The sequence below is a fragment of the Oryzias latipes genome, chromosome 6 (assembly GCF_002234675.1).
Source record: "Oryzias latipes chromosome 6, ASM223467v1".
In the NCBI taxonomy this organism is placed as follows: Eukaryota; Metazoa; Chordata; class Actinopteri; order Beloniformes; family Adrianichthyidae; genus Oryzias; species Oryzias latipes.
This window is the reverse complement of record NC_019864.2, coordinates 25489512-25633690: the sequence shown is the minus strand read 5'-3', so window position 1 is coordinate 25633690 and position 144179 is coordinate 25489512. Positions and strand designations below refer to the sequence as shown.

At 41.1% G+C, this 144179-nt stretch overlaps 1 protein-coding gene and 1 long non-coding RNA gene across 3 annotated transcripts; one reads left to right on the top strand and one right to left on the bottom strand.

The window, feature by feature from the left end:
* Positions 1-24023: 24023 nt before the first annotated feature.
* LOC111947545 lies at positions 24024-26679 on the bottom strand. 2 transcript variants are annotated; one of them, XR_002873421.1, is made up of 4 exons: positions 26149-26679; positions 24813-24877; positions 24553-24708; positions 24024-24446 (listed from the first exon to the last, which is right to left on the bottom strand). It is a non-coding gene; the product is annotated as an uncharacterized LOC111947545 (long non-coding RNA). The 2 variants fall into 2 exon arrangements; XR_002873420.1 differs by lacking the exon at positions 26149-26679 and having other exon boundaries at positions 24813-24973.
* Positions 26680-58094: 31415 nt separating this feature from the next.
* On the top strand, positions 58095-93401 carry cbln1 (cerebellin 1 precursor). The gene is made up of 3 exons (XM_004069759.4): positions 58095-58762; positions 59588-59707; positions 90498-93401. Exons 1-3 carry the CDS (start codon positions 58505-58507, stop codon positions 90693-90695), a joined length of 576 nt encoding a protein of 191 aa, XP_004069807.1. The 5' UTR covers positions 58095-58504; the 3' UTR covers positions 90696-93401.
* Positions 93402-144179: the final 50778 nt, after the last annotated feature.

Genomic DNA, 144179 nt, shown 5'->3' with positions numbered 1-144179 from the left:
CCCTGACTGGTCCGCTCCTCAAAAAAAACAAAGAAAATGTTTAAAAAAAAAAAAGCTTAAATCCAAATTTTATAACAGGACCCCAAATTAAAAACTAAAATCTAAGACAAGAGTCTGTCCGCTTCTTTTTGCGCAGCTCCTGGACAGATGAATGAGACGAACAATGTGATCAGGCTACATTTATGAAGCTGCAGCTCCCTCTAGTGTCAGTCTAAGTTCTTACACGTGCACAGGTTCTGTTTAATCCTTCAACATGTCTTAATCTGAAATAAAATACATGTTACATTACCTTTAGAAATTTTTGGTCAGAATATTCAACTTTATTTTAGTCTAGCCCTTTTTTGTCTTTCTCTTTTAAGGCTCAGAGATAAAATTCCTCACATTTTTACCTTCATCATATAAATTTATGATTTGTTTGTCAGCTGCTGCGGATCATGAAGCTACCACCACCAAACTGCAATGCTGGATAAAAGGACTTCAGCATTAAATTATGTTCCCCTGATGAATTCTTGGGGTGTACACTTCTCAGCGTACCTTCATACCTGACGTCAACTCATCACGGTTGCTAGCGTCCTCTGAGTTAAAGCCCGTCTCCTTGCCAGTAACCGCCGTGCAGCACGCCTCTGCTGTACCAAAGTCACAAGTCAAAAGTGTTGTTCCTGACTTTTAAAACTGGTGATCGACACATTTAGTTTTAATAAGTTAACTGTCTGGATAAGATCCATAAAGAGTCTGTTTCCAAACCTGCTATTGTGAATAAAGAAAATGCTCTTGAGACGCCTTTAAAAACCAGATTTCAGTGTTTTCTACCAAATTCAGAATCTGTTGTGTCAAGAGATCTCCTGATCAGAAGCGACTCAGAGATTTCAAAAAAGAAAAGATTAAGTAATATTTATTTGCACAGAAAATGTGCGATGAACTGCTTAGTTTATGCAGAAAAACGTGATCTTTTTTTTTAGTTATGTTTCCATCTGCTTTTAGTCATTTTAATGTAACCCATGCAAAAAGTAAAATCAAACAAATTTTTCACAGCAATGTTTGTCATAAGTTGAGTTTTAATCAGCTTTTTAATGTGGATATTAACATGGAAGTGACATAAACAAACTCTTTACCTTATTATATTTGATTTTCAGCAAAGCTTTAAATTATTTAATTTCTAATCTTTGGCAAATGTTTTTGGAAAAATATTTGCATTTAAGCAGAAGCAAGTATGTCTTAACTTAAAAATAATTAGAATTAAAGCTGGGAGCAGCACTAAATGGCCCTCGCCGTTCCCCGTCTCACGCGGCGCCCTCCCCAGCTCCATCGAACCCACCCACCCACCCACCCACCATGCCTTCCTAGTGATGCGGGCTTTGCTTGGTCACTTGGTGCCCTTTTCATGATGTCTTACTGCGGCGCCACTTTCACGAGGTCAGAGGTCAAACCAACCAATTTTGTTTTGTCACGTCTCTTCCAGAGTGAGAGTCTGCGTATAGTTTTGGCGACTCTCAGTAAACGTTAACGTTTTATTTTTGGTTGTTTTCTCATTTTACTACCAAATGGTGGCCAACCTGTGGGTCAAAGGTCAACTCAATTAGGATCTTTTTATTTTTGTTTGGATGTGCCTGACATGATTACAGATGTTTGACATGTCAAATCAAAAAAAACAAAGTTTTTGTTTTTTTTTTACATTACGAGAAGCGCTCGTTTGGCGCCGCTGTGACGTCATCACGTCTCTGGAAACTTCTGTGAGTTTTTGTTCATGATCAGATGGTCAAATCTGGGTTCAAACTCTGAGAAAGGAGAAAAGAAGAAGAATCCCCGCAAAGCTGGTGTGTGGTTTTGTGTGTGTTTTGGTCCTGAACTCAGTTTGTGTTTCTTAGATCTTTTTCCTTTGCTTCCAGGGATTTTTGTCCCTTTTTGAGTTTCTTTTTCTAATGTCATTAAGATGACAGCTTTCGATTTTGGATTTGTTTATTCTATTCTCCAGATTAAACACTAGCTTGCATGAGAAGCTTAAAGGAAAAAAATGTTTTTCTTGTACAAATAGAAAAAATAAAAATTTGTAGTTTAAGAGGTTTAATATGATAGAGACAAAAAACTAAATCTGTTTGTCTTGACTGGAGACTTTAGTTAAAAACCTCATCGTCTTTGAAGGAAGAAAAGAAAAAGTTCTGGAAAACCAAACAGCATTTTAACAAATGATGAAGAACAAATCCTTTGGTGTTAAAGGGCTGCACAAAATGTCCTCTGTTGCTGTTTGGAGACACATGTTTGCATGTAACACGCCAAAGAACTCCTCTCACATCTTCATTTGGCTCACAGTGAGAGCTCTGCTGTTGTTCCCACATTACTGCCATCACTTCCACCGTCTCAGCCTGCGCTAACAAGGCACACGTGCACCTCACGCACACTCACACACACACACACGCACGCTCTGCATGGTGGCAGCATATTGGATCTTACCATGCTGATGTGCATGGCTGATCAGTGCATCCTGCTGTTAGCTATTAACATTCCTATCAGACGCTCAGCGGCGCAGGGCTTGATGGTGAAACAGTCGGATGCAGAGGCGTGAAGGCGCAGCTTTGACACTTCATTATGCATGAATGCGGCTGTCGTCATCGCACGGCAGAGCAGCTAATTGGATGGCTGTCCGTTAAAGGTGCATCTTTCAGCACATCAGAGGTTATTGGGGGGGGGGGGTTAAAAGCAGGAAGTGCATCAAATGTAAAACTAAAGCCTTTTACTTCAAAAACATTCTGAAAATGTCTGGGTTTTTCTGCCGACAGAGGTGAAACTTTGCTCATTGAGAAGGTGTAGTTCCACCCACTCATGATAAAAGGTGACCATCACAAGTAAATGTCGCTTTAATCCTACAAAACTGTCCAATGTACCGTTACTATGAAACCCAGTCGGATGAAAATGGTGTTTTTAACATGTTTTTCTTATGACGGAGGACAAATATCAGGAACATTAAGCTAAAAATGGCATTTCTGAGTATCTCTTTATTCATGTCGTTCTGAATCAAAAGCAGTAAACAGAGAGCTCTCAGCAACAGGGGTGGGGGGTGGGGGGTTGCTCTCCACCAGTTTTTGGATTTTGGATTAAAATACCACTTTTGCAATATATTGAAAGATGATCAGAGTGAGACTTTAACATTTAGGCTTTATTAAATGATTCCCTTTTATTCATCAGCATGGGATCAAGAGGAAGATGAGCAGCAAAACAACATGAAACGTCCTTTTTTGGAGCAGCCCGGTTCTGCTGCGTTTTTCTGTGATCCGGTGTGTTTGGTCTGCCCATCCATCACCTGCAACACGCCCAACAGTTTGCTTCAACGTCAAATCGGAGATTTCCAGCTGAATTAGCTGCATGGCGTGTAGACAAGTCAAAAAGGCTGCATTAGTGAAGAAATCTAAAATTTCTGTGGTGTTGCTCAGTAAATATTTTTGAATTAACTGAAGAGAGTGAAGAAAAGAAAGACGGCATTTAAGCCCAGAGGCAAATGAAAGTTTTACTTGGATCTAGAACAATGTCACCAACCACACTAATAAGTATATTCTAAAGTAGCAGCAGCAGCAATACTTTCAACCTTCTTTTTGTTTTGTTTTTTAAACCATTTTACAAATTGCTCTAATAATTTGTCCAGTTTTTTGTGCCACAACAACTTTTTTTTTAAAACAGCTGTTTGTTCTTTATGTAACACATTAATTTCACTATAAACCCGAAACTTTATCTGAATTCCGATTTTTTTTTTTTTTTTTTTTACTGCAGAACTGACAAAGAAATTTGGATCGAACAAAGATCAAAAGCATAGAGACTAAATTTAAATGTATAAATAGCAAATCAAATCAAAGACAACATAATAATGTAAAGATCTAAAAAACAAACACAAATAAAATACTAAATACTACTTATACATACTCATAACCCACTGATATGTTTTAAAATAATAATCGTTTTCATTCCTTCACGTTCAGTTTTGAATAAAAACTAAATTAGCGGAGCCTCAGCATCAGCTTTCATCTTTGTAAACATTTGATGTGATTGGAAATTCCACCGGCAGTTCAGAAACCGAACCGCGTAAGACTTTCAGAACCAGTTCTGGTCCAAACTCTGAAGATCAAAGACTGCAAACCGGCCTGACGAAAGCACAGCTTCTAAAAGTTTTTACCAGAATAAAAGAGCCTTGCATCTCTGCGTTTGATTCCAATTCTTTGTTTCGATCAACTTGAACTTGTTTCTTAACACAATGATTTATTTTGTGTCATTTGCAGACAGTTTAGCTGATCTAAGCAGCTGCATACTGATGGAGAGCTGGTGGCACAGATGGGTCACAAAATTATTAAACATATATTTGAACAAAGGTATATATTAGCTAAGTTTAGGTGTAAAATTAAAATCTTTTATTTTGAAATCTGCCAAACTTTTAGTCAATTATGCAGATAAAGCGTGAAAGCTTTCTGCACAATGTCTATGCTTTCAAAATGCTATTAGACATCATTCAAAGAATGCTTAGTTAAAAAAACATCAAAAACAAAAGATATTCATTAAAATATTTCAAAATTTGAATGTTTTGACATTTTTTAAAATTAATAAAACAACAGTAAACCTCAAGAGTGTTCATTTATTTAACATAAGTATGAGAAATAAGTAGAATTTTATTGAAAACTTTTGTTCAAATGTTTCACTCAAGTCAGCAGGTGGAAATGAAAGTGGGGCCGGCTCTCTAATAACATCCAAGCGTCTCATCAGTGGAGGTGTGAGCTGTGTCTTATCAAACAGGGAGGCGTGCTCTCAGTCCCTGCTGTGGGGGTCCACACCTGTTCAGGTAGCTGAGTCTTTGTCTCACTTTCTTCACAAATGTGTGTTCCGTTTGTCTGCAGGTGAGAGGACTAATTATAGTCTCGACAGAACAAAGAAATACTTTCAGCAAACATCGGATTGAATCCATCGTCGTTGATGTTCTTAGAAAGCGTGCGATTTAACATCCTTGGTGTTCAAAATGATACACTTTTTACGTTTATAAATGTAAAAGGAGGCCCTTTCATGAGTCCTTCACCTGCATTCTTTCCAAATGCTTTTATTGTGAAGCTTTAAGGAATGTTTTAATTAGCCAGGAGACATGGCTAATTAGGTAGCCCACCGTCTAAAAGAAGTTGCCAGAAAAGAAGTTGCTGTATTAGGAAAAGGCAACAGTAGCTAGAGGGTTGCTGAATTGCCACATTATCTTACATGAAAAGCAACAGTTAAATAAGTTGTTCAGCTCATAAAATGTGACAGCGGCTGATGAAAGTTTCTAATTTGTTACATTAGTTGCAACAAATAATTTGCAACTAGGTAATAGAAGTTGCTAAATAGTTGTTTTAGCGCATGTAAAATGCAATAAAGACCAACATTTTGTTAGTTTCAGTGGCTAATAGTGCGCTAGCAGTTAGTGAAAGTTGGTAAAATGCTACAGCATGTCCTTTGTGTGCTTTAAAGCCCCACTCCCATCATCTTTTGTGTTCCCAGTAGTTCTTTCAATTATGACTGTCGATTTGGGGCAAAATCTTAAAGGACATGATTTCACATGTATTTTCTAGAAGATGTGCAGAACTTTTTACTTATTCTCAGTGCTGAAATTCCGAAGCTTAATAACCGCACTTAAAATATTTGCTGTGCCAGTTGGTAATTATTCCTGTTTTTAAAAATATCCCTTAAAATACCCCTTAATACTACAACAAAATCTAGCCTTACAGACACTACAAATACGTGCGAGCAATGCAATAATGTGCCGCACGTATTGTGTGGCCAACATTATTTTCCGTCAATTTTTGTGTTTGGTCGCACTTCGAATATGTGTGAAAAACATTAGCGAATCAAAAAAAAGCAACAGTTGTTTTCTGTATAGTGTCTGCAGAGCGGCGGGGGTTCATTAGACTGGTGGTTGGGACTGTTGGGGCAGAGTAAGCCCGCCCCCTTTCCCATCATGTATCTGTTTGTGCTCTCCCACTAGCTGACAGCCCCTCAAACACCCAAACCAACATTACCGGTGCAACAAAAATGGCGAGCAACATTGGCGCTGTCTAGACATCTCACTTATGGGATTTTTCCAACTGCATTTTTTTCAGTGATTCATAATCACTTCAATAGGAAAATGCGATTTAGAGCTTAATTTTCTTAATATACGTCCTCCATCATGAGAAAAATCCCACAAGAACGTGTTAAAACACGATTTTCAGTCTTTAAAAAACAAATCTAAATGTTACTAATTTTTCAAAGTTGCATTGTTGAGTTCACCTCCTTTGAAAATACTCAGTAGTGGTAGGTGTAGGTACCGGTAAGTTATAGACTTAACAAGAATTATAAAACAATGGATGAATTGCATTGAAATTCAAATCATTTGTTTTTTTAATCTCTTTAATTCTGTAATGGTTTCAATTCCTGTAGCTCACTATTTCAGAACTGTGTTGATAACATAGTGACTATAATGAAATAATCAATTTTATTCAATAAACACAAGTAAACTACAGGTAAGCCAGGGAGAGCTAATCAGAAGTTTGCTTGTTTTTCTTGCATTGTTTGCTGGAACTAAACTTTATTATTTGGATACAAACACATTGTTTTGTAAAAAGAAAAAAAAAATAGAAATCAAAATATGCCTGATTTTTGGACACAAAAATAATGACCTTAATTTTAAATCCTCTAGTTCTGCTGGTGGAAAACGCAACCGTTCCGTCAAATGACCAGCAGATGGCAGCATTGCACCAAACCCCTTCATCCAGTCGCTGCATGAAAAAAGGTGGTGAGTGTCATTTTCCTTTATTAAAATGACAAAAATATGTTTGGGTCAGAATCATCCCTCCAACTTGCATTTGTGGCCGCTGCTGTTCATCCTCCACTTTCTCCTTCATTCACCCATCTGCTCTGTCCCTACTTCATCCATCCATCATTCGTCAGACTCTCCGTCCTCCATCTGTTCCCTCAGCCCCATGCTCCTTTTTTTTTCTGGAGCACTTCGGTATAAATGATACATGAATTTCTATAGGCACTTCAAAAATTCATAAAAAAGAATACATAAAACAAATTTTAAAAATGGAGTTTGTCTCCCTAAAGATGCAGGAAGTGACACTCTGTGAATCTGTGCTGCTGTAGCAAAACGTAGTAAAGTATACAGGGCTTCTGTTATTAAAGGGAAAACGCAGAAATCTTTAACATATAACTTTTTTTTCCACTCCTGCTTTTTATCATAAATATGTGGGATTTCAGATGATGTATGTGCTTCATAAAGTGCTGAAAAGATGGACAGAATCAACGAGAAGGAGCAGAAACTGAGAAGAAAATGAAAGAAAAGAGGGAGAAAAGAAAAATGCATAAAGAGAACAAACGGAGGAGGAAGGCAGAGCCGTCTGTTGGTCGGAAAGACGTGGGCTGTTATTTTATTTCCTCTGTGGCTTCACAAACACGCCGCTGTCTGTCTTAGGTGCTGACGCGGCACAAGTGCAGAGACACACCAACCGACACATGGATCAACGCACAGCCGGCGCGTGCGCTCTGCTCAAACCTGCCTTTACGCCGACGACTTCAGACAGCAGTCTGCTCGCAGCTGCTTAACGTTCAGGTTCCTGAGAGGCAGAACTTCATACCTGAGATCCAGTTCTGATGAAGCTGCTACTGTGTGGTTAAGAATTCAACAGAGGAGACCCCAGATCTGTAATCCTTTAGATCAAATTTGCCCAAAGTTGGTGCTGAAATTTTAAAATGATTTGATTTAAAGCTCATGCTCCTTGCCGAGATGCTTCCTGCAAATGTCTTCAATCTCTTCAGCACATGAAAATAATTCTATTGAGATGACCTCTGACCTTCACTTAAAAATGACACCCTCAGGCAAACTTTCACATTAACACAAAAGCTTTTTTTTTTTGTGACCAACTGCAGATACATCCACCAATATGAGAATATTTAAGGGTTTTTAGTGTTGTTTATTTATTGTAGCTCACAATCTATCCATGTTTTAGGGACAATTCGCCAAAAACTACGATTTTTGGGGAAAATAGATTAAAATATCAAATGTTTACGATCAATAATCCTTCTAACAAAGAACATAATATGCTGATTGTAGTTCTTAGGAGCAGTAAACCAAATGGCATCATTACAAATCTGCTCCATATGAGAAATCTTTAAATGTTTACGTTTCTAATGATAATCTTTGAGAAGGACTTTCAAACATTCAGTTTGTCTGTGATGTATAACTTTAGCCACTACAGGTCGCTGTGCTTTTCAGTGTTTTCCTGTGATTAACAAAGGCGATTTTAAAGACTTTCTTTCACGAAAGACACTCATGCAGCTGTCTTTGCTGCAGCAGGTTTGTCGTCCAAAAATCTCTTGAAAGTCTCGACCTTTTTACAGAAACGTGTGTGTGTGTGTGTGTGTGTGTGTGTGGGTGTGTGTGTGTGTGTGTGCCTTTGCATCTTTGTGTGTTTGTCCCTGTAGCCTTGCAGTGATCTGGGTTTAATTTGACCAGTCAGGCAGTTGAAGCCAGGGCTTCAGCAGATGTGTGTGCGTTTGTGTGTGTGTGCCCGCCCTCAGTGTTGGGGTGAGGCAGAGATCAATGCTGAGTCAAACACAAAGGTTGAAGCATGGCTTACCATCCTCTCCTTTCTCTATATCATCCTTCTTCAGTTTTCTCCTCGTCTTCCTCTCCAAGCATTAATAAGCATTTCTTAGTTCAAAAGTGCAAAGGAGATCAGTAAAAACTGAATATTTATTGATTATTCCATGTTGAGTCCAACTGCTGGTCAGTCTCCAGAAAAAGTGTCATAAGCTGTGTTTCCACTCACTATGAAGTTGCGCAAATTGGATTTGCGATAATAAATTTCTCTAATGGTATCTCAATTTTGGGAAAAACTCGCAATACTGCAGTGAAAACACTTTTTTGGAATGAAATGAGTCATGTGACCAACAATCAGACAATGCACTTCTTGGTAGGAGCTGGCTGCCTTGGGTACCGCAGAGCGGGCGCCGTAAGAAGGGCCACAGCATCACACACCTCACCAAAGTTTAGTGTGTCATGTGGAATTGTTGGAGCCAAACCCCCTCTGTAAAAATCACCAACTACCAACCATCAACCAACCAAAGTGCAGACTGATGCCGCTAAACCTGTGTACCAGGCAGCACTTTATCTCATCATTTTAGCGTTTTTAGTGTCTCATCATCGCTACTAAATGTGATCTATGTCCTTCTCTCCCCTCGTGTTATCCGCTAATCCTGTCACTTCCTTAAACAATAGCTGTGTGTTGTCGTGAATGAAACGGCTCTTTTGGAGACTCTGTTTGGAGTGAAAGACGAGAGCCGGCTCCTTTATGGGAGCCTTGTTCAAGGATCGACGTATTGAGCATCCCTGGTGTAGAGACTGCCGCAGCTAAAAAGCTCAAGTTGGGCAAAACCTTTTAACCCTTTACAACCGGAGCTGGCGCCCGCGACATTACATAACACATGCTCTTTGAACTACCGTAACTCTTTGTTTCTATGAGCAATTAACATAAATCCCATGGATTCTGACGCGGCACAGAATCAGCTGATTCATGTGGAATGTGTAAACTCACTTCAGTAGTGTTGCTTCTCAGCACAAAGCTGCTTACCTCAGCGTCCGAATCCATTGGAATTACGTTTTATTGCGTAAACGGTTGAAGAGTTTCAGTAATTCAAAGAACTGTAAAGGGGGAAAAACAAGTGTTTTTGTTTAACGCCGGCCAACAGACATCAGTCAATGAAATCCCCTACAATAAGATACGACAAGTCTTTACATTTACATGGTTCCCGTCGTCAAGAAGTGTTGTTCCTTCTGCGGTTGTGACAATTGTGTACACATTTTTTGCTAAGAGGAATACAGTTTGAACCCAATGGAACCTTTTATCATAGTTACCATTTTCTGATGGGTGGGTCATTACTTTTTATTTTTTTTGTGTCTTCTACAGAAAGTTTAGAAACGTCTCCTAAGTAACATAGGATTATCTGTTCCTAAACTGTTTAAATTAGCATTAATGTGTGTGGTGGAGCCAAACAGACAACAGAACAGGGATTTAATTGGCTCAATGCCCATTACTAATAATATGATAATTGATCCCCCTGTTGTGTATTTGCGCAGGCGAGATTTTGCTCCCCTGCTGTGTTTGTGTTTGTACAGTTAATGTTTGTTCGCGTGCAGAGAATGTGTGTCTTACAAGGTCACGCCTCAGGCTGTCTGTGCTGACACACACACCTGTAGTTCGGTCTCTGATCATGTGACTAGCTGTCATGGTAACTGTCACTAGGCACAACGATTGATCAAAGCCTTGCATGACAGGAACAGATGAGAACAAACAGAGCCAATGTGTCAAGTACACGAGCGGGCTGACAGTGCAACACAACAAAAGCTCACAGACGTACCCGTGCCGCCTTTTTCCTCCCGGATCTGATAGGCTGTTGACTTCTCTGTTGGGGTGCCGGTGTGGGGGTCCTCTGGCTAACTGCATGTATGTGGGAATTTGAAGTGACGGCTAACTCAATAACTCACGTTGATTGGGACCACCTGCAGCTGAAAGTAGAGAAGACAAACCGTCAAAGCAGGGCGGCTTTTCTGAACGTCTCCTCTCCCAACGGTATTAAAGCCGTAGCAAATTTTAGTTTTTAGGGTTTGTAATATTTCTAAAACAGTGGAACACAAGAAGATGCTTGCGACCTGGATAAATTGTGTACTGATATTTCAACCCACCTGTACTCCCACAAATTTTAACAGTTTGACGAAAGCCTCATTTCCACTGAGTGGTACAGTACCGTCCGGTCCACTCTGGTGTTTTGAGCGTTTCCCTTATAAATGGACCTAAAGTTCACAAACTTTTAAGCTGGACCAAACCAAACCGTTGGTTGTGGTTCCATGGGAAAATGGAATGGAACCGGTTATGGCGAAGCTACTGTTGAAACTCGTTGAAGGGCTAATGGTCATTACGACAAAAGAAAGCAGCTGTATTCCTCTTCGCCGCCCGAAATTTTCACCCAAACTACATTAAATGCTTTGTTTGTACGAAGTATCAAAAGCCAAGCAGAAAAAATGACCTGCTGGAAGAGCTCCGTTGTTGTTGTTAGCTTCACCCTGCCTGCACCGTAACGGTACAACAACTTTGAGTGGATACTCACATCTGAACGGCCTGGACCATTCTAAACCAGACTGGACCGGACAGGACCACTCAGTGGAAATGAGGCTGCATTAGACCATCAATTTAAACCTTAAAACCAGAGTCAACAAATGTAAGATTCTTTTCTTTAAAAAAAAAAATCTTTAGCATCTCTGTTTGCACAGTTTTTGACGGCCTATCACACGTCGCACAAATAGTTTAGCCTTAGTCACAGTTGTTTTTATGGGTGAGTACGAGCTGCAGGCAAAAAAAAAAAAAAATGGCACGGAATATCATGGTTGTGGACCACTCAGTGAGCCCATGGAGCCAAAATGTTCATGCACATTTTTCTTTTTAAAACAAAAAGACTCATTTTCAGACAAATTGTAGCAAACACTTCAACAACACACGAGTGTAAGTAAGGGGGAAGTAGGTGAGACACAGCCATGTCACAGATTTTTCTGTTGTGCACAAGGAGCCAGACTGTTAAAAACGAGGAAATGATTCAATCAGAGCCTAGCACTTGTGTATCACCTGAACACCTCATGCTTTCTGCATTTAGAAAGGCGCTAGCACTCACACCTCACTTACAGTACGGTGTAAGGGCACCGTCTGACGGTATCACCCATAAATCATGAGAATGAGCAACTTACATTATTCTTACAAATACTTGACAGTACATTTACCACACACCCGGGAATCGTACGTTCCAGTTGCGCTCTCCTCAAGATGTGGCCACACCTGTCTATGACCCTTCCAGGACCCGGACAACCCAAAACACCAGAGCACCCATGGTGTGGAGCAGCCATGCTATAGGTTGACGCCACTGTTCGGCTATGGAGTTGCCATCAGTGTGTGAATATGTCGGTGAACAGGACTGTGACTGCGAAGCACTTCTGGCCTTCTAAGAAGGTAGTAAAACGCCACATATGCATACGCCGTTTACTATTTCACCTGGGTGTTAATGTTTATATACGCTTTTTAAATCAAGCTCCATGTGTTTGACAGCATGTTAATGAAAATTGCTGGTGATTGGTTGGTTAGTTTGACTGATTGACTAGCTATAAAAGCAGATGGATTACTTCCATTTACTTCTCTAAACTCACATCTGCTCATCCATTGCAGTTCATGTTGTTCATCAGCAGGTTTATTGTAATCCACTCTGGTTCTCGTTACAAAAACATCAACACATGTCCCTTTCAGATTAAAATTGTAATTTTTAGTAAGCCTAACGTTTTACATGAACCTTCCAAACCTGGTTAAACAAAACCTGGAGTAAAACATGTCTTTTCTGAAAATTGCTTGATATGTTGCTGCTTGTCAATCACTGAATGATAAGGAAAACTGAACCATCCAGTGACTTTTTGTCGTTTACCCTCCAAGTGTCTGATCAGCTTCTAGTTTGTTCAGAGTAAACACACCAAAATGACTTTTGCTGTTGGCATCAAATATCGCTGCATCTTGTGCTTAACTCAGACACCCCAGGGCCCTGAAAGAAATTACCGCACTCGCTTCCCTGGGAATTAGAGTGGGCTGCAAAAATAGCAACGAAACTGATGAAGAACAGTCTTGGAGATGACAAAAAAATGTACATTATGGAGGTTCATTCACCCTAAGTGGCTTTGAAGAATTCTTCATAACCTGCAGGTTTAATGTTTTGTTTTCATCAAAATTGTTCCATTCTAATCCCACTCTTCTTTTAGAAATAGAGATGTGGGGGTGTCATTTAGCACTAGTGGTGGGTAAAACCACAGATTTCAGGATTGATATGATACCAAGTTATTGCCACCCTAATGTTACAGATATAAATTTGACCTTTTATACTTTTTTAACACCGGAGAAAACAATCCTTCCCTCAGGGAACTCATCTCCCAGCAACACCTCTCCTCTAACTCATGGTCCACTTTGCTCAGTAAACCTACTGTAAGCGCCCCCCCCCCCCCCCCCCCCCCCCCCCCCCAATGTCTGTGCTTTTACTTTAGCACGATTTTCAACAGGCCTAAATGAAGTTTGTTTTCTGATTTGCTGAGTAGTTTTCCTCTCATTAGAGGATTCTCCGGTCTCACAGATCACATTGTCTCTGTCCGTCATGGAGTCCGTCAATTTTCTTACCCAACAAAACCACACATTATATCAGTATGATTGGTTATTAGCACATTTTGTTTACACGTTTTTACTATTTAATGGTACCATTTTGTTTGTTTGTACCATGTCATCGGACAGTATAAACATTTCAGGCCACCTGAAAACTTTGTACCTAAACTTTTTATAATAATAGAAATACATGTACATTGTTATGGGTGTTGTACAGAATTGTTTTAATGGGGTTAAATAAGTTTGGTGTTGCTGCTGTATTGTACAGCCTTTGTATTTAACAACTGTTGTCTCATTTTTAGTTTTTTAAGTGTTACGACATGCTACTCCGTGCCGCTATTCCTGCGTCGCGCCAGGTACAACCTCAAAACAGAAGAAATGGTTGCAGTTCATGTATGAGTAATAGTCCAACCCAAGTGTAGATATTTTTGTTTGGCCATAAATCAATAGCAATACTAGAGTTGGTAACAATATTATCAACCATTGGATTGATCCTCCAACCCTTGTTTGGTGCCTCATGGTCTTTATTGGCCTGCATCAGGTTTATTATTCCACGTCAAAAGAAAAGAGTCAATCTACCACATTTAGTACAATTAAAAGGAAATGAAGAGGAAATAAATGACTCACCAGAACCTTTCAAACATAATTTATGTTTTTCAATAAAAGACAAATTTTAGACTCCAAGTTGGATTTCACAGCAAGTCAGTACATTTTAAAGGTCAGCTTTACTTCTCAGGAAGTTTAACACTTTGTGGTTTTTAAATTGGCAGAAAACATTAAAAGGTGGTAATGATTAAACTGATATTTGTACAGTGAACAACTTTATTGTGTATCTAAGTAAAAATGTATAGTATTATCAGACAATCCGACAGACTCTAAAGGCAAATATAAAAACCGAATGTTCTGATGCTAAAAGTTTGGCTTTTTGTTTATCGGTTAGTGTTTGTCACTGAACTATTGGAGAGTTCCTTTCAAACCTCTTTTGAGATTGTGATTAAAGTTTTAGCCAAAATCATAGTTTTTGTGTCTCGTGTGGCTTTCATGAGCTGGTCCGGAAGTTATACATGCCTGAAGTTCAAGAGTACGGAGCCCGTGTCCTGACATTAAAAAACTAAAATTTATCTCATTCCCACAGATTAATATCTTGTTCACACAAATGAATATCTCAGTCCCACAAGATAACATTCTGTTCCCTCGAAATACTATTTCATTCCCTCTTAATAATTAATTTGTGCGAACGAAATAATTAAGTCGTGCGAACGAAATAATTATTCACGTCATAAGTCATTCATAAACACGAATATGCTCTCCTTTCGGCCGCAAGAGTCGCTTTCAGCGGTAACTTCTGTGTTTCTGTGACCCACATTCGTTCAAGAAAGGAAAAAGAAAAACAAGAATGATCAATTTATTATCGTCTCAATGAATATAAGAAAAATAACATGAGATTTATGATACCTAGGCTTGCTGCTTTGCCATACAATTCACTGGACGTGGCTCCTTAGCTCCGCCGTGGAGCTCTTTTGCTTGTCATGCTGGCATTCGGGCAGCTGGCTGGCGGATAGACAGACAGCCATCTGATATTGTAGTTTAGGGTCGAATATATAGGAATAATAATATTCAGGACTTGTCTTTTATTAACATACTCTTTAGCAGTCGCTTTACATTCGAAGGCTAGCAGACTACATGCTAACTAGCCGATCATTTATCCTGTTATTCACGTCATAGATTAACTGCAGATACCTTCACGTTTCTGTCTGTGTGTGTCTCACCTTGCATTGAAGACATGGAGGATGTTTAGATATCAGATTTACTTATTTTGAAAAGCACAAAGCATCGGTAATCACGTTCATGATCACGGTACACTCTCCGTCCATCTTGCTGCAAAAGCCGCTTTCTGCCGCTACTTTCATGTCGCTGGTAGCATTCAATAGGGGTAAAAATAAAAGCAAGAATGATTGATCCATTAATGTCTCGATGAAAATCAGAAAAATATCATAAGATTGGGCTGGCTGCTTCGCCTACCGGACTTAGCTCCTAGCATTACAAACATGGCTGTCAGCAATATCCCTTCATGCATCACGCATGCCCAAGATGCATTTCGACCAGCCAATCATTGGTCTTGTTGTTACACCTCAGTTACAGGGACACGGTGATTGGTCGAAATGACAAGTCCTGAATATTATTATTCCTATATATTCGACCCTAAACTACAATATCAGCTGGCTGTCTGTCTACCCGCCAGCCAGCTGCCCGAATGCCGGCATGACAAGTAAAAGAGCTCCACGGCAGAGCTATGTGATGTGCAGTGAATCGTATGGCAAAGCAGCCAGCCTAGGTATCATAAATCTTGTGATTTTTTTTCTTATATTCATTGAAACAATAATAAATTGATCATTCTTTTTTGTCTTATTCCTTTCTTGAACGAATGTGGGTCACAGAGACACGGAAGTTACCACTGACAGCGGCTTTTACGGCCGGAAGGAGAGCATATCTGCGTTTATGAATGACTTATGACGTGAATAATTATTTCGTTTGCACGAATTAATCATTTTGAGGGAACGAAATAGTATTTTGAGGGAACTGAATATTATCTTGTGGGAACGGAATAATGTGGGAACTGAATATTATTTTTTGGGAACAGAATATTATTTTGTGCGAACAAGATATTAATCTGGGCTGCACGGTGGCGCAGTGGTTAGCGCTCTTGCCTCACAGCAAGAAGGCCCCCGGTTCAAGTCCCGGCTGGGGGACATGAAAAACACAACATCAATGGGGGACCTTTCTGTGTGGAGTTTGCATGTTCTCCCCGTGCATGCATGGGTTTTCTCCGGGATCTCCGGCTTCCTCCCATCATCCAAAAACATGCTTCATAGGTTAATTGGCAACTCTAAATTGTCCATAGGTGTGAGTGTGAGAGTGAATGGATGTGTGATTGAGGATATTCCACCCTGTGACAGACTGGCGACCAGTCCAGGGCATCCCTTGCCTTCGCCCAAGTGGCCGGGATAGGCTCCGGCAACCCCGTGACCCTGAAAGGGAATAAACGGTTAAGAAGATGAATGAATGGATGAATGAATGAAGATATTAATCTGTGGGAACGAGAAATAAAAATTGTGGAAACGAGATATATTTTAATTTTTTAATGTCAGGACACGGGCTCCGTACAAGAGCTAATGTCCTTCAAACTCGGATCCCACTTTTCAGCGAGGACTTTTGGAATCACTTGATCAAAAATGATTTCCAAAATGGATTAAACCCACTAAGGAGACTGTGTGCATGCAAAGGATGCTTCTCCAATCAGTAGAATGGCCAAAAATGTTATTTTGTCTCCAAAAAGGCATCTCTTTATTCATGGTGTATAAAAGGCCTTTTAGGTTCCATTGCTAACAGAATTTCATCATCAGTTTACTTTCGTTGATTGTTGTCTTCATAGCACCAGGTTGTACCCCCAGAAGAGGTGATGGCAGTTGGTCCATTATTTTTGTAAATATATGCCATCTTTTAAAGTATAACTACAAATACTAGTGATGTTTATATCAGGGCAGCACAATGGCATAGTGTGGCCAGCACTCTTCCTCACAGCAAGAAAACCACGGTTCAAATTCCTGCTGGGACCTTTCTGTGTGGCGTTTGCTAGGTCTCCTCATGCATGCGTGGGCTTTCTCCGGGCACTCAATGCTCCTCCCACAGCCCGAAAATATGCTTCATGGGTTGATTGTTTACTCCAAGTGTCTCCAGGTGTGAGTGTGTGTGATTGTGTGCCCTGCGACAGATTGGTGACCTTTCCAGGGTGTACCTCAACTTCTCCCAAAAGTAGCAAGGACAGGCTCCAGCAACCCTGTGACCCAGACAGGGATATGTACCGGTTTAAGTAAATGGATGGAATTAGTGTCATGCTGACTTAAAAAGTGTAGTAAAGATGAATGCCGGAGAATAGTTCCTAAAAACAGTTGAACAAAGGCCAAAGGAACACTAGTTTAGAGCTACAGCTTTTCTTTATCTAATATTCATGTTCAAATAACAAACAAAAACTGAACATAGGGTTCTTATGATCAATCATTCTCATGTTTTCCTGCTCAGTCACACCTCACTTTAATGACAGTCGTTGTTGGGTCTCTGCACAGCCCGATGATGAGGTGAATCATGGATCGTGGTCTTTAGAACTGAGAGTGAGAAATTCTGGTAGAGTTTACCTGTGTCTTTGAACTAGAATCCAAAGCTCCAGATTACTGACCAGCAGCAGAGAATGAAACTTTATGAAATGCTGTATGCAAGCGGATCATCTCTTACTTTTGTAAAACATCAAGGTCTGATGAACAGTATGATTGTGTGCCTGTTGCCATGGCAATGCTTGTTATGCCTCTAAGCAAATCAGTGCGAAGAAAAAATGTTTAAACATCTGCCTCACTTGTTTCATTTTGGCCCAAGAATTATTTTTATAAGAGCCTCACGTGAAGCTTTTTCAACATTATTGCTTAGAATTGTAGTTACAACTATCAAAACACGGATCACTCTAACATCTGCTTATTACTGAGGTCCCACTGATGCTTTGTATTAAAAGATGCTTCTAATGGTTTGACCTCCCTTTTTCTTTTGTGTGTGAAAAAGAACGACCTCCACCTTTTCTCTGGTAAACCTCCAAAAAGGTTTTCATCTGCTTTGCTGAAACTTTGAACTAAACAAGAAAAATACCCAAACTAGAACAAATTATTTCAATGACTGAGGCCATTAAAAAAAGGCACATAATGGCCTTATTCAGTTAATTTCTCTCACATATTCAGTTAATTTCTTTATTGAAATATGCATCACGTCTCCTGAATCCACACGTAACCATCGAGCTGAGGACTGAAAAGCAAAAACCCACATGCCGTCAAAAAGAAACCTTTCAGAGTCTGAAAAATGGAATTGGTGATCACTAGATGACAGGTATTGATTAAATGTGGTGGGATGTGTGTTTGTCTGCAGTCGGACTCAACGGAAAGGTCAACACAAAAAAGGCCAAACATTATGAAATCCAAAACATTTTTGAGATGAGACTTTCATGAATACAGGATGTCTTCCTGCTTTTGTATTTTGGCCTCCTAATGTGAAGGTTGGCTCTCTTTCGTCCTTTAATCCGAGCACAACCAGTCCTTAAGAATCCGCCAACTCTTACTGTGATGCATAAAGTTTTGTGGTAAAGGTTTCATGTGGTAGCACCGCAGTTCCAGCTGTGTGGGTCAAGGCCGTCTCACACAGCTACTACGTATATTTTGAGCTACAAACAGGTATGAAATTTAGGTCTTTCATGTCTTGCGATCGTCATTCGTCGATGTGCGCAGATGTCTTTCGGGGGTTTCTGTAACAGGTCTTCACGTGAATCCTGTTTTGAGCTGTTCAAAAATGTTTGATCAGTTGAGAATTACACAGTTTATGCGTATTTTACGTAATTTCTATGTAATTACTTCATAGATCTTACGCTGTTGTGCGTGATTTTTGCTAGATGTGTACACAAACTTGTGGCTTTCCACGACCGTTCCACATATATCTAGCAAACTTTTTAGGCCTGTACCACAGATGTATAACTTTTATAGTCCGTCTACAGCGCACATGACGTTAAAATTACGTAATTGACGCACAAATCTTGAGCCAGATTTGGCTTTTACGTTGGTTTACATCTTGTTTGCGTGGTTTATTCTCCCTTCCTCCGTGGGTTTTAACGTGATGCATCTGAGAAAATTTCATGTGAAATAGAAAAGTATATTCACAAATGACCAATTTTCATCTGTGCAGTCTGAGCAGAATGTACGTAGTGGAAAAAGACATTTATAGGTGCAGGACAGTTTGTCTGGTCATGGGTTCACATTCAGTTTTGATCATTATGTTCTTGGCCACAACATCTACTATGACTTCCTGTTGACTTCAGTTGTGAGAAACCTGGATAAAACACAGAAGATAAGATCTATGTTTACTCTCAGTGGGATTTGGTCTCTAGGTTACAAATTCAAGTGGATATCCAATAATATTTTTTCAGACAAACTGCTGAGTAGTTTGTTCTCCTGACCTAGACCAAAGATAGATGAATAGAAAAAATAAATCAAGAAACGAATAAAAAATTCTTTGCTTCTCTGTTGCTCCCTTTAGGAATCCTTGACGTCCATCTAACCTTCTCCTCTGCATCCTCTTCATCTCCTTCACTACATCCATGAAGCTCATTTTTGATCTTCTTCTAGTCCTCTTTCCTGATGGCTCGAACCTCAGCATCCTTAAACCAACATAATCACTCTCCCTCCTCTTTATGTGTCCAAATCATCAACATCTCCATCTCCATTTATCTCCAAAATATCTAACAGGTTCTAGGCATCTTCCTGGTTCACTGATGGATTCATTCCTGATCCTATCCATCCATCCTCCTCACGCCGTGAGCGATATGAGACCCCTGTTTCCAAGAGTTCATGTATCTTTCCTGTTTATTTGAGTGGTTGCAGACTTTTCCATCAGAATTCTTAGAAGAACTCGTTTAGATCCATTCACACATTTCCCTTTTTTCATTGGGATGACTTAAAAAAAAAACAAACGTTCAGCAGAACCCTTTTCTCTGCTGCCAGACTCCAGAGAAAAACATGCAGATCTGAGAGTAAGGCTGACTGCATTTCCCCTCTGGAGCAAAGCGCTGGTTTGATGCTGTGGAACCGAGTGTCTCAGCCTGATGCTGTTCATGTCACTTGTTTCTGTCTTTATTATTCCCAGAGGTCTCCGGCGTTCCCTCTGGGTTTGTTCTTCCCATCAACCTCCTCTTGTTTTTGTTCTTCCTGCAGCAGTTGCGTGTTTGTGTGTGGTTTTTTTTTTGTATGCACCAGGTGCCTCTTGAGTCTTACAGATGACGAGAGGAAGGATACAGTGTCACTTCAGTCATGGCCTCTCATCTGTCTCCCCCCTCTCTTACTTAACCAGAGTCTACAAAGACACACAAAACGATGCCATGGCTTTCTCCTCCTCCTCTCTCTCTCTCTTTTTTTTTTATATATCTCCCAAGCTCATTGGCATTTTCTCCTGCAGTTTCACTCGCTGTCTTGTCCTCTACCTTCAACCTTTTCTTACTTTCTGCTTCACTCCTCTTCTCATCCTTCCTGCTTCTGGATTTGCCATTTCGTCCTCATTGCAATCCTCTGAGGAGCCATTTGTGGGATGAGGCTTTCGTCTCTGCTGCAGCATCAGAGATATCAAAACAAATGAAATTAAATGGAGGCAAAGGAGGAGGGGAAGGGGGGGGGTCTCCTTGCAGCAGCCTCCAAATATGCAACACTGCAGCTTTTAAGATTATGGGCCATTATTGTCTGCATTCTTAAACACAGCATCATTTTGAGGCAAATGAACAGGAAAATTCTGAGACTAGAGGCGCTGCAATCAAGTCTTCTAATAACTGGGTCCTGGAGAGAAGAGGTAGTAGAAACCCATTCTTTGTTGTCTTTGGCTATTAACTGAAAAACATTTATTCATTTAAATCTACTTTTGAAGGTTGGAAGATCAGATTATCTGCATGACTTGCTGATACTGTTGAGAAGAAGGATCAATAAGACAAGAAACTTCTTGCCACCCTGGTGTGAAAAAAGGGGAGAAAGAATGTAGAAATGCATCAGTTGTCCTCGTCTATTCTTCATGACACTTAAACAAAAATGTCTCATATAAACAACTTAAACCTCTTTATCGATCCAGAATAATGTCATCAAAAGATTACCTCAAATCTACATCTGAGAAATAAACTTAGTCCGGCACTCAGGCCGGCAGTTTTAACTATTCAGGCGAATTACTCTAAAATCCTCTTCCTGCTTCAAGAAATTGCATTCAGTTCTTTGCATTTGATCCATCCATTCATCTGTCTGCTCTTTGTCATCATCTGCCATCCATCCTGTCATTATCCATCCACTCTGCATCTCTTCCTCAACACATCAACCGTCCATCTCCATCATTACGTCTTCTCTTTGTCCTTTTTGTGATCTTCATGCGTTCTTTGTCTATGTGCTTTCCTCCGTGAGCCCTTGGCAGCATCACTAAAAGGCTGTCAGCACTAACCTTTACCTCCACCGGTCCGCTCTCACAAACCCTTCCCAACCCGGAGAACAGATCTGAGCGGAGTCACACCTCCTCTGCGACACCGTCAGGTACAGAAGGACGAGGCAGCAGACGAACGCAGACATGGAGACAACAGCAGGAGATGTGCAAGAAAAAAAAAACCCACAAGAAAGATGAGCTTTGACAAACATGTATTGATTTCTGTGACTGTTTAAGATCAGAAAACCATTTGTGACCTTTACTGTTATTTTCTAAAGAGGATGCAGCTGCACTTTTGTATTCTTCTGTGATAGTTTGATGCTGTATTAACAATGATGTCATGTAGGAAAGGTAAACAAAAAAGACCCATTAAAGATCCGGTTTAGTTGTTCTCATTATAAGCGTTATAAGCGTTCCACAGCTGCAGGTTTTTCAGCTTTGCGTTAAAAACGCTCAGAGGTCAGAAGAGAGTGACGGTGTGAGCCTCGGACGCCCGGAAGGACTGGGTTCCCAAACCCCAGTGCTTTTCCAGCGAGCGCTGCTGTTGATTCTTAGGGAATAATCTGGTTTGTAATGTGTCTGGACAGGTGTGAGCGTGTGCTGCTTCACACAACTGTCGGCCTTCCTGCCGGATCACGCCGGTGATTTTTCACAGGAAACGGCGAGGCGAGGCTGTGACCGGGACGCAGCAGTGACTCACCGCTAATGGAGTGCTACTCAACCTTTCGGTCGAACACAACAACTCTAATGGCGACGCAACGTGTCGATTCAAACCGGTCACAACACGGCGTGTGAAATTTGTTTTTACTAATTGAATGTTATTAGTCTGCAGCCGGCGACTCGCTTTACACCGAAGGACTGGTTTTCTTTGTCTTCTTTACAAAAGTAGCCTCTCCTCATTTCACACCAACGTTGTCCTTTATCGTGACTGAAAGAACCAAAACAGGCTCTGAAATCACACTAAAGTCTACATTTCATTTTCTCAAACAAAAAAGTGAGACTTTATTATCAGGAATCTGTGCAATAACTTCATGTTAACTCTTAATGAGCAGCTTTTTCTTAACTAAGGTGTGGGAATGAAATTTATAAAAATTCCAAAAAAATAACACAAGCACCACAATAAGAAGCCCTCCTGTTGGTTCTGAAAAAGGGCTTTGATTTTGAAATGAAACAGAACTAGTATTAAAACCTCTTAAAGAGTTTGAAAGTGGGAAATGAATTTAAGTTGAAAAATAAAATATGTTCATATGAAGTGTAAATAATTATTTTTGCTCAGTGTTTTTCCGTGTCATATCTTTTTTTACCCTTGGAACTTTTTAACTTCTTTTTGGCTTGTTTTTGCACAGAGGGGGCGGGTCTAACGGGGCGGGATTTTCCTGTTTCCCAGCCAGCAAAGCCAAGTGGGCCCCATATGGTTTAAAGATGGGCAGAAAATGTGGGCCCCAAATGGTTTTGCCCGCAGTTTCCATGGTGGCCCCAACTGTGTCTGCCCGCATAGGCTTGAAGTGGGTGCTGAGTGGGTGTCAGTTAGGCCCCAAGTGGGTAAATAATATTAGAACCCATGTAGGGCCCATATATTTGCCCATGTGGGCTGGAAGTGGGATAAAAACAGGGCCCATGTGGGTCCCAACTGGGTAAACTACCCAAGACCCACTTTGGCCCCACTAATGTGTCTATCAGTATCACATATGGGTTGTATGTGGGACCTAAATGGGCTTTAATGTGGGCTATAAGTGGGTTTGTCCGCAGTTTCCGTGGTGGCCCCAACTGTGTATGCCCACGTAGGCTTGAAGTGGGTGCTGAGTGGGTGTCAGATAGGCCCCAAGTTGGTAAATAATATTAGAACCCATGTAGGGCCCATATTTTTGCCCATGTGGGCTGGAAGTGGGATTAAAACAGGGCCTATATGGGTCCCAACTGGGTAAACTACCCAAGACCCACTTTGGCCCCAATAATGTGTCTATCAGTATCTTATATGGGTTTTATGTGGGACCTAAATGGGCTATAATGTGGGCTATAAGTGGGTTTGTCCGCAGTTTCCGTGGTGGCCCCAACTGTGTATGCCCACATGGGCTTGAAGTGGGTGCTGAGTGTATTTCCTGTAGGTCACAAGTGGGTAAGTAGCATTAGAACTGACATTGGGCCCATATTTTCACCCCTGTGGGTTAGAAGTGGGATTAAAACAGGACCCATATGGGTCCCAACTGGGAAAAGTACACAAGACCCACGTTGGCCCCACTAATATGTCTATCAGTATTGCATATGGGTTTTATGTGGGACCTAAATGGGCTATAATGTGGGCTATGAGTGGGTTTGTCCGCAGTTTCCATGGTGGCCCCAACTGTGTGTGCCCACATGGGCTTGAAGTGGGAGGTCAGTGGGTTTCCTGTAGGCCCCTAGTGGGTAAGTAGCATTAGAACCATACTCATAGTTAACCATAACTCGTAGTTCTTCATCTGTGGGCTGGAAGTATGATTGAAACAGGGCAAAGATGGGCCCCAATCAGGTAATCATCCATGACCCATTTTGGCCCCACTTAAGCATCAATTAGTATTGCATATTGGGTTAATGTGGGACCTAAATAAGCCACCATGTGGGCCATGAGTGGGTTTGTGCAGTGTTGCCATTGAGGTCCCACCTGTGTTTTCCTACAGTGCTATATACCAGTGAACCATTATAGGGTCTTCTTTTCCATCTAGCTTTCCTAAAACCCAAATGAGAAGATTCTGTAAAATCCCACTGTTTCACAACATAATTTTCCAAATGACGTCAACAAAATGCTTTTAAAATGTTTCAATTTAATAAAAGAAAATAAATTATCCTGATCCTGCATTGTGAAAACGAGATACAAGACCATGGCAAGGTCACCCAAAGGTTTAACAGATAACACACAGGATCTAACATACAACAGTTACTTAATAAAATAAAGAACTACTTCACTTGGTACAGTACAATATGAACAACCTTAATGTGTGCCAATTATGTGACGAAAAAATAAATAAATCCAGTAAAACAAAATACTCATAGCATCCTTGACGGTTCCTGAGAACAAGCTCCATCGGCTTGATATTCAAGCTCTCTTTGAGTCCTTATAGCTCGGTTTCCTCCCCTGTCACGAGCTCCAACAAACCATTTGGAGAGGCCCTTCTCCACTTCCTTTAGTGGGACTGGTTGGGTGATGTCATTTTTTCTTCACTGCCCCTAAAAAGAAATCACAAAAAACAAAGTATTCATTTTAGCCTGGGATTAAACTTACTAAATCATTTGTCAGTGATGAATATAAATTAATAAATTCAACTCTAATTACCATAGAAGACATCAAAAAGACGCAGTTAGCAGAATTTATTCTCTCCATGACGTCCAAACAGGTTATATTGCAGAGCCAACTCATTGGACATGAGGAAGCCCATCATTCTTCTGGTTGCATCGTCCAAGAGTCCCCAATTACTCCAACCACAGCAACCTTTTTAAATAGAGAAAATATCACAAGATAGAAAGATGCAGTTAAACGTTAACAGCTTAATTACATATATAAATAATAAAATAAAACTTTAAGTATAAACTTACAACTGCTGACATGAAATCTATATCGGCGAGTCTGTCACAACAACTTGAGTGAAGCTGCAGGTGACCTGACCAACACAAGGGACAAAACAACTAAACTCTGAAATAACCATTCCCTGAAGCAAGTGTTCAAGTAACTCTAGGATGATAAATAAAATTACGTTTACTCTATATATATATATATATATATATATATATATATATATATATATATATATATATATATATATATATATATATATTAAGCATAATTAAAACTATTAAATACTTGCAGAAACTCAATACAGGGGCCTATACCCTGTTATTTCTAAGCCCTTAATAGTAAGCAACATCCATATATATGATAATATTACCTTTGGCACACACACAAAAGGATTTTTTTGATTAAATATTGGTTATTATCCTGCGTTTTTTTCCAAACTGGAAATAACAGGACTCATCCTCTGAGTCACCGGCTTTCGCTCTGTGTGTGTGACGTCAATCTCGGCAGATGGAGTCGGCCTCGGCAGCGTGTCTGCGTTTCTCCCAGGAAAACAAAAAAACATTCAAACTTCTGCAAAGATGGATGTGCATATTGTGCATATAAAAATAAAGCGCTTTTGACAAACATTTTTGCTCTGCGGAGAAAGTGGGTGTGTGTCTGTGGGCGGTGCCGGCAGCGCAGACTCTCATGAACGGGACCGTTCTCAATAATGTGTTCTTCACGTCAGCTCATGAGAAGAAATACCGCTTAGGTGTCATTTTGTGAGGAATCAACATTATAATACACTAAAAAGCTAAAACAAAAAAGATTTTGCATTTTATGGATCTAAACTCGCCGCTGGACTGATTAGTATTCATTCATTTTTACCGAGAAATTCCGGTCATTTTTCAAAATAAGATCATTCAGACTCATAATAAAACAAACTAAAAAAAACATTTCACACAAAACCTGGCCAAATTATATATGGCCAAAACAAGTTATCCCCGCAAGATCCAAATAGAAACCACTAAATTGGACGGAAACCCGCCGAATCTGGCAACTCTGTTACTACTAGTAATACTAGGATGCGCTTCCTTGTTTGACGCCTCGGTGAAACGCCGACACACACTGGCTGGATGATCGGTGACGCGACCCTATACTTGTCATCATGTCTGGAAATAAACCTTCTGCACGTGGAAACTAGTTGTCTGCCCGTTTGTGACACCGGCTTCTTTCAAATGCAAAAGCCGCTGTAACGTGGATGGATTCAACTGCAGGACAGAACAACACTCCCGAGCTGCGCATGCTTTTATGAACCACATTAATCATTGCCAGTTAGAGCTGTAAACAAAACACAAAACCAAAAAGGTATCTTACCTTGATATCAATAAATGGCCTGGATGAATGGTGCGACAGAAGTGCAGAATCTCCTTGCGTTGACGGACCAGGACGACTGACTGAATCCGTATCAGGAAATGAGCGGGAGATTCAAAACGCAGCAACCGTCCAATCAGCAACGCCTGCTTACCACTTTGAACTCCTTAAACCACCCTGCTTGCCCTTTGAGAAAAATTAAAACTTTAATTCTATTTTTTTTTTTACTTTTCAACAGTCAAAATGGGTTTTTGTAATAAGGCAGGTTTCTACTCCAATAAAAAAGTCATTTTATTTACATATTAAAATTTTCTATAAAAACTAGACTAAACCAATCCAGCATATGAACACATTTTATTTCAGTAGTAGTGTCAGGTAAGTTTGCATGACAGATGTTAAACTATTTTTGTAAGCTAACACAAGTAAAAGAAAAAATAGCAAATTGCTCTTTATGCTCATTGTGATTAAATGGTAAATGGCGTATACTTATATAGCACTTTTTACCTTCTTTCGAAGGCCCAAAGCGCTTTACAGTCACAGGTCCATTCACCCATGCACACACACATGGCGGCTCCGCTGCCGAACACTGGCGCCAACCTCCCACCAGAGGCAAGGTGGGGTTCAGGGTCTTGCCCAAGGACACTGCGACACATGGGCATGCAAGGCGGGAATCATACCTGCAATCTTACGATCATGGGTCGACTGCCCTACCGCTGCACCACTGCCGCCCCATATTAGTGCAAAGGTGTTACTACGAAGGGGAATATTCTGCTGTGTTCCAACCAATTTCACATTTAAATACTTCCAACATAATTCCAAAAAAAATTAATTAAAATTGCATGCACTAAATTAGATGAACTAAGGGAATTATTAGATATTCACCTCACCCAGCTCACTCTGTTAAAACAGAAACACTGCAAAGCGTGAGACACAGCGCAGAGGACAGCATCACGACACATTCACCTTTCCCACAGCTAGACTGCCACAGTTAAAATAATGTCAAAAATTAATAACTGAAATGCAACCAAAGACCACCATCCAAATAAATGTCTAATAACTTGTAATCTGCAATCTAATTGCCTGCAATTCTTATTCAGCTGGCCTGAGCCCACTGATGGGTTGCAAGTGCCCTTCTGCAGGGCCCTGAGATTAAATCTGTGTTGTTTGTTGATTGCAAGTTACAGGGAATAAAAGTCTTGGTTCATTTTGTATGCACTAAAACTGGGTGGATTGAAAAAGGTTAAAAACTGCTGTGTTTCACAAAACATACTGTATATAGCATTAGTTTTCTGTGTTTTAGAATTTAAGTTAGGGTATAGTAGGTGTAGGTACCAAAACTATTCAGCCTGCAATTACCGTTGGAGGTCCTTCAGGGTCCTGGGACTAATGCTGACGTCACATTTTTTTTAATGGCTGTCCGTTGGTCCGGTGACGTGTCAGATTGTGATAGGACAAATTACAATACTGGTAAATGGTAAATGTCGTACACGGATACAGAGCTTTTCTACCTTCCTTGAAGGCCCAAAGTGCTTTACAGTCATAATTCCATTCACCCTTTCACACACACATTCACAGACTGGTGGTGGCTCCGCTGCCGAACACTTGCGTCAACCTTAAAAAACAGAGTTAAGGTGGGGTTCAGTGTCTTGCCCAAGGACACTTCGACACATGAGCGGAGCACAATGATTCCTCTTTTTCAAAACGTTACCTTGAGACCTTTGCACCCCTAAGCATTGACTGCATATGCATACATGGCCAATAAAAAAACCTTGAACCTTGAAGCCAGGCTTGTTCTGAATAGGACAGCAACACAACAAATGTGTTATGTTCAAACAAAGTTACCACTTCATCTTAAACTGTGTCGTTAAAAACTTGAATCTGTGTTGGATCCACTGAGCACCAATGAAAAAAGTAAATATTTTTAATAAATAGGAAAGCCAGACAGAAGACTAGATGGTTGTATGGTGCCAAAATTGGGACAAGTGGTCACCCTACTTGTATCTAATTGCTTACTGCTACATCCTCAAAATCTCAGCACTTCCTCTACAAACTACCAAAACTCTGGACAGGAAAAAATAAATGTCATAATTGTCCAATATTGCAAATGCAGGTTGGTCTGGGTAAAACATGGTAAAATATTAAAATGTATGTCTATTTGTGGTTCATCAATTTAGCCAGTGTTAACAGCTGGACTGATGAGAATTAGAAAAGCTGTGATTCATATTCAATTTGGAAAGAGTCTTCAGGGGTTCTGTCATTTTACTCATCTTCTTGGATTTTAAGCATATGTCTAGTAACAGAATACAAAACAACCTTTTAAAATACCTGCCTATATGGTTAACCCATTAGCACTCTTACTGTGGTACTCATTTGTAGCAAACCATGTGGGTCCTACATACAGTGGCCCACTTACAGACCAGGTCTTCTTCGCCCACCTAGATCCTTTATTCAGCCTATATGGTTAGCCCATGAGGGCTCCTCATGTGGGACCCATGTAAGTTATACCACATGGACCCTACATACAGTGGCCCAGTTACAGACCAGGTCTTCTTTGCCCACCCGGGCTCTTTATCAGGCCTATATGGTTAGCCCATGAGGGCTCCTCATGTGGGACCCATGTAAGTTATACCACATGGGCCCTACATACAGTGGCCCAGTTACAGACCAGGTTTTCTTTGCCCACCCGGGCTCTTTATCAGGCATATATGGTTAGCCCATGAGGGCTCCTCATGTGGGACCCATGTAAGTTATACCACATGGGTCCTACATACAGTGGCCCAGTTACAGACCAGGTCTTCTTTGCCCACCTAGATCCTTTAGCGGGCCTATATGGTTAGCCCATGAGGGCTCCACACCTGGGACTCATGTGGGCAAAACCATATGGGTCCCACATACAGTGTCCCAGTTACAGAGCAGGTCTTCTTTGCCCACCTAGATCCTTTAGCGGGCCTATATGGTTAGTCCATGAGGGCTCCACACGTGGGACTCATGTGGGCCAAATCATATGGGTCCCACATACTGTGTCCCAGTTACAGACCAGGTCTTCTTTGCCCACCCGGGCTCTTTATCAGGCCTATATGGTTAGCCCATGAGGGCTCCTCATGTGGGACCCATGTAAGTTATACCACATGGGCCCTACATACAGTGGCCCAGTTACAGACCAGGTTTTCTTTGCCCACCCGGGCTCTTTATCAGGCATATATGGTTAGCCCATGAGGGCTCCTCATGTGGGACCCATGTAAGTTATACCACATTGGTCCTACATACAGTGGCCCAGTTACAGACCAGGTCTTCTTTGCCCACCTAGATCCTTTAGCGGGCCTATATGGTTAGCCCATGAGGGCTCCACACCTGGGACTCATGTGGGCCAAACCATATGGGTCCCACATACAGTGTCCCAGTTACAGAGCAGGTCTTCTTTGCCCACCCGGGCTCTTTATCAGGCCTATATGGTTAGCCCATGAGGGCTCCTCATGTGGGACCAATGTAACTTATTCCACATGGGTCCTACATACAGTGGCCCAGTTACAGACCAGGTCTTCTTCCCCCACCTAGATCCTTTAGCAGGCCTATATGGTTAGCCCATGAGGGCTCCTCATGTGGGACCCATGTAAGTTATACCACATGGGCCCTACATACAGTGGCCCAGTTACAGACCAGGTCTTCTTTGCCCACCCGGGCTCTTTATCAGGCCTATATGGTTAGCACATGAGGGCTCCTCATGTAGGACCCATGTAACTTATACCACATGGGCCCTACATACAGTGGCCCAGTTACAGAGTAGGTCTTCTTCGCCCACATAGACCCTTTATTGGGCCTATTTGGTTAGCCCATGACGGCTCCTCATGTGGGACCCATGTAAGTTATACCACATGGGTCCTACATACAGTGGCCCAGTTACAGACCAGGTCTTCTTTACCACCTAGATCATTTAGCGGGCCTATATGGTTAGCCCATGAGGGCTCCACACCTGGGACTCATGTGGGCCAAACCATATGGGTCCCACATACAGTGTCCCAGTTACAGACCAGGTCTTCTTTGCCCACCCGGGTTCTTTATCAGGCATATATGGTTAGCCCATGAGGGCTCCTCATGTGGGACCCATGTAAGTTATTCCACATGGGTCTTACATGCAGTGGCCCAGTTACAGACCAGGTCTTCTTTGCCCACCTAGATCCTTTAGCGGGCCTATATGGTTAGCCCATGAGGGCTCCACACCTGGGACTCATGTGGGCCAAACCATATGGGTCCCACATACAGTGTCCCAGTTACAGAGCAGGTCTTCTTTGCCCACCCGGGCTCTTTATCAGGCCTATATGGTTAGCCCATGAGGGCTCCTCATGTGGGACCAATGTAACTTATTCCACATGGGTCCTACATACAGTGGCCCAGTTACAGACCAGGTCTTCTTCCCCCACCTAGATCCTTTAGCAGGCCTATATGGTTAGCCCATGAGGGCTCCTCATGTGGGACCCATGTAAGTTATACCACATGGGCCCTACATACAGTGGCCCAGTTACAGACCAGGTCTTCTTTGCCCACCCGGGCTCTTTATCAGGCCTATATGGTTAGCACATGAGGGCTCCTCATGTAGGACCCATGTAACTTATACCACATGGGCCCTACATACAGTGGCCCAGTTACAGAGTAGGTCTTCTTCGCCCACATAGACCCTTTATTGGGCCTATTTGGTTAGCCCATGACGGCTCCTCATGTGGGACCCATGTAAGTTATACCACATGGGTCCTACATACAGTGGCCCAGTTACAGACCAGGTCTTCTTTACCACCTAGATCATTTAGCGGGCCTATATGGTTAGCCCATGAGGGCTCCACACCTGGGACTCATGTGGGCCAAACCATATGGGTCCCACATACAGTGTCCCAGTTACAGACCAGGTCTTCTTTGCCCACCCGGGTTCTTTATCAGGCATATATGGTTAGCCCATGAGGGCTCCTCATGTGGGACCCATGTAAGTTATTCCACATGGGTCTTACATGCAGTGGCCCAGTTACAGACCAGGTTTTCTTTGCCCACCTAGATCCTTTAGCGGGCCTATATGGTTAGCCCATGAGGGCTCCACACGTTGGACTCATGTAGGCCAAACCATATGGGTCCCACATACAGTGTCCCAGTTACAGCCCAAGTCTTTATGGCCAAGATGCAACCCATATGGGCCTTACTTGGCTGACCTACATGGGTTCTAGCCCACATGGTTCCTTTGTAGGGCCCTAACAGGTAACCCATGTGGGGGGCCAATGTGGGGCCAATGTAGGCAAAACCTAATGGGGCCTTCAAAGTTTACCCAAAATAAACCCATGCCCAGTCAGTACCCACATAGCCCACCTCTTTCCCAGTTGGGGCCCACGTGACATTGCTGGCTGGGTTGCAATCAATTAGCCTGCTAGTTTGAGTATTGATGGCAAGTGAAATGTACAACAAGTACAAGTTCAACCAATCATTGTAGAAAAGTTTGCCCGGTGGGGAGAAGGGAGGATAGTATGGAGGATAGTATACAGTTCCCCCCCCCCCCCCCCGATTACATAATCACCCACTGGAACAGTGGGGTTTGGGGAAACACCCTGAGGTAGGGAGGGTCAGATTTGATCATTCTTGGCAGTCTAACCTGACTCTGACATTCTCTAAAGTAGAATTACACCAAAAATGTTCTCCCTACTTGTTAAAACAATAATAGAGCTTGGATGTTAAATTAAGCCACATTTAATGAAGTTCCTCCAAATATTTGCTAACAGCTGTTTAAAATTAATTCTTTTCATTTCAACACATTTCTAAAACTTTCTTTTGTTTTTGTTTCATTTGCAATTATATGTTATTTTCTAGATGATTCATCACATTTTCCTAAACTTTAGGGATAGTTTCTTGATTCTTCTTCTCCTGTTTTAGTCACTTCATAAAATACGTTCATTGTTTGCCATGTTTGGCTCCAGTATCATTAATTTAGACCCACAAAGCATTTTTTTCCCATCTTGATGCGTGTTCACTGAGTCACTGAAGGTATATTTTGGTTGCAGCAGATCAGATTGTTTTTGTCACCCGCGTGTTGCATGTAGGTGGAGGGAGAACACTGCTGGTTGTAACGGCAGTGTGAAAGGTGGTCCTGTGGAGGGAAAGTGAAAAGATGTACTTGGCAAAATGGAGTGCAGAGCGTGCAGAAGCATTATCATCAGATGTCTTATATCTGTAACTATCCTGACTTTACGGTTCCTGCAAAGTAGTTTGACATGTTCAATAGGATCTACCTGTTACTTCTGAGCTAGTTAGATCAACTCTAACAATATGCAATAAATCTACTATTTGACTCTAAACATGCACTTCAAATGGAAACAAACACAAGATGTAAAGTTTGAAAAATTTAATGTCCCACTCCAATCATCTTTTGATCCTTTTTGATCTTTAGATCCTCTTTTGATCTATTGTTAGAGTGTTCCCAGTGCTCTTTTAATTATGATTATGTCAAATATGATCTTTTTCAAATAGCGTTTTACTCCTGATTCATGACTTGAATAAAAAAACAAAACACAGGAATGCAATTTTAAGCTAAATCATCAGAAAAAGGCTACAAAACATGTTTTGTGTCATGCTTTGTGTAAAATAACTTGTTTTTGAATCATATATTTCTGAATTGGCTCGTCACCTTCAAACTTTCATGCACCAGTGATTTTTCACCAAAAAACTGTTGTGTTTTTCCTTCAGTATTTCAAGCCCTCACAGTTTCCAAGTTTCTAAGATGGTTTGAAGACCCTCTAACATCTGCAACGCTGATTTGGAGTCTTGAGTTTTTGAAATTTGAAATCCCATGAATGAGCTTTTTTTTCTTTTTTAAAAAAGATGTTTTTTTTGTGTCTATGTTAAGAAGTCAAAATCCCAAAAACTTAATCCCAATCATTTTGCATCTGACTGTAAAAATTGGCTATATGGTTCATTTTTCATGAACAATTTAGTGTTTGTTAATTAACAGTTAAATGATACAGCATGATGGCGACTCTTACCTGCTCGATGTTTATCTGCCTGAATTCACCCATAATTACCTCAGCTAATATAATCCAAATGGAAGATACTTCATTTTTTGAAGGATGAGTCACATTTGAGCTGCTAGTTTCATTCAGAATAATTAAAACTCTGAGTGGATGTCACCGTGCCCGTTTAGATGTTTTTTGGGTCCTCTCCATGTTGTTATCTTTGTTTCAATCTAGCCATCTCTGTATTTTTCCATTAGGGGGGTGACCTGAAGGTAAGTGCCCGTGGAATGGGTTGTCTTCTGTGTTTTAAATAGCTCTGCTTTTAACTGCCTTCAGAGCTCTTAACTCTCCACTCCGTGTTTTCTGTCTCCTCTTTTGTCCTCATTTGTTGCCTCTCTTCTTCTGTCTTTTCTGCCCATGCTGCGGTTTCAGGCTTCTCCGAATGAACCGTGCATTAGAGGGCTGCATTGGGATTGGGTCCCGCCGGGTACCGCGGGACCCAACCCAAATCTCGCGGGATTGGGCGGTTTCAATTGTGCTGCGGGCGGGAGCGGGCGGCAGAAAAAAAAACCCGCGGGATCAGTGCTGCCATGAATATCTCGTGAATATATATTAGCAGACTACGTTAGGCTGAGCGGCTGTTGGATTCTTATGTACTGAAGCTCCGTGAACGCACCAGGTAGAGACGCCCAATGGCCCCTGTCATCTAACCTGTTGTTGGGGGTGTGCAACGCCCCGCCCCGCCTCTTAGTGTGTTCTTTAAAGCCTGATACCGCGGTCCCGTGTAGGCGGAGCTACCAGCTAGAGGTTCTGGTCTGATCGCTGCATGGAGCGATGTGTGCAAAAATGCATGATAGACACCAAGAATGTGGAGAGATCAGGTTTATAATTTTGAAGAGTTCTACTTGGTAATCATGTTTCCATGTTTGGGTTTATAAAATCATCCCAGCGAAAGTCTCTGCTTCAACTCCCGCAGTGAAAGCTGCGTCTGAATCTGACGCCCGTGTTTCCATCTCTCTGACAGAGTTTGAAGCCAAAGCCCCTCCTCCGCCTCTTTACCTGCTTTTCCTCTCTACCTGTTCACCTGTTCATATACTCTGTAGCTGACAGTTGTTTTTCCCCGCGCTCCCAGTGTATTCTACAGAGAGAGCGCAAAATACGGTCATCATAGGTTAACACGATAGTCAGGGTAGATAGCGCAGCACACGGATGAAAGAGCTGTCAATCTATCCGGCAACACTGCGCGGATAAGGATGGATCAGGTTACCTGGCAGGGACATGATGTCAATGGATGAAGCAGAAAAGAACCTCAAATGAGGTTCATCGTGAGTCACGCATGGTTCTCAGATCTGCGAATCAGCAAAACTGGAAAAGGCTGAAGCTAAAAGTATTTTTCTGTCAGGAAAAATATAATTCATAGATTTTCAGATCTGTTGAACCATTAATGTTTTTTTCCTCCATAAATTCAAATGACTTTGACCTGCATCTTTACCGGCTGGTTCAGCGCGCTTCAGGCCGTCTGTCTGCGCGCGGACACACGCACACTTTTAACCGAACATAATTTGTAAAAATATATTTAATAATTAAGTTGCAAATTTCAAAAAAGAGGAATGCATGAAAATATGAGGCTGGAGGAGGGACACGAATCTCTTAATTAAACTTTAATATCATCAAAACAAAATACGTGTTTTTTTCCTGCGGGACGGGAGACGATACAAAATCAATGCATCTCTATTACTGTGCGGGACTTAATTCTATGAGTTTTGCGGGTGCGGGCGGGAGTGGACATACATATTGCGGGAGCGGGCGGGAGTGTAACGCATACGTTGCGGGAGCGGGCGGGATTGGTCAGAAATTCAGCGGGCGCGGGCGGGAGCGGGATGAAGAAAATAGTCCCGCGCAGGGCTCTACCGTGCATTTCTCCTTTCATTGTTCTGTCGTTCTGGACGGAAACTGCTCACAGATCGCGCCTTAGTTTGAGTTTATCTTGAGGCTGAGATTATTTTAGCTGTTGATGGAAATGTTCTTAGTTTGCCTGTCAAAAAAAAGTATCAACTCCTACATTTTTTCAGTATTGGTCTTCATTATTGGGTCATTTAACGCAGGAAATTTAAAAAATTTTACATTTTTTACACGATTATATTCAATAAACAATTCCAAAGGAATTTCAGTTTTTTGTGGGTAAATTGGACTTTTTTGTCTGCTTTATGTTATTTCAGTTAAATGGCCTATATGAGGTTTTTCCTGGCCTTTAAGAGTAAACTATATCCATGTATATGATAATATATTACCTTCGGCACACTAAAGAGGGACTTTTTTAAGCATTAAATATGAGTTATTTTTGCAGTTTATTTTGCTACCCGGAAGGAAGACGACTCGAGTGCCGCCCATTTCATGACATCATCCTAGAGCCGGCCTCCGCAGAGTGTCTGTGTTTTGCCCTTGGTTTTTTTCTTAGATTCTTGCTGACAGATTTGGTTTTTGGTCTTCCGTTCCATGATGTCATAAGAAAAGACAGGCGTTTGTTTCTCCTTTATTTTGCTCTTCCACAAACATCAACCCAAACAGCTGGACCTGGTTCTTGATCCTCTGGTCCATTCCAGATTCTTGTATGAAATGTTATTCAGATCAAGCTCTGGTCCTCAGTCTGAACTGGGGGGCAACTCCACGTTCTCCTCTGAGCTGCCTTGACTCAGACCCATCAGAGGCTCTCTGTCTGTTCATTAATGTCTGAATGAAGCCAATGGAGCAGTCAGACTATCCTCTGTGCATATATTTAAAATAATTGCAGGCGTGAGAGCCAAACCCTGGTTTTCATCTTCACAAACCAATCATAATGTATGGACACACACACACACACACACACACACACACACTGCTGCAGTCAGTATTAATTAATGTGCAGAGACACTCCTCAGCTGGAGGAGGAACAGCTGCACTGCAATGTTGAGAAAGTTTCACTGTTTTACCTGATTTATGCAAAACAAAAAAAGCCTTTACTTGATTTTGTTTTACTTCAAAAGAAAGAACTACATTTAATTTGGAAGTTTTTTTTAATTTATTTAATTTTTTTACATTAACAAAGTGTTTTTGAGACTTTTTCACCAAAACTGGAACCAACCTAGAGACAATGCCGCATGGTGACGTAGTGGTTAGTGCTCTCTCTCCTCACAGGCCCTGGTTCAAATCCCGGCTGGGACATTTCTGTGTCATGTTGCGTGTTCTCCTTGTGCATGTGTGGATTTTCTCCAGGCATTTCATTTTCCTCTAAATTTCCCCCATGTGTGCATGTAAATGTGAGCGTGTATTTCCTTCATCAGACTGGCGACCGGTTCAGGATGTACTCCGCCTTCGCCCAACAGTGGCTGGGCTGGCTCCAGCAGCCCTATGACCCCAGAAGGGATTCAGTGGGTTGAGAGGATGGATGGATGGATCCACGGATCTGCTTATCTTGATGTACTGCAATCGTTTTGTTTTTATTTTAAGGACCTTTATCATGCTATATGAGAACCTGCTCTTTTTTGTGGATTGGGAGGGGCTGGTGGTCAGACAGCAGGCTTTTGGAGGAATGCTCAGAAATGCATGAATTAGGGCTGTGTTAATAAAATCGATCGAATCGAATTTCTCAATCTGAATCGATCCAAGCTTAATAAAACAATAATCGGTCCATAAAAGTAGGCATCGATCATTTGTCCATTCCCATTTCTGTTCTGAAGCTTGAGCATGAATAAGTCCTGTATGGCAGAGAACACAGTACAAGTGTGGATGCTTTTTTTAACCAGCAGACCAGAGGAACTAATGGTCCTAACCCCCCACCATGATTTGATGGACGTGCTGCAGGTCATTTCCCTCTCATGCTGTGTTCCTGTCAGTTTCTGATCTTCTGTGGGAAGTTTGGCTCCTCTGACGCTTCAGCAGCAGCAGCAGCACCGTCAGCAAAATGTTGACCCGAGCGTCGCGTTTCCATCACAGCTTGAGCCGTTGAATGCTCCCCCAGATGACCATGGTAGTCTTTCTAAATTAAGAGCACATACTGGTGGGTCGTTGAGGTTTTGGTTCAGGTGGGACTGATGTGAGCCTATCTGTTAAAGCACTGGTGTACTGCATCCATGACTCTTGCTTCAGAACGAATCTGAGTCTTCAAATGTTCAGTGTGAAAGCTGCTTCTCTCTCCTCCTCACAGGAGGCCAGTCGTTTTCTTTCCTGAGATGAACCACTGATGCTCAGAGTCAACAGAACACATGAAGCATACCTGATATTGGCAAAAGACTGTAAATTAACATTAAAACGGGGCTCTGGAATAAACAAGCCAGAGGAATCTCCCGCTCACGCTGACCTCATGGCGTTTCCCGTGGATAAACAGAGACCAGAAACCATCTTGTGTTCTCCTCATCTTGTTAGAAGTGAAGACCCTGCCTGATCTCTCTGAAAAATCCAGTCCTCCCTCACCGCCATGGCAGACAGCGACACGTTTTTTTTCTTGACGCACCAAATGTTCTCCAACATGTCTGGCTTCCTCTTGAGAACAAACAGCCATTTCACTGTCTGCCCACTTCACACCTCCCATACACATCTATTTAAGTCACTCTTTTCAGAAGCTCATGGCATCGGATCAGATCTAATTCTGGCCGTCAACAGTTTGCCTTAAAAACTCACAAAACTAACTGAAAATTCTTTCTCTGCTCATAATTGACCTGAAATTGTTTATATTTTCTTAAAAGTCTTAGATATTTACAGTACACCGTTTCCCATGTTAGCTGTGGTCTTTTCCTATGACGGTAATGAGTCTGGAGTTTTGAGGCTCTGTTAGGATTCCTCACAACTGTTGAGCTGCGTTCTTTCAGGTTCTTTTCACGAACACACACGGACTACATCTTTAAGTCACCTTTGGCTCTTGCGAAGATAACATGGAAAGTTTGCTTCCTTCAGAGAACTAGTTAACCTGTTAATACTGGAGATGTCACCAATAACACAAAATAATACACACATGTACTGTAATTCTTCAAATGCTTACATAATCTTAACCCTTGTGCTATCTTGTGGGGTCCAGACGACCCCACCCTTACACTGACGTGTTCTCCCTACCATGACAAAAGTGAATAAAGGTGGAAAGATTTCATGTAATCCATGGACACCAGTGAAAAACAAGAATCATTGAAGAAAAAAGGTTCAGCGCAATGTCTAGTGGGGTACAGATGACCCCACAAGACAGCACAAGTGTTAACAGATTCAGAAGCAGAGAAAACCAAAGCTTCTCTGTTCTGTGTGAAAATCAGCTTACATTAAGTGCATGAGCACTTCTGTGTTGTAAAGTGTTGCATATCGATGCAAAACTACTTTTCTCTGCTTCAGAATCTGTTGGATTTATAAATACTTGTGTAAACAACAGAAGAGTTACAGTATAGATGAAAGAATGTCAGCTGCAAAGCTAAAGCTCTGGTGTTAAAGTGTTAAATTTTTCTTCAATTGACACTCCCAAAAACTTTTTGTGACAGATAACAGAAAAAGGACGGGAGTCTTCAGCTCCTCCTTCACCTTCAGTCATCCGTTTATGTCCCGGAAACTCCTTTCTCTCTGATTTTACACGTTGCAGCAGCTGAACTGCCCTCCTTCTGTTTTAGCTTCATTACAGCTGAGCTCTTGAGCCACGTCTCGCATCCTAATGTCACCCAGACAAAAAGCTTTTTATCTACACCTCAAAGATGAGTGAGAACAACTCGTCCTGCCGCATGAATTCAACTGATAAGTTTGGAAAAAGGAGAGTTGCTTCATTCAAGGTGCCTAAATGGAAATCGTACATGTTTAGAACATAAATTAAGATGACACTACTCCAAAAAAGTCTTTGGTGGAGCAGCTAGAGAGGAGGAACAAAGAGGATGTTCATGGAGGAGGACATGAGGATGGTCGTTAGTGAGGAGGATGCGGAGGAAAGGGTTAGATGGATTTGCAGTGACCCTCAAATTCCCACTGTTTATCTATTTTTTAAAGCGTTCCTGGTAATCTTTTTTACATGTTTTTAGCCAAAATCATTTCTAGGACAGAGTTTCTGCAGAGCAGCAGTAATTTATTAGAAATTCACCACTGAGTTGTGGGCGGACCTATTGGCGCAGAGTAAGCCTGCCCCCACTTCCCGTCATCCATCCGTTTACACTTTCCTTATTTTTTATTTCCCGTTTACACTTTCCCACTAGCTCACACTCTCAACCTCACATCATCGGTGTAACAAAAATGGAAGAGCAACATGGGATCTATCCAGCCTCACAGTTTTGAGCCAGATTCCAGCTCAGACGGGAAAAACAAAGACGTACATGGGATCTAGTCATCTACGACCGAATCTATCAGAACACAGCAGAGCAGGAAGCTTGTTGCCTGCTGGGTTTAGAATCTACACCATGAATACAATCTTTTTCCAACAGCTTTTTTTCATCTGCTTCTGATTCATGATGATTTGAATAAAGACATACTCAGAAATGCAATACTGGACTTAATGTTCTTTATATGTAAACTCTATCATGAGTGATGGTACAAGAACATGTTAAAAACGCCAAAAACTACATTTTCATTAGAGTGGGTTTTTAGAATCATCCACCATCTTCACCTTTTCTCCCTCTTCACCTATCCCGCTTATTTACAAACAGATACTCTGGCTAAATCTGAATTGCTCCCCTACTCCCACGACTTCTCCCTATCCCTACATTTATCAGTCCAAGCGGAGCGATATAAAGATACCTTCAAATTCGGATTTAACCCTGCTTGATGACGTCATCAATAGCTGCTGGTCATCTATAGCGTGCAGCTGCCAGAGCTCGGAAAATACATAACATCGATTTTATTTTTACTTTTAGCGGCTGGGTAGCTCGGTTGGTAAGGTGAGAGGCTACCATGCAGGAATTCAGGGTTCGATTCCCGGAGGGGGATAAACAATGGTACTGGGTCAATTACCGTATCAATGGCGAGCAATTAACATCACCCAGTGAGGTTCCTTAGGCAAGACCCTTAACGCTGCTGCCTCCCGAGTGCTGTTAGGCGGCAGCTCACCGCTCCCCCAGGGGATGGGTCAAATGCGGAGAAGAATTTCCCCATTATGGGATAAATAAAGTATCAATTATAACGTCAAAAGTAAGAAAAATTTAAACTTCTGAGCTTCTGAGAGATAGCCAGCCCTAAGTCACTACGGCTCCTCCTTTAAAAAAAACAAACACTTTTGGACACCACTACAGCTATAAATGCCCCTATGTTTGGAGCAATGTGAAGCAGCAGCATGTGTGAAGCAATACGTATTTAGCCTCCATCTTGTTTATGATGACCTTCTCCTTTCCAGAGAAAAACCTGTGCCTCTCCAGATGTTCCTCCACATGCTCCCTCCTCTTTAACGCACTTCTCTAAAATTCAGTCCCCACCTTTCTGGATCTTTTTCAGATCTACAAGAACGCCATGCAGGTACCTTTTGTCTCTTTCTGCTGGCTTGTAAAACCTCTGAACACACATCATTTTTATTTGTTGAGATAAATATCATTCCTAAACTGGGTGTGGCCTACTGAATGAAAGGTTAACGGCTAAGTGATCAGTGATGTCACATCTGAGTCAAATCCAGCACAAAGTTTGAAATCAGCCTGAACCAAACCAAAGAGGTTGTGTGAGGTCAGCTTCTGAAGAGACGGTCTGTAGTCGTCATTTCCTTTTCTCTGGGATTAGCAGATACATTTGGACTCCTCCCTCCTTTTGTTTCCAAATACTCATCCGTTTCCCTCACAGACATCAGGCCTCCATCATGTTCTCTCCGCTCTGATCAGAGCTGCACCTGCTGTACGGCTAAATATATCTTCTGGCTTTCTTACTTCTCCCACGTTTTTCTTCCAGGTTCCCACCTTCGTTCACCCCCCCGTCATTATAACACTCGCTCAATGTTTCCACATGAGAGCCCTCTCACCTTTAGTCATTATCTTCTCTTCCTGGTGGTGTTTCTTAAATGATTCTCCCTCCCAAAGGACCCTCCATGAGACTCAAGTTTCAGGTTTTTCATGTCAGTAAGACGATTCAAAGGGTGGGAATATAATCTGGGATTATAGATTGGTGACATAAACGGGAAAGAAAACGACAATTAAAAATGGAGGAGCTTAAATGTTAGATTTTAAAACTGCAGTTTTTTTAGAACAAACATAGATGAGAAAAGCGCCTTCTTCTTCCAGACACTTAACCCTTAAAGACCGGAGACGTCACTCGCAACACCTAAATGACTCACACTTTGACCAACTGTAACTCTTAGACCATTTATGTGATAACTGAGTTGATTCTGACATTGAGAAAAGTAACTTCTGATATCAACTTTGCACCTAAATGCAACGCAAAGCCGTTTTTCTTCCCCACAGAATCAGCATTAATGCTGTTTCTGCGTTTATTCAATTCAATTCATTTATTTATATAGCCCAATATTTACAACAATAGTCCTCTCAATGTGCTTCATTTATGCTTTTATCACACAACATTTGTGTCAAAGTAAAGCAACAAAGCCAAAGATGTGAGGAAAACCATTGAAAAACTTTGGACAAATGACAAAAGAGTAGCAAAGGTAGCAGAACGTTTTAGAGAATTTCTGCACTGTCGCTTTTTAACTCTTTAACCCTGGAGCTGTCAATCCTTCTTACTGCTGCTCGTGACCATTTCTGCAATTAAAGTAATTCCAATGGATTCTGGTGTGGAAAAATGCGGCTTTTCTGCACCTCAGATTCAGCTGATTTACGTTGGTTGTGTAATCACTTCACTTCTGTAAAGTCTTGCATGTTGGTGAAAAGCGGCTTTTTTTCGTTTTGGGTTCAGTTTTTATTTGGGTTTATCAAAAGAGACAAAGCTGCAAGAAAACACACACGTGCAAGCCTGCTTTTAGGTGAAATCAAACTGAACTAGTTTGTTGCAAAAGTTTCACATACTCCATGAGATCTTTTAGCTAAAATTTTCTTAACAAGCTGCATGAAACGATCAGATTAACATCATCTTTTTCTTCCAGTCAAAGATGAAGTGTCCTTGGGCAAGACGCTGAACTCCACACTGCTCCCACTGGTTAGTGTTCGACAGCAGAACTATCAGTGAGTAAATGTGTGTATGCATGGATAAATGGGACCGTGACTGTGCTTTGCGTTTTCTAAGAAGGTAGAAAAGCATATTTCATATACCATTTACCACACAGGTAGGTACCCGTTTGCAAAACTCCAACATTTCTCTCACCGTCTGACCTAAAACTTATAGACGCTGTTTATTTTGAAAGACACTTTGTCATCATTTTTTAATTTCCTTTTACTTACTGTTCAAACAGTTTAACATTCGGGACAGTGAATGTGTGAAACATGTAAATGAGTGATTGTAAACGGATTGAACGGCCAGCATGAAGTGAGAGGTTCAGTCAGAAGAACTAAGCTGAATGACCAACCCAACCCAAAGCCGTCTATACCGTGCAAAACTTTCTTGAGAGAACCACATTAGCATTATAACAGCGTGAAATGATCTCCCTAAAAATCCTGGAGGGAAAAAAGGCAGCGGTGATCCGGTGAGTCTGACATATTCCAGTTTGAGACAGAAAAAAAAAAAACTGCAGAGGTGAGAAGGACAGCAAGAAAGAGGAGAATGAGAAAGAGAGTAAAGTGATGACAGGTTATTTTTCACCTCCTCTCTCCTGACGCATCGTGTTATTTCCCATTCTCCTCTGACACGCGGCAGATCTAATCTAAGACTTCTTCGGACGGCCCTTCGGAAGCCCCGTAACCAAATGAAAACCTTTTTTTTTTCTGTACACCTCACACTGAGCACACACACACAGTTCATACATTTGATATGCGTACAGCCAAATGAAAGCAGAGGCAGCACAGTCACGTTTGACATGCACTCGCAGTAACTGAATAGAAGCAGACACACCGACACTCCTTATTCCGGGATCCTGCAGCGACATAACAGCCGCTCCACGCTGCAGATGTTTGCTTTTGTTCAGCTGATGTTTAACCATTCACGCTTTTAAGTTCTCCAGATAATCGTTCCACTTCTTTTTGGTCTTTTATTCTGTCCGTGATGTAATCTGCACTGAAGCTTCAGGGAGTTTCCAGAGATAAAGGGACAAAGTCTGAGAAAGTCAAAGAAAAAGAGGTAAAGATGGAGAAAGAAGAGGGCGATGACAGTTAATCAGAAACGTGTCAGACTGGGTTACATTCCTTTGAACACACCTCCCCGTTCTCAGGTTATTACCGTCCATTAGCGCAGCAGAAGAGGGGTCATACCCTCTGAACTGTGGGAAATTGAGTTCCTGCATGCACAGGGGGGTTTAAGTGTGAATGAAGATCTATTTTAGCAAATCAGGTCAAAATCTCAGGTTTCTCTGCACCTGTAGTGTGGGCTGATCTTACTTTTTTCAGTATTCAATGGAAGGAGAGCGTTTCAACCCGTTTTCTGTAACTGAATAGAAAATATAAAGTTTTATATTCAAACGTATTGTTTTTTGTGCCTTAATTTTGGAATCAGAATCACCTTTATTGACAAGGTATGAGTGGAATTTGCCTCCAAGACTCACTCGCTCATGCACAATGACAAAACCTGCAAAGACAACGCAGAGATATGTGTAAACAATAAAAATAGGAAAAAAGATAAACAACATTTAAATCTTTGTGGCGGGTGGTTTTGTTGTACAGAGCTCAGCCAGGAGGGGAGGAGTCTAAAAAGATCGTGTCCAGGGTGTGAGGGGGTCGGTTGAGATTTTACCAGCCCGCTTCCCAGCCCTGAACCAGATCCTGGATGGAGGGCAGGTGTTTGGTTGTGGATCCAAACCGGACCGTGACGGATGAGGTCAGGACAGACTGGATTATGGTAGAGTAGAAGATAGTCAGCAGGTCCTCATGCAGATTGAACTTCTCTAGTACAACCTCTGCTTCTGGATAGAGTTGATGTGGGACGTCGACTTCAGGTCCTGTCAGGTGGTGGACCCTGTGTGAGTCTTTTGGGGGGATTGTTCTGTTGAGGATTTTAAGTAGAGGGGCTGGAGGGGCATTTTTCCACTCTCATCTCCGCAGTTTTGAATGGTAAAGTCTTTGAAGGAAAATATTTTGTAGCTAACTTGACTTAAATCCATGCCGGATTTTTCCAACTATCCCTGGCATCAGGTGTCTTTTTGTTCAACCAGAGCCTTGAGGCACCTGATGGGGATAAAATCAGCATGAGCTGAGGAACTATAAAACAAAGAAGATTGGGCAGCTCTGCCAATCAAAACCACTGATTTGTTAGTGTTTTTGTCGGCAAAACTCAAGGAACCATTTAAGAAGTTTGTGGAAGAACATGTGGCAGAACGTGTTGGGAGACAAAGAACGCGTGTAATGTTTATTTGGGTTTAGAGAAATTTAGAAAAGCATCAAAGTTTGTTTTGGGCGTTTGTAAAGGATGTGCTCTATTGACTAGAAAAATGACATTTCTGAAGTTTTTTTTTTGTTTCTTTGACCTTGTAGGAAGAGGAGGAGAAATGGTTTTTTTTCTAACAAATCAGTCAAGTGTTTGTTTGCCCTTAGATAAAAAATTGAATAAGAGGGCGAATTTACATTTGAAAACTTTCACATCGATTATAGAAACATTGACTTGAGTTCTGCTGAATTTATTTTTCACTTTGAACTTGTGGGGCTCTGGTTTAAGAAGGGTTAGGGTTACACCTCAGTTACATGCACCCATATGGCGAATTGACCCGTACGGGTGCTGCAAGGATTTGGGTTGTCCAGGCCCGTGGAGGGTCGTAGAGAGGAGCGACCGCATGTTACAGGGAGCACAGGTGGGTCTTGCAGCTCCCTTTAGATTCACCTGGTGTCACACACCATCATTTTTGTCCAGCCCTATTAGTTTGATTAAAAAACAAAAACAGTCCGTTCACAAGCGACACTCACGTTGAGTACAAGACTTGAAAGACAAAAGTTAATTAGGAATATGCGGGTACCACTAAAAGAAAAATGAAAAAATAAACTTTTTTCTCCAAAATTAGTTTTTAAAAAAAAATAATTCTGTTCATCAACAACTCAAAAGTAATGGCTGATTTTGATTCTTTAGTTTTCAACATATTTTAATTTATTATTACTTTTGAACGTTTCAAGTCATTTCAGTGAGCATTGTGTACTTTCTTTCTTTAACCGAGGGGTACCGACAATTTTGTCCACCACTGTAGCCTAAAATCCAGCATCATCACGCACCAACAAAAACACTCAATGAACTGTTGGCTTCTTTTTGAGAAAATTGTTTTTATTTACCTGTACATATTTTTTAGGACCAGTTTTTAATGCAAGTTTTTTTTTAAATTTGTTTGAGCACAAATTAAAACAACACATATTTGATACGCGTTTAAAATCTGATCCATGTTCTATAAATCAACCTGATCTGCTGTGTCTTTCAGTACCAGACGCTAAACAAATCCAATTAACTACATATTTAATAGACACGGATGGGTTTGGGCCATGCGTTCGTGTAATGGACTGAGCAGACAGGGCATGAACCCCTGGCTCGTGGGTTAAGAACCACAGTTTGAGCTGCACCTCTATATCTAACACTCATTACACACTTAGCTGCCTGATTGGGATTTTTAAAGAAAATTCACAGTTTTTGCATCTCTCAGATCTGAACCGGGAGGCTGAAGAAGTTTCACAGCTAAATGCCAGACGATGGAGAAACGCCGCCAACTTTCTTCACTTGAAGCCCACCTTCTGTTTTAGGACATAAATTTAGATATGCAATAAAAAAAACTCTACCCAGACACGCACATATGTCTGTTCAACCTTATTTCTCCAGATGGTAGATTTTGGTTGTTCAAGACTGGACAGGAGCATTGAAAATAAGTTGGTTTTTTTTGTTTTTTACCATTTCCACAAATTCAATTCACAGAACTCCAAAAGTGGAAACAAAGAAATGTGGAGCCGCAGAAGTGTAGAAACCAATGTTAGCTTGTTTCTTTCAGGAATCCGTTTGAGTAAAAAAAAGAAAACAGCACCTTTAAATGTGGTATTTAATAATGCAGTTATGTTGAACATTTGAATATATATTTGCATCTATTAAATGCAAAAAAATAAGGGTGTGGAGACGTTGGCGAGAATGACAGCTGGTGGGTGCAGGTGAAAAGCTGAGCAAGAGATAGGATTACAGGTTCGAGGTCGTGGCGTGAGGATAGCCATGAAGAGGATCGTGGCCTAGCAAGGAGGACCAAACGGTTCAAGGACCGTTCCCAGGTTTCCACTCGTGGATGGTTTGTTTTCCTGGAAGCAAGGCGTAAGCAGAGATTAACTTGGAATAAAGGTTCGAGAGCAAAAACATAGATGACCAGACTAGGCACCATGGAGGAGCAACGAACTGGCGATGAATGCTGGATCTGGATCTCCTTATGAAGGCTGCAGGTAGATGAGTTGAGTGGAAACTGCTGGGAGTCCTCAGGAGCAGAGCAGAGAGGGGATGGGGAGGAGCGCTGCCAGAGGCACCATGACAGAAATGTCCCTCACTAGAAGAAACTCTGAATTCAAACACTGATTGTGTTTAAATCCAGTTTTCAAACTGTGCGATTTTTGTTGCTGAATTGTGTTCATGACTCTTTAAATTAAAACTCAATATTTCACAAAAATGAATGACTGCTTAAAAGATAAAAGACGTTTTCTTATTACAATCATGTGTTCTCTATGACACTGACTCTTGATTGCAGTTTTTATTGTGACACAAGCTGCAGACAATCCTGTTGAACATGTACGATCAAACATCAGTTGCTACAGAATAAAAAGACCATCTGCTTTTATCCCCATCAGACACTTTATATGGCAAAATCATTACGACCCAAACGAAAGTTGTTTGAAGTTGTGCTGGCTCGTGTGACACAGGTCACGGATCCTAGCAAGAGATACAAGCTATGTCTCAACATCTGTTCAGCTTTCTGCACAGCAGTAGCAAAGTCCAAAATCAATTTAGGGGAACAAATCGTCTAGGGAATTGTGAATGGGCCAGGTGCACTCCATTTCTTCTAAAGCCTCTGTCATGTAAACCTGGTTGGACCTATATGGATGAGGTCATGGAGAGCAGTGGCTGCATCTTAAGGGAAGCGCAGGTGTGTCTTGACCTGCCACCTCAAGAGACAATGTGAAAATGGATCGTACCATTGTAGTGTGTGTGGTAAGTTCATCAAGAAGTATTGGTAGGGATAATGAAAGTTGCACACACTTATGACTTACAGGGGTTACTGTCATACAGTCCCATTATGCTGCACTCTAACCCAAAGTAAGATGCACGTACTGGCGCCTTACTGACGCTGTGTGCACATGATAAGTTAGTGCCTGTTATGATTCCCACACAAACTGTTCCCTCCAGCTTCCTCCCACAGTCCAAAAACATGCTTCACAGGTTAATTTTGGGAGTGATTGTGTTCCCTGTGACAGACTGGTTAACCTGTCCAGGGTGTACCCCGCCTTTGCCCAACAGTAGCTGTCTCCAGCATCCCAGTGACCCTGATAGGAATATAACGGGTTAAGAAGATGGATGGACGTATAGATGGATGTGAACCTTTTTTTAAATTGAATATCAGGCAGGTTTTTCTACCCATAATGCTGGTGTTTATTTTATTACTCTATTCCCCGTCATGATGCATCTGAATTCACACTGCAGTGAACCACACCAGAGTTCACCTGCAAGTGAACCCATTATTAGGGGTCACATCCACATTGGCAGGACTGCTTTGCCTCAGTGTTTGTTAGTTTGGAGTGTCCTCTGTTTTTGGCGAGTGTGAAAGTTCACCTGAACCCTGAGCTGCTGGAGAACGAGGTTCTTGGTTCTCTTGAGGGTGAACCAAAGTGCAGAAGAGAAGCAAAGGTAATAAATGATGTAAGACCTGTCTATTAGGAGCAAGACAAATACAAAAATAAAAAAACAAGACTCAAGAAAAAGTTTTAAAAATAGCTGAACAGGGAGGAGGTACAGGCACGTTGTACTACATGACAACAAATGATTAGCATTAGTAGCTGTTTTTTTATTTGAGCTTTGTTTCCTGCTTTGTCCGGCAATTCAGCACCCTAGTGAGCAGCATTTGGTACTGACTAATGTTTCCTAAGCAGTTTGAACTGTATTAGCCTTCTCTACCCACAGGAACGAGTCCCCAAGAGAATCCTAAGAGAACCCGAAAACTTCCTTGATTGGTGAACCTTTACACCTGTGAAGCAAAGCAGGCTGTCCCAGGACACATGGTGGTCTCAGTGTTCACACTGGACAAGCAAGGAGGTGCCTCTTCTTCTTTTTCTTTTTGTAGTTTACTAGCGCCACCTACAGTTGGAAAGACGCTTGGTGCTAAACGTTGAAGCAGTGTAAATCTCATGAATCTTGCTCCAGGCTTTTTCCTTCACAGCTCTATTACATAAATTAAAGACTTGGTGTCATAGAATTCCGTCCAAACACAAATCAGAATTATAAATTTCCCCTCCAGTTGGCTCTTCTGGGAATTATCACTATAACAATTTGTCACTACCAAATCCGAGTCCCTGATTGGTCAGAGTTGGACAAGGTTTAAATTTCAACGTGCGTTTAATGGCCGCACATTTTGTATGTAGAGTCCAAAAACGCTCACAGAAACTCACGTGGCGACATGTAAACACAAGAATTTTATTTGTGGAAGCCCAAAATGCGCATTTAAATAGACTTTTCATCGGAAGTGGTTGCTTGAACACATGTTGCTGAGGGTGGTGCAAATGTAGCTTCAGGTGCTTTTTCTTTACCTCTCAATAGAATCAACACATTTGTGAATGAACTGGAAAAATGTTGAAGAGGATTTTTAGAAGTCTTTGTTTTGTTCCTGAAACACTGTATTGCCTGACTTCTTAATGTGTCCTGTGTGTAGAATCTCAGCTTGTTTCTGTATAAATGAGGTACTAGGAATAGTGATAAACATATAACTCTCAAATACAGCCTGAAAGATGTTCTATTTGCAATCCATCTATCTGCCAATTAATCTCATTACCTGGGAAAATCTCAAAAAACACTTTACATCATTTACAAATCAGTTTAATTTAAAGTTTCTAAAAGCGTTGTGCACGTTTTTCTCTGCACACCTCCCCATCAAACTCCATGTATAAAAGAGTGAGACTGGCGTGTTTGTGGAAGATAGTGAGACTGATTCATTGCAGTGACGAGGTCTGCCTCTTCTTTTCTGTGCGTGTCACTGATGTAATAAACAGCGTGTTCTGCGCTGTGTTTTATTGCACAGAGGAGCACCTGAAGCTGATGTCCTGAGCAGAGAAACACAAATCCTCTCAGCTAATAACAGCAACACAAAAGAAGGGGACGACAGAACTTCAAACGCGTCAGAAAGGGGCCATTTTGATTCCCAGAATCAAACAGAAACGTCTGCTGATTTCTCAATAAGGACACACAGTAAAGCTTTGTCGACTCTTCTATTCATGGCAACAACAACAAAAAACAAACATGTCAGTATATTTCCCAGAAATGGAAACAATGTGGGTCAGATGTTGCGTTTAAATCAAAGCTGAAAACATAGGTATGCACTCAAGGTGCAGTTTCAGACATTACATATTCCTGTTCGTGAGTGGGTTTACTTTGTCTCTGATAGTGGATGGATTTCATGCAATATTCATGACAAACTTCCCTGAGTTTTTTGCTTGTTGTTTTTTTTCTGAGTGCTTTCAGTAAAGCGGGAGCATCCCTATATCAGGCCAAGAGTATTTTCTAACGTCATTTGCAGCAACTGTCCTCCCTGTTGGTCTAACCATGTGCGGAAGAAGCCCCGGCTGCAGTTTCTCACATCAGAGGCTGAAAAAGACGACCAATAAGGGTCTTATTCAGTGGCCTAGAAGTGCAAATCACTCAATGCAAAAACACAAAGATTACAATGACTAAAAAAGCAAAACAAATACATTTCCTTTTAAAAATCAAAATAAAATTCCAGAAACAAAAAGACAATTCCAAAAAAAAGTCAGGAACAGAAGAACATTTCACAAATACAAAAGTAAGTTCCAGAAATCAAAATGAAATATTAAAAAATGAAACAAAATAAGGAAGGTATTATAAGAGTTTGATGATTGGGTGATGATGTTTATTCATTATTTTAACTAAAAGTTATTAGGCACGAGGTGATAATAGACATGCTTCGTACTAATTATATGCAGACATTAAAAATGCCTTTAAGAACTCAAACGTCATCATTCAGTCATCAATATAGTACCTACTTTTTCTAGTTTCATTTGTTAACATTTCATTTTGATCACTTTGGTGTTTGTGAAATGTATAGTTATTTTTTTGTTCCATTTTTTTTGGTTTCTGGGATTTTTTTGATTTCTACAATGTCACGTTTCTTATTGTTTTATTTTATGGATTGGATTTATCTGAGCTTTTCCAGATGCTAAAATCGCTTACAGTGTGTCCATCATTCATTCACAGTTGGTGATAGTAAGCTACTGTTGTAGCCACAGCTGCGCTGGGCCAGACGGCGTGGCTGCCAGTTTGCGCCTACGGCCCCTCTGGCCATCACCGGGATCGTTCATGCAGATTCACACACCAGTGGAGCTGCCTGGGAGGCAGGGAGGGTGAAGTGTCTTACCCAAGGACACAACGACAGTTGGCTGGAACCGCCGACCCCTGTCCCATGTCCCCCCTGCCTTCGCCCTCAATAGATAGGGATAGGCTCCGGCAGGCCTGTGACCCTGAAAGGGACAAAACTGGTTTAGAAGAGGGATGAATGAATCCAGTTGAAGATCCAACAGAACATTTTAACGACATCCTGTCAAAATGTACACATATTGCAAGAGTGAAAGATCCCTTCGTCACTTCAGGCACACGTTCACACGCTCATCCTGGTGTTCTTGCTGATTCTGTGCGCACTCAGCCCAAAGACGGAGCGTCAACCTTGGCCGTCCCATGCCAGCGATCCATCACGCCCACCAATATGTTGTCAACATGATCTAATCTGATTTGGAGAATTGGATTACAGACTGTGCTTTACATATCTAATCTGATTAGTTTATAAGAGTTCTGGATCCGATGACAGGCAATAACTAAATTAATGGCAGCCCCCCCCCCCCCCCCCCCCCCCCCCTAACGAAAATATGCCTATGATAGCAGAGCGTATGCTAATTCATCCCATGCCAGGAAAATGTGTTTTATGTGGCCTATTAGATTTGTGTTTGACAGCACCAGGATGCATCAGTTTAAGGAATCAGGTTGACAAATAAGAAACAGAAAGGTCAGGAGCAGGCGATCCACAACGGTTTGATTCTGTGAGAGACGGAACCCCTTTAAAGACCAAACAGAAGCCGCTCAAACTCCCAGAAGCTGGGCAAAAGGCCACTCTGTAATTGCTCTGCTTATTATTAAATTTCTCCCCACCATTCGGACACCTTTCTGATGCTTCTCATGCATTAAAACTCAAAACAAAGAACCACACACCTGGCTGCCAGGTTTATGTTGCCATGGCAACTGTGGGAATACAAGGCCAACAGAACTGAGTAAGTGTTCGCCTTAATTTATACAGCTATCAAATGTGGTACAAGTGTCTGTCACATCAGGAAATAACTTTTTTGTGGCCATGACCTCCGACCCTCACTAAGAGTACCATCTTGAGTCTGGAATTATGGAGGGAATTCATTTTCATTGCTCACACTGAGACAATTGATCTGATAAACACAAACCTGGACATAGTTTCAGCCAGTGTTTTTCAGCCAGTGTTCCTCTGTGCACTGCTGTTAGTGATGGTCAGGTGTGCTGTGGGAAACTGCTCGATTACGCCCAGTTGATCTAAACACTTTTACCATTGCAAGGATATCAGTTGTGTGTTCATTCAAACAGGCCCAGGTTTAATAATTGTGGGTAGAAATAGGAAAGATCATGAAATACTTTTTTCTATTGTTTATTTGATTCATATTCAGACACAATGATAAGATTGACTAAATTTTGTTATTACAGAGTACAGAATTTCATTTTGTTCCTTACACTTTCTCTTCCTTTGAAAACAAACTAACTGGAGCCAGATCACTTCACCAAGTGACCTCTTGGTGGCTCGATCCTCATTAACGCCAGTGTTATGACCACTTACACTGTCTCTAAAACACCTTTTTTTGTACATTGCTAATTTGCTTATTGCAGGAGTTCTATTTTATGTTTTAAAAATAACCCACATTAGGTACAATTTGAAAAGTAGTCCTCTTTAGTTTTTTACTGGTATAATAGATGTCTTAAGAGTGATGGGAAATGGGGTGGGCTTACTCAGCACCAAACGTTCCACCCACAGTTTAGATGTGAACTTCTATTGAACTCTTGCTGCTCTGCACAAACTATGTCCCAGAAAACGACACAGGTTCTTTACATTTTGGCCAAAAATGACGCGATCATAATTAAAAGACTACTGGGAAAATGGATCAAAAGACTTTTGATTGAAAGGTGGTTGTCAAATCCTTAGCTTTAGAACAGTCATAGGATTGTGTTCAATCATAAATCAATCAACTAACCAATATTTATGGAGCACTTTTTATACAGAATGTAATGCACAGTGCTGTCCACAAAAAATAAACATCACAAAAGAAGTACAATATTTGCAATTTTCTTTTTGTGAAAGGTAGTGGCTTGTTGATGTCATAGGTAGCTCATATGGCAAGCCCCTATGGACCATAGTTCAAGTGGCACTAATACAAAACCTGCTCATCCCACGCTGAGCCCATACACATGACATTTAAAGTGATTATGCAACGTGGCAAGAAAGAATATTGGTTCATAAGAAAATTTAAGAAAAATTGCACTTTTAGGTATCGACATGACAAACAAGGACAGGCATGGTTGCCATGGTTTTATCCTCTTCATGGAGGTCAACAGTTTAAATTGAAGCGTGCCTTCACTGTACAGTCTGCATAACTTTTCCTTCTCTGTTTTGCTTCTGACAAAGCTGTCTTTTGTGTTAAAACCATCTGCTAGATGAAACTCACTCCGTTTTTTATTTTAACCTGAGTTGATCCATACTGGAGTTAAGGCATGAATAATCAAGCTGCTTCATGCAACATTAAAAATTAAAAAATGCAGTGTGTTTGGGCTTCCATCTGCATTCATTCCCTCGGATTAGGCAGTGTGCGGGCTGACAGAGTGGTGTCTGCAAACAGGAAAGCTGGAATCATCGTGTGGAATAGTTGAAATCACACACATTTAGCTTCGGATGAGTTTGATGCCCTTTCAGGGTCACTCCGTGGTGAAATACTGTCCAGCTTATTAGTCAAGTAGAAAGTAGGGATGAGCCCACTGGAAGTTTTCTTCCTGTCCTCATTCGTCAGAAACAGGAGGTTCTGTACGTTTGGTGTGGTGCATGCATGCTGGCAGGAGCACACCCACACAAACCCACACACACATGCAGGTCTCAGGAGGGAAGACACCGATCATCAGACGGCACAACCCACTGATGCCTGGGTGAACCTGCTCCCTCGATGTCTACTTGGTTGGGTTCCTGTGTGTGTTTTTCATTCTGGAAGACTGGCTCTGTCTTAGAGCACCCTTCGTGTGTGCTTGTGTGTAGGTGTGTTGTTTTGTAAGAAACTGTAGGACCTGAGATTTCTACTTTTCTCTAAATCAGAAGATGTTTGTGTGTGTGGGCTGGTAAATGTAGCTCATTTTTAGGTTAATGAACCAGAACTGAAAGACCAATTTGTTGTGAACCAGGGTTTTTTAAATCGTAATTCTAAATCAAGCAAAATCTCTCTTTAGTATTAGGTGAATCCTTTGCTTCATCGGGGGTCAGTGGAAATCAAATATTAGTTTTGACCAACTTCATTAATTACTGAATTTGAACAGGTGTGTAACAGAGAGGGAGACCAAATGGATGGTGCTTGTCTTCTGCGTCTGCATCAGGGACGAGTCTTCTCAGTCACCATCAGCTTCTGTCGGGCGCCAAGGGAAACCCCTGAGAGAGTGAAAAAGTATAAATAAAAAAAAAAAAAAAACACCTCAGGAATTACGGGGGTAAAGGCAGAAAGCAGAGATGGGGAGAGGAAAAACGTGGGAGCCGGTAGAGACGGAACAAACAGACATCAAGAGATGCAGAAGGAATTTTGTGTCAGGAATACTGATTTAATATAGAATTTGTGTATCACTGCCAATGTGATGAAACATTTTGTTTTTCACCACTTTGAGTCGCAGGTTTGAATGTCAGAGTTACGTCATGTTTAGTGGAGTGACTGTGAGGAGTTGTTAGCTGTTGAACTGAAGCTGTTTAATGTTTTGTTCCTGATAGAAAATGTCAAGCGACTAAAAAAAGATTTCTTTTTCCTTCACCAACTTTTTTCCTTTAGGTTAATTGCTGATAAAGCTTTAAAGCTCAATTGGTTTTGGGCTGAAGGAGCTCAAAAAGCTTTGAATCTGTAGAAACTTAAAGGGGGATTTCAAGTCCAGATGGCTGGCTAAGTCTGGACGACATCATGAGTTAACTAGGATCACTTATGTTTGATGGAGATGAAAGCAAGGTGTTTGAACATTTACCATCCTTCTTCCTCTGCTTATCTGGGGACCACATAAGCCGGACCGGGTCGCGGGGGCAGCAGTCTAAGCAATGATGCCCAGACTTCCCTCGCCCCAGCAACTTCCTCCAGCTCCTCTGGAGGGCCCCGAGGCGTTCCCAGGCCAGCCAACAGACATAGTCTCTCCACCGTGTCCTGGGTCTTCCCCGGAGCCTCCGCCCAGTGGGACATGCCCGGAACACCTCTCCAGGGAGGCATCCAGGAGGCATCCCGACTAGATGCCCGAGCCACCTCAACTGGCTCCTTTCGATGTGGAAGAGAAGTGGTTCTACTCCGAGCTCTCCGCGGGTGACCGAGCTTCTCACCCTATCTCTAAGGGAGCGCCCAGCTCCCCTACGGAGGAAGCTCATTTCAGCCGCTTGTATTTTCGGTCATGACCCATAGCTCATGACCATAGGTGAGTGTTGGTACGAAGCCCGAAGCCCCAGGTTGAGGTGTTTGGACATTTACATTTATTAGAAATAAAGGAAACCATTCTCGGAGAGCCCAGATGTGACTTCAGAAGAACAATGAAGCAGTTACAGAGCTTATCAGGATGAAGACGGCGCTATGGAGTAAGGGGTTAAATGTTGGACAATGGTCTCCCTGTTTCTCTGGTTTTAACAGGTCTTCCTGAATGTCTTAAGCCTCCAGTCCGGGGCTTGACCTGCACGAGAGCTGCAGCATTTTGGGCTGTCAAGGCCCATGGAGGGTTGTAGACAGGAGCAGCCGCATCTAAAACAGAGGTGTATTTTGTTTCCTTGACACTGCAAAAGAAAATCCTTCTTTAGTGTGCCAAAGGTAATATTTCATCATATATGCGGATATACATCTAGTTTACTCTAAAAGGCTTAAGAAAAGCGTGATAGTAGGCCCTTTAACTGCTCGCTATGACCTGTCCCCTAAAAAACAAACGGTCCTTATCAAGGGCAGTTGTGACGACAGCCACAGCTACCCTTTGCCAAACACAAAACACACACTATTCCCAACATTACGTTCCTGGAGTTCCAAACATTTTCAGATATGAAAAAATTCTCCAGTGACAACATAATGAAGACAGTGGTGAGAACCGCGCTAAAGGAACACTGACGAACACAGAGCAAAGGCAATAACGAGGCCCGAAAATTTTGTTTTAAGGGGAAGGCAGCTTCACCACCAAGAGTAAGGCCCACAATTACACCACCTATAGATTCAGGAAGGATGGATGGAGCAAAGAAAATCCCAGACAAATGCAGTAAAGTGGCTAGAGGCGCGATTACACATCTACGACTAAGGATTAAAGACATCAAAATTCACATTTTATAGTTCATTCATTCATTCATCATCTTCTAAACCAGTTTTGTCCCTTTCGGGGTCACGGGGCTGCACGGGCTGCTTTCCCAGTCACTCGTGGGCGAAGGCAGGACATCCTGGACACGTCACCAGTCCAGTTTTATTGTATTCTGTAAAACAAAGGCATGAAAGAAATAAGGAATTACACAGAGCAAAGTCGTCAAGTTGCTGGAAAATTTAAAAGTCAGTAACTTGGAGTTGTCATTGCTGTATGTTGTCCAGTGGCTTGCTGACGTTTTGGCTGAAAAGAAGTTGCTTCTGCGCGGATGTCTTGTACAAGGCAGTTTGAAGGGCTAATTTTCAGCATGTCAGCTTTTGGATTGCTGCGCTCGTGTGCTCAGGCAACACAGATGGGAAGCTGTGAGGGGCGCTGATGTGGCAGAATCTGGTTTTACATGTGATGGATCCATATTTTTCTGACATTGATGCTAATATGTTGAGCTGGAAGTGTCACGCTTGCGAGATGAAACACTTTGTGATGAAAGTTCAAATGTTATTTCATAGTAAAAATAAAAAAGCTGCTTGATAAAACAAAGGCATCTGACACATTTGAGTCCCAGCTGCTTTGCTTCCCGGTGGGCCTCATTTGACACGGTGGGAGGGAGGAGCGTCGGTGCTCCTCCCTCATCCTGTCACGGTCCTCAACCCAGAAACCTTTTAAAACTGAAGTTAAAGAGAGATCATTGACTTAAAGAGGGCTGGATCTGCCAGCGTCATCCTATCTCTATCAATTACATTCAGGTGTTGCTATGGCAACTCCTCAAAGTGAAGTTAACAGAAGCAGAATGTGATTTTGGTGTTTTCTTTTGGGACCATTTTTTTCTGTTCTATTGTTAGAAATTTACAATTAAGATGATCTGATATTCCAAATCCAAGTTTTGCTTGTTATCACTTTGCAGCAGTTGCTGGCTCTTCATTATGGAGAGAAATTAGTCCCACTGGATTCGTGTGAATGAAAAAATGGATTTGTTACTTGTACAATACGTTTTTGTAAGTAACTGACTGTACTTGCAATTGTGTATTTCACGTGTACAATTGAATATTAAAAATGTAAAAAACACAAAAAAACACAATTTATGCATGCATAACTTGAAATTACACCAGCTTAAAACTAACTATAGATTCAAAACGGCTCCTACGCAGTGGTGAGATCTGGAAAGCTTTAAAAAAATAAGTGATGAGTGTTTTAAAGATGCCTATTTACTAACTTTTTATACACCATAATTAACAGGGAATACCTGTTTTAGAAACTGGAAAAAATGTCTAGTTTTTATTAGAAAATATTCACAATCTAAGTTCAAAGCAATTGTTCAGAAAACGCATCATTTACATACCAATCTAAAGTTGTGAAAGGAATCCTACAACCCTCGTGCATTTGTAACTTATCTGTGCGTAAATGTGGTTATGTCTGTGTGTATCAGGCGACTGGTCCGTACTACTTATAAATTTGTGTGGGGCCACTTTTGAATTTGTAATCTCCAAAATAATTGTCTAATAATCTTTATCTAGATTTAGATCTGAATTGCGCTAAAATTGTTCTGACCAAAGTCTCTGTCAGATCCAAAGATGCTTCACTAAATGTCTTCCAACAACTGGCAATATTTTCTGAACTTGCTCATACATTTTCATGACTAAGTCATACCCATTGACTGTACCTGAGGACTGGAGTGAGTGATCCCTCCCCTCATGTTCCAAACAGGAAGTATGTGGGACGTCACCCTCGCTAGTTCCAGTTCTCATTGATAGCCAATGATCATAACTGGTTGAGGTAGCCACACCCACTGAGCAAAAAAATTGGCTTTAAAGCAACTCATTGGAAAACATTCACACACTTGCTGGAATTTGGTTTGGTGTCAAAAACTGGTTTGAAATCAGCCCAGTTGGGTCATGTGACCCCTCGCTGTATATTTACAAATAGAGTTCTTGTTTTAACCTCGTTCAGCTCAGACAAAAGAGAAGGAAGGCCCCGTTTTGACTAAAATAAAGAAAGAGATTGGTTAAAGAAAGGCAGTGAATTGGAGGGGCGGGGCGGGGCCGCGGTCAGCATGCGGTGATTGGAAACTCATGATGATGAGGCTCGGTTACCAGGAGAGGGAGGGGTCCGATGAGGAGAAGAGTGCGCGTGGAGGGGGCATCTTTGTCCTCCCCCGCCCGACGAGTCTTTTGTGTTTGAAACTCTCATATCTCGCATATCAATAATTTAGGTGCGCGCGGGAGAGCAGACGAAGCTGCCGCTCGCGCGCTATGAATTCTGCTGCCTCGTCACTCGTGCAGGGGGCCGCGCGGCGCGATATTCTCTGAGTGGGACCAGAGGAGAACAGGTGAAAACTGGAACACACGGGTGTTTTTTTTTTTTTTTTTTTTTTTAAAGGACTTCACCAAAGGCTGTTTTAACCCAGAAGAGGACGGGTCCCGACTGCCAGCGGGCTCACCGGGACAGCGGGAAACTTCCCACTTGTTTCTTTCTGAAGAGGAGTTCAGACCCGCGGCGGAGCTGCGCGCAGGAGGAGGAGAAGAAGTTCGCCTCTCCGCTCCGGCATGTTGGCGTTTTGCCTGCTGAGTGCCGTTTGGCTTACGGCGAGCCCGGTTCGGGCCCAGAACGAGACCGAACCCATCGTCCTGGAGGGGAAGTGTCTGGTCGTGTGCGACTCCAACCCGACCTCGGACCCCACGGGCACGGCGCTCGGGATCTCGGTGCGCTCCGGGAGCGCGAAGGTTGCGTTCTCCGCAGTCCGGAACACCAACCATGAACCGTCCGAGATGAGCAACCGGACCATGGTCATCTACTTCGACCGGGTATGAAGCAAAACCGGAACAAAGATGTTTGAACGCAAAGTTGGCGCGTGCGGGGAAGATAAAAGAAACAGAAGAGGCTCAGCTTTGATGTCGGTCTTTTAGATGTCCCGAGTACGCGCGAAAGTGGCACGTGCGTGAACTTTTACGGGATTACTGACAAAACATCGGCGAACACGTTTTATACTCCTTAAAAATTTTAAACCAAACAAACCCTTTTTATTTTGTATGAAATACGATTTTATTCTTTGTTTTTAAACCATTCTAAAAGAAAAATGTGAAATTAATTCATTACAGTTTAAATGGAATATGATTTAAATAAGATCAACTTTTCCAGCTGGAATAGACATAAATAAAATGTTATCGGCAGCTGGATAAACTTAAGGAGAAGCATCAGCAGTTATACTTTTAATGTTTAATTCTGCTTTAATCCAGAGACGTTCTTCCATTTCCCCCAATAAATCTAGAAAAATAAAAGCACTAATTTACATAAAACCTTTACTTTTTATAATTCCATGAATTCTTTTTTTAGGAACTGACAGAAAAACACAAGAAGTTAATTATTGAGGCCGTCTACTGCAAAACTACAACTCCAAAATGTAAATGTCTTATACTAGTAACTTAGTGTTTCCAAAATCTTTGAAATGCTAAAATTGTCTGCAGAAAAATGACTTTTATCACCTTTTTTCCCATGTTAAGTTGCAGTTTAAGGGATAGTTCTGTTTGAAAGATTTTTTTATTAAATAATACTGAATTTTGACCAATTTAAAAAAAAAATGTTTTAATAAAGTAAAATGTTTTTTTTCCCCCTCTGGTCTGTATTTCCAGGTTCTAGTAAACATTGGAAAGAACTTCGACGAGGAGAGAAGCAACTTCATTGCGCCGCGCAAAGGGATTTACAGTTTTAACTTCCATGTAGTCAAAGTCTACAACCGCCAGACCATACAGGTAGCTGTTCTGTTCATTTGTGCGTGTCTGTTTTCTCCCTCAGCAGAAAAGTTGAGCATCAGCTTCTTCTGCATTGGTTTTGTTGGAACTGGAATGGGACAGAAGCAGGTTTTTCCTAACTCTTTTGCATAGAAAATGAGCGCAGAGAGCTGCTGGTGAAGGGTTGTTGCAGAAAGCACTTGGTACCGTTTATTAATTTGTCACGGGCTTGTGCACAGCCCGCAGAATGCCCCCGCAGAATCTCTGGGATGCACATTTGTGCGTACAACATGATGATGCAGAATGAGCCACCCACCCTTTAATGAATGCATCTCTTGCAAATTAAACGGTTGTACAATTATGCTGCGGCTCCCCCGGGGGTTCTGCCATCATGTTTTGCTACTTATATGTTATTATTAGAGGCTTGTATTAATGAACAACAACCAGACTGAGGGATTGGAGAAGGGGGAAAGAGGGTTAAGTTGGCTGTTTGGCATCAATGATGGCCAACACTTGACTCATGGCACCGAGTTAATTAGGTCTGCCTCATCGTGAAGTTGCAGGTTGGATTGCATCATTTTATCATAAAAAAAGTTCACGGCTTAAGCACTCGTTTGCACACCGTCTCGCCGAATCAATCCTCATTGTGGGAAAAACTCATGCTGCTTGATCGCCTTTGAGGCGCGGCAAAAAAATGGAGAGCAGATGTGAGGATAGTTAGAGGGTCTGGGGGTGAAGAGGAAAACCAGAATGTCGGAGGAATTACAGAGAACAAAGAGTTAGCATCATTTTTAATCATCTGTCCGAGTACGGTAGCTAACGCAGCAATATTCTCCACATTTTGTTGTTATAAAAACGCTATGCCATCATTCAGCGTCGCCTTATTTTCAGTAGGAACTGAAACACAGAAACCTCTGAGTTAAAAGAAAAACACATTTTATTTATTTATTTTTTATGAGTGTGTTTTATTGCTTAAGAAAAAGCCACACTCAGTTCGTCACAAGGGGGAGCCACACCCACAATTTCCCCACATTTCAGGGATAAAAACCGATGAGCTCCCAGAGTCCCGAGCGGCAGTTGCGTTGTTTCATGCCTGAGGTTATTGCTGCACAAAACCATTGCTTAGATTAACAAAATCAAAGGCTACCTTGAAATATCTGAACATCAGAACAATTAAAATATCGAAATAATACTCCATTTAAATGAGAATGAGAAAACAAATGGGCGTGGCTTTTCTCAAATGGGCGTGGTTTATTAAAGAAGCTGGAATGGGTGGTGCTTTTTCTCTTTACCTTCAAGTCGAATATTTTTATTCTAAAAGACGTCCTCAGCATTTCTATGGGTTCTTTCCCTTTTGCTTTTCATTCTAAAGCATGTCATATCTATATTTATGACACTAGTAAGCATTTATGGGATGTCTCAAAGCTCAAGCAGCAACTCTGGTTGGTGGGTGGAAAACATCGACCTAGAAGGCTTTTTTAGACTATAAAAACTGTAGTTTCTCTTTTTAATGTTGTTTTGGTTTAAAAAGACATAAAAAGTCAAGTGTAATTGGTATGACGAAACATAAAAGCTATGAATTTATTCATGTATCACTTTCCAAAAATGTACATGATTTCATTTATGCTGGATCTGTTATCAACACATATGCTGCTTTACCACGTATTAGATGTCTGTTAAAAATGTATTGGTCTTTTTGTTTGAGATTAAAGTGTCTTTTTAGAATTAATAAGGAAAACATGGCACAGTAAAATCTAAAAAGCTCCAGCTTTGCTTTGTAAGTGATATTTTACGGAGCGCTTGATCATTCATGAAGGCCTCAGGTCATCTACAATGATGGATTCACAGATAAAGTCCAGCCTATCTGAGGTCTTCCCATCCACTCTTTTACCTTTCAGACATAGAGGCGTATCTTTGAGATGCTCTACCTTTCCCCCTTTTAAAGGTTTTACCCATATATTTATTTATTAATTAAATTGTAATTACTTTCATCTGTCTTATTTACATCCCTCTTTTGCCGTGTAGTTTTTCAGTAAACCTACATTTCTTTTTGTCCTCATTTGAATTTTTTTGTGTTTATACAAAAATGAAAAAAGTTATCTCTGACTCACAAGATCATCTTGATTTCTAAATTGTTTGATATATTTGTATTATATAAAAACTGCTGCATGAAAACTGGTGAACCTAACACCAATAGGATGTGTTCTCTGGAGCGCTGGTTGAAGGACCTCTGAGTTTTGTTATTCTCCCTCAGGGCTCTTAGAAATAGTCTCTGCTGGGCCTTTTTCAGCTGCTCAGAGGTCAGATCCTCTTCTATCTGGACTCCCACCAGAACAGAACCAGAACAGAACCGTTTCTCTACACAGTCCCCTCTGATGGAAGGTGGAGTCTGTTTCTTCCTTCTGCTATCAATGATCAGCTCATCGGTCTTTACGTGGGGGAGCAGGTTATTCTCCTCTCACCACCATGAGAGCTGCTCCACCTCATCCCCAGAAGCTGACCAATCACCTCCTGATGAGTACCACCACGGTCGACTTCACAGCACTGATGCTTTGGTGAGCACGAGCAGGGCCTCAGAACACGGCGCTGAGGGGAGCTGGTGAGCTGTGACCTTCTGACTATGATCAGGTGGAGTATGGAGCCCCTAGTTCTTCAGCTTGTCTGCTAAATTGATCAAAGAATAGCGTTAAACCCCATATTACAATCCGCAAAGAGCATGAAGCTCCTCTGCCTCTCCAGGAAGTCCAGGATGAAGGGCTGTGATTCAGCATCCTCTGTGATTCAGGCCCCCCTCCCATAAACAAACTGGGTAGTGTTTAAGCTTCATTGATGTTTTCCTATTAAGGACAGTTTTTTGAAGCACTTCATAACTGATGTGGGGGCTGTCGGCCAGTAGTTTTTCAGGCTGGAGATGCGAGAGCCCTTTGGTAATGGGACTATGATGGACACAGTGGGACAGGGCCAGCACCTGGTTGAAGACATTGGCCAAGAGTCTAGCCAGCTAGTCAGCACAGTCTGTAAATATCCGGCCATCTTAGAGCATGACTATCCTCCTTTGGTTGTGGATCCCTTTACCTTCTGTGTGGTTGTACTTGAACCTTACACTCAAAAAAAGGAAATTACCAGCCAATTAAGTTAACGAAAAAGTAACTTGTCATTTCAACCAGAAAATTTTATGTTTGTAAATCTTACGTGAATGAATCATGTCGATTGTACATAAAAATAATCCATTTAAAAGTTACTAATTTCAATCACGTTGATCCAACATGATACCATTAAATTGGATGCATTAGTAATCGCAAGGAATTGTGGGATACCATTTTCTTTGTCTATCTGGGCAGATTGGGGTATAAGTGTGAGTTTTTGTCCATGGGTTTTATTGTCTAGCTGTTTTACTCTGTTTTAACTAGTGATTTAAACTGTTATGTTTATTTTTTTTTTTGCACCATGAGTTAAAGTTTGGTAGAGGATGATGACCAACCCCCTTGTTTGGCAAACTGTTAATGTTCTAATACTTAACACAGAGTTCGCGGTAATTGAGCTCCTGTCTTGTGATGTGGGACTTTGCTGGGTAATTCATGCCTTTGATGTGAAAATTAAAAGACCCATTGGTTGTAACTTTGGAACAACATATCAATTACAGATGAATAAATAAAATTAAAGAAATAAATAGAAATTCAAGTTAAATAAACTTAATTTACTTAGGTGACCAATTGAAGTGATTCAATTAAATTGGATCAACTTTTTAGAGTGAGCAACAATATCAATTTAAAGTTGGGTGCAACTGCTCTATTTAAATTGAATCAACTTAAATTTATTAGTTTGAACCTAAATACATTAAGTTGAGCCAACCTAAATAAATTAAGTAGGACCAACATGATTCATTTTTGTTCAAGTAACGCAATCTAATCATGTGGAAATCCTTTCCATAATTTTTTTATGTTCATTCAAAGTGAACGTTTTTTGAGTGTAGTTACCCTTTATGCTCCAGCAGTTGAACAACATGTTGTATGTTGCTGAGTTAAATGAGCTTTGACGATGTTGAATTCCTGTTCTGGCAAATGCAGAGACTTCACCGAATCATGTGACCAGAGTTAACTCTGTTTGGATCCTGTGAGATCCTGCATCCGGTGATGCCAACAACTTTATGGACAGACACCTACAGTTCATGTCAGAAGCAAATGTGCGTACTTTGCTGTTGGTTTTAGGTGTTTTCTATACAGGCATAATCCAGTTTAATGGTATCATGTTGGATCAAAATGGAATTAGTAACTAATAAATTGATTATTCTTACGTACAAACGACATGATTCATTCACGTACAATTTACAAACATAAAATGTTCTAGTTGAAATGACAAGTTACATTTTCGTAAAGCTTATTGGCTGGTGTGGGTACCGGATCGACTCGGGCTGCCACATCTTCTCGGGGTTCTTCGACCAATGCTGACGTCACCCTACGGCAACACCAGTTGGACAAACTACTCAGCGATTTTACGTTTCCTTTTGTAAAGGAACAGACCAAATATGTTCTGTTTATATTTTAAAGAAGAAACAACGGCAATATAAACTTATTTTTCCAATTTGACCAAAATGTATGACTATAAAAACAATATTTCTTTATGCTGTGCAGTCTGGTTTAATTCTCCCAAATGTCAGTTTTCCTTTTTTTATCTCAGAAAAAACATTGTCATATTGATAACTATAATCAAAAGGAGCAGCCTACAGTCCTAAGCATTAATCGATTTCCACATTATGGAATACAGAACTTCATTGGATTTAACAGTTATGATTGCAAAGTTTATATTTCCCGTTTAAAACTTGTTGACAGCATTAAAAAACTACTTACGAAAAACAGCACTTTTTTTGCTCAATTTTTATTTATTCTTCATGCTTTATCTAAACAACCAAACAACCAAACATTTTTTTTCGGTGTAATAGTCATCCAGGTTTCTCACGAATAGCGGATAATTATTATAGTATTATCGTTCACCGTAACTGTAACTGACCAATCACTATCGTATACGTCATCGTGCCAACTTACAGCCAATCAAATAGTGTAACGTCATCATTGGTCGAAGGACCCCGAGAAGATGTGGCAGCCCGAGTCGATCCGGTACCCACAGCTGGTAATTTCCTTATTTTGAGTGTATCAATAAATGTAGCACCTATTTCGAATATACATTATAAAAGGGATTTAGAATGAATTTATAGAAATGTAGGCAAAATGTATTTTCATCCAAATTAGAATGGCCACACTGATTTTTTGTCTTTTGAACACAAACACTGAAAAATATTTCAATTATAAAAAAGAAAAACGAAGTGTCAGAAGTGAAATTAAAGATAAAGAAGTAAATTGTTGTCTTTGGTCCTGAATTGGATTTATTTCAAACATGAGCCAAGATGTTTTAAAATGAATGAAAGTTGTTAATTGCAGCCTTTTTGTACTTCATAGTTGTGTTAGGAGTTGTGGTTTTAGTCAGCCGTGCATCGACAATCTTTAAATTGGTTGCAGCTCTCCACCTGAACAGTAAATGTTGGTAGGACGTTTTGCAGCACATCTCTCTAAGCAAAACTAAGCCCTGAGTTTTGCAGATCTACTGTAAGTGAAGAGTGATTCCGCTATGAAAAGGAAGGCGAGCTCCAGCAGTGTGACTGCACAGATCCAGACTGACACACAAACACAGATGCTTGGTTTGATTCCCCTAATCTGCTCAGTTTGGCAGCAGATGACAGAAGCTTGGTTTGTGAAGGAGACGGGGCGTTGATGAATGTGTTCTTTGAACACAACAGCAGTGAGTCACAGACTTAAACAGTGCATTCATATTTGAATCCAAACCTGCAGGATGTGCTTTTCCATTACCACACAGAATAATCAGATGTCATTTTGTGTTTTCTGTGTTTTACATGCTCTAATGCTTCATCGAAAAGACATAAAGTCGGAAAAATCACTCTGTTTAGTGGTTAACTGATAAGATTTTCTACTTTTCATATGTTTTTGTACTTACAGACCCACTCCAAACATATTTTGATCTGTTGTAAAGTGTTCCCAGTGGTCTTTTAACTACAATGATGCCATTTTTAGCATAAATAGAAAAAACCTGTGTCATTTTCTAGAACACAGTTTCTTAGTTATGGTCGATACTGTTAGCACAGAGCAACCCCGCCCCCATTCCCATTACCCATAACTTGGAGCTCTCTGTTTACACACTTTCCCACTAATGTACAGCTTCTCAGACCCCCCCAATCTAACATTATTGGTGTAAAAAAAAAGAGGAGCAATATTGAAGCTATCCAGCCGTACGGACGTAGATGGATCTTTCTCCTTCTGATTCACTACTGTTTAAATAAAGAAATATTCAGAAAAGAAATTTTAAGCTCAATTTTCTTCATATACATTTCCCCCATCATAAAAAATGCCACAGGAACATGCTTAAAACAGAAACGAAATTTTCATCAGAGTGGGTAAGTTTAAACACTTTTCAAAATTCAAACTGAAATGTTGGTGATAAGCTAAAAAAACAACAAGAAGGCGCCTGAAACATTCTCTAATTTTAATATAAACTTAATTATTTTCAGCTTTAAATTTTCTGTTTTTAAGTTTCAAAACTCAACATTTGAGTTTTTAAAACTTTTTTTCAGTTTCAAATCTTTTTTTTTTTTTTACTTTTAAAATAAGATAAAAATAAAATAGTTTTGAAACTCAAATTTTGAAACTAATAAACAAAAAATTCGAACCTGAAAATATTTAAGTTTATATTTTAATTAGAGAAAGTTTCAGACACTTTAATTTTTTTTAAATAAGTACCAACATTGTAGCTTCAAATGTTCAGGTTTTTTTTTATTAGGGTGGATGTGATGACTTTCTTATCCAATGGGATGGATAAAGGGGGATTCCACACATTCGCTTGCAAGCGCTGTTCAGTTTCTTCCTGAAGCTAACCTACCTAGGCCTATAAATGATTGATCACAAGTGTTGAAGGTAAAACAAAAACAAGTAAAACCACTCATGGAATATAGATCGAAGGCCTGACTTGAAAACTCAGCTGAAACGAACAGTTGGAGCATCTTTAAATGTCCATAAATAACCTTTAAAATTAATCATGTGACCTGGACGCCCTGGAGCATCCATCGACTCCTTAGTAAAGGCAAATAATAAGTAACCAGAGGGGAACAACTGGGAGACAGCGGAGCAGGAAAATGAGATAGCATTATTTACATTAAGCAATTTTTCTCCTTATGTGACACCAAGAACAAATGCTGCATCTGTCCTCCAAGACAGATGTGTGTTCAGAATGGAACGGACAAACTGCATTTTCAGTTGATCTTCAACTGTTTTGTTTTTTCCATCTGTCTCTATAAGTGTGTGCTCTGTCTAGCCCTTTGTCAAGTGTCTGTTGGCAGTATAAATAAAGTTTTAGTGTCTGATAAGGACACTGACATGCAAAAAGGAAAAAAACAAACAAACATCTGGAACAAAACTCACAAAGTTGCTGAAATTTGCAGCTTTTCAAGCAACATTATAACTTTTGTTCGCTTGGAATCAAATCGAACAACTTAAAAAAAAATATTTAGGCATTTGACTTCCTTAAAGCTCTGGTGCTACTGACCCCCCCATCCCTGTAGTGTGCTCACATAAGAGTCCTGAGTCCAATCCGTCGTCTCCCAGCAGAACCTCCAGGCTGCAGTCGGGACAGGAGATGTTTCCAACTTTTCCAATGTTTGAATCCAAAGATGACAGATTCTGATCTGAGTGGGCTCATATGTTTACGCGGTTAGGTATTAACCTGACAAACAAATACAGAGAATCACAAATCTGCAGGTGGTTTGTCTGCCTGCTTAAAAATCCCCAAGTGAGAAATTAAATCTCCATAGAAAAAGAAGGAAATTAGAACGTGAGCAAGCAGAAAATTAACAAATGAAAAAGGAAAACATAAAAATCAAAGAAATTAAATGGACAAAAATTGGACTCGCAAAAAACTGACAAACTTGCAGATCATTCTGTCCCAAAACTGGTAATCAGAATTTGGTAAAGAACCTTCTAGAAACATGCACTTCTAAATAATTTGGTTGAAAAACAGTCTACTCTAAAAAACAAATTTCATTTCTCATACTGCCCAAAGGGACATTTAAAAATACAACAACAAAAAACAAAACACTTCGTTTTGGGATGTCAAATTACCAAAACAAGAACATGACCCCCATTTTATTTTTTTGTTCTTCTTTCCTCAAGTAGATTTTCCAAAAGAAAAGTTTCACAAATTTGAAAAAGACAGTCAGATGAAGATATTCATCTTTTTCTATTGTTAAGTAATGTTTTTTGTTTTTTTAAATCTATAAACGTTAGTTTGGGTGGGACTGTTCTCACGCTGGACCATTGCATTCACAGTTCTTTCAAGTTGTACATTACCACATATGCTACTGAAAAGCTTAAGTCTGAAGATACACACTGGGGATGTGTGGTGCGTTCAAGAATGCCCTGAATGTGGGTTTTTGTACATGCTTTTACTATATGATGTTCCCACAGATCTGTCGCTAACAGATACGCGTGCATGTACCAACAGTTGAAAGAGGCTTGGTGTGAAATGTCGAAGCAGTGCAAATCCCTTGAATCTTGCTCCAGTGTTTTTCTTTCCCAGTTTTATTCCGATATATGAAAGACTTGCTGTCATAAAATTCCGGGACAAACCCCAATTAATAATGTCTCCTTTATGATCAATTTTCAAACAATTGGCACTTCCTTGTTTTTAAAAAGGATGCCATCCATACGTCACCACCCTGATTGGTTAGGGTTAGGTGTCACTGGGTCATGTCTTCTGAGTTTCCTGTTATTTTGCAGCACTCTGTGAATAATTTTTTATTGCACGCATTTCTCATCAAAGATTTTCAGGATATGTCAAATTTGCTGTTTTCTTGCTGATTGTTTAGGCTACTGAGACCTTTTGGAGATGCTTTAGGGGAATTAGTTGCTTAGGTTGTGACATCACAAATGTCCATAGTCAAGCTTTTTTATTATATGATACTCTCATTTCTGAAATTAGTTTTTTTTTAAAGTAACAATCACGTTAAAGTCCCCCTCTAATGAATATCATGTCTTTTGACAGGTACTTGTTGCATTTTTCTTATAAAAGAGAACAAATTTAATAAGAAATACTGAGTATTTTCTGCTTTTAAAGGATCAAACAATCCTGTTTGAATTAATGAGCCGTTGTGATGTCACACCGGTGCATGCGCATTGCTGTATACATGGAAATGGGGGAGAAAGGGAAAGATGGTGGGGGTGTTTTTAATGGCCACTTGGCTTCCGTTTACGGACCATTTCTTATGACTTATCTGATCCTAAAAATATTGTTTTTCTTCAGAGAACAGGATAGAGACTCGTTGAAATGGATAATTATATCCATGGCAAACTGATTATTAATATCAATTCATAACTACCACAGTTGGCTATATCTCATTACTAAAATGCTTTGATTGCGAGATAATTAAAGAGATAAAGAGGTAAACCAAAGCTTTCTAAGGCGTTACCGTTCGAACATTAGAGTATACCATTCTGATGTGTCCACCTGTAGACGATTCCATCCATAAATCTCTTCACTTTCCTCGTTCAAGCTGGCATCTGGCTCAAAACGATACGGCTGGACATTTCCGATATTGCTCGACTTTTTCTTTTGGAACAGCGGTGAAGATTTACGCTATAGAGACACAGTATCATCATCAGAAAGGGGGAATCGAGGGCAGGGGTACTCAGCTCAGCACCAATCGCCACGCCCTGGAGATTTTGGAAGCAGAGGGTTCAGATAAACATGAAATATGGCTTTTTAAGACATCTAGGTCATGGGATTTAGGTTAAAAACTTTATAATCATAATTAAAACACCACTGGACATGTTTTCATTAAAAAGTTGTCATAGGGAGACTTTAAAACAAGGTTAGGACAGGGCAAAAAATAACAGATGTTCGATCGAACACAATGTTTTCCAAAAGTGGCAGCATTCTAGAAGTGTTTTTGTCAAACATTCATGGTCAGATTAGTGAGGGAGATGTGTTGTATATTTTTGGTGGAAACGGAATAATTCCCACTTTTTCCCCCACAGATGACTTCACCCTCTGACCCACTTTTCTTGAGCTGTGACTCTTCACCTTCAACAACCATGACAGTTAACCAAAGCTCATTCTGAGTAATCAGTCTCTTATGACGCAGATTTTCCATCTTTATCTTAACCCACAAAGACAGAATGAAAGATTTTTAAACTGTGGCTTTTTCATAACCTGGATTACCGTATGACTTGAACCTGGGCCCATCCAGGGATCATGGATTTTGGGTTTATTTGTTACTGTTTCCTGATGACCATAAACAGTTAAAATAAATGAGAAAAATAAACATAAAACATCGATTTTTCTTGTTATAAAAGTCAGATGTGTGTTTGTTGGATTGTAGGACAATGGATGAGCTGAGCCAAAATGTGACTTTGTTGGCTGTTGGCAACTAAGTCAAGACCAGATGCCATCCAATGAAAACACGTTTGTTCATAAATACAGAGAAGCTTTTTCCGTCAATCCTGCAGTGTTTTAACTGGTGCAGAAAGCAACTATCTTCATTGTTGTCATGTAAACCTTTAGTTTCCAGGTTTTGTATTGAAAACAATGGCTGTAGCATCAAATACACATTGTAAGCACTGAAGTATTTATTATCATCACATGCAGCCAAATGTAAAACTACATTAAATCTTTAAAAAGGAAACTTTTAATTTTCTCAAAAACTGACACTGCACCATAAATTTGTGTGCATGTTATGGTCCAAAAAATACAGTATTATGCTGAAAATGTCATTTACTAACACTGTTTATTTTCTTCTAGGAAACTTCAACTCTTAAGTTACGAAATTTCTTACAGTAACACCACATTTATTGAGGGGGTTACATTCTTAATATAACGCATAAAAACTCGAATATAACCAATGATAAAAGGACATCTGGGAATTAGAACGCTTACGGCTTTTACACTCATTCTAGATGTTTTAATGCTGTAAAACCCCTCTCTACATGCTTTTCATGGACAGAAATGAACATTGTTACATTGTTACAAAGCCCAGTTTTCTAAAATAAGAAGCATATTAACTGACCATGCTCTAGAGCAGGGGTGGACAAACTAAGGCCCAGAAGCCATATGCGGCCCATCAAGCTATTTAATAAGACCCACCAAACTGGAATAAATGATTTTGATAACCCTTATCAATGTTTTATTTCCAAACTGGTAATTGGTGTACTGCAAATAACAAAAAAAGACTTTTGTGTTGGTGCAGAAAGATGATCTGCACTCATCTGGTGTTGGAAGGTTTCTTCTCTTATGTTCATGTGCGTATTCCTAGTTGGAGAATCATTTTACTGATCATTCCAACACCACATGAACACAGTGCTTCTCTAAGTTTGCATGTTTTCCTGGCGGACATAGGACCCCCCCCCCCCCCTCTTAAGCCAATCAGAGACAACACAATGTGCTCTTAACAAACTATTAAAATTGCACCACAAAAAATTCAGCAAGGGGTGGACCATGTTCTCGCAAAGTAACACTGTAAACTGCTTTCTTGGGCTTATTAGGCTGATTTATTGTTTAAGATGTATTTTTCTAGTTTAGCTTTTAGCGTTGTTTAAAATCCCTTTGCTTTTGTTCTTGCTTGAAATGTGGCTTTTCATGTTGTATATTTTTTAAGGAGCGATTATGTTATTCTTATTCAAAATTAAAAAAGCAACTTGTCGTGGTCTAGGACAAAAGAAATACTCAGAAATGCAAATTTAAAATATTTTCTTATGTCCTCCATCATCAGAAAATTGCCCAAAGAACATGTTAAAAACAACAAAAACACAATTTTCGTCAGAGTGGGTCTTTAATGGTTTGTAGTAATTTCATTATTTAAGATGCATGTTTTTTAATTTAGGGTTTAGCAAATGATTTTGCATTTATCTGCATCACTATTCCTTTTCTCAAAGTTTTGACTGATTTAGCTTGTTGAAGCATGTAAATCCAGCATTTTAGCATTTCTTTTACTTTACTTGATTTCTTCTGCTGTCATATGTTTTGTTGAGCTTATGTATTTTTATATGTCACTACATGTGATATAACATAGTTCAGTGCTGACACTGCACAGATGTTTTTTAACCCTTGTGCTATCTTAGATGACCCCACCCTTGCATTGATGTGTTCTCCCTACCATGACAAAGGTGGATAAAGGTGGAGAAGATTTCATGTAATCCATGGACACCAGTGAAGACCACAAATCATTGAAGAACAATGGTTCAGCGCACTGTCTAGTGGGTCTAGATGACCCAACTCCCAATGCTAAAGTGCCTAGGATAGCACAAGGGTTACATACAGTCATTTCTAAAAAAGAATCTGGGCGCTGCAGGTTAATTATAACTGTTTTATTGTGATCTTTGTTTGTTTGTTTGTTGGTGGGGTTGACAAAGTTTGATTGACCAAACTTGAGCTGCTTTTGTCCCAAAAAGAGGCAGAACTGATGAAAAGCTGTTCTACATTTATGAAGAAACACATTTTAATGGTTGACATCTGGTCCAGATTTAGTGCCAGCAGCCAGAGAAAAAAGGAGTCTCATTTTGGCTCAGCTCATCCATCGTCCTACGATCACATCCTGCCAGATTCTGCAGCACATCTGAGACCTTTGTGTAGAAGCCACAAAGCCATTATTGCAACTGATGGACAGACCTGGTGATGTTAAAGGTTCCAGGGCTGAATAGAGCCTCAGATGGAAAGACAGCAAGAAAACAGCTATAAATTAACTGAGTGAAGGGAAGAATTTGTGTAGAGTTGTGTGTGTGTTGTGCGTTTCAGGTTCAACACGGATGACTTGTCCGTGTGCTCTTGGGTGCATTCGAGTGAAACGGAGTGATGCAGTGATGCTCGCTTTTACTTGTCTGCCATCTTTAACTGTGGTCAGAAGCATCACATGCCTATTGGACAGGAACCATGTAACCCCACCCCCACCCCCCACATCACTGTGTCTGCAGGTTGATGTGTTTTTAATCAAACAGGAGAAGCTTTTCTTTAAACATCCTCCATGTCTTTTTCTTTTTAATGCTATCCGGCTGGGTGCAAAAACACCTAAGCATGGAAAAAAGGTGTAAAAAAAAATGCTGAAGAGATTTGTGATAAAATACTACAAATTTGGAAAAGAAAATGATCAGGAAAATAGACCACTAAGAATTGTTGCATATGGCCGTTAGTTAATTTTGGTTCGTTTTGGTGAAACAAAAAAAAACACGTCCTTTGTAATTATTGAACATTTTTACTTGTCATGCTAAATTAGTTCATAAACAAATGCGACAAAAACTCTATTTGATTTAGGGTAAGAATCACATACGTGTTCCTACAGTATTAGCTGGGATGAATATCAGATCATTGTCATGCTACAATCGATCACATCATGGCTAACTCGTGTTGTAACTCCACTGCACCAGCAGAAAGTTTCACAGAATAAAGGCTGAGTGAGGCGGTGACGAGCAGCAACAAAAAGTTGATTAGAAATTCATGTCGAAAAAGGCAACCACCCTGGAGGGGGGTGGGCTGCCCATCTGCACCTGGGGCTGGGATCAGCCCTTCCCTGGCTCTGGGACGGGACGGGACAACCCTCTTGGGACCCCCGGTCGCTCTGGGGGTCATCCGCTTCGACTGCGGGGTCTGGGGTGGGGTGGGGGGCTTGTCGGCCCTGTACTGTGGGGGTCGTTCTGGGGGGGAGGGGGAGCCCACTATTGGTACGGGACCTTGGGGGGTTGACGGGTCGGGCTCTCCGCTGAGGCAATCGGCGGTTGCCCCGGCCGGTTGGCTGCCTCGGTCCCGTCGAGGCCTGACCAGAGCTCTCCTAGGGCCGGTGCTTTTGGGGTGGGGGCCTGGGCTAGCTCCGGGGGGCCGGCGCTTTCTGGCTCCTCTCTCTCTGTGTGGGGTGGGTGGTGCTGGGCCGAGGGTGTCGGCGCCTCTGGGGATGGGGCCCCTGGTCTGGGGGGGCCGGGCCCCTATGCTGGGGGGGGGGGCTGGGGGACGGCTGTCTGACCACCAGGGGAAAGTCTACCAGCTGCCCCCAACTTACCCCTTTCCTCATATTACCTCATATTAGGGTGAGGGGGTGGGGGGCTTAGCCTGCAATACGCCTTGGGGGGGGGGCGCTACTTGGTAGTGGTCCCCCCCTCCCATGGTTGCTATATGGAGTGCCCCCCCCCCCTTTTTCGGTTTTATTTGCACCTTAGACATGTAGGGCCCTTGGTAGGAGGGGTGCTTGGACATCACTGCCAGCAAGCAGCAGATGTCCTCCCAGCACCCTACCCGCCAATTTTAACCGCACCTTAGACATTTGGGCTGGGGCGGCGCTCCCTTGCTCCCCTCCGTGCCTCCCTGCTCTCTGGCTCTGGGGGCCTCGCGGCGGTCCTGCTGGCCCTGGCCTGGGTGGCGGGCTGGGTCGCCCGAGGGGCGGTTGTTCCCTGCCTGCGGCCGTGTGGCGTTGGGGGTTCCGGCTGCCGCTGCTGGTGTGGCGGGGGTCTTGGTGTGGGGATGGCTGGGCACTCTCCTTCTTTCTTTTCACATTCCACCGTCCATTTTAGAAAAACATAAACACTCACCTGAGCACAGGTGTTAGCTCACCTTTGCACTAACAGTTTGCATGATTGAATGACTGAAATATTTCACACTAGTTGGTTTAAAGGCATAAGTATGCGTGTGTGAACACTATCTGTTTTGTTTACATGTTGACATGTGTACGTTTTTTTTTTTCTTTCAGCCAGCAGGTGTGTTGATAACATTTCAGTGTGTGTGTGGACAGGCCCCGCCCTTTTTGTACTACATTTGAACCTTACAGTAATGATAAACAACCAGTAAACTTGTTGCTTTATGCTGCTTCATGGTCTTACCCCCCACCCCCCCCCCCTCCCGGTCCAACACTAAAAATTTTCAAACCTGATTGAAATTAATAAAGTTTGGCCTCAATTACAAAAGGGGTTTATTCAGTCATACCTTTGGTTTGTCTCATCTGCCTGCCCAGCTGTTGGACAGGACAAGTTAGAAAAAAAAAAGAAAAAAAAAAGAAAAAGGCAACCAGTAGATGGAGGAGAAACAGGAAGTGAGGTGGAAAAACAGGAAATAACTAAAGCTCAAAGATTTGTTTTGGGTGTTTTTGTGACATTTTTCTGATGATGGAGGACATTTATACAAAGAAAATGAAGCTCAAAATTGGAATTCTGAGAGTTCCCCTTTTCAAATCATTTTGAATCAGAAGCAGACAAAAAATGCTGTTTAAAAATGATCAGATTAGTTCCTTTAAAAAAACCACACTTGGCAGAAGATGCATCAACTTATAGACGCCTAGATTCATGTACGTCTTGTTTGTTCGCCTGAGCTGGTATGCGTTTGAAAACTGTACGGCTGGAAAGCCGTACAGTGCAAGCTGCATATTGCTTGCTGTTTTTGACACCCCGGCAATGTTAGGTTGGGGGTGTGAGGGGCAGTAAGCTAGAGGGAAAGCACTAAACAGAGAGCTCTCAGCAAGGGGTGGGTTGCTCCGTGCCAACAGCAACAACCAACAACCAACAACCAACAGCAACAACCACAACTTGGAGGTGAATTTTTGATGAAAATAGATCAAAAGTTGGTTAGGGTGAATCTTTAAAGTGATTAGTGTTCTTAACTTTTACCATTACGTAGCCTTTATTTTTGTTACCAGATCTACAATTGGGGGATTCTTTTCACCCCAAAATAACACAAAAAAAAACATTTAAATCTCATGTTTTAACGACAACAAACCACAGATTTTTTACCATCTAGGGATCAAAACTCAAACACAGCTTGTGGCAAACAATAAAACGAGTATAGGAACCGGTCAGATACTTTTAGATGCCCCAAACTACGACCTTGAGCCAGAAAATGAACAATTTTCAAATGTTCTTGCAAACAACCATAACTGCAGTTTTTTATAGCAGCTGTAATCCAGTCAGTGTGTTTGATTTAAACAGATGGCCAGATAGAAAGCACCTTTAATGCAGCAGCAATCTGCTTTGTGTTGAGATGAACTCTTGTTTTATTTCCTCTTCTCTATTCAAGTGTGCATTTTCATACATCTGGATGTAAAAGTTGGTTTTGTTGCAGGTGACGCTGACCTTTGGCACAATGCATCTTCTGCTCCGATTCTGTTAAAAGCTGTAGTCGGAGAGCTTTTATATTATACATAAACTTTAGAAGATAAGCATGTAGATATCCATTTTGTATATTTACTAGGGATGGGCTGATATCATTTTTTCTAGAGGATACCGATAAACTATATTTCCTCTGCAACTGTGGTCGATAGTCGATATTTGCAGAAACCGATGCGCAAGTGTCTTTTTTTTTTTTTTTTTAACCTTTATTTACCCAGGAATTGTCCCATTGAGATTAAGAATCTCTTTTTCAAGGGGGTCCTGGCTAGGGGGGAAACAATAAATAACATTTACAATAAAAATGTCAACATTAAAAACATAAATACACAAAGTACTACAGTAACACAAAGTTTAGATTTCCTTTTTGTCGCTTAATTAGAAATGCAAATGTTTTCTTTCACTGGACAATGACATTGTACTTGACCTTTTTAACATACAGCAAAAGATCTCATAGAAATAAGCCTCACTTTAAAACTTTCATGTAAATATATCAGTAAGCATTCAGACCATTTATTGAATATTGGACATAACTGTAAACCAAAAGCTCCCCATTGCCGACGATTTATAAGGAAAAATTAAACCTGTCTGAGTTTTGGTGTCAAAGTCTGTGAATTTAAGTCTAAATCAAATTTAAAAGTTAAAATAAGCAATCTCTTTTCACAAAGATAAAATTTAAAACAGAATTTTTGCGAGGGAGGCTTAAACAGGTCTTCCAGGTTCTGAAACTTTTCCTTAATTCAGATTTACCCCACAGTCTGAACCCCTTTATTTGTTTCAAGACTAAAAGAAATAAGCATCTTTTGCCTGTCATCAGATCTGGTTATGAAGTCTTGAAAAGTATTTTGCTTGTGCATTTTTAAACACAAATTTGGTTTTAGTGCGTACACACTAGGGATGCCACAATTCCTGGTTTAAAACCAAACTGTATGTTTCACCACTGAACCAAATCATGTGTAAATCGTTGCATCATGACTGCACACCAGTATGTTTACATTGAAAGTGTCAAACACTTATTGTGCTAAATTTAAGAAGGATTTACTATTTATTGTTTTAATACATGACGCTAAGGGTTTAGTGTGAGCCACCTGAAAGGGTTCTCTTCATTCTTACTTGTATATTTGCAAATTAAAAATAATATTGTTCTTAATTTGTAGTTTTTTGTTGTTGTTTTGTAATACACAAATCATAAAAATCTGTGACCCAGTAATTGAAGTTTGAACTAAAATGTGGGGAAAGTCGCATCCCTAATACACACACCATCTGTCCTTATCAATGACAAACACACATTGAACACATCATCTCTGTCGTCAACCACAGAGTTCTGGATGGTTAAAAAAGCTTAAATTGGGACGCCCCATTGACCAGAGTATGCTCTGCTCAACTCAACAGTTCAACTGAATGAAAAAGAATAAAACAGAAATAAAAATGAAAAAGATGGAAAAGGTTTGTGTAACCAGGCTTTATCTCATTTTTATTTGGGTTTTAAAATGCATTTTAAAGTAACTGCAACATTCACTTTGTTCAAGTTTGCGTTAAGTTTGGTCTTGGTTTTGATTCATTTTAACACACTCTTTTTTTTCCCAACAAGTCTGTTTTCTCCCTAGTGCTCACATTACCTACCCTAACCTGGTTTCTTAAGCATAGATCCGCACAGTAGGTAGCAATTTGTACTCTTTTCTTTTGTTTACCATGTACCAAAAAGATGAAAATATTCCTTGCAGGCATGATAAAAAAGATAAAAACGAAATCTCATGAGTCTTAGTGTGTACCGTATACTTTTCTAATAGAGACCTGTCTCTAATGGAGTCTTTCCAATAAATACTAGATTTGAAGACATGTTGCAGCAGATAGACAACAGTCCCCCTTACGCGCTGGTCTTTTTAAAACGCCGGTTCATCAAAATAGTTTTCTTCAACAAATGCCAGGGCTACTATAGGAAAGGTTAGAGTTATTGAACTTTATGTACAGCAGGTGTGGGCAAACTACGGCCCGGGGGCAGGATCCATGTTTGGTCCAGCCCACTAAACAATATTAGAGACCCATGTTTTTGTTTTTTTTAATCTGGCTACACGATTGAGACCCGCATAGAACGTGACATTTTACTCCACCGTTCTGCAGTCTGTGTTCGACCTAAAACCATCTAAAATCCCCGTCTAATAAACAGAAGACAGTCTTCCCTTACTACGTCGCAGTTCATCTTTTCCGGTTTCGCTCATTCTTTTAGAGCGATTATGCTGCATTTTTTAAACGGCACACCTGTTCTGTGTCCTGATTGGCTGGAGACCTTGTCAATCAGTCTCCGTGCCGGGTCTCCTGTACAGAAACGCGGAGCTCTTCAGATCTGCAGAAATCTTTGATCGCGATCAGATCTTTATTTTCGTTTTAAACAAGAGAAAAAAGTAAAAATGTTCATGTCTGTCTGAGAAAAGTGTGTTTAGGCAGTGAGGACTTTTACTGCCATTAACGTCTGTAATCATTTCACAGATCACGGTTATTTTAAGGACGTAACTCCTGCGATAAACATGGGATCTCTGTACTGGTGAAGAGGGAACGCAGATATATGCTTAGCTGCAGCAGAAGACATGCATTACTGGATGAGAAACAGACGTGCAGGACACAGCTGCTCAGTTTTAGTGCAAACTGAGACGTGTGAGGAGCTGCTGCCCTCAAAGTCTCAGCGGGATTATGACGGGAGAGTAGCAACTATTTATTATTATTATTCTTTTTTTTAATGTATCAGTATATTTTTCCTGATTTTTTTTGTCTTTGGAAATCATAGTGTTACTTGGTCATTGTTTTATTTCATAAATAGTGTTATTTATTTTATGAAAAGGATCATAAATGAATCAAACTTTATTCATACAGCACTTTACAACTCCTTTAAAGTACCAAAGGGCTTCACAATAAAAGAAAGACAAAAGAAGTTTAAAGTTTTAAAGAAAAGGAGTTATTGTGGCCCTCACAAAAAAAGTTTGGTGCTGCTCTAGCATCCGTGTGGTGTTGGAAGATTTGTTGTTTTTTATTCTTCCGATCATTCAAACACCACATGAACGCAGTATATCTCTAAGTTTTACATGAGATACATCAAGCCGTTGGTGCAATTGGCTCTAAAGACCTAAAAACTCTAAAATTCTCTTTTTTAAAATCCAAATGTTTTCATCCAGATTCCATGTTATTTCTTTATTACTTCACGCATCTGCTCCTGGTCCGGCCCTTCTATCCAATTTTAGAACCCTATATGGCCCGCGAGTTAAAACAATTGCCCACCCCTGATGTAGAGTATACATATAAATACATGCATGAGTTTGAAGCTTATAGTATTTCCTTATGTTCTGTAGGGACTTGTTGGGCTGTAAAGCACTTTTGTGGGAAATTCAGGCTGATGCAAGTCGGTGTTGGTGACATAATTGGTAAAACAGTCAGTCAGATCACAAACTGCCTTCATATCACTGAACGCTGTACTGATCATATTATTTAATCCTGAAGTATTCTTCCAGTGTTGTTACCTACAATTTGTAGTCGACCTGTGATTGGAAGATTGCAGGCCTAATTCCCGTCCTGCCCGCCCATGTATCGGAGTCTCTTTGGGCAAGACACTGAACCCCAAATTGCTCCATGTGGTTATAGGGTTGGCGCCAGTGTTTGGCAGTGAGCCACCATGAGTGTGTGGATGTGTGTGTGAATGGGTGAATGGTGACTGTAAAGCGCTTTGGGCCTTTGGAAGGTAGAAAAGCGCTATATGAGGATAAGCCATTCGCCATTTACTACTTACTGCCAAATGAACCTAATTTACCAATCGATATTCTGTATGTGAAGCAATTATCAGCTGGTTTCATTAAAGCACATGTGAATAAGTGCTACTATTATAAGAAATGAGTTTATCTTAGATTTTTCACCATATGTGCTTCAGTACAAAATGTTTGCAGTTTAAGTTGTGGTTTTATCCACCATTAATTAACGGTAATCCCCCATTACTCAACAGTAAATACCCAAGTTGGTGACTGCCTTGTTTTTGTAAGTCCTGCCGAGTTAAATTTAAAGGAAAACAATATTTCTGTATGATAAAAGAATTGAATTATTTTAGATTCTCACCCAAAGTTTAAGGTTTTCTTGTTTTCCTTATGTTTGTCTGCAAAGACACTCAAGTTTTTGCCTGAACATCTGGAAATGTTTTGTTTAAAGCTAATTGTTAACGCAACAAATTGTCTTGAACAGAAGGTTAATGGTTTATGCTGATGTTAGCATGATGCTGCTGAGATAAATAGATGGTGATGCTTACAAATATGGAGGCATGCATCCAGAGTAAATGTCAACATTAAACAGTTAAATGAGCTAAATTGTGAAGGTGTCACATTTGCACTGACCTGTGCTGTTTCCATTTTGCCTGAATAAATAATTCAGGTGGAGTGTGAGTGTTTCCAGCAAACACGCACTCATGTCCACGTTCAGTTAGCTGTTAAGAGGAAAACCGGGCTCTCCACTCTGACAGCCTCTCAATCTCCTGCCCACACACACATGCACTGAGCGACGGGCACAACGAGGAGGATAAGTGCATAATTATGGGATGTTTATGGCTGTCCTCTTACTAGTTAGTGACAATTTTACAGTGACGGGTTTTCGGGACAAGCAGAAATATTTTCGGCAGATTTGGAGCTCGGTTGTGAACGAGTGAACATTAAAACCCAGAGTTCTCTGCTCTGCTGCACTAAAGAGGCTGTTTAGTCTGAAAGATTCTTGTAAAAGACCAAACGCACAGCAGGGTTTCTTGAAGCGGACCTTACAAGGCAGTAATGGAACCTTTCCGCTGCATTTGATTGGTGTCAACTAGGGTTGCACAATATAATCGGTTATCGATAATTATTGGCCGATAGTGGACAGTGTGACGTCATGTCGATAATTCCGATAAGGAAAAAAAATAGCTGATAAAATTGACCGATAACTAAAAGCTTAAACTGCCGTCGCTTCCTCACTCACCACTCTGTATGTACTTGTGTCAGCACAGGTAAACAGCTACACAGCTTCTGAAGCGTGTACGTGACGTCACGTCTCAGCGCCTGCGCTAGAGGGCTCTGTCTGCAACATTCGCAGCACTCGCCCGTGTGGGCCTATTTCACCGTGTCTGAGACCGACAACTCCCTCGTTGTTCGCAAAATTTGTTCAACAGAAGTGCCATGAAGAGCAAAAAAAAAGGTCAAGCTTTAACACCACAAATTTCACAAGCTATTAAAAAATTCACCACCTCGATGTGTGGAAGGAATATGAAGCTGCTGTCTTTGCTAGTGCCAGCGCTTATTCTGGAAAAAAAACAAACTGCGGGGCTTGCACGGAAATAGCTGTCGGCGCCTTGCACTAGCATTGATGGTGAGCGATTGTTTTCTTTGCTGCAAATGTGCCGGATGAAAAAATCAACAGCTAACCTGTCAGAAAGCAGAGATGCTACTCCTGTTGATCCAACCACAGTTAAAAACAAAAAAACAAATGCACTTGTGTTGGTTTATTTCTTTTTGTCTTTCTGGTTTGTAAAATGCTTTGATGCCTATGTTTTTGAAAAGTTTATTTCTATGAGCAACCATTTATTTGCACATCAGTTAAAAACTTTATAGTTATTATTTTGCACTTCAGTTTCAATCAAAGCAATATTTTTTGCACTTTAAGATTAAATTATTTATTTTGCACGTTATTATATCGGGCATTATATGTATTGAAAAATGTACTTGTTACTTTCCTATTTAAGTTAAAGTCTAAGTATTTGTTCTGACCATTGAAATGCACTTTCTCTGTTCACAGATGTATGGCAGACTGAAAAGGCTTATAAAGTGTTTGTACAATCTGTTGCTCAATATATTTGCAGGTAAAACTAGTTCAGCAAATGTGTTGAATACATAAAAGCCATTCGCTGTTACTTTACTTACTAATATTTTTTTCTGAAGTACTTAAAAAAATATCTGTTGAGTATCGGTATGGGCTACAAGAGGCAGGAAAATATCGGGTATCGGTTGTAAACAGTCATTATTGTGAATCAGCAGTGTCAACCTCTTGGCAGTGCAGAGGCCCAATCAGACGGGTTCCTCTGTTAGGTGACAGTATGCTGTGCTTGAAATAAAATAAAGGCAGTTTAAACAACTAACCTTTATGTAAAGGGGACTCTGACTTTATACCGTCTGACATTTACTGGCATCAGGGTTTTAAAAAGGCTGCAGGTCTGGTTGAGCCATAGCCATATATCACTGGACAAAGCAGGTGTGACGTCACCTGTAGATAAGGCAAGGCAAGGCAAGTTTATTTGTATAGCACAATTCGTACACAAAGTAATTCAAGGTGCTTCACAAAACAGAAAAATGCATTAAAATCACAATACATCATAGAAATAATCAACATAAAATTTACTTTAAAAGAAAAGAAAAAAAAAAAAAAAAAGATTTAAAAAGAAAGGAAGGAAAGAAAAGTGCAGATAGGACCTTTCAGTCATATACACGGCTAAACAGAAATGTTTTAAGTCTAGATTTGAACATGAACACAGAAGAGGCCTGTCTTACGCCTTCAGGGAGGCTGTTCCAGATTTTAGCTGCAGAATATTGAAACGCTGATTCCCCTTGTTTAGTTCTGACTCTGGGAATCAACAGGAGGCCGGCCCCTGAGGTCCTCAGAGTACGAGATGGTTCATATGGCACTAACATGTCAGAGATGTACTTTGGTGCTCGGCCATGGAGAGACTTGTACACAAGCAGAGCTGCTTTGAAGTCTATTCTTTGATGTACAGGGAGCCAGTGCAAAGACCTGAGCACAGGACTAATGTGATCATACTTCCTGGTTTTGGTCAGGACTCGAGCAGCAGCATTCTGGATGTACTGAAGCTGTTTTACAGCTCGTTTGGAGAGGCCGGTGAGCAGGCCGTTACAGTAGTCTAACCTACTGGAGACAAATGCATGAATAAGTATCTCCAGGTCTCGCTTTGAGATTATGTTTTTGATTTTGGCAATGTTTTTCAGGTGGTAAAATGCCGCTGATGTTACTGATTTGATATGGCTGTTAAAGTTCAGGTCAGAGTCCATGATTACCCCTAGATTTCTGACTTGATTTGAGGGTTTAAGAGACAGAGAATGAAGGTAGCTGCTGACAATTTCTCTTTGTTTCTGTGGGCCAAAAACAATAACTTCGGTCTTGTCTGAGTTTAGCTGGAGAAAGTTGTTCTGCATCCACGCACTGATCTGTTGGAGGCAGTGGCTGAGTGAATCCACCGGCCCATATTCACCTGTTGTCAGTGACACATAGATCTGAGTATCATCTGCATAGTTGTGATAAGAAATGTTATTACTGCGTATTAACTGCCCTAGTGGCAGCATGTAGAGGTTGAACAGAAGGGGTCCCAGGATCGATCCCTGGGGCACACCACAATTCAAGCCCATGTAGTCTGAGACACAACTCCCAATTTCAACAAAATATTTCCTGTCTTCCAGATAAGACTTGAGCCAACTTAGGGCAGATCCAGAGATGCCAACCCAGTCTTGGAGTCTGTGCAAAAGGATCCCATGATCAACAGTATCAAAGGCAGCACTCAGGTCTAGCAGGATTAAGACAGAGACTTTTCCATCATCAGTGTTCAGGCGGATGTCATTGGTTACCTTGATAAGAGCAGTTTCTGTGCTATGATGGGGTCTAAAACCTGACTGGAAAACATCAAACGAATTGTTTAATAAGAGAAAGTCAGTGAGCTGTTGGTAGACAACTTTTTCAAGGACTTTTCCTAAAAATGGCAGATTAGAGATAGGTCTGTAATTATTCAGTACAGTGGGATCAAGACCGCTCTTTTTCAGGAGGGGTTTAATGACTGCAGTTTTTAAGGCCTCTGGAAATATTCCAGATTGAAAAGACATGTTAACTATTTGAGTAATTGATGGCAACACACTGTTCAAGACAGACTTTAGAAATCTAGTGGGTAACACATCAAGGCAGCATGTAGACGAGCTCAGACGGGTGATGGTCTCTTGGACAATTTGGTCAGTGACAGGTACAAAGTGAGTCAGTTTAGAGTGAGTAGGTGGCCGTTGGATAGTTATATGTGTTGTGGAGTTGATGGCTTTTTTAATGCCCTGAACCTTGTCATTGAAAAATACAGCAAACTCAGTACATTTGGGTGTACAAACCAGTTCTATTGGTAGCTGGGTTGGAGGGTTAGTTAATCTGTTAACTGTTGTGAACAGGATACGAGAGTTGCTGCTGCAACTTCCAATTATTTCAGAGAAGTACCTTTCCCTTGTTCTGCATAAGATCTGGTTGTAAGCGTACAACTCCGCCTTATATATTCCATAATGAACCTCGAGTTTTGAGTTGCACCACTTTCGCTCGGCTCTGCGGCACTGTTGTTTGTGTGCCCTGACTAGATCATCATTCCTCCAGGGAGCTTTCTGTCTATGTTTTCTCAATTTAACTTTCATAGGGGCAATGGCATCCAGAACATTCAAGATGCTAGAAGTAACAGAATTCAGCATTTCATCAACATTGGCACCAGAGACGTTTTCAGGGTTTATCATTTCTACAAACTGTGCCCTAGTGCTCTCATTTATTTGTCTCCCCTGGACAACTGCAGGGCCAGGCGGTGGTTTGGGAGCAACAGACAGGTCAAAGAATACACAGAAATGATCAGAGAGGGCGACATCAACCACACTGACATTGTAAATAATAACCCCCCTTGTGATGAGCAGGTCCAGAGTGTGCCCTCTGCTGTGGGTGGGGCAACTCACATGCTGAATTAGACCAAAGGTTTCAAGGACAGCATTGAGCTCTTTTGCATTTCTGTCATTGACATTATCAACATGAACATTAAAATCACCTGTAATGACTAGACCATCAAAGTCTGTGCACACAACTGAGAGCATTTCAGTGAAATCATCAATAAAACTTTGGCTGTGCTGAGGAGGTTTGTACATAACTATGCAGAGTAAGGGAGGAGTTTGTTTTAACTCAATCTTAAAGGACACATACTCAAATGATGAAAACACACCAAATGATAGTCTGCGGGTTGCAATATTATCTCTAAACAGTGCAGAAACGCCTCCACCCTTTTTATTTTCTCGTATTTCCGATTCATGTTTGTAGTTGGGGGGAGTTGATTCGACTAGAACTATGTTTCCTGTGTTTTTGTCAAGCCATGTTTCAGTTAATAACATAAAATCAAGATTAAAAGAAGAGATAAGATTATTGATTAAAAATGATTTGTTGCATAAAGATCTGACATTGAGTGCAGCAAGTTTGAGCTTAGTTTCCTTGTGTCATGGTGCAGGGTGGCTCGAGAGCCGGTTGGACCCAGACGCAGAGGTGGAGGCATGAGGATCAGAGTTGTGGCGTGGAACAAGACACGAGGAACATGGCATGACAAGGACAACCAGGACAGGAATAACTAATGGACCAACACAGGAGGAAGGCAGAGACAAGACTTAAATACAGACAGGGCAGACAAGACACAGGTGAACACGATCAGGGCAGATGGGGACCAAAGGAAGTAAAACTGAAGAAACCAGACAAGACAGGAGACTTTCAAAATAAAACAGGAAACAGAAACAAGACAGAACAAGGACCAAAAACAAGACAACAAGTTCAAATCATGACAGTACCCCCCCCTCAAGGAACCGCTCCGAGGTTCCACAAGTCACATGAGGGGGGGGCCCCGGAGGATAAACCTCGACGGGCACAAGAGTCCAGAGGACGGCCGGGGGTCCGCGCCGTCCGGCGAGGCAGGTCCGGAGGACGGCCGGGGGGCCGAGCCGTCCGGCGAGGCAGGTCCGGAGGACGGCCGGGGGTCCGCGCCGTCCGGCGAGGCAGGTCCGGAGGACGGCCGGGGGGCCGAGCGGTCCGGCGAGGCAGGTCCGGAGGACGGCCGGGGGGCCGAGCGGTCCGGCGAGGCAGGTCCGGAGGACGGCCGGGGGCCGAGCGGTCCGGCGAGGCAGGTCCGGCGTGGAGTCGTCAGGCGTGGAGTCGTCAGGCGTGGAGTCGTCAGGCGTGGAGTCGTCAGGCGTGGAGTCGTCAGGCGTGGAGTCGTCAGGCGTGGAGTCGTCAGGCATGTCGGGCCAGCAGTCAGGCTCTGGCGGGTCGGGCCAGCAGTCAGGCTCTGGCGGGTCGGGCCAGCAGTCAGGCTCTGGCGGGTCGGGCCAGCAGTCAGGCTCTGGCGGGTCGGGCCAGCAGTCAGGCTCTGGCGGGTCGGGCCAGCAGTCAGGCTCTGGCGGGTCGGGCCAGCAGTCAGGCTCTGGCGGGTCAGGCGTGGAGCCGAGCTCAGGCGGGTCAGGCGTGGAGCCGAGCTCAGGCGGGTCAGGCGTGGAGCCGAGCTCAGGCGGGTCAGGCGTGGAGCCGAGCTCAGGCGGGTCAGGCGTGGAGCCGGAAGTGGGGACCGGTCGGGGTTCCGGCGGAACCCCCCTGGAAGCCGGGACGGGTCGGGGCGCAGGCGGCACCCCCCTGGAAGCCGGGACGGGTCGGGGTGCAGGCGGCAACCCCCTGGAAGCCGGGACGGGTCGGGGTGCAGGCGGCAACCCCCTGGAAGCCGGGACGGGTCGGGGTGCAGGCGGCAACCCCCTGGGAGCCGGGACGGGTCGGGGTGCAGGCGGCAACCCCCTGGGAGCCGGGACGGGTCGGGGTGCAGGCGGCAACCCCCTGGGAGCCGGGACGGGTCGGGGTGCGTCCATAACCACCACTGGAGCGGGTTGTGGTGCGTCCGGGACCACCTCCGGAACATGAAGGGGCTGGAGGGCATCCGGGACCACCACTGGAAGGGGTTGTGGTGCGTGCCGGACCACCTCCGGAACAGGAAGGGGAGGTTGAAGGGGACGGCGGGGACGACGGCGACGACGACCCCCCCTCATGGCGAGACGGCTCCCTGTGAAGTCCAGGTGGCTCCCACTCCAGGCATACGAGGCAAACTGGGCCTGGTCAAAAACCCAGTAAGACCTCGTACGCTCGGCTTCCTGGCAGTAGGCCTCTAGTAGCTTCATGTCCCGCTCTGCTGGGTCCAGAAAGTATGGTTGGTCCATTCTGTCATGGTGCAGGGTGGCTCGAGAGCCGGTTGGACCCAGACGCAGAGGTGGAGGCATGAGGATCAGAGTTGTGGCGTGGAACAAGACACGAGGAACATGGCATGACAAGGACAACCAGGACAGGAATAACTAATGGACCAACACAGGAGGAAGGCAGAGACAAGACTTAAATACAGACAGGGCAGACAAGACACAGGTGAACACGATCAGGGCAGATGGGGACCAAAGGAAGTAAAACTGAAGAAACCAGACAAGACAGGAGACTTTCAAAATAAAACAGGAAACAGAAACAAGACAGAACAAGGACCAAAAACAAGACAACAAGTTCAAATCATGACACCTTGGGACTGGTCAAAATCTTCTTGCAAGGGATGTGAACTAGATTTCTTTGATTGGACAATCTAACTGCCCTTTTTTGCATTCTACGTGGTGCAACTACAGGTATAGCACCAGAAGGAAGCTGTTCATCACAGGGCCCCAGTTTGACATAACCTTTCCTAGGACACTGGGGGCCCGTTTCATCCTAGCTCCGGGGAATAGCACCTCTAGAGGCGCGCAGGAGAGGTCGAGTTGAGGGTAGTTTGGGTGATGGACCGGGAGGAGCGGGAGCTGGACGGGATTTGGGTGAACGACGGAGGGGGCGTGTTGGAGGGGGTTTGGATGAAGGCCGTGTTGGAGGGACTTTGGGTGAAGGATAAGGAGGGGGCGCTGGAGGGGTAGGAGAGCTCCTGTGTGGTGTGAGGCTCACAGGTGTTAGGGGAGCCATCTTAATTCCTGACTTAATGAGGCTATCAAAATGGCTAGGTAGGGCCATGGGTGAAAGTGGGGGGGACGAAAAGGAAAGTGATTCTTCACTGGGAGTAGATGTAGCAGGGGGCGCCCACAGCTGGTCAGATGGTGGAATTTCTGGGGCCAAATCTGGTGGTTGTTGTTGTGGTTCTGCAGCTGGGTCCTTAGCTGGCGGTAGTTGTTGTGGTGCTGGTGCAGGTGAGTCCTTAGATGGAGATGGTTGCTGTAATGCTGGTGGAGCTGAGTCTTTAGATGGAGGTGGTTTTGGTGCTGGTGCTGCCGGATCAAAGTCTTTGACCGTAGGTGGTGGAGGTAGTTGTTGTTGCCGTTGTGCTGTGGTTCCTGGGACACTGGCTCGGTCCTTCCTTACTGCCTTTTCAGGGCCTTGGCCTCTATGCCCCAGAGCGTGGAGGAGGTTCTTCACTAACTCTCTTGCTCCACCTCTGTTCAGGTGTGGGCCTCTTCCCATGAATAGGTCCTTTCGCTTCCAGAATGTATTGAAGTTCTCAATGTAATGCAATCCTCTGGAAGCACACTCTCTGGAGAGCCAATTGTTCAGCTGAAACAGACGGCTGAACTTGAGTGACACCCCATCGATGTTAGGAAGAGGTCCACTGATGAATGCTTCAACCTCTACTTTGTCAATCTCTTCAAATAACTTCATGAAGTCCTTTTTCAGACGTTCGAACTGTTCTTTTCTGATATCGACAGCACCTACATGGATGATTATTCGTTTGACTCCTTGGTACAAGACTTTAGATAAGAGTCCTGTAATCACTGGAACAGTAGAACTTGGGCAACATAAAGTTTGCATTCTTCTGTGGCTGACTCCACTGATAGCGCCATCTCCAAGCAGCAGCGTATCTCTGACCTTGACGTTTGGCACAGATTTTCTTTCTGCCTGTGCTTTGTTTCCAACATTATGACTCCTTCTCTGTGGTCCAATTTCACTGTGTTCTTCAATATCACATTGTGTTAGGGGTAAAAATCTGTTTGTGAGCTTTATTTCGGATGTTCTGTCATCTTTACGCTTTGGCTTAACACAGAGTTCCTCCGCACAAAGTTTCGGAAAGGACACAACATCACTCAGGTCTATGTCACTGTTCTTCTCGTTTGTGGTAAGAGCAGGCTTCTTACCACCCGATGTTACTGGAAGGGTCTTGTGAAGTCCATTTTCAGTTTCCAAAGTAAATATCCTTGTTTGTAGCTCTTTTATTTCTTGTTGGTAGATCCGACAGCGTTCACAGTGGGAGTTTGTTTTTCTTTCTCTTCCGGACATGTCGCTGGCTTGTCAAAAATATTGATTTATATAGGTGGAAGTCACAAAAAAGGATGACCAGTCTGATATTCCAGGATGTGTGGAAGAAGTAAAATGATTAGAAATGATTAATTAAATGATTAAAAAGCAAATAAAGCAGGAAGCAGCAGGAGCAGGGAAAAAAGCGTCTGCACTCTTTTGCAGGGGGAGGAGATAATGCTAGAGCTGTGACGGTGTGGGACTTTTGATCACTGCAGTGATGAAGCAGCAGGAGTTGTGGTGTCGCGGTTAACCACCCCCCCTGCTGCCGCCAAACACAAAATCCCCAGCGGCCGCGTCGCAAATGAATACAATTAATGTTTACAACGCAATATTATTTAACAACTAATTATCTAACTAACGAACTAACTATATAGGTGTTGTAGAATGACTATGTGTATGTGTGTCAGTGCGTTGCATGTGTAAGAGGAATGAGCGCGAGCAGCACAAGAGTGAGTGAGAGCGTGCACAAGTGTTGGGGGTGCGTTCATGTTTGGTGTTAGGAGTGAATGAGAACAGTAATAAAAGGTTTCCCCCAGAAGAACGGTGGTTGATACTTTATTAAACCGCTCTGGAGTAGAGCTGTGACGGTGTGGGATTTTTGATCACCGCGGTGATGAAGCAGCAAGAGTCGCGGTGACTCTATCGCCCCCCTCCCGAACACAACATCCTCCGGCGGGCGGCCGTGTCGCATTCTCAAGACCGCACGCAGCTTGTACTGGAAATGCATACAATGGATATGAATAATTAGAACACAGTAAATTTGTCGTATTTCTTCGCGAGACGGAAACTTCTCTGTGACAAATATACGGCATTTTGCCTCGTCCAAATTCACCGGCTGTGAATCTGTGAATGTTCCTGGGGGTGAATTTACACACCAACTTCTTCAGGGTAAGAGTTTAGAATCAGAATCCTTTAATTGTCATTGTACAAGGTGATACAATGAAAGTGTAGCAGCCTTGGAGTGGTGAAGATAAAATAAAATAAAATAAAAATACTGTAACTCACATCTCTATTATTAAAATGTACAATATGTACAGAACAATTAAATACGTATGAACGATGTTTCAGGATGGAGACTCTGTCTTTTTAGGGTTTCTTCTGCCTTTACATAAAACATGATGGGTTTGCCGTTCGGACCAACGGTTCTTTTATTTTATGACATCTTTCTGTGACTCAGAAGTGGTGTTTGAAACTTGAACGGCAGAGGAAGCTCAGGCCCTCGTCGGTTTTCATTCCGCTCACATGAGGGTTTGATCCCGTAGAAAAAGGGCTTCCTCCATATGTTGCTCCGAACTCTGTTTTCATTTGGGTGAAGGGGAAGAAGGGAATCAAACCACTGGAGTGTTTGTGTTGCTGCTCAAAGGAAGAGCAATGAAAACTATTTGGGGACTCGGCGCTGACTGCAGCTTCTGTTTTTCCCAGCTGAAATGCTCTGTCCAATCAGGCGCAAACTTGTTGTTCAAATCCTCCACAGAAGCAGGAAATAAACCTTTCTTCTCCTCTTTGTCCAGGTGAGTCTGATGCACAACGGCTGGCCGGTGATTTCTGCATTTGCGGGCGACCAGGACGTGACGCGTGAGGCCGCCAGCAACGGCGTCCTGATCCAGATGGAGAAGGGTGACCGGGCCTACCTCAAACTGGAGAGAGGAAACCTAATGGGAGGATGGAAATACTCCACCTTCTCCGGCTTCCTGGTGTTCCCAATGTAGAGGAGAACAGGAGGAAGATGGAAAGTTCAACGAAGACGAGGGAAAAGAAACAAGGACATGGATGAGATGGAGGAGGAAGAAAAAGGACAACAAACTTCTGCAGACGGCGAAGGAGCTGAAAAGATGAGATGTTTTTCGGGGTAAACAGAGCGATTGCAGCCACCTTCTTCACCTCCTTCACGCTCATCCTTCCTTTTCCTCCCTCTGTTTTCCCTCTGGCTTGACTGCAGCTTTTGGACAGCCGAAACTTTTTTTATTCTCTGCTGATTTGTTTGTCCCAGAGTTTCCCAAAAGTCCAACCATCCGTCCCTCCACTGCACTCGTTCATCCACTCATTCAGCCATCAGCTTCGAAGAATGTTTTACCATGAACTTTATCTTGTTCTCTGTGCCCATTTTGTTGTCTTTTTTTCCTTCTACTTGTTTTAAATCCTTTTTATTTTTGCCCAAATTACCTTTATTAATCAGAAAATATGAAACTCTGATCTCAAAACTTGCTGCTGTAAACTTCAGGTTCATCCGTTTTTTGCGTTTTCAAGAAATTAAAGTAAAAAAAGAAACTGTGGCCTAAATGAATCAAATTGAAAGCAGGCGTAAACAGAAGGATTCTTGCATAAATGAGTTTGCATTTTAGGATCCAGCACAGCTAAGAATATGGTAAAAAAAACCAAAATCTAACGCTTTTGTTAAAAAAAAGACACTTTAAAATAGGAGGGTTTGTTTTAGAACATTGTAAAAACAATGTTTTTTGCTTAAATATGACTTAAGAAGAATTATTAATTGACTGATTTAGCAATTAGATGTCCAAACAACCTTCAGTTCAGTTTTTTCCCCCTTTCTAGTTGCTAACTTTATCTCCAGCCTATGAACAGATGGATCCAGGTTTAACACCTACATCCAAGAAGCCAATTGCATCAAAGATGACAAAGAATCCGCCTTAGTGATGGACTCCAAAGAAAGTGTTGATTTGAGAAAAGCTCCGCCTTCACACACCTGGACACACAAGGATGACTTCAAGGTTACACAATCTTTAATTCTACATAAAAGAAGTAGGTCAGCCAATTCACTCTCTGTTTTCTTTTATTAAAATCGATTTTAAAACCCTTGAAAAAGATAACTATTAGCATATCAGTAGAATGCTAAAGGCTAAATTGGGTAATCACATTGGTAATCACCTGAGAGGTTGCTGAAACATTGTACCGGACAGTCAGACAATGTCAAGTACAATCTCAGTACTGCAATGTTAGATAGCTTAGAGGAAGCTAAATGAAGATACATTTGATGATAAAGGCTAACCTAAAGAAATCAGACACAAACATTAAAAAAATATAAATGTCTGAACTATTGCAAAAATTTAGAAATATTAAAAACAAAAGGTAAATGAAATACAAGACTAGTAGAAGGTGTAAGAAAAACATTTGGTAAATCAGACAGGTGCAAAATATCAATAAGGCTGCTGCTGAAGCAGATACGAGAAAACGTAGCTAAAGCGAATGTAACACAGGCTACTGAGAGCTCAACGGTGTTAAACGATGCTCAGAGAAGAAAAAAGGGTCAATAAAGACAGTTGCTAACAACAGCAGGGACATTTTTCAGCATTTTTAAATATGGGGGACTCAAAACGAGCAACGTGCAAATTAAAGACATTTGATCCCAAATGCAAACCTGAAGGAAACACAAATCAACAGAAAAAGATGACAGTTAAACACTAAAAAATAAAACCTGATCAGAATAGTAAATGTATCTGAAAATAGTCTAAAACAGCAGAAGAAAGAAATGCTTAATTACCATGTTAAATGCTAATGCTTTATCAAATTGTGCAGAAAACGAAACCTTAAAAATGTTGGTGTTGTTAAAGCTGGAACAGATAATATTTACAGACAAAATGGCAAAAAAGAAGTTGAAAGTTGGAAGTAGAGCAAAATAAGGCCATTGTTGAAAAAAAAAAAAAAGGTAAACGGTTAAAATACACCTTTCTACTTCATTTTTAAAATAAACTTCAGCTATTGAGAGCAAAAAGACTCAATAGAAAGAAAAACTTTGGATTTCCAAATACAAATACTCATGTTTGGACTGTAAACAGAAGCAGGAGCTTCAGACCAGATTTGAATTTCTTTATTCATGATTTCTGTTTCTTTGTTCTGTTCAATGCAAAGCATTTTTTCCGATGCTCATAAAACAGGAAGTGCTTTTGCTCTTTTGCTTTTGTCATCCTTCATCTTCCTGTGCACCCCCCCTCCCCTTTTATGGTTCATCACATCTTTTTCTCGTCCCTCTTTTCCACCGCTCCTCCCTCCACGTCTGTATTTACCTGCTGCTGTACTCGTCTGACTCCGACCTGCGAATCCTTACGCGCTTTTTTTCATGATGGACTGTGGACACTGAACCCTTCAACCACAAACCTTACACACAAACACACACACATCTATGTACAAATACATGTATTTCTATATAAATGTCTGTGTGTGTTTGTTGGAAGACACGCACCGTGGATATATAAACATATGAAAATCTAAGCCACTGTTTCTATTCTATGATGATAATAATGGTAATACTAGTACTGAACCTGATTGATGATTATAATATCTGTATTTCCGTACTTGAGTGTTCTATAAAAGAAAAAAGACTAAATGAAACCTAATAGTGATTGTGTGGAAATCTGAGGCTGACATTCTGCTCTTCTGATTAAAAACTTGCTTCTTCTTTTTGTTTTGGGTCAAATCAAAGTGTGGCTAAAAAGCTAAGACTTTACATATATATAAAAGTGATATTATTATTATTATTATTGATATTATTTCACTGTACAGTTATGAAAATATTTAGACGACTAAACTATTCTTTGATTTATCATTCAAATCCATTTATCTACTGTTTTTTTATTTATTTATTTGCTCTGAAGAAATCAATAAAATTAAACGGTACTTTTATTTTTCTTAAACCTAAAACAAGTCCAGACTGGAAATTCTTTGTTCGGTAAGAACAAACACGTGTTTCTATGTGTGATGCTGTGTGTTTGTTTTGTTTCCATAAATCCAGTCAATTTGCTTCTTTTCTTCTCCCTGCCTTTGTCCTCCTTTCCGTCTTCGCTCTAAACCCCTCTCCTCCTTCTTCTGGGTTTATTTTTGGTTCTGGTTTCGCTCAGACGTTTCCTCCCTCTCATCTGCCTGGATCTCCTCCACTCGGTTGGTTTTTAAGGTTTTGTGGATCATTTCTCTTCAGAGTTTAATGAGCTCCAGGGGGAAAATTATCACTAAAATAACAAGCAAACACAAACATTATCTCCTCCGTCCTCCTGCTTCTTCCCGTCTTCCCTGGCCTTTTTTTTCTTCTGATTCTTTTTATTTTTTTGTTCTGTTGTTCCCCTCCAGCCTCTTGTGTTCAGGTTTACTCCCCATTTCCATCACACTCTTCTTTTTTGTATGTTTTAGCTCAAGCTTGGAATTTTCTTTCATTTTTTTTACATTTATTCTAGCAAAGGTTGTTTTTAATAAATCCATAAGAGGGTTTTTGTTGCACAGTTGTAGTAAAAGGTCTTCCTGTCTAATCTCACGCCTTTTCAGTTTGGAAAGATTTGTAATTTCCAGGGAAGAATTAGGTTCACCGTCTCTCCTAGTGTTCATATTATACACAACATTGATAATTTAAAGGTTTGTCATTAGAATACAAACTATTTTCTGCTGCTATCTTTACCATCATCAAGAAGGAAGTGTTTCCGTGAAAAAGAATGGACGAAAAGAACAATAGTTTTTCTTTAAAAACAACTGTAAAAGCTGATGGCGAAAATAAAAACACTTGAGTCAGAGGAGATTATAGTAAAAGGTCTTAAAGCACAGGAGAAAGGGGAACTGTTTAACCAGAAACGTCTCTTACCAACTGTCAAACACGGCAGTGGAGCAGTGATGATGTGGGCTTCAGTTTTTAGGTTGCAGGACCTTGAGTCCTTGTGAACACCGGAAAGGCCAGGAACCTATCTGAAGTCCAGAAAGATGTAGTGATCGGAAAAAGCGGAGTGAAAGATTGTTCTAAGAACAGTGATAAATAAACAATGGAGCAGGTAAAGAAGAAAAATAAAAATGCAGGTGCTGTAATGATTCAAAGATAAAAAAAACAAGAATATCACTGAATAAAGTAAAGTAGGCAGAACTTTCCAATGAGCTTTAGTTCAGCCTACATTAACATTTATTCCACCATACAAATGATAAATGACAGCAGTTCTGAAACCAGGAAGACCCTTTGTTCATCCACACTGTAATTAGACAATCAAGGTTCACCTGCAGGGAAAGGGAGACCCTTCTTTTGGAAGGGTACATTAACACGGATCAGTCTGGTCTTTCTTTGATTCTCACCAGTTTACTGACCTGGATTATGAAGATGCCAATTTGAACCAGATTAAGAGGTTATTCTAAGTTGAAAGCATTCTAAGACCCTCCTCAATGTTTGGCGGAAGTGACTACATATTAAAGCCAAAGAGACGACATTATCCACGCAAAATTCAAAGATAGTGAGCTGCAGAGCCTTTTTTTCTTTCAGAGTCGAGGCTTGATTTTAGCCTCCACGGTTTGATCATGTTGTGTTTGACATAATTTCTGGTTAAGGTTACAGCAGGTGGCAGGAAAGCTGGAGTCCCCACAGCGATAGAGAAACAAACGTGTGGGTGTGTTTTGATTTCCCTCTCTGCAGTGGAGCTGTCCAGAGGCCTTGTCCTCCAGCCGTAATTCAATTGTGTTTGAGCGAAGGAGACATAATTGTCTGCAGCAAGTCATCGCCAGCCAAACAAAGTGTGTGTGTGTGTGTTTGAAGTCTCCTCCCTTCCCTCTCCAGTCTCACCTCCCTGCTGCAGCCTCCTCAATGTCAGGAGAGAGCTGACAGTTGGACCTGATGCAGCATTATATTTTCAGCTCTATGGAAATGTGGACGCTGTTATTTACAGCTGCCCTGAGCGCACACTCACACATCCTCACTGCCAAACTCCCTTCTGCCCTCTTGCCCTCTAACTGCAGCCAGATGGAGACGGATGGACAGAGAAAAGGAAGACGGGTAGTGTCTGACTGACATCCAGACAAGGAAAAGACCCGATCAGCAGTTTCTTTCTGCTGTTTTCCCCTGTGACCTTTGAACTTGATGTAAACTCAGCCTCTTCTCTGGTCATGAACGGCCACAAAACTGCAGGGTCTCCACCCCTATAGTGGACTGCAGTAATGACGAGCTTTACATCAGAGGAATATGCTCCACTTCTGTGCTGTCACTCACCACACATTTCTGTAAACATGTTCACTTGCGCAAACTATGATCTTTCGTGCAGATTCTTTCAAAAGTACACTCACCAGCCACTTTACAAGATACACCGTGGACCCATTTTTACCTTCAGAACTGCCTTAATCGGTGGTGGCATAGATTCAATAAGGTACTGGAAACCTACCTCAGAGGGTTTGGTCCATATTGACATGATAGTATCACGCAGTTAATGCAGATTTGTCAACTGCACATCTTTGATGCCAATCTCCCGTTCCATCGCAAAGGTGACATATTGGCTTAAGATCTGGTGACTGTTGTTATGCTTTTTCTCTCCTTAAGTTTATGTTTGTGATATTTTGTTATTTCCATTTTTGCAATAAACCTGCCACCACAGAAAATTGTTGCCATATCCAACACTGTGTCCAGTAAACTGCATGTCAGCTGGTGTTAACAAATTCTTAAGATGCTGGACTTCCCAGTTCAAATTCGGACAACTTTGTTTATCCCAGAGGGGCAAACAGTTACCAGACACACGCCCTCAAAGCCAAAAGCACCAACTCCCAGTTTAAGGGTATGTTAACTCTGCAATTGATCATCTACAAAGAGGGTCAGTTGTAAAAAGGAAGGTAAAACAGGAGGCCCACCAGCACTTCCTGTCAGCAGAATCAGAGCCTTATCTTTATGCCAAGCTGCTCTGATGCTGTAGTTAATGCTAAAAAGCCCCAGCCAAGTACTTGTTCATACTTCTCAGTTGAAATTTCTGTATGGAGTTTGCATGTTCTCCCCAGTGCATGCGTGGGTTTTCTGTGGGGACTCCGGCTTCCTCCCACCGTCCAAAAACATGCTTCATAGATGAATTGGTTACTCTAAACTGTCTCTAGGTGTGAATGTGAGTCATGGGTGTGTGATTGTGGCCATGTGACAGACTGGCGACCTGTCCACGGTGTCCTCTGCCTAACTCTCGCCTGGATCTTGACTACCCCTGTCTCCTTGGATGATCTTATACCCGTTATCAACTCCTGCCTGCCTGACCCTGATTTGGCTTTGTGGACTTTTAGCTGAGCTAATAAACCAGCTCCATTTTGATCCAGACGTCTGCCTGTTATTGTTTCAAGCTTTTTTCTTTCAGAGCTTTAATCCAATATATAAAAGACTTGATGTCTTCTTTTTGTAGTCGGGCTTAAACCACAATTATAATTTCTTCTCCATGATCAATGTTCAAATAGTTGGCATTTCTGTGAATTAAGGGGATGTCTTCCATTTGTCACTACCAAATAAGAGTCCCTGATTGGTCAAAGTTGAACCTGGTTTAACTCAACGGGCGTTCAATGGCTGCGTGTTTTGTATGTAGAGCCTAATAGATGTCGCGGAAACTTGCATAGTGATGCATGAAAATGAGTTTTATAACTCTCCGAAACCTGCATCTACACTCGTTTGATCGCTTGAGGGTGCGTTGTCGAGGGTGGTGTGAACGTAGCTTAACAATGAAAGAAAACATGAAACATCAGTGTTTCATGAACTATAATATTTTGGTCTCACTTTTTAAACTAAATTAATCAACTTTTGGAGAATAAATACGATTCTTGGATTCTCCTATTTTCAGACACTTTTACTAAAAGTTCTGAACCAGATACTTCTTATGACACTTTTGTGACGGTATGTTCATGTATATTAAATTAATTTATTTTAGTGGACAAGGTAAAGGTTGTGGACAAAATCCCCTTTGGAACAGAAGTTTAAGAAAAGACAAAAGAACACAACCTGAAGAAAAACACTGATTCTAGATTCCATTTAAATGGAAACAACAGATCTGCTATGGCCAGACTGTTTATGATACATTATAGCAGCTCAAGACTGAAAAAATGCAGTAGTTGTTTAACATACAAAGTTAATTTCTAGCATCTTATCAGAGGAGGCAATTATCTGCTGGTTTAACCCCTTGTGCTATCTTTACTTTGGTTCCCCATCCTTCCTGATTGTGTTCACCTGTGTCTTGGTTGTCTGTATGTATTTAAGTCTTGTCATTCCCTTCCTCCTGGGCTGGTCCATAGTATGTTAGTCAGTATGTTAGTCTGCTCTCCCCGTTTCGAGTGTTTAGTGTTTCGAGTTTCTAGCCTGCCGTCTGCAGTGGTTTTGGTTTTGTGTCCTTAGTTTTGTTTATTAAAGCTCCCGTTCCCCTGCAACCTCCTGCCTCCTCTCTCGCTCTCTGCGCCTGGGTGCTTCCTCCCTTCTCCCCCCGTAACAACCCCTCCCCCTCCCCTTTCCTCTGACACACGCGGCTCCGTCTCTATGGCGGGAGGCACAGCTGCGGCTCAGAGTTGATTGTCAGATAGAAAAAGACTCCCAATCACCTGTTAGTGTGATTCAGCCAGCCACCGGCGAGTTGCGCCCCCCTCTCGAGTTTTTTGACTTATGTTCCAAAGACTACCGCAAAGAGGTGTGGCCGCAAGCGTCTTACAGCAGAGGGCGGTGGTTACGTGCGCGTCGGGTCTGCTGTGTCGGAGCAAGTAATTGTGGGAAATAATCCCCATTGCCTGCTTTTGTCGAAATTTGGTTGAGCATGGGTGTTTGTTCTGCCTAATTCTTTTTCATGTGCCTGTTTTACGTTGTTTCACTCTAAGTTATTTAATCTTTTTTTTATTTTTATTTTTTGCACCATAAAGGCCCGTACACACCGGGACGAATATTCGCCAGGCGTTATTCGCCAGCTTTTTTCGCCACGTCTTTTGTGTTCACACCCAGGCGATTTTCGCTGACGATGAGCCAAGCGAACATGCAATTTCCTTCCCTGACATTAGATGGCGCTTAATGTAAACAGAAATACTCCTGTACACAAGGTGGCGCTGCGCAACTTTACGATTCTTAAAGTCGCTTTTCACTCAGAAAAAGAGAGCAAGTATTTACGCGCTTGTCAGAATCATACAAAGAAAACATGAATATTTCAAGCATCAGTAGCTCCAACTGGTACTTGGTAAGGGGATATTTAAGAATGTCCGTCATTATTTCTTCGCGGCAGTGTAGACGCTACTTGGCGTCTAACTTCTTCGCTGGTATGTGTGCTCAGCAAGGCAGTTTTGTGTTTGAGCGCCCCCGAGTTGTGTTTTACTGTAACTTCAGAAGCTCCAGACACGTGTCCAAAGCGCCATTCTCATTGGTCGAATAGATTTCGACGCGACGCGTCGAGAAAAAAAAACGAACCCGAGGCGTTTTTTTTTTTTGACGCTTTGGCGCTTGGCGTTTTTTCGCCTCGGTGTGCACACTCACATTGTTGCCCTTTGTTTAGTCACGAGGCGTTAAACGTCGGCGAAAATCGCCGGCGAAATTCGTCCCGGTGTGAACAGGCCTTAAGTGTGAAGAGGAAACAGGATCAAGACATTATTAAGTGTCTGATGTGTCAAAAATTAAAGTATTAAGTGTCAGCAGCTGAAGCAATTTCAAATTAAAAGCGCAAAGTTGCCTCTTTGAATATAGCAGGACATTGTAACCAAATGTCGCCCCCTATGAAGTGCCGCCCTGGGCGACCGCCCACATCGCCCATATCAAAAACCGCCACTGAGGGGAAGGTAGCAGGCTACTCAAGTGAATCCATAAGCAGATGAGGCCATTGGAGAGGTTGGATGAAGGTAATACCTTAGCCTGAGATGGAGTATCATTGGGTGTCACAGGCTCAGTCTGCCTTTGTTGATCTTACGTTATGAGCTGAGGTGAGGTGACGGGGGACGGCAGAACACAGAGTTACTGATAGACTTAATACAAAGCAAAGAACAGCAGAAAATGAACACATCGGCAGATTTACAGCTGTGAGGTTCATAGACTGACTGTTGTTCACATTCAGAGAAACATCTTCAAATCAATGATTCTGAAGTATGAGGTGATCCAAGTTTTTAATCCATTCTGATAAATGAAGGTGATCGATTCTTAAAAACAGTTTTTTTTACGTTTCAGATCTTATCAGTAAGCTTTGAAACCACTGTTTTGACTTGTTCCACCCACAATGTGAGCACGACAGCCTAAAATGGTAAATTGAAGTTTTGAGGACTGCAAACCCTGAACATGGTGAGTCCTGGGGTCTCGCCTTGTTTTTCATTAGTAATCCTGGAAAAAAAAAATTAGATGAACTTCAAGGCTCCAATTTGATTTTTTACTAAGAATTACTCACAGTAGTGTAGCCACTGGGGGCAATTAAACCTGTAAAGAGAAAAGAGGAAACTTCTATCCTTTACTTGCAGCTGCAGATATCTCTGTATTAGCCCCTTCCATAGAGCTGATGTCTGTGGGAGGGGCAGAGTCACCAGCCACGGCAGGAGCTGCATGCTGGAGGAGCAAAAACAGTAAATCAGAGTTCACAAGTGTTTTCATTTTCAAAAGCTTCTGGTGATTTGGAGGAAGAAGGGCAGGGATACGGTGGCCAAAATGTTCATGATAAAAAAAACAAATGTGTAAAGAGTGAGAAACTAAAGCAAAAGTAAATAAGAAGCGTTTTTCCGCAGGTGTTTTCCACACAGATGGAGTCTCGTTCTTTAATCCTTTTACATTTTTCTTTGAAAACAATTCAAATTGAGTCAATGAGCACAAGCTCTAATGACTCCAAATGAATTGTTTTCCTTTTGGTGACACTAACAAAGAAAGTCCAAAAGTCTGGTGTTTCATCGGGATTAGAACCTGCAGTTCTAATGCAGTGTTTTGGCAAAAGGCCACACTGTTTAGTTTGACTCCATGTTTCAAAGTTTGTATTTAAAGCTGGTCCACCTGTTGGGACCAAAATAAGTTTCGTCTACCAGGGATTTCTTTCGTCTTTTGCTTTTTTTTTTAATGACTGCACAGACAGATGTGTGTCTGGTTGCCTGATGGGAAAGAAGGGGGAGATGAGGAGCCTAAGAAGGAGTAACTACATTATGAAGAGCTGGAGAAATCCAACATGTGACAGTTGGAGCGGGCAAGGGGAGGAGAGGAAGCGACGCCATATGGCTTCACTTCAGGAGTGGAGGCCTTGGATGATTGATTGAGGAAGAGGTGAGGTGACTTCTTGGACCTTTATGCTGCAGGCGACTATTTCTGTGCAGAAAGTTTACTTGGGTTTGGAAGCTTTCAAATTCAAATCATGCAAAAGAAATATAATGTTTTGTCTCCTGAAAACAAGCTTTGGTTTAATCCAGACACTTACACTGAAGAGGAGTGATCATTATTTTTATTCAGGCCACTGTCTTTTCTTGAAACCTTCTTGACTCATGTTTTATCTGCTCTATTCTTCTGCTCATCACATGCGATTGTGCTGCAGCGTTTTGCTCTTAAAGGGGAGTGCCAACCCCACAGCGCAGCAAAGCTCAACAATCAGTTTCTTCTCAAGAGTTTTCTCAGTGTGCAGAGTTTTGATTGACCAGGAAACAGGCTGAGTATTTGAAAAAATTACTTTCACATTCAAACGGTCACACAAGGGGTTCATTCTAATTAGTCCACAGATGAAAGCACTAAAGTCTACTTGAGGGCTTTTAACTGTCACTCTGACATGAAGGACGACACCCTTGAAAATAAAATGTACTATTTTTCTTTTGACCAGGTCAGCAAGATCAGAGATGCTCTGTTGCCATGGCAATACTTTGCAGCCATATCAGGAAAAACAGTCTTAAGATCATGACACCCTAATAAAGCCCAAGAGAAAGTAAGAACATGTGTTGAGATATGGTAAAAATGTACTGAAGGTACTCAGTTTTATACCTTCCCATATCGTCCACTGACTTTGTGTCACCTGAGAAACTGGTTTGGGACATCTTGCAGCATATTTCTGCTTTTTTTTTTTCCAACTACAGCTGCAGATGTTCTACACCACGACGGCGGAGAATGTACTAAACCAGAGGTGTCCAAATCCAAGCCTTTAGGGCCTGCCTCTTGCTGGTTTTCCAGAAATCCTTCCTCATCTGCTGCTGATTACCTGGAGCAGGTGTATTTAGCCAATAAGGAGCGTCAGTGGCAGGTTGGTTGGAAAACATGTAGGACACCGACCCTTAAGGCCTGGAATTTGACACCCCTGGTTAAAACCAAAGCCCCCATGTCTATGCTGTACCTGGCCACCAACATTTCTGATTTTTTACCACTTTCACGTCCTTCCTGCAAAAACTTCAGGAGCTGTGCTCGACTCATCTGCCTCCCTGTATTGTGAGAAAGTCGTCTCCGTTCTTGCCTTAGAACAACTGAACTTCTCTTTTAGACCAGTTACTGTACCTGAAGGTCCAGAATTGTGGATCCTCTGGCCAATTTGAATGAAAACACTGAGCATTCTATCCAATTTCTCTGCCTTTTGTTTATAGGAATATCATCCACTGCTAACAAAAAGACCAAATTGCAAACACTTCCACGCAAACTATTTCATTTTACCTGGAAGATCAGATGTTTCTTTGCCAATTATGCCTTTAACTACCTGGTTTCTTAGGTTTGCAAATTGCTTTTCAACGTTAAGACCTGCATTATACCAGATTTAAGACTTTCAACTGGCTTTTCTAACTCAGTTGGGTTTGGTTCTCTGTTTACACACAACCTGTGATCAGAGAGAGGAGCATTCGGCGACTTAACCTTCATCCCACAGTGCTGTGGTGATGGTTTATCATCCATCTTTTTGCCATAGTTTCATGTGTGGAAATGCAGAAACACACGCCACATGTTAATATTTTCTCACTAGTGGCTTTATTGAGGTAAATAGACTACTTGTGAGAAACTCTGCTGCTGTAACCACAAGAAGGCACATTCCAGTGCTTTTGTGTGCATGTCCCAAGTCTGGGCAAGAACGCTGGGACATGTCAGGAGGGGCATCTAACATATAACCATATTGAAATCAATCATCATCCTGTGACACTAAAATATTTTAATCCTTTTACACCAAAGCTTGAGTTCTTGGAATTACTGTAACAGTTTACGCAATTAACGTAATTCCAGTAAATTCTGAAGCAGAGAAAAGTGTCTTTTGCTGATATGCAACACTTAGTTGCATATCATGTTTGTAAAGTCGTTATATGTTCACGTCATTAATGTAAACCAGCTTATTGTGACAGGTGACTGTGGAAACGGTTGTAGAGCTACGGTTACGGTAGGTCAAGGAGCATGTGTTGTTTTGTTAACCCTTGTGCTATCTTAGATGACCCCACCCTTACATTGACGTGTTCTCCCTACCATGACAAAGGTGGTTAAAGGTGGAAAGATTTTATGTAATCCATGGACACCAGTGAAGATCACAAATCATTGAAGAAAAAAGGTTCAGCGCACTGTCTAGTGGGTCTAGATGACCCAACTCCCCATGTTAAAGTGCCTAGGATAACACAAGGGTTAAAGGGTCAAGTCTAAGACTTGACAAATGAAAATGATTGATCGGTTGATTTATTGATACTTCAGTCCTCAGCTGAAGGAGCTGTTGATGTTGGTCGTGAACGCTGGCTCTTTGGTGAAATGAGTCTGTAGTTGAAGGTGCTGAGAAAAGAGTTGCATCAGATACACAACAGAACGGAGACACTTAACTCCCTCTTCTGTTGAGGACGTTCCTTTCTCCTCCATGACTCATTTATGAATGTTTGACACTCCAGCAAACGTGAAAATCAGGACGAAGCAGCGTAGATGAGGGGCTGATGAAGATTTTCTAACAGGCTGGTACCGGATGTGTGTCATTTCCATTTGAATGTTTAAAATGAAAGTGGGCGCACAAAACAAAGACAGACTGACTCTTCTCCACTGATGCAGCTGAAAGGACAGCAGCTCTCCTGCAGCAAGTGTCCAGAAAGCACAACTGCTGATCCAAGAATAGTCCAGTTGCTGCTTCGCCACATGTCCTGTCACCGAGTGCCTAATTGGCAAAAAACATGCGCGCCACTGCTGTGCACACGGAAGATGAATAAAAAAAAGCCTAGCCAATGCGCACACATATTATTTAATGACTTCGTCTTTTTTATTGGGACAGCCTGCCAACACAAACTGAAATGACGCACGACAGTAAGAAAGGGGGGTAAAAGCAGAAGGAAATTTAATTAGATGGAAAAAATACTATCTCTGTTTCAGAGTCTGGACTTCTCAGGTGAACCCTCAACCCCTCGTCGTGCTGGGAATGGGAATTACCGGCGCTGGCAATCACAGAGCGTGTTTCAGGAGCGCTGCGATCGGGTCACCGTCTTCCCAACGCTTTTAATCTGAAATATTTTCATGACAAGCTGCTAAAGCAGAGCTGGAGGCCGGACTGCTGCATTTGAAGTGCCCCATTTGATCACGCTGCCTTCAAGGTCTGCTATAATGAATAGAAATGAGGACACAAATAAGTGATGTTGTTTCAAGTTGCTGGTTGTTATTGTCTGAAATGGCAGTTTATCTTCTGCATTAGTGGGACAGGCGGATGTGGAGGACAAAGTGTCTGCAAACACACATCCTTTGGAGAAGATGCTCTCCACGCTTTTGCTGGGTTTGAATTGTCTCAGTGAAAACTGTTTGGCTTAGTTTTGACTCATTAAAATGTTAATGCCGCTGCTGTTGAGGCTGTTTCTCACAAACTGTCAGAAACAGAACAGACTAACTACTTCAAGGTTTCTAACTTTGGTTTTTTGTTCATATCTCCTGTTTATATGCAGGATTGTTAGACAGAGTTTTAGGGCGTCGAGAAAAAAAAAGAGTACGTCAAATTACGAGATTTAATGTCTTAAATTTACGAGAAAAAAACTCGTAAATTTACGAGATTAAAGTCGAAAGTGAGCCTACAGTGCAGCAAGTGAACACCGCACAGCAGCAGAGCAATTCAATTCAGTTTTATTCATGCAGCCCAAATTCACAACAACAGTCGTCTCAATGGGCTTCGTACCGGAAATTTTAAAGTAAACGTAAAATCAAAAGGATCATGAATACATAGAATTCAACAGGAAAATACTAAACTGAACTAACTAAACAGACTAAACTAAACTGGGCATGTCTGCCCTAAGACCCCTCCTTCTGCACTGGGTGACTTGTAAGATGGGTAAGTAAGTAACTCATTTATTTATAAGTGAACACTGTACACTTTATGCACTTTTATCAGACAGACCACATGATTTTCTTTTGAAGAAGATGTTGGCTGAGGCGGCTGATGAGTCCTCAGAGGCCGTGTAAACACGCATGTGAATTTATGTTTCCAATGTTATTGGCACGCATTAACCTAATCCTAACCCTTCTTCTGGGTCCGTTCTGCCCGCATGGATTAAAAAAGTTATGAGCAAACAGGAACTTAACAATAATCATATCAATGATAAAAGCACGTTTAGAAGATCGTCTCACTCTATGCTGCAGCTTTGTTTGTTTGTTTATGACAGATCTTGCTTTTACTTCTTCTACGGCTGTTTCCGCTATTTTAGATAGTTCTCCACATGTCAATATGATTTATTCTGACTGAAAGTGTGGCATATGTAAACATTTGTTATAATCGGATGAAGTTTTTATATCTATATAGTTTATATCTATATAGTTTCATATCTTTGATCTGATCAAAGATATTTTGTACATGTAACTGCAGCTACTGATTAGATTATTATTTTGTATTAATACTGATGAGCTAAAAACATAGATTTTCTATTATTGTTATTATTATTACCATCCGCTATATGTGCCCCACTGCATGCAACTTACTATTAACATGTCTCAATTACATTTTAATAACAATGAGTTGCTCGTGGCCTGCTAGAAGTTAGAAGCTGGGGAAAGTATGGTTCACTGGGGTTCTGTCCTCTATTCTCATCTACTTCTCCTCTCCTCTATTCTTGATCATTTATTTATCTTTTAGTTCTCCATGCTTCTTTTTGGTGCAGTGCGATTCTTGTGTTGTCCCTCTGTCCCACTCCCCTCCAATTGGCTCGTCTCTGCTCCTCGTTTCATTGTTTTTGGAAGAAAACAGTTCTTGGATGGTGTGATCAGTTCCACACACCTGATCCAAGTGACCAGCCGTGAGCTCAGCAGGGTCACCTACAAACTGAGCGGTACAGTTGATCTAGTGGATCAGGGGTGTTTGGATTCAGTCTTTCACGCCTTGACTGCATATAAGGAGGGAACGATTTATTCGTAAACTTGCGATCTCTGTGATAATTACTCACGAAACGTACTTACTTACTATGAAACTTTCCCCTGAAGCTTCAGCCACACCCACCCCATACACCCCAGGAACCTTTGAAAAAGCTCAAACAAAACAAAGCGTGCTGGAGGAATACTCATCAACACCCATTTTCTGCTGATCCAGTGGCTCCCGCTCTCCCTCTCTGCGCCTATCATTGCCAATTTTACAGTAAATGACTCCCCAAAAGAGCTGGATAGAGACAAGCCCAGCAGTGTGGGACCCGGCGCTCGCATGTAAACATGATTATATCCAGGAAGTGGCTTCACACTCGGTGACAGCCAATTAGGGTCCACGTTAGTGCAAATAATTCTTCAAATGCAGAGTAGCGGGGAGGGACAGAACGAGATGGAGGATGGAGGCAGAAGAGGGGGAGGAAGAAGGGACTGAGGGAAAGAAGAGCAATTAAAAGGGAAAGCAGCACAGATTGGGTTGTAATTACTGTGTGTGAGACACCATATTAGCACTGTTTACTTTAACTAACAGCTGAGGGGCGTTTGTGTGTGTTCACCATGAAATTCAATTATATCTGCTATTAGACGCTAGTGGCTGTCTGTGGAAAACAAATACAGAGTGATTTCATTTTTCCTCTGAAATGATGCGACATCAGTCTGTCAACAAATTTGCCTTGGAGGGTTTAAGTCAGGAGCAGTTTTTGCATGAAACCGCGTCAGTTGGGCGCAGTCGTTGACAGGAAAGGCGGATCTGTCACGGAGTGGGTCAACAGGCCGTCAGGATAATAATGGTGGAGGGCTCAATTAGTTTGCCCCCCTCCCCCCTCCGTCTCCATAAACAAAAAGGCATTACGCATCGATCCCCGGGAGTTGCTTGGGTAACAAAGCGGTGACGGCTCTTTAATGAACTGTCTTGTGCCAGCAGCTTGAAAGGGCTCCTCTTCAGATCCTGATAATTAAGTCAGTCCAAATCAAATTCAAGGAAGTGAGTTTTCCTCGCAGCCATTTTCACATGCCGTTTAATTTCGACGCTCTGCTCTGAGCTCCAGGAGAACCCAGAAGGAACATGGTTCAGCCCCGTGGAGAGATCCTGTCTCACTGACGCCTGGTTTACTTTGACCCTTCAGGCATCCAGACGTGACAAGCTATTTTCATTTTCTCCTTTGCTTATTGATGACTTTGCACAAAAGTGAAGGGCCGGGATTTTAGCTCCGAATGTCCACTCCTAAGTTCACTTTATTTCCTTCTGACAGCAGGAGTGTTTAGCAGGTGGGCAGTAAAAGAAAACGTCTTTTAAGCGTTAAATAAATCCACTCAACAAGAGGACTGGAGGCTCTGAGAGTGTATTAAAAACAGCCAGGATTGACAACAGCAATATTCAAAATAAAAAGCGTCCTCTAAAGTTTAGGGCGAAAAATTATTCAGACTTCAGAGCGACTTTTATCCTCCCTGTGATGCTGTTGTTAATCTGGTCGAGTATGTGACACAGCGCTGATGTGTGTAATCCTCATAATTCCCATGTTAAATGGAACATAATCACAGCCGAGCTAAAAGGCAATTCTGCTCGACCTTAGAAAATCAACGGAAAAGTGGGGACAGTGGGGGCGGCGACCGGGCGCCGGTTATTGCTTTCTTTTGAGTGTACGTCGACAACTCTTGAATTTAATGCATTCCTGCAGCTCCGTGAGGCCGGCTGGCCCTCAGGGGAAATAAGTGCATGCAGCCACGAGGGAATTATGAGCAAGTAACGGGAAAAAGAAGGCCTGAGACATGCTCACGGTAAGCCTTTAAGAGGGGAGGGCTGCCGGAGTGATGCATCAGGCTTTATCATACTTTAAAAATATACATCTTCTGAAGCATCCAATGAGAAAGTCAAAGGATCTCTTACTTTTAGAGGTTTTATTCATGTGTTTTTGAGCTTTATATAAAATTCAGGACGTACAATAAACATTGACTCAGTCATTTTTTTACCCTTGTGTGCTGTTTAAATGTCCACATGTCCACAGTGGAGAATAGCTAAGTCTTTAAAAATGGCTTTTGAATAAAATACAATTTTCATAAACTTTGGAGCTTTTCTTTGGGTTTCCGTTTGTAAAGGGATAACGAAGGTAAATTTGACCTTAACATGTGGCAACACATCTGATGCATCATCACCTCTTGGGCAGAAAAGCAGTCAACTTTTTCTCATCGTTGATACATTTGACTTAAACTGCTGTCTTGCTATGCTGGACTGGATATTTTGAAAACGGTCTTCATAGAAATAATAAATACGACATTTATGTAATTTGGGGTTATGGACAAATTCTTTCAATACTTTTTACATAAACGGTGGCTTTTTTTTATGATGGAGGACTTTTATAAAGTATCTATTTATTCCAATAGTTATGAATCAAGAACAGATGACATAATGATTGTAAAAGAGAGGTAGGGTCTACAATCGATGGACAACAAACTCCCTGCTCTGCTCCATTCTGATGCATCCACTTGCAGACAAATAGATCCATGCACGTCTTTCTTCGTCTGTGAAGTAACTCAAACTTCCTTTTTTGTTCTTCAAATGCAAATGCAGATGTAGCGCTGCATTATGGGATCTGTTTTTATTATGTTACTAGTGCTGCATATAGCCGGGTCATTAATAACAATAACATCAAATGATCCCACAGGATGGATATAATTAAACGCCGGGCTGGATGCAGCCGGCGAGCCTTGAGTTTGACACATGTGGGCTAGAAAGTCCATGCAGAAAAAAATTACAACCCTGCTAGTGTTTCTTTGTAAGCAGATGAGCAAGTCACGTTTTGTGTTACCCTAAGAGTTTAACCCTTTAACTCCTGAGACATTGCCGGCGACACCTAGATAAGACGCGCTCTTTGACATGCTGCAACCCTTCAACTGTTTACGCAATCCACGTGAGTCAGCTGATTCTGACGTGGAGAAAAGAGGCTTTTCATATCAGAATGTCAGTTCTGGCATTAATGAAGAGACAGGAAGGAAACGTGGGTTGGTTATAGACTCACCCTGATCATCTTTTGATCTATTTTCAAAGCATTCCCAGAGATCTTTTAATTATGATTATGCCGTTTTAGCCCAAATCTATAAACCTGTGTCATTTTCTTGGACATAGTTTCTGTAGAGTGGCAGTGCAGTGTTCCCCCGCTTATTCACGTTTCAATATTAGCGGTTTCACGGATTGGCAGATTTGTTTTTTGAGTCACGTGACTCCCCCCGGTTCATCACAAAAACTCAGCCCAAGATGCTTGTATGAGACTTTTGCATCCGAATGAGGTGCTGCGGGGGAGGAGGGGAGCGGAGACGAAGAGCAATCCGGCCTGTCGGCTTCCTTGCCGACTGCTAAAGAATATTTCCCACCGAGCAACAGCTGGATCCAGTGGTTCCTGAATCCCTACCAACCAAAGTTTGTGCCCCTGCATGGAGAAATGGCATCAGCTGACTCAGAAGCGGCCGGAAAATATTCTGATACGCTGAGGAAGATGATTGCAGAGAACAATTATCATCCGGCGCAGGTGTTTAATATGAAAGAAACCAGCTAATTCTGGAAGAAGATGCCTTCTCGCACTTGACTGATGGAAGAGGAAGCACGGCCTCCTGGTTTTTAGGCACAGAGTGACAGAGAGACACTCCTAATGTGCTTTAAAAAGTACAGTGTACAGCTCTGACTGAAAAGAAACCTCTTTATGTTGAGCAATATTCCGATGTTCTTTAATAAATGGTTCACAAAGCATCAGGAATGTTTCAGAAGGGTTTTGGATGAGTAAGGATCGCTGATGGACATTCTTTGGCTGGGGTGGGAGCTGGTTCTCCATATTCATGGATTCTGCGTATCCATGGGAGTCTCTGGTCCCTAAGCCCCTTGAATACGGGGGGGATACTGTAGTTCATCAGAAATTCACCTTTGAGTTATGGGCAGGACTGTTGGCGTGGAGTGACCCCACCTCTCATTCTCCACCTAGAGTTTGGAGCAGGGACCAGCCCAACATGTTTCCTATGTGACAAATAAGCTCTTTTTCAATCTGCAATTTTTTTTCTGCTCCTGATTGACAACGATTTGAATAAGTAAATACACAGAAATGCAATTTAGAGTTTAATTTTCTTTATATGTCCTCCATCATCAGAGAAATGTTCAGAGCAACATTGGTACAGGTTACATTCAGTTTGGTTTAGTTCACGTGACACAATTTGATCGACTTATCTCTAAATTTGAGGAAATGGTGAATATTTCATGCATAAAAGGGCTTTTAACGCTGTGAGTGTGAATCTGTGTGATTATTTCCTTCAGTGATATGGAACGCCTCGATATGAAAACAGGACTCTGTGTGGTTCGTTCAGTGAATAAAACATTCCTCTGCCAGCACGCTTTTATGCGAATGTCTCGCTCTGATTTGTTTTTGATACTTAAGCACTTCCATAATTGCGGCAGATAAGCAATACCTAACACCTCCTGAAAATTCACTCCTGCACACACGCCATTACAATAACACACGGCATTAGAATATTGGGTTTACAGCCCCGTCGTTTGTCAAGGGGCTCTTTAGGGGCTGTAAAACTGTCAGAGTGCGGGGATTTGTCATCGCCACTAAGGCCCGCTTCTTCTATTAGTCATAAAAAATACAGCTAGGCGAATGCAGGCTATGATGAAGACGCAGCGGCAAGATGGAGTGAAATGAAATGAGTGTGTGTTGGTGAAGTCACAGGCTGCTTTAACCCAACTTTTGTTGTTTCTTTATGCAATGTGACAAACAGAGAGGGAGGAGAGGTGCACGCTGCACACTCAGCTCTATTTCAAGTCTCCCTGCGCGTGCACGAGCGTGCACAAGCCTGTGCGTCTTTTGTTGGAAGTTCCCATTTTCAATATCCTGTTCCATTTCATTCTGTTCAATTGTTGCATCCCCTTCCACTTCGCACACAAACACACACGCTGCTTCTATGAAGAAAGATGACGCCAGCGAAGATGATGACAACTCCCGTCTGACATTTACTAACCTTTTGAGGATGGAGGAAGGAAAGAGAAAAAAGAAGGACAGGGGATGGACAGATGAGAGGGTCTGGGGATGAAGGGGGGATGCTTGCGCGCCCAGCCTGTTTTCTATTCGTCTCAGCTTCACATTGTGCTCGGCTCAATGAAAAAAGCCTTTGTTGCTTCATGTTCCTGTTTTCGGATCAACAGCCCAGATTTATTTACTTTTTTTAAATCCAGCAACGCAATCTTCTTTTCTTGTATTTGTATTTGGTGCATGAGTAAATATGTTGGTGTGACAGAGAGCTTCAATTTAGGCATCCTGGAAAAAACCTCAGCGTTTCCAAAGATCACATATCGATCCATCTTTACGTGTCAAATTTTCAATATCGTAACAGATTTGAGCAGCAGAAGAAGTTCAGTCAGTCAGGTCTTCATTTTCTACAGATCTGGCTGTATTTACAAGCATATTTGTAATTCTATTTCTATATTCATCATTCCACATGATTACATGTGACAGAGAACGCCTTCAGGCACCTCGTCTCCAGTCATGCTCCCGTCTGTTTTCTTCTCAGTTTCTCCCATGTTTGGACTTTAGCTGCTTTATTCTCATAATCAGATCAGTGATGGAAGTTCCTCATATCAATATTTTGTTTGTTTCAACCGGATCCACTAATGGCATTTTATTTGCATCCAATACAAGTTTTATTTCTTTGTAATTTTGGCTTTGTTGAGTATTTCAATTAATGGATCATTTCAGTTCGTTTCAGCTTTGTCACGTTTTTACGTAAAACAGATCGTTTTGAAATGATCGCAGAACTTGTTTAGCATTCTCTCTTTACACATTTTTCACACAAAAAAACATTTTAAAAGCGTAAATATTTTCTCCAGGTGACAACACCATTGTAAATTGCTTAGTTTACATGACAAATTAGCCATTTAACATTTTGAACAGTCAGTTAGGTAGAACATTAAGCAAAACGATGTGTGGCTGGGGGACAGGATTGACAGGAGGTACATGTGGACTTTGTCCTGTCTGAGGAGATTTTCCACAAAAAACAACCATGTATTTATGATTAACGATTCCATTAACCCTTGTGCTATCCTAGGCACTTTAACATTGGGAGTTGGGTCATCTAGACCCAACAAGACAGTGCACTAAACCTGTGAGGGTGGGGTCATAAGATAGCACAAGGGTTAAGCTGTGATTTTTTTTAAAGACATAATCTTCCAATGTTAAAAAACAGAAAAACATATGATTACAACATCTGATTATCTCAAATATGACCATGAAGCACAATATTGACTAACTATAGTCAATTTATAAAAAAAAGTTGTGAATAAATCATTATTCGTGCACAACTTTGCAAAAAATATGAATACATTTAGTTTTACTCTTGTACTGAGCCCGAGAACTGACATGGGTAAAATAATAAATATTCCGTTCCCACAAAATAATATTCAGTTCCCTCGAAATAATATTTTGCTCCCTCGAAATAATATTGTGTTCCCTTGAATAATTAATTTGTGCGAATAAATTCACGTGATTGCAGATACCTTCACATTTCTGTGTCTCATTACATTGGATGGAAGACACTGAGGATGTCTAGTGATCAGATTTATTTAAAAAGCTACAAAAGCATTGGTAAACATGTCTCCATGTCTGCATTTATTCACATATTCACACATTCACAAAAGCAGCTTTCTGCCGCTACTTCCGTGTCTCTGTGACCCACATTCGTTTAAGAGGGGAAAAATAAAAACAAGAATGATCTATTATTATTGTCTCTATGAAAATAAGAAAAATGTCATAATATTTAGGACGCCCAAGCTTGCTGCTTCCCCATACCGCAGCTACGAGCTGTGGTCCGCCGCAGAGCTCTTTTGCTTGTCATTCCGGAGTCCAGACAGCCGGCAGATAATGTAGTTTAGGGTCGAATAGGAATAATAATATTCAGGACTTGTCTTTTATTAACATTCTCGTTAGCAGTCACTTTACATCCGAAGGCTACATGCATCACACATATCCCATAATGCATCTCAACCAATCAACGTGTCCCTGTAACTGTGGTGCATTCAAAGAAAAACCGAATAAATGTATATCAAAATATTATTCCGTTCCCATGCATTAATTATTCCGTGGGAACTAAATATTATTTTGTGGGAACGCTTTATTTATTTATTTTACCCATGTCAAATCCCGGGCTCCAAACGTTTGACATGTCTGTTGTAAATAGGATTTTTCTTTGTCTTGTATACAATTCTTGCAAGTCTTGAATACATAATTTCCTCATTATAATTATTCATCATTCATTCATTCATTCATTCATTCATTCATTCATTCATTCATTCATTCATTCATTCATCTTCTAATCAGTTTTTCCCTTTCGGGGTCACGTGGCTACTGGAGCCTATTCCGGCCACTTGTGGGCGAAGGCAGGGGTCACTCTGGACTGTTCGCCAGTCTGTCGCAGGGTAAAGTGTCTGCAATCTCACACACCCATGCACTCTCACATTCACACCTAGGGACATTTTAGGTTGACCAATTAACCTATGAAGCATGTTCTGGACGGTAAGAAGAAGCCAGAGTCCCCGGAGAAAAGCCATACATGCACAGGGAGAACATGCAAACTCCACACAGAAAGGTCCCCCATTGATGTTGTAGTCCAGGTCCCCCAGCCGGGAATTGTACTAGGGCCTTCTTGCTGTGGGCAAGAGCGCTAAACACTGCGCCACCGTTAAGCCCTCATTAAATAATATATATATCATGAAAATACATATATAGGTATATATATATACCTATATATGTGTACATATAGGTTTATATATATACCTATATATATGTGCATATATATGTGTATATATAAAGTATATATAGATATACCAATAGATATAGGTATATAAATCTATATATATATATATATATATATATATATATATATATATATATATATATATATATATATATATATATATATATATATATATATATATATATATGTAAATATATATATTTAAATCTATATATATATTTCTATATCTATGTATAGATATTTATCTATATGTAGATATAGATATATCTATATAAATAGATATATCTATATCTTTATATATATATCCATATCTCTGTCTATATATAGATCTATTTATTTATACATATATCTATTATATACCTATCTATATCTATCTATTTATAGCTATTTATATCAATCTATATCTATCTATCTATATATATTTATATATTAGATCTATCGATTGATCGATCGATCGATCGATCGATCGATCGATAGATACATACATGCATGCTTGTATGTTTCCCTACACTAAAATATAAAAACTGGTTTGCAATGGATTTTTAAAAAGTGAGCAAACATTTAAAGTACCCCTATAATGTTTCTCTAAAAAACCTTCTACAAATACTTTTAAAACTAAAACTCATCAAAAATGACCACAAAAAGAAAAAAGAGATAAACATGAGTGCTTTAGGTTATGATGACTTTTTAGTTGTTTTTTTGATAAGGTTTTATTGCTTCTTCTGTATGTGTTTGAGGTTTAGACTGGTGCATGTGTTGCAGCTGTTGCCTGCTTTAAATAATCTCAGCTGCTGTCTATTGTCTCATTAGCCTCCCAGCATATAAGTGTCTTCCTGCAGTCACTTCATGTTTGGCACATTTTGACAATTAAGTCTCTCATCCTCCTTTCTAAGATTTTTTTTTTTGCACATCAGTTACATAACATCCTCCAAATACTGCAGTTGCACTTTAGTCTTTTAACACTCATCTCTTTGTTAGTGGAAAGCATTCCACTGTTAACCTGATTGTGTATTAATTTGTAAAACTAAAGCAGTTATGTTGGGGAAATAATGGCTTAAAATGACAAATTAAATATCTGTCATTGGTTTAAAGCTGCCTTTTGTGGGCATTTAACAGGTACAACTTTGACACACAATAATAGCTACTCACTCAACTGAATGTTTATTTTATAAATTTAGAGTAAATGTTAACATATCTAAAAAAATAGAATATTGAAATAAATTGTTCAGACTGATGTCCATTAATAATCTGAAAAATCATTTAGGAGAGCCTAAAGTGAAGTTTTGTTAAAAACTTAAAAACACAAAACTTCAAATCCAATAAAAATATGCAGCTAATTATCAGTCAGCACATTTACAAATCAACCAAGCAGTATTTGTAGTTAGAAATTTATCTTTTAAAATTACATAAAAAGTAAGTATTTTTCAGTTTAAAATAATGTGGATATTTATAGTAAAGATGCAGTCTTCAGAGTAGTTTCAAGCTAACTTTAGACCACTACCACTCTCCAGTCACATACTTAGTTTAAGTTTGCAAATCTTTAGAAGCCTTTGATTGGCAGTGAATCCTACAGAGACTCCTATTTTACTTTGTCCTGCCCTAAAACTTTTGTTGTTTAATGGTGCAGAGTAAACTCCTGCCACTGGGTGTCCTATATCTGAGTTAATGTTTATGTATTATGTTTGTATTTTAATTTTACTTATTTATTTTTGCAATTGACTGATGTCATGACCCTCATTTATTTCCTTATAGTTGTAAATTTTCCTACTAGAATATTTTTCTCACAAATTGCATTTTAGAAAGTTCATCTAATAATCCCTAACGAGTAATAAAAATAGCATTTTTTTTCTTACTGTAAAGTCTGCAGAACCTCAAGGGAAAAAAAGTTCAGCATAAATTATGCAGTTTTATCTGATTTGTAATTGTTTGTCTTCATCCAGGTAACAGGACTGACCTTTTTAAGCTGAGAATGATTTATGTGCCTGCAGCACCTAATTACTGTGCAAATGAAGCAAATAATTCATTTATTTTTAGTGATAAAAGTGTAATAGGAGAGGAAATAAATTCATGTCATCTTTATTTGTGCAGCTCCTAATGACTGTTGGACTGTGAAGGAGCGTCACAGACTTCACATTATGAACCGTCACTGCCAGGAGGGAAATCTCATTTGCAGGCTTTAAACTAATTCAGATTATAATGAATGCATTTAAATTGAACATGTGTAGTTCCCCACTTTGAGGGATTCAAATTAAATCTTGGGGAGGTCGCAAGGCAGAAGCCGAGATTTGTGATTGGAAGAAGGTCATAGGTTATCTGATGTTGATATTAAACCATTTAATTTTGTTTTTTAATGTTAAATCATCCTTCTTTGTCTGTTCTTTTGTTGATTAAATTAGCAAGAGTTCACGGCCCTTCGGTCCTCTTGTCGTGTAGGTCGCTCATGGTTTGCCATCACACTAATGGTCGACTTAAATAATGTTTCCAAAAACTTTACATATGACTGTAGCGTTGCATTTTGAATGGGAATACTAATCTCTTTAAAAATGGAAATAGGCTCGTGTCAACCGCATGTTTTTTAAAATTTTTTTATTCAAAACTAAGGGTGTATTGAGACTGGACACATCTGGTTTGCTTAACACATAAGAACCCACATCAGTGTAACAAAAAAATATCAGGAATGGATTGTGTAGCCCACTTGGTTTGTGGTAAAATACACGATTTTATTTGTTTAAAAATGGTTCTTATGGGTTAAAGTAAACCAGAGTTTGTTTCCCCTTTTTGTCCGGAACAAATTTCAGTCAGAAGAGACCCAAGTGGACCCTGGTCCGGGACCAAGAACCGCTCCCAGACCCATCTTTCGAGCGGATCTCTGCTCGTTTCCAATCATACTGAGCTTCAGATCGCTCTAAGGCCGCACATACACTGCATGGTTCAAGTGACCCATTTCCGATTTCTTTTCCTCTCATGTGGCACAGATCGGATATGACCGGTGGTGAGGTCAGGAAAAAAGCGCATGGATTCCGGTTTTCTCAGATCGGAATCAGGCCTCATTCATATGTGGAAATAAATCGGATATGAATCGGATACGTGCATTTGCGTGTGCCATGTGAGCAGACAAATCGGATATCCCCCCAGTAAATGCGAGTCGTACGTCAGTGACATCAACTCAGAACACCACTAACTGAGATCACATGACTTATAATAGGTGATTTTGCTGTTCGAGGACAGCTGGAGCCCCATCAGCGTGTTACCTTTCAGCCTCAGGCTTCAGACCGTAGTCGGAAACCGCTGTTATTTCCGGTCCGGTCCCGGTCGGGACGCAAACAGTAACTAATCAAGCGGGACATCGCTGCTCTGGAACAGGCTAGCAGCCGTTTATTTCTTTGCTTGGATCAAACTGTTAGTCCAGCACAACGTCTGGAAACACTTCCTCATTCAAAACTCAGAGAGAGCACATAAGCCAGCCGAGCAGCCCTCCTTTTTCCTCTCCCGCGAATCCCCTCTCGTGTCCCTGCCTCATCCTGGAGCGCCCAAGGCAACGCCTCCTTCCTTCGCAGCGTTGCCTCCATGACAACCGCAGTCACACAAAAGTCCGAAGGAGGTCCGCGGAATGCGGAAATGCTGCTACATAGTCCTCAGAACGTCTACGTTTGATAGTTTCAGCATTGTATAGTGTAAATTCATAAAACGGATACGGGTCACTTTTAAAAGATGATGTAATCGGGTCGTCAAAAAAATCGTATATAGTCAGTAAATCCGATTAGGGCATCAAGACCTGCAGTGTATATGCAGCCTAAGATTCCTCAGTCTGAATACAATCTGTCCTCGGAGCGGAACAAATGAACCAAAATGGTCACTATTGCTGGTCGTTACATGATGTAAACGAAGGAAGAATGAACAGACCATGAGTAGCGGACAAGTGTGAAGCAAAGATTGTCATTTTATCAAACAGAGAAAAAGGTCCAACTGTTAATTTGTTTGACTGTTTATCTTAACACAGCTGAAAACGCTTCTTGCATGCTTTTTGTTGCGCAGCACACCCCTGGCGCTGCTGTCAGATAATAATATGTCATACTACCACAACGATGAGACACAGCAACTCAATGAAATGTGTTCGATGAATTCAGGCTCATTGAAACAACTTGGAACGTGATCCAAATTTGCTTCTCACGGTTTACCTGACAATCTACTGTTTATGTCATAAACACTTATCAGCGTACCTTCTTGGCTGTCTTTTTGTCAGTAACCGCCCTGCAGAATGCCTCCAATGGACCAACAAAAATGAATAAAAAGTGTTCTACCTGACGTTGATACAGGCATTTAAAATTGGTCAGCGAAATCTGAAGTTCGATTAAGTGAACTATCCCGACAAGGATTGCAAAGCCCAGGAGTTCTATAATTTCTGTCTGTAGTTGCTTTGTCCTGCCCTCGTAATACCTGGTCAATGATTGAAGAGATCTTTAGTCATGTGGTTTTATTTGGTTTGAAACAGGAAAGCCCATTTGAAAGCAGTCTGAATACAGACCAAACACAAGGCTTAGGACTCAATCCGGAGTAAATTGAGAGGACTTGGTCAGGACCAAATAAATGTTTCCAGTCTGAATACACCCTAAAGTTCATTCCATCTGAATGACGGCCACTTTCTGCGGTTCTTCTGTCTCTCTGTGACCAAGTTTGATGACTCTCTGTCCTCCAGGGAAAAAATAAGAATAAAATTGAATCTGTTAGTTCAAAAAGGGCCCAAGTCCAGGAGGTTTGTTTTTCCAGGAAATGATTTTAATTGCATAGCTTAAAGGGAGGCTACACCAAATGATTAATACTTTACCCAGATTTAGCACCAGTTCATAGCTTACAAACGCTATAATATGAAGCACCTCACTTTCATAATTTCAGAGACTAGCAAACTAAAGTCTCTGGACTTGGGCCCTTCTTGAATTAAACAGGGCGCTACCATATTGGATAACTAGTGCTGCCATCTATGGGATAAAGCAAAACCCATGCAAGAGAGGCCCAAGTCCAGGTATTTTGACCTTAATGCATTTTAAATGTCAAGCATAGTCAATACATTACAATGGACTTGGGACTTTTTTGCACATAATCAGATAGCTTTTCCCTTGAAGACCATAGAGCATTTAATATCTCTATTTTGAAAAATTGTGGACTTGGGCCCCTTTTGAACTAACCAATTCAATTAGAGGACCTTTTTATTGTTGTCTCAATGAAGAAAAAAAAATAAGAACGAGAACAATCACATTTTCTCCGTGCTGGTTTTGGATTCCACCAGTAGATCGCGTAACTGAGTGCGTCACAAGCCCAAAGCTGAGTCCCTCTTTGACACACTGCATCGTCTTAGCCCAAGTACAGCTTTTTTTAACTCTGTGCCACAACGCCCAAATTGCGGAGCTGCTGCACCTGATGCTCAAATCCCACTGCAGGACACCTGATCATCTCTGTACATTGGCTTAACATTGAAACTGTACACCTTCACGTCCTTATCACCTCTGCTTTCCTTCACCCACATATGACTGTTTAAGTTCCCCCAATCACCCTCACGGGAAAAAAGTGCACATGTTGATCTAAAGAATTAGCCAAAAAAATGGATAATTGGGACCAAATCTAGAATCAGAACATTTTGTAATCTGATCAGGTCTCCTCTTCCTCCACCTTGGATCTGAGATATGAGAGAGGCTGGCAATCTAATCAGCCTAATTGGATTCAGGTGGAGTCCTGTTGTGTTAACACGCTTCCTGTCTGTGTCAAGTACCTGAGTCATTTGGTGTCTGCTCTGATCAGAATCTACCATCATTGTGAAGCAAACACTTGTGCTGGGCCACCTATAATAATACGCAGATGGCATATCTGAGGTTTTTTTATATAGTAATACAGTACATATTTATTTATAGTGGCATTGCTGCTCATTAATTGGTTTTACATCCTCCTGCAGCCAGCTCAGGCTTCCTTGCAGTTTGAGTTTTTCTGACTCAGGTCTTTTCATTCCAACATTTATTTTTGAGCCATGCAGGACTATTCTATCCCAATGGTTTGTGTATTTTTAGTCCTGCCAGAGTCAGACACATCAGTGCTAAATAGAAAATCCTTCCCAATTCTTTAAATCACTAAACTTTATATGTATTTTAAATCATAGTTCCTATTTAGCTTTACAGACCTTGGCATACTTGACATTAAATGTTTTCCGAAGTGTCTGAGGGTTCTTGTTCATCCAGTATATGTTATCATGGGGTTTTTGTTCTTGAGAGAAGCTGGACTTTCTGTGTTTAAGATTTTTAACCTTTTTGTTAAGTCTTCTTATTGGTTTCATACCAGATCTTTTCCGCGTATGACCTTAAAAATGAAAGACCGTCTTGTTGGTTAAAGACCATCTGAAGGCCTTTTTAAAATCTAGAACTGAGTATTGATCCAGAGTAGCTTAAGTTCTTTAAAAAAAAAAGGCCTATCTTTGAACTGGGGTTCTATGTTCTGCAATGACAGATAAGTAGAAACTGTTGTCAGATGATCTCAGCAGAGGATCTTTAGAAAAAGCCATTAGAATGACCAAGAGCTCCCTCTGAAATCATTGGAGTCTAGTTGAACCATTTTTTGTCTCTAGCAGGCAAAATAGAATTAAACAAGAGAGTTTGCATGAACATTTTGAGGGAAAAAGTCAAAACTTCTGTATGAAAGACTTATCACTGTTTACAAAACTCCATCTGAAGAAAATAACTGTATTTATGTGTCTGAACTTTACAACTATCAAGCATAGAGGTGGATGAGTCATGGTATGGGCTTGCCCTACACAACAAGAGCGGACCATTTTTGCAAATCTATGGTTTGCACAGAGGTTTAGGTGGATTTGAACAATTTATTAAGTGACATGACTAAAAAAGTGAAAGCCTTCGATCAAATCGGCGGCAAGCTAACCCCGCCTCAATGGTCCCGTCCACAATTCAGAGGTGGATTTCTACAGAATTACTGGTGCTCTGCAGAAACTGTCTTAGAAAACAACACAGGTTTTTTTATTTAGGCTAAAATTGCTAAAAAATAAATAGATAAGTGAATCTTTAAGCAACTTCCAAATGCACAGAAATAAAAATAGTTGTAGTATTAATGGTTCCTGTGGTTTATATTTGTATTTCTCACTCAGAAAAATGTATTTCTGTAGTAGACTGAAGCAGAAAGACTTATTTTGAAACTTGATAAGACACATCCATGCATGTATTTTGTTAAATGATAATTACATGGATGTTCATTTAGAGTCCTCTGTCTGCCTGTTTTTTCCCCTTTTTCTGTAGCATACGTTCATCATCCTGGTCAGCAGGTCACCTGGCAGCACGTGACGGTGGGAGCACTTGACCTTGAAAAAGATGCGAGTTCATCTGCTCCTGCTGCGATTTTTCATTTTAATCTTCATTGCTTTTCCCACATCATTGTCACTCGACTCGTCATCTTGAGTTCCGTCTCCTTCTTTTGTTTTCTCCTTTCACACCATCTTCATCATTATCTTCCTCATCCCGCACCTCCCATTGTGATGGAGCCGTGTTTTTACACGAAGTGACAGAGTAAAGAGCTGTAGAAAGGTTACAGCAGCTTCCTCCATGACACAGCCATATTAATTATCACACTCCTGCTCTCTGTCGCACACAGAAGTTCCCAAACGCCGGCCGTCGTGTGATTTATCCCTGAGCACTTCAGGCATGTCGGCTCCAACTGGAGCACAGGAAAAACGCGAAACAGGCACGCAGCTTTGCATCCAAAAATGTTCTTTTATCGTCATGACATGAGATCCAACAAAACAAAACTCAAAAACTGGCAATTCCTGTAGAAATGTGTGTGAAGATGAACAGATGAAGCTGCTCCCTGAAGATGCAGAGTTATGAGAGTTAGAAGGCTGTAACATTTGCCTAGACTTTTTACGTAATTTGCTAAATGCTAAGTTATTTAAAAGAGTTCACAGTCAAATCATTGCAGGAGGCAAATTAATGCAAAACCCTAAACCCCAGAAGCTGCTAAATTAGATTAAAAAGGCTGAAAAAGACCAGAATTACTGGAAGGAAAGAAGGTAAACGGCAAAAACTGCTAAGACTTTGACATGATTGATTGTATCAGAGAACTGGACTGAGTGATTCCTCCCTCTCTTGTCCCAAAAAGGAAGTAACCCCTGGTGTTAAAAAAACCAAAATACCATAGACCAATAGAGAAAAAAACTGCTGTTACTCTGTCATTCTATTTATCAGAATAAACATTCTTGCTGTGATGCTTTTTTATGTCTTTATAATCCTCTTTTTTCATATTTTTCTGAAGTGTAAGTTATTCAAGTTATAAACTAACCCATCAGATGCCTGAATAAAAGCATGTGGTCTCACGTCTAGTGTTTGAAGCCTTTGAAAGATTCTCTCAAATCCTGCTTTCTGTTTCCATTGCCCGTTTAATGCAACCGTTTAATAAGCAGGAAAATAAAAAAAAATAAAAACGTTGAAAAGAGCAAAAGTTACAAAGTAAAAAAATAAATCAAAATGTACTATATTTAAGGGCGGCTATGGTGAGACATAGAGTGGTTGACCTCGGATTGGGATAGTGGAGGTTCGGTTCCCACTCTAGGCGCTTCAGTGTGTGAATGTGTGTGTGAAAGGGTGAATGAGACTGTGACTGTAAAGCGCTTTACGTTCTGTGTAAGTATACGCCATTTAATAGATTTCTTTATTTATTTGTGAACTGAGTTTCCCATAATGTCACTTCCTGCCAACATGAGAGCCAAAGGGTGTCGATAGGGTTCTATAAAGCACAAAGATATTGCTAAAACCAAGAATATTTAATGTCTTTAAAAATGAGGAACCCCACTGAACATTCAAAAGACTGTTAGAGTATCCGTCAGGAAAACTATATATGTCTATCTATCTTCATTTTTAGATGTATTAATGGAAAACAGGAAACCTTCAGCTCTGAATCCTTCCTTGTGCAGGATTTTCAGAAACCACAAACAGCAGCAAAACTACTAAATAGCTAGAAGAAAATCATAATTTTGATTGAGTGGGAAAAAAACAATCTTGAAAAAAGAGTCTCAGATAATTGTCATAGGAAAATGAAAAGGCATAAAGTTCTTTCAGTGAATCAGTCATTTGCTTACAGCTTCCGTTCCCACAGTTCTTTATTCCTCAGATGAGATCAAGGTTTTTCTCCGACTTGACAGCCGGAACAGAAATAATGAAAAGAGAAATACAACAACAAGAGAAGTGAATGAAAGCAGGAAATGTGTGGGAGCAGAAACCTTGAAAGTGTGTAGAAAACCTGAACTTTGACCTCTGAAAGAGAAGAAAAAACTTGTAAAGTTGAATCTAACTGAGCTTAGACAATTCATGACTATTTAGACTGAAAGAAATGTAAGAATAAAGTCAATTCAGATGTGAATTCGTCAGCACTCCAGTAATGATAAAGATAACGTCCAGCAATATTAATGCTGTTGATGTTAATGCTCAAAAATGCTTTTTTCCCTAAGTGAAGTTTTGATTTGATTTGATTATTTGATTTGAAATGGTTTATTTCAAGCAATCACGAAAGAATGCGCAAAACAATACAATAAACATTCATACATTCATTGAAAGCCGTATCAAACTAAGGATAATTAGATATTAAATCAAAGATTGCTTGAAAGGGAGCAAGCAAACTTATGTAATCCCACCCCTGTTCTACTGTAACCATTTTATTACATGATTTATCATTATCTGGTTCATACCTGTTCATCTGTTATCAATGCCTTACCAACACAGTTTCAGGTCATTACGTATAAATCTCTTGAGAGAGCAGCCGGCAGGCAACACATGTCCGTTCGTTAACCCGGAACCGCAACAAAGTAACAAAATTAGACATGTATATTCAAACCTTACCCTTTCTGCAACAGCGTCTTTCATCTCCGCAGAATCTCTTTGAGCATCACAGGGCTGCTGAAGCCAACCCAACTGTTGGGCAAAGGCAGGGTACACCCTGAACAGGTCTCTAGTTTGTTTCAGCTTCGAAACGTGTGTTTGAGTGACCATCTCCAATTAAAGGTCCATGTAAAACAGGCAGAAACGAGCATTTCAGGCTTCCGTGTTCAAAACTCTCCTGTTCCCGTGTCGCTACACAAGTTTTAAGGTCTGTTTTTGGGTTCTACATATAGAACGCACAGCAATTGAACGCACATTGAAAGTTAAACCAGTTAAACTTTGACCAATCAGGGAGTAGGAATGGGTAGTGACATGAATCTCTGTCTTTTACAATTCACGGAAGTGCCAACTGTTTGTAAATTGATCATGGAGGAGAATCTAATAATTGCTGTTTGTGCCCAACCAGAATTCTATGACTCCAGGTCTTTTTTATATCAGAATAGTGCTGTACAAAAAAATAAATTCATGAGATTTGCACCACTTAGATATTTCACACCAAGTTTGAGTACATGTGCAAGAATCGGGTAGCGACAGACCAATGTGAACACCATATGCTAAGAGAGTGTTCAAAAACCCACATTTAGCATGTTCTTGAACCCACCACACATGCCCAGTGTGTATAGCATTACATCTAGTGGCAATTTAACCCTTGTGCTATCTTAGATGACCCCACCCTTACATTGACGTGTTCTTCCTACCATGACAAAGGTGGATAAAGGTGGAAAGATTTCATGTAATAAATGGACACCAGTGAAGATCACAAATCATTGAAGAAAAAAGGTTCAGAGCACTGTCTAGTGGGTCTAGATGACCCAACTCCCAATGTCAAAGTGCCTAGGATAGCACAAGGGTTACAAAGACCAAGTAACCTACGAAGTGTGTTTGTTGACTGTGGGAGGAAGTCAGAGTCTCCAGAAAAAACCCACACATGCAAATTCCACACAGAAAGGTCCCAGCCAGGATTTGAACCAGCACCTGAGAGCACCAACCACTATGCCATCATGCAGTTCGTATTGTGTTATAGTTGGTTACCTCCTTTCAGTTACTCAGCGGTATTCTTATGATAGAGGCTCCTAAATTAACTGTTTAGCTAATTTGATTAAAAAATTCACAATTGGACCAGTTTTGTTACTCCTCAAACCTCTGCGTCCTCTGTGAGGCTCCTGTGTAAAATCAGCAGCCGGGCAGCAGATGATGGACTAAGTCAAAACCCTGGATTTGTCTGATTTAGGAGAAATTGCACTTCTAGTTTTATTTCTCCCAACCAGTTGAATCAAATATTTTTTATATTAACCCTTTTGCTGTCCTATGGGGTCCAGATGACCCGATCCTTACATTGATGTGTTCTCCCTACCATGACAAAGGTGGATAAAGGTGAAAAGGATTTCATGTAATCCATGGAAACCAGTGAGGTTCACAAATCATTGATGAAAAAAGGTTCAGCGCACTGTCTAGTGGGTCTAGATGACCCAACTCCCAATGTTAAAGTGCCTAGGATGGCACAAGGGTTACAGGCAGGTTTTCATTTTAAGGTAGAGTCTTGGGGGGAAAAAAATGACAAGAAAAACATGGACTTAGTTTTTACGAAAGAAGACATGAAAGGTTTTCTATAAAATGTCTTTTTTTGTTGTTGCTGGATTTGCATGTATATCAAACAACTTTTTTCTCTTTTGTTTTAGCAGCTCACTCACTCAGCGAGTTTCCAGCACAGAGTGATCTGCATGCTGTTGTTCCCAACGAAATCTCAGCTTGTTCTCCATCTTTTGTGGTTTGAAGCTACTTCTGCAGTGGAGGATTTTTACCACACGTCTCTAGTGTTTTGATTTTATTTTGAAATCTTTCTCTTCTACCGTGATACTGGTAGATCTAATGGATCAGATTGATGCTAGAAAATGTTGTGGAGCTGCATTCTGACCTGCAGAGTCACTGAACAGCTTCAGGGGTTAACCTTCAGCTCCTCCACACTGGAGCAGCCTCCTGTTGGGTGCACAACTTTTTGCGTTAAAGTGCAGAATCATGACCCTAACAAACAGAAAGATGCTGAGATTTCTCTCTTCCATGCAGCTTCTCTGTGCTGCAGCAGCTCCGACTCCCATCAGATCACACAGGATGACTGACGCCTCTCTGTGATACGACAGGTGTCATCTCGGCCGCCTCCCTGTGGATGTGGATACACTTCTCTTCTCGTCTAATATCCTTCCTGTTCTGTCATTCTGATCTGAACGTGTTAATGGTCTCCAACTGTGACGACAACGCTGCCTAACAAGATACCTGTCGGCTATGTGCACCTGTGTGTGGGTGTGTGTGTGTGTCTGTGTGTGGACTCCCATGCCTGTTGCTCTCCGGAAGTGATGCCTGTCAGCCGCCGCTTTCACACGGAATCTGAAATCAGAACGGAGCTTCTTGTGCTGCAGTATCAGCCTGGTGGGCTGCTTTGGCCCCCCAGTCTAATTCCAGCTGATCTTCAAGCAGACATTAATTTGAAGGAAGCCAAATGCATCAGATCACATTTTCTGGAGAATTTGTTACGACCCAAGAACGGATCGATCCGAAATATTCCAGTCTCATGTCAGACGCTCCGCCACTAGCCCGCTGAGCTGGTCAAAGGAGTGAAGTCAGACTCTGTGTAGTTGTGCTGGTGTGCAGAGGAAGGCGTCCGGATTTCTGTCTTGGTTGTTATTACAAAAAACGGAGCCTAATGTGTTTATAATTGACTCCACCTCCAGCAGACGGCGCGGCGGGCAGCAGATGCCGCAGCTGCTGCCACAGACACACAAACACGGGATTGTGCATGTGTAGCTCACGTCTTCACTGATACTGCTGTGTGACTGGGTTTGTGTTGTTTTGGGGCTTAACACGACGGGCTTCTGTGAGTCGACCTCAGATGAAGACGGCGTGACAGAAATCAGACGCACCCTGTTTGATGCCATGACCTAAACAATTCTTTAAGGAAACAGTTCTTCATTTATTTATTTAGACACATTCATAAATGAACACGGTTAAAGCTTTTTTCAACTGATAAACTTCAGGGGAAAAAATCCTTCATGTCCAAAAACACATTTAGGTTCCTGGTGGACTCATCTGTTCCTGATCTACCTCTGTTTGTTAGCTTTCTTTAAGATGAGCTCAGCTACACTCAGTTAGACTAAGCTAGGCTCTGAGATACAGAGAGTCAAGTGGATGGATGGATGGATGGATGGATGGAGTAAAGGTTAAAGGACAAAGCAAAAACCCGTTAAACCTGGAGTCCTACTGGCAAACACTTGATGAAGGTAAACTTTTCTCAGCATGTTCTGACAGTGAATATTTTTACTTCTGGATGGACAACCATAAAACCCTAAAAGATGAATAATGTTTGAGTTCCCCCCCCCCTCCACATTCTTCCTGTAGTTTTGGTATTTTTGTTCAAAGGTTTGCTTAGTTTGTATTTATTACCTGAAACTCGAGGGGTTATAAAGGTGGTTGAGGTTTTCTGCAGACAGTAAAGATCTTCACTCTGAGTTAAAAGAAGTAGAACTAGTTTTGATTTGATTTGAAATGGTTTATTTCAAGCAATTAAGTACAAATAATACACAACAGCAATATAATCATCAGTTATACATTGCTTGAAAGGGAGTGGAAGGAAGCGAACTTATATAATCCCACCCCGTTATACTGTAACCATTTTATTACATGATTTATCAATATCCGTTTCCCAGTTTTTATCAGACAGAATTAAAAATCATAAGATATCGATAAAGCACATGACAAAGATGAATTACTTAAGTATTACGTCAAAAATAACTATTTTAGAAATCAACATGGCAAATGCAGATCAGTCATATGAAATATATGCAGATTATGTTACTTGTAAAAGCCATTCATATGAATAAAACATAATACTATATCAGTAAAGTAGACACAACACGGTTTCAGGAATTTTCATAGCAAAATTTCATCAAGTATCAAAAGTTAAAAACGTGCAAAATTATGATACATTAGGAAAGATTTTTGAATCAATTTATCAATTTTTGGAGAAAGTGAATTAATATCATTAAAAGTCAATCAAATTAACAATTTTCAATAAGTGATTAATCATTTGTTTTACTTTTTTTTTATTTTTTTTATAATAAAGTAATGCTGTAGGGGAAAAGTAAAAAGGGTCCATAACTGTCGATTGTCCAAGGTTGGTATTTCTTCTTTTACTGATAACAGCTGATCTCCTGGGTTCAAAACAGAGTTAATAGTTCTCTTCGATGTTATGACTGCAGACATTAGATTCAGGTCCATATCCTTCTTCAGCTGATATCAGCGACGGTGAAAGTTGAGGTCAAGTTGTCTGCAGGTCAGAACTCTCTGCTGTTATTCAGGTTACGTCAGACATACAGAGAAAGTGAGGAATCCAGGCGTCATATTTCTTGAAATTATTTGGCTCTTTGGTTTATTACTCCATGTTGTTTCAGACGACCGTGATTAAACACTTCTCAAGGTCCTTCATGGTGTTCACAACCAGAACCTTGGATCGGTCCTCTGGACCGAGCGGTTTGACGTAAATCCTGCAGCCTTTAACCCAAGTGTTCTCAATCTGCTTACGCTTCCTGAGAAGCCTGGCATGTTTGGCGATTTCAGCATTCCTTCTGGTCAGATGGTCGTTCAGATAAGCAGCAGATCCCTTCAGATTCTTCCTTTGATTCATCAAAGCTAGCTTGTGTTTGTGATTCACAAACCTGATGAGGATCGCTGGTTTATCCGTCTCCTTTCTCCTGGGGAGCAGGTGGCAGGTCTCGATGGTATTGAGATCCAGGGTAATCCCTTTAGATGTGAGAAATGAATGTATTTGCTGCTCCAAAGACTCTGCCCCGATCACCGTATTAGCACTGCTAGCTACGCTAGCGCTAGCATTAGCAGTGCTTGCTCCTGCTGTCAGTTTCGCTCGAGGCTTGATTGGTACTCCAGTGAGAATGACATTATTCATCCTTACTTGCTGTTCCACATCGTCTTTTCTCCAGAATCTCGACCCGGTTTTCTCGCTGCTCGTTTTGAGCCCGAAATCTTCGGAACTCTTCCATCATATCCCAAAGTGGCGTTAGCTTAGCCGACACTTGTTCCATAAAACTTTTCAGCGTTTCTTGAATAATGTCAAGAGTCTTTTTGAGGTCTTCGTATTCCTGGGGTTTCTTCAGGGGCATGGTCAGCTCTCTCTTTTGTGGAAAATCAACCTTTTAAGTAATTTGAAGATAGTTGTATTCGCAGAGAGGCACGCCACGCGCCCTGCCCGTAACCCGGAACCGATCAGAACTAGTAATATCATATGTCATTAAGTCTAAATCAATTTTTATTGTGTTCTGGATGAACTCTTCACGTTTGCTTCGGGTCACTCTTTCAGATGTTCCCTGTCAGAAATTCACAGCTTCTTCAGTTCCTTCATTTTGTGTTTTTGTTTGATCCAGTCCAGGTACTGTTCTTTGTCATTGTGACGGTGTGGCACCGTCAGATGGTGATGGGACCCACACTGTTTATTTATTTTATGTAAAAATGTCTTGTGTCAGCATAAGACTGTTTCCTGTGACCTTCCTGTGGCCTAATGGAGAGCAGCGCCTCGTAGGAGGGGCGTATGGGTGTCACAGGAAGTGAAAATGGAGAGTGACAGAGGTGACTTGACCTGTTGTGCCCTGCGTGGGACAATTGTGGTGCTCAAAGTTCTTGAATTAAAGAAAGAACACACTCACCTTGGCTCCTCTGCATTATTTCCCGGTGGGACCCACGACAGTCATCAGTTACTAAACCCTTCCCTGGATTTCCATTCATCCTGCCTCTGCTCTTTACAACATCTGGCCTTTTTGATGTGGGGTTTTCACGCCACAAACTGGTCCAACAGCTGCAGACTCACGTCCGTTCTCTGTCTCGATTAGATGAAGACTTCAAAGATTTATTGTGTCTCCTCTTCATCGGGCAGCTTCTGAAGTCCACTCTCTCTTATTGGTTTCCGGTACTTTTCCACTCTGAGGACGAACCATTGATGCTGAAACTCCAATCCATTACCTAGATGAAGACGATTGAGTGTCATCAAACACAAAGCATCACTAAAGTCCTTGACTTTTCCTTTTTATTTTTTTACTGGATATTCATGAAGATGACATTGAAGCTGCTGGAAGTCCACCTGTGCAGCTGCAGAACTTCATGTTTTCATCTGCCGCTCATACCAGCTGTCAGCTGTGATGAAGATGAAGATCCACTGTTTTTTTATGTTTTGTTAACAGACTAGCTTTGTTTGCTTCTTTTCTGACTTCCTCCCAGCATAACAGATGCTCAAGTTTACCAATTCTAGTTCAGCTGCAGTTTTCTGTCTGTTTTTCCTCCACAATCGCTGAAATGTGTGCTCAGCACTAACTCTTCCATAGGATTTGTTGTTCTCTCAGAGATTGTGTTGAGCCACGTTTGGCCTCATTGGACATAAATTGCATCAAGTTGAGTTTTTGTAATATTTGCTGCATTGCTCGTACAGCTCCTGAAGACGACTTTAAAGACAAACACATAAAGTAATGCAGACATCGTTGGACTCAGGTCAGATCAGAGTTTAGGATTTCAATGTCAGAAAGAGACTCGAGGAAAATGGATCCTTGAGAGTTCAGAGTTCAAAGAAAATACACAGATGAGCAAAAAAATGAATAAATACAAAAACTCCTCATGCTTGACAAAAACCTTAGGATTGTCCTTTGGACAAAGAGGGAGTATCAAGAAGGTTAGAATGTGATTAGTCTGGAGTTGAGCTTTAAGGAAAAACAACAGTAACCCTTTTGTTAAGCCATTGCCACCCGTATGTGAGTTAACCCACACGGGTGTGGTGGATTTTTAGGTTTTCTGGACCTGTGGAGGTTCATAGAGAGGAGTGACTGCATCATAAGAGAAGCACAGGTGTGTCTTGCAGGTTCTTTGAGGCTTGTGTGGCCACATTACAGGATGTCATCAAAATGGAACGTACCATTATTGTGCATGTGGTAACTGTATCGTTTTTTGTAAGAATTATGTAAATAACACACACTTATGATGTACAAGTGATTTGGTCTGGTTGTTATCAAGTTGTGAGCTCCTACCAATAGTGTTAAATGCTGCATGCATAGAGTGTGTAGGTGATTCACAAGTGCCCCACACAAACTACACTCTAACCACACTAAATGGCATAAACATTTTCCCTCTACAGGTTTACAGAGCGGTCTATAACCTTGATATTTCCTCCAGCCCCTCTGTTCCACGTACTTTTTTTCCCGCAGCCAGCCCGTGTCCACCTGTAAGGGCAGTGGTGACGAAGTGCAGCAAATATCTGGAGAGTTTAGGTAAAGTCTGGACCTGGATCAGTTTCATGACCCAAAACTGACATTTATGCTGAAAAGTCCTCCATTCTAAGGTGATAAGGACTATTTATACAGGGTTGCTGGAGCCTATCCCAGCTACTGCTGGGTGACGGTGGGTTACAGGCAGGGGGTTGCCATACAATCACATTCACACCTAGCAGTAATTTAGAGTCAACAGTAAACCTGTGAAGTTTGTTTCTGACGTGTGGAAGGAAACCGGAGTGCACGGAACCCCCCCCACATGTGCACGAGGAGAACATGCAAACTCCAGACTGAAAGGACCCAGGTGGGATTTGCCTTGTTGAAGCAAGAGCGTTTGGACCAGGAATTTGACCTGAATACATTTCAAGTTACAATTGAGTTTAAAATCTGTTTTAATTGATAAATATGCAAAGATAAGAAATGTTTAATTATTTCTACAGAAAATGTATTTCCCCCGTTTTCATTTTTATGTATGTGTTCAAAAATTCAAATGAAATCTTTTAAACTCAAAGATAAATAAGGGATGAGTTTACATATTTATAAGAACAATCAAATTATTAAATAAGACAGGATGCAAATCCTTCTGAGAGCAAAAAATGTTCATTCTATGTTCTCTTTTCTAGACTTTCGTTTTTATTTTCCTGTTTCTCCTCCATCACGTCTGCGATGTTCACTGTTCAGGTTTTAATAGAAATCCATTGTTTATGAACTGGGGGCCATAATCGGATTTCATATCCTGACTTTGACCTCATTAGTATTGACCTGTCCCTCGGGGATGATGTCACAGGCGGCTGTCCTGATATTGTGTTGTTTTTTTTTCCTGCGTACACACTTGGCAGCTTCAAAGACTCTTTTAGTCTCTATCATGTTTTTTGCTCTGTGTTTTATGACTTTTTTCAATTTTACTAGAATCCCGCCTCGAGAAAAGCAAGAGGAATGCTAAAACGTCAGCACTTTTGGGATTCAGAACCTGAAATGAAGACAGTTTGACCAAGTTTTCATTGAAGTGTTTGAAATATTCACAGTATCTTTGCTGGTACAGTTCGTGTAAGAAATGTAGATTTCCACAAACTTCAAATCAGTCTCAAATTTCATAAATAATCCAGTTTTTTGGGGTCGCATCCACATGTCTGCATGCGACCGATGGGCAGTCCGGTGCCTTCCTGTGTGCTTGTAGCTTCTCTGTGCTGAGGCAGTGATGAATGTATGCAATATGTGTGCATGCCAGAGGGCCTTCGTCAGTTGTGCATGAATGCACGGGTCAAAATGATGCATCGGAGAGAAGCGGTGGGTTGAGAGCCGAAATCATGAGAATTCAGTGGACGAGGGGAAGACAGGAAGACTGACGAAAGAACGTTTGCAGATATGAAGACAAGAGACTCTGCTGGTTGAAGAAGAGCTCAGATGGGATGCAAAGAGGGAAATGGTTATGAAATTTGTTTTTGTTTTTTTGTTCCTCAATCTTCCCATCAACACAGTCAATATGAAATGATCTGGTTTGCTTTTGTTTTCTTAAACATCAACACATTTTCAGCACACGGCAGCAGAGGAGCTGAGCTGACGAAGAGGCAGCGGATGTTTGATCACCAGGTTTTAGTGTTGGGCTGAAATTTTTCTGGGTGATGATGTGTTTTATCATTTCCAATCATCTCTCTCCCACTGTTACTGCAGTCATTTGGCTGGAGCTCCTGAGGTTAACCTTGAGCCGACTCTCTTGTCCAGATCTTCATCAGCCAGTGTCTTTGCACACACTTGCATGCTTCCAACACCTAGGTTGTTAAACGTTGACTCTGAACCTTTTTAGTCTTTTTTTTTTTTTTTTTACAAAAACGGCATAGATCTCAGATGCCCTTTAATTTTTTAAAGCTCTGAACTGAACTTGAACTTCTTAATGCCTGCATTTATTTCCAGACAAGAAAATAGAAAGTTATTTGGTTTTATTTGCTCGGGAGCCTAAAGATTGGACTTAGGAAGATCAAACGGTCTGAGTCGAGACAGACTGGTCCAAAGAAAATCAAAGTGAGAAAAAGGCAGATGGCCTCTCTCTCCAATCATACATACTCTCCTTCCTGTTGGCCTTTCTGGGGGGGACTGTGACTTGGAGTTGCTGGAGTTGGGCTACTCGAGTTTCAGAAATGTTGTGACTCCAAAAGTTGAGGCCAGCAGACTTCCTAGGTATGATCTGAACCTGCTGTTCTATATTGATGGCATGTGAATGTCACGCTAAAAGCCCAACTCAAATAAAAATCTAGTTTTTGCTGTTTTTAACTTGTTCTTGTAAGCTAGTGGAAAAGAGAGTGTAAACAGATGGGCGACGGGAAGAGGGGGCAGGCTAACTCTGCACTAGCAGTTCCAGTCACAACTCAGATGAATTTCTAATAAGCTATGGTTGCTCTTGTTACGGCTGTGGCCGTATTTGGTTTTGGTTTGTTCTGTTTGTTCTGTGTTTTGTGTATTATTTCTTTATCAGAGCGGGACTTCTGTGTTTTGTGGATCTTTGTTTGTATGTCTGATTATTTGCAGGTGTGGTGCATGAAGGTGTGGCCTCAATTTGGACAAGCTGGTGGAGGCAGCTTTAAAAGCACCATTTGGACATCCAGTCGGTGGGAAGGGAGCCTTGCTGCAACAGTCTCCACTGCAGCTTGGCACGCTTCTCCATTTTGGTTTTGGTTTTGGTTTTGGTTTTGGTTTTGGTTTTGGTTTTGGTTTTGGTTTTGGTTTTGGTTTTGGTTTTGGTTTTGGTTTTGGTTTTGGTTTTGGTTTTGGTTTTGGTTTCACCTCTTGTTTAGTTGTGTGTTGCACTTTTGTATTTTGTATTTGTAGTCCTTCGTAGTTTTGTCTGTGCCCACTCTGATTAATCTTTTGGTTCATAGTTATGTTAAGTGAAGCTGTAGGGGTGAACCGCCATTTTCTTTAGTACATGTTTTCTCCTGTTTTTTGTTAGGTTAAGGAGGTTAGTGTTTGTCTTTATTTTTCCTTTTCCTTTGTACAGGTATGATTACATGTTTTGGTTAGTTGGGGTTTTGTTTGTTATTTTGGCCTGGGTTCACCCTGAAGCCTTTTAGCTTCACTTTTAGTTCTTGTAGGATGATTATTTGTAAATAAATTTGGTTATTTTATGGAGACATTTGTTTGGTGTTTTGTGTTGCAGTTAATTTAATAGCCAAAACTTTACTTTTTTTATGTTATGCCCCAACTAGCACCCCTAGACATAAAAGGGGGCGTAACACTCTACAGAAACTATGTCTATTAAAAACTATTTATGGGCTCCTGCCTGTTATAAAAAGTTATGAATAAAAAAACAACATGCCCTATGAAATGACTCAGGTTTTTTTATTTTGGTTAAAAACTGTATATTCACTCAAACTCACAAACTCAAAGACTACTGGGAACCCTTTTAAAATAGATCAAAAGATGATCAGTGGGACTTTAAGACCTCCTTTTTTCTCTCCAAATTGTGAGCCAAGAAAGTTACCCAATATTGCAGTACCTCAAATGACCACATGAGGCTGGTGTCGGGGGAAAAGATTTCCCATTGACTGTCATATTACCAAGTCAAGCTATACACTGAAAATAAACCTGGTGTCAAACTGTTTGGATGTCTATTTCTTTATTTTTTCTAGTCATGATGACGTTGAAAGAATCAGTCATTTTGATTTCAGTAAAGCTCAGTAATAATGATTATTAGGGAGGGGTTTTCTAATGGCACACAGAGGAACCTTTGGGTTGGAATCTCACTTTACTTTGTTCCACCCAATCAGACATTTTCAGGATTTTGTTTGGCCAGGAGGAGCAAGCTCTGGTCGATGGGCCTGTCCCACTTCAGGCTTCGTTTTGGTTTGCAGAATCCTGTGGGGGGCACCAGATTTCATCAGTAATATCACAAAAATATTTATGAAATATTTCTAAAAAATGTATAGTCACTGTGGGTTAATGTTGTTTTCATTTTATTTTTGTTCTAGTGCTGTTTTTTTTTTTTTGTTTTTTTTTTTTTTACACACATGCAAAAAGTACGGAGCCCCTAAAGGGCCATTGATGGGGGAAAAAAATTGAAGTGAAAAAAAAATGTAAAAACCAATTGGTGCGCACCAGTTAGTATCGGGTGCGCACACGTTAGTGTCAGGTGCGCACCCCACACTAACTGGTGCGCATCCATTCGTTTTTAATTTTTTTTAGTTTTATTCTAATTTTTATTTTTTATTTTTTTCCTTTTTTTTCACAATGGCCCTTTAGGGGCTCCGTAGAAAGCCAAAACAGATGTGACATTTCTTTGATCCTCAGATCCATAGCTGTGCGTCTTCAGCTTCAGGTTTTCCTATCATTCATTCCACTTCGTCTCCAGAAACCCGGCCCTCTTCCTTTGTAGTAAATTGACATCCTGATGGCTAGCACAGGTCTGTCCCCCACATGCCGGATAAATGTCACTGTTGCCATGGTGAACTCACACTTAGCTCAAGACAAACAGCTAGGAGCTTAAAGGATGCACAGAGAGAGGAGCTCCAAGACCAGCCACCTGGTATCTGCTGTCCAAATCAGAGCAGTAGATGGGTCGGATGGACAAAACTCCCAGTTTATTCAACAAAGCATCCGGGCAGAGTTTCTAAACAAGTATGTGGGCTTATTTTATAAGCAAGTTTACAACTTCACAGATGTGTAAAAAAGAAACATTAATTTTACCTAGAGGATGTGAGAATCTATACTGTGTTCTGTAAACCACAAGCTTTCAGCTGAGTTAACAGAGAGCTACTTTCTGAGCTGCAGTGGATAATTAATTTAGACAAACCATTCATCCCAACTTGGATTAAAACAACTGGAGCAACAACAGCAAAACATCTTACAGTGCATTTTTGATATAGAACATACTTTTATTGTAAATATTACCAGGAAGATAAATGCTGCACTCTATTTTTTAACTTTAGGTTGCTTTCACCTTGAGCTACATAGTCATGATTGAACTTCAGGTTAAATGAATACCATCAGAGCCCAATAGGCCCCATTGAAGGGGCCACAATATACTGTTTTAAGACCAATCTTCTTGGTAATAAAGCATATTTATTGTAAATTGCCTTTTTTGGTCGTTTTGTCGTTGTCCATCTGTGTCAAGATGTTGCTGCTTATGCCAAATGACTTTACTGTTCTCAAGCTGTCATTGGCTTGTAATTGAGAAGTGTGACCACCCTTATTGTGTACAAATACAGACAAACATAGGAGGTTTGAGAACAACCAAAATACTTTTGACATGATCTTTGTCACCTGCTCTTATCCTGTGAGTCACATAACACGCACATTTCCAAAACACTAAATAAATCTCAGATACACATGCAGGAAAAGTTTCCCTTTTTCTTTTTTTTTTTGCAAAATCTGTGCTTGATGTACTAAAGATTTGCTTTTGTTAAAACACCAGATACCGATCCCTTTCTTCATTGTAATTGTTGTTGAGAAATAAAAAGATGGGCGTTCTACTCATCTATTTATCTAATTTTATCATCCGTTCCATCCAGTAAATTACTTTGATGGATAGATAACACTAATGTTGTTCCTGCCTTTTTTTGCTTGAAGTAAACTTGTATCAGCAGTTCTTAGAAAGAGCAGATGGTTGAATCATACAGTGAATAAATGGAAGGAAAAATACAGAAAAAGTCACAAAGTAAAAGTCTAATCATGAAGAGGACAACAATATTTTGTCTAATACTTTAAATGTTATAAACATTTTCTTTAATAAAATCTCTGAGAAAGTAAAATCTGAAGTCACAGTCTATACAAAATGTAGTTAATTAGTAATTGTTCATTGAGAATAATACAAAATAAATGTTTTAATGTATTAGGCTGTCATCAGCGTAGCAGATTCTTATGTCCAAAGCACTTAAAGAGTTCCTTTATTTTGGTGCAAAGTGGGTTTGTGTTGCTTAAGGGCAGGGCCTGTGGGAATTTAACTTCATATTAATCAATTAATCGTCCTATAAAGAATACTTCTTTTTTTATGAATAAGAATAGACTCAGGTAAAATGACAAATGCTTGTATAATCTGTTCAAAACCCTTTTCTTTTACCTTATAAACTTTTTTTTGCTGTTTTTGTGAGACATTGGGGGGAAAAAACGCATAATATTGGAGGAGCAGATTAATAATGGGAAAATTGATAATCCATTTATCTGTTAAAGGATTTTAGTACTTTAGGAAAATAATGGAACAGAATCAAACATTTGGACTGGACTCTGGAAGGTAGATTTTAGAAACCAAGTATAAATCTGCAGTTTGCTGCAGAAAGTCATAGAAAGGCAAAAAAACCAAAGGGAATGAGACGGAGAGACAAAGGCATTATCTCCTATTTTCCAGCACAGATGACAACGGTAAAATAATTATTATCACACAAACAATAATCCGTCTTTCCTTTGCCGTCTCCCTCAAGTCGCATCCGTAGCTTCAGGCAGATAATATACTGGACTGCCTGAGATGCATTTGAATATTTCTTTGGCAGGAAATCACATTACTGGCTATTAAAAAGTAATTATTTGTACATAAATTCCCTCCAAGTTTGAGCCTAGTCTTGGCAGACGCCTGCATGTGTGTGTGTTTGTGTGCACGCTCCTGCGTGTATGCGTGTTTGTGAAGTTCGATGCTAAGGCAGTTAGCGTGTGGGGCGTCGCAGTGTTGTGTTTATTAAAATCGCAGACAGCCTCTCCATCATCAGCTCCACGCACACACTCTTTCACACAAACTCCGAGGCAGCCAAACTATATTTCATGAGGCGCATGATAATGTAATTACCAATACTTAGCTTAGATGCAGAGGAAGAGAGGAAAAGTAGTGAATACAAACAGGAAGAGTTTAACACCAGATCACCAGGACCGGATTAAAAAAGTGAGCGTTAATGTTGATCGATAAACACAAGAGGAGTCCGAAACATTGAAGACTTTAGGAAAAGTTAAAAAATGGTTCAAAAGCAGATGAACACTAAAGCCTGGATCTCTGCATTTGTACCAAAGATGGCTAAAACCTGTCGGTTGCTGATCTACTGTGAGTGTCATATTAGCTGAATGGAACAAAAAGAGACCCAGAAGCTAGCAACCCAGAAAGACCACGGACACCAGAATGGAGGACAGTCAGCTTAACCCTTGTGCTATCTTAGATGACCCCACCCTTCCATTGACCTGTTCTCCCTACCATGACAAAGGTGGATAAAGATGGAAAGATTTCATGTAATCCATGGACACCAGTGAAGATGACAAATCATTGAAGAAAAAAGGTTCAGAGCCCTTTCTAGATGACCCAACTCCCAATGTTAGAGTACCTAGGATAGCACAAGGGTTGCTGTGGCTGTTGGATTATATAAGACTGGAAAGAGGAATCTGCGAATGCGTTTTTGGGGTGATGGGAGAGAGAGCGCCAAGTAAAGAATGAACTGGACACGGGATGCAGTCCAAGAAGGTGAGTAGCATTTTTCCTTTCTTTCCCTTGGTGGTGTTTTGTCCAAGGATGGAGTGAACTGGAGCTGCTTGTACTGTGGGTGTGGTTATGGCCACATGGCGTGGCATGATGTTGTGTCCTTAGGTGGAACCACATTGTGCCTGTGATTCAATTCAATTCAATTCAATTCAATTCAATTTTATTTGTATAGCCCAAAATCACAACAACAGTCGTCTCGATGGGCTTCGAAGTAAAACATGAACTTAAAAGGATCACGAATACAAAGAGTTCAATAGGAAAATACTAAAATGAACTAACAGTCTGACTATGCTATACTGACATCCCTGCCCTTAGACCCCCCTTCGCGGTAAGGAAAAACTCCCAAAAAAATGGATTCCGGAAAAAACGAAGAAACCTCAGGGGTGCCCACATGAAGGAGGGATCCTCCCCCAGGACGGACAGGCGAGTTACCAGAACTCTTAGAGAAGAATTAACTTATCTAAATCTACAACTACATATATAAAAGTCCAGCAGACGAGCTTCATCCAGCCGTGGTTGTGGGGACAGTCAAAGGCGCGAGTCGAGCCGGAGACAGGAACCACAGCCAGGTGTAGGAGCAGGAGCAGAGGCGAGGTACTCGGTCAGGTACAGAGCAGAGACGAGCCAGAGATGAGCCAGAGGCAGGATCCACAGCCAGGTGTAGGAGCAGGAGCAAAGGCGAGGTAAACGGTCAGGAACTGGAGCACGGATGAGCCAACTGGAGTCTGGAAGCACTCCCACTCCCCAGGAGGGGAGAGGGAAAGAGGGACAATACCTGAATCGCACTGCACCAAACAGAGGCATGGAGAACTAAATGATGAATTATGATCAAGAATAAAGGAGAGGAAGCGTAGAAGTAGAAAAGAAAAGAGGACAGAACCCCAGTGCACCATAGTTACCCCAGCTTCAACTTTTAGCCTTTTAAAAGAATTAGTTATTAAGTTTAATTTAAACAAATTAACATTAAGTTAAATAATCTCTAAATACTAACTAGTCTGACAATAAGCCTGTCCAAAGAGGAATGTTTTCAGTCTAGCTTTGAATGTAGAAACTGAGTCGGCCTCTCTTACATGAGCTGGGAGTTTATTCCATTAGACAGGGGCTTGGTGGCTAAACGCTCTACCTCCAACCGTACTTTTACTAATTCTAGGAACCACAAGCAGTCCTGCATTTTGCGAGCGAAGTGTTCTCATTGGATGGTAAGGGACTATGAGGTCCTTAATATAGGACGGGGCCAGTCCATGTAAGGCCTTATAGGTTAACAGGAGGATCTTGAACTTGATTCTGGATCAACTGGGAGCCAATGGAGCGAAACTAACACAGGAGTGATGTGATCTCTTCTGCTGGTTCCAGCTAACAATCTAGCTGCTGCGTTCTGAACAAGCTGGAGACTTCTTAAGGAACTCTTAGGACACGCTGCTAACAAGGAGTTACAGTAATCCAGCCTCGACGTAACAAATGCATGGATGAGTTTTTCAGCATCACTCTTAGAAAGTATATTTCTGATCTTAGCAATATTCCGCAGGTGAAAAAAGGCAGTTCTACACGCCTGCGATATGTGAGCCTTAAATGATAAATCCTGGTCAAGTAAAACCCCAAGGTTTCTAACTGTGGATTTGGGGGCTATACTTATGCCATCCAGGGAGACTATCTGAGCAGACAGAGCATCTCTGAGGTTTTTAGGACCAAGTATAATGACCTCAGTTTTTTCTGGGTTCAAGAGGAGGTAATTAATTGTCATCCAGGTCTTGATGTCACTGATGCAGGCGTTCAGTTTATCTATCTGGTCATTCTGGTCAGGCTTCATGGATAAATACAACTGCGTATCGTCGGCATAACAATGAAAATTAATGCTGTGTTTCCTGATTATGTTTCCTAGGGGTAACATATAAAGCGTAAACAGGATCGGTCCCAAGACTGAGCCCTGTGGGACTCCATAGTTGACTCGAGTGCACTGAGAGGAATGGCCATTTACATTAATGAACTGATACCTATCGGACAGATAGGATTTAAACCACTGGAGAGCAGATCCTCTGATCCCTATGTCCTGCTCTAATCTATGGAGTAAAATACCGTGGTCGATAGTGTCAAAGGCAGCACTGAGGTCCAACAGGACCAGAATAGAAAGTAGTCCCTTTTCTGAGGCCAATAACAAGTCATTAGAGACTCTAACTAGTGCAGTTTCCGTACTGTGGTGAGGTCTAAACCCCGACTGAAAGTCTTCAAAGTGGCTGTTGTCCTGTAGGTGGCAGTAAAGCTGCTTAACCTCAACTTTTTTTAGGATTGTAGAAATAAAGGGGAGGTTTGATATTGGTCTATAATTGGCCAAGATGCTAGGATCCAAACTGGGCTTTTTCAGAAGAGGTTTAAGATGCATATTTAAAAGACTGTGGCACGTAACCCGTTTCCATAGAGGCATTTATCATTGTTAATATGGGATCATTAATTAGGGGAAAAGTTTCTTTAAAAAGTCTAGTTGGAATTGGGTCTAACAGACACGTTGAGGATTTGGAGGACGTAATAATTGATGTTATTTCTGCTTGATCCACAGCAGTGAAGCAGTCTAATGATGTGTTGGACCCAGTTCGGCACATATGGTAGTTGATCCTGAGGACAAAGATATAGTCGTGAGTACACCAAAAAAAGACCAGAGGTAAAACTTTTAGAGGAAACATAAAGCAGCTTTATTCAGGCAAGGAAGAAATCTGACAGGAACCAACATTTTTATGAATGACAATCTCACTAAAAGGAATGCCAACATCGCCAGAAGAGTAGAATATTTATAAATTGTGAAAATTTGAAAATAAAACATTATTTGAAAAACAAACTAACTAAATTAACACGGCACAGTTCAAAAAGTTTACTTCAATAATCTACTGAATGAAAATAAAAACAATGTGAAGGTAGTTAGGTAGATATTAAAAAACATCATTAAAAAAGGGACACAAACAGCAAACACATCCAGATTACTTTACACATGAAAAGGGTCAAAAGTATAACATAAATGAAGCAGCAGAAGAACTTTACAACTACTTTGTAAACATGGGTCCAGAGTTGGCAGCGGAAATTCCAAAGTGCAAAACCCGCAAAGCTGTTTAAAATCTCCCAAAGCAAAGCTTACAAACATTTATGTTTTTGCTTCCAGAGCATCTCTGTGGACATTTTTTTCTCAGGGGTCGCCATGGCGAATCAGTTTCCTCCATCCAACCCTGTGTTTTGCATCCTCTACTCCAACACCAGCTACCTTCATGTCTTTGTTCACCACATCCATAAACCTCCTTCTTTGTCTTCCTCTAGACCTTTTGCCTGGAAGCTCTAGCCTCTCTGACTTTATCTCCAAAATCTCTAACATGTGCTGTCCCTCCACTTATCCCATCCATCCTGGTCACTTTCCTCCTTTGCATCGTGTCAACTCTCTATCATTTGCAGTCGTAGTTCCAACATTCAAAGTCTCTGCTCTCAGTCCAACACTCACAACTTTCCTCTTCTCTCTCTTCTTATTAACTCACCATCTCCGACCAGCAGTAGTCCAACTTCCCACAGCACATTGTCATTGTACAGCCTGGTCGTTGTCAACCCAAGGATTGACTGACACAGTATGGATATTTTAGGTCTTATTCACATATTTGGTTTGGCAAAGATTTTACGTTGCATACCCTTCCTGGCACAACCCTCTGTATTTATCCGGGCTTGGGACCGGCACAATGAGAACCAGCCCTCGGTGCTACAATCTACAGGGGAAAATATCTAAAGCACCAAATTAACAATCTAGCAATGACAAATTTTCTGATGTTAAAGGGGGTTTTACTGATATTAAATATCTTTCTGAGCTCTTCACTCCTGTTTGTCTCTTAAGATTTCAAATCTATGTTGAACATTTCCTCTTGCTCCCCTTGCCTCACACCTCTCTTGTGGATAATTGCAGCTGGTGTGGCTGCAGGCCCTCCCAACCAGCACAGAGAGCAGGAAGAGCTTTATGTGTCTGCTTCCCTCCGCTCCCGCACCAGAACCGTTGAGTCATGCATATTCCAACCCGGGTGTGCCGTTAAAATCAGTTTGTTGCTCTCTGATGGGAGGTTACTGCAGACAGGTTGTGCACAGCTTGTTTTTTTTCCGGCAGTTCTTGACATTAGGTGTTTCTCCATCTGGACCTCTCATATTAATAGGCTTCATTAATGTTTAATGGCTTGAGCACTCAGGCACTCTGGCTGAGTTTGGGCTGAGCTTCAGCTCAAAACGACATTAGATTGCTCTCTGTTTGTGTGTGTGGTAAACACTGACACACTTGAAAGTCTTTAATGAAACTCTCAAAAATATGAAAGCTCTGATAAGTATGGCATAAGTGTTTCAGATCATGACATTCATTTGGGTTTGTTTATAGCCAGAGCTGTTTAAGGAGGAATGGACAGACACAACACATCATTATCATTATTTTTTAAAACTATTTTATCCCAAACAAAAGCAAAGAAACCCTTCAATATTTTCAGAACACCAGCAGAGTTTCTACACACGTTGGTTCTGGTGAAAATTTCAGTTCAATAAACTTCAAACATTTCCATTTTTGCCACCATGACAACCACCTAAAATTGGAGTCCAAAAGTCTATTTTAGATTGAGCCTTTTTGTGAATTGCAGAAAAAAAGTCTTAAAAGGCGCTATCTTTAGTCAGAAAGTAATATAGCTCAGGTAAACACAGTCTCGTCCCTTAAAGGCTTGTACAAACATTACTTTTTGGGCCATGGCACACGCAGAGACATTTCCCTAAGAACAATTTACCCTTCAAAACCATTCATTGTGAGTTTCTCTTTAAAATATTAAAACGGACTTAACATGGACATTTGATTAAACAGTTTTTTATGGCTGTCTCGTATTTATTTTAGGGGTGTTAAACAAATTAAAACAGACAATTTTGAACTTTATTTTTTTTTATAGAAATCAATAACTATTATCTATTGCACAGTGGATAAAGCCCGACAGCACTGATTCACTGTCACTATAATGATAATATGGGTGTGATGGGTGTGAACTTTGGTTTCTTATGTAGTTAAGGAAGGTTTCTTAGAGGTGAAGACATGAAAGTTGGTTTTACAGTTAGTGGGCCCAAACATGCATAATCCAATATGATCTGCAGTGGATCTGTCATAAGAAAAAAAGTCCATTTTTGACTGTATCTAAATCTCTGTTCAGTTTAATGTGATGATCACAACCCATAATGTGATTGAACTGCAGCAAAGAGGAGGGCACTCTAAAGTCTCGTTTCCACTGACCGCTATGTTCCGGTCCGTTTCCAGTTTAAAATGGTTCAGGCAAATCGGGCGAGCATTTCCACTCAAAGTTAGACCATTACACCACATGCACCCCGCATGTGGTGTAATGGTCTAACTTTGAGTGGACCCCACCCTTACATTGACGTGTTATTCCTACCATGACAAAGGTGGATAAAGGTGGAAAGATTTCATGTAATCCATGGACTCCAGTGAATATCACAAATCATTGAAAAAAAAAGGTCCAGCGCACTGTCTTGTGGGTCTAGATGACCCGACTCCCAATATCAAAGTGCCTAGGACAGTACAAGGGATACAATGACACGTTACCCTTGTGTGAATGCTTGAGTGTGATTCTGAAATGGGGCTTCTGGGTTTTTACTTTGCCCGTCTTCCACTTTAATGAGGAGTTTCAGGTTGGCAAGTGGATTTTTCTGGGCTTTAAATGTTTCAAGGTGTGTTATTTATATTC

Bases quoted from the DNA above. Each gene is read 5' to 3' on its own strand.
- cbln1 (XM_004069759.4), top strand. From the start codon at position 58,505: ATGTTGGCGTTTTGCCTGCTGAGTGCCGTTTGGCTTACGGCGAGCCCG. The intron at 58,763-59,587 runs GTATGAAGCAAA...CTGTATTTCCAG, and splicing joins TGGTCATCTACTTCGACCGG to GTTCTAGTAAACATTGGAAA. The intron at 59,708-90,497 runs GTAGCTGTTCTG...CTCTTTGTCCAG, and splicing joins ACAACCGCCAGACCATACAG to GTGAGTCTGATGCACAACGG.